The sequence below is a fragment of the Mustela erminea genome, chromosome 8, assembly GCF_009829155.1.
Source record: "Mustela erminea isolate mMusErm1 chromosome 8, mMusErm1.Pri, whole genome shotgun sequence".
Classification (NCBI taxonomy): Eukaryota; Metazoa; Chordata; class Mammalia; order Carnivora; family Mustelidae; genus Mustela; species Mustela erminea.
The window spans coordinates 24,925,947-25,047,842 of NC_045621.1; the positions used below are offsets into that span (position 1 = coordinate 24,925,947).

Here is a 121,896-nt window from a genome sequence, read left to right on the forward strand (position 1 = left end):
CGGAGGACATAGGCCCTATACTAAAAAGGCCAGCACTGGGCAGTCCAGCCAATTGCTGCCCGAGAGAATGTAGGCCCATCAGCATCTTCAAAAGAAGTGAGAAATCAGAATTATATATATTAGCTCCCAATGTTTCAATATTAACAGCTATTCAAAAAATGTTTAAACATTCTAAGAAATATAAAAGATAAAGCATATCTGTGAACTCCACACATCCCACAGCTCACTGTTTGCAGCCTCTGGTTTAGGGGAAGGCAAAACCAGCCAGGCAACCTTACTTAGTGCTCAAAGCCAATCTCTGCTTTCTCCATGGCATCCTGACTACATTGTGTTTTGTTTCATTTTGCATTCTTTTTTATAATTTTATTTATAACAATGTGTATGTTATTTAGTTATAAAGTAATTCAGCTTGATTACATTTTTTATGCATGGTTTGAGTTAAAATGTATAGAATTCTCTATCCCCTATTTATTGATAAATATATGAATTATTTTTATTAGCAAGTATATCATTTTTTACATCCTGCAATATATATTTTCTACAAGTGCTCATAGTAAAGCCCACTATAGTTTTAAGAAACTTACATATATTTAGAGGGAAATACTGGAAATTGTAACTGCTGAACAATTTTCAAACTCACAGATACATGTAATACCATGAATACTTATTATTTCACAAGGTAAAATGTAATCCATTTAATTACTACTTTACAAAAATGCTACCCTAGCAGGGCCTAGTGAGTTACATTCTTAGGGAACTTGACCAGTATGAGATAGTTTTCTACTGAAATACTGATGCTTCAAGTGTCTCATAAAATATAGTGTATACATATGTGTGTGTGTGTGTGAGGTTTTTATAGTGTAAAAAATTATATCTATATTCCCAGATATATTTTATCCTACTGGCCTGGAGTAGTGGTTCTTAATATTTTTTTCAGCTTTGACACCTGTGATGGAGATGTTCACATGTTTACATTTCCATGGCTATGCAGATTTTGCTGAAACAAACTAAAAAACAACTTGGCCCTGAAACGTTTTTAAACAATCCTATGGATGTAATACAGAATTTAGATTTACTTCCTATTTACACTTTCCTTATTCTCACTTTCTTCCTTATTATAAATTTACTCATTTGGTAATTTTTTAAATAATTAAAATTATAACACACATATTTAAGTGATTCATAATCTCTCATGTATCACCAGCACATTAACAGCACTGTATTCCAGGATCAAGGCTGGGAATATGTGTGATTTCCACTCAGATGATGAATTACAATTCAACCCTTTCTCTCTCATACCAGAAAGCAGGTGAGAGAGATAGGTTTGGGTCCACCTTAATTTTTAAAAGAAGGTAACTCATTTATAAACTTTGGTACTCTTGTTAGTAACAAATGACCTATACTGAGGTTCACCACCCATTTTATCACAGCCATATAAATGTGGCTTGACATCATTTTGAGAACTGCTAGCCTGTTAAATGTAAACTAATGTGTGTTTGCAAAGAAAAAATTCAATTTCATATGTTTGTGCTTTAAGTGGGGGAATAAAAAAATGTGTCTAGCATAGTAATTCTGGATCCTCATAGAACATGCATTTGGAGACAGGGTCAGTGGATATTCGTAATTTTTACTATTTTCTCTCTATTAAAGTCGCTGTATTCATTCTACCTATCGACCAGAGTTTAATGAAAATATGAAGTGTTATTATAGAAGAAACTACATAAGAAAATTCATTCACCATGCTGAGCCTATGCAGATTTTTAAAATCTCATTATGACCTTAATATGCAATTTCTAATGTTCTTCGTGCCTGGTGATACACAATGGTGTGGGGCAGGAGGGGCAGGGGTGACAGGGGAAAAGTAGCTGAAAGGATTTAGCAGTTTTGAGTTGATAGCAAAGCTCAATATGAGCCAATAGTGGCAGGAGGCAACCGAAAAATCTCACACATTCTTTACTAGAAATGTAATGTTCACAGTGAGGTCTCTTCTGTGACTCTCAGACTATACCTGGATTAATATGTATTGTTTGGGACTCACTTTCTTGAGTGGGATATGGATAAAGAGAAAAAAAATCAGAGTGGGAGGGGTGTGGTTAGAAGACTTGAAATCCTATTGTAAAAACATTGTTTGAGGGCATTATGCTAGGTGACATAAGCCCTACACAAAAGACAAGTATCATATGACTCCATTTATATGAGGTGCTTAGAGTACTCAAATTCATTGAGACAGAAAGCAGAAAAGTTGCCAGGGACTTGAAGGAAGGGCCAATAAGGAGTTATTGACTAGGCAAAGAATTTCGGTTTTGTAAGATGAAGAGTTCTGGAGATTGGATGTATAATAATGTGACCGTATTTAACACTACTGAACTGCTCACTTAAAAATGGTTAAGACAGTAAATTTTATGTTATGTGTATATTACCATAAATTAAAAACTCAAAAAGAAATCTGAAAGAAGCAAAAAAGAAAAACTTATGTGGCAAGAGATTAAAAAACAAAGAAGGTAAATCTGTTAAAGAAGGGTCATTATTTGGGAAAAAAATAAACTTATTCTTAAGATTTTAAGAAAAAGTTAATACCAGCTAGTATTAGTTATTGGTACAGATTTTAGCTCAACATAAATACGAATAATTCAACAGTCAGAATTTAAGATATAAAGATAAAATGAACTGTTGGGGCGCCTGGGTGACTCAGTGGGTTAAAGCCTCTGCCTTCGGCTCAGGTCATGATCCCAGGGTTCTGGGATCAAGCCCCACATCGGGCTCTCTGCTCAGCAGGGAGCCTGCTTCCCTTCCTCTCTCTCTCTGCCTGCCTCTCTGCCTACATGTGATCTCTGTCTGTCAAATAAATAAATAAAATATTTTTTTAAAAAAAGATTTTTAAAAAAAGATAAAATGAACTATTAATATTTGTGGTCCATGATATTAGTTACCCTGAAATAATTCATGCTTCAGGAACCAGTCAGTAGCAAGGAACCATTTCGTAGCAGTGATGTAGTATGAAAGAAAGAACATTAGAGAAAGAGTCAGAAGATATATATGCATGCAAGCCCACTTTATACCATAATGTAGCTTAATGTCCTTATTTGTAAATCAATGACCTGGAAAGGATTTCCAAGTTAAATAACATTAACTCCAGTCTACCAGATTTCTATTCAAATAATCAGCTGGGGAAAAAATTATGTAGCAATGTTAGAAACTAGAAAATTTGGGGCAGATACAATACACATTGGTCAGAGCAAAGGAAGACACCAAGATGCTACCCACAACTCTTACTGGTGAGAGAGAATCTCAAAGAGTAGAAAGGCTCTTGGAGCATCACATTATCAAGCTAATTATTCATATAACAGAGTCAAACCTGAATTTATGGCTGAGTCTCAGAAGATATGGAAAACATCACTTGGAATCACTACAGAACAACAATAGATTAGATATGCAAGATTGTAGTTTGACAGAAAATATGCTTTGTCTCCCCATTTTATTGAAACTTATTCAAAAGACAATGAAGGATAAAATACCTATAAGATTAAATACAGGTCTTTAGCAGCTGAGCTATTTCAACATATTTGTAGAAGATAAAAACACAGATGGAGGAATGTTGACAAATGAGACAGAATTGTAGAAGTGGTAACCTAGAGTTTAAACAAAATGGGATTCAGGGCCACAGAGAACTAATCAAGCCTCTAGACTTAAGAAAAAGAGCAGGTAAAACAAAGGACAGGAGGGAAAGGGAAGAAGGGCAGAAAACAGGGTAACTGATTTTAAGTCTATGTACATTACAGGAAAGTTTATTCCTTTCCCACTCAACCCTCATAGCTCCATACTTGCATTAGTGATCTTGGAATAACTAGGATAGCTAGTTGAGTGTGTTAATATCTTTGAGTGTATCCCTCCTGATTCTGGGTGTGCCTTCAATCTAGTATATTTTTTCACTCTATGGAAAAAAAATAAAAATTAAGAGACTGGTGTTACTAACCTTGCCTGTTCCCATAGAGCTCTCTCCCATCAGTCCTTCTTTCTAGAATTTGACTGAATATCCAAGGTCAACATCCAGAAGCTGAGAAAAATCTGTAATATTAAAGATAAAAACCAAGATAAAAGACCCCAGATAAAAGGGAATTTATTTTTGTATCTTCAAAGATATTGAAGGGGATACTACATGCAGAGAACAAGAATAAAATTGGAATGATGATTTTTCAGAATCTTATCATTTTAGTAATAAAACTGCAAAGAAATTTTCTTCACTACAATTCTAAAGTCGGGAATATCCTCTAGGGTTCCAAATTTACATAAGTTTTCCTCAACACTGTTTTAAATATCCTACAGCTTCTAGAAAATATTTCTAGATCTAGATAACCTATAGCCATGTTAATTCCAAACAAATCTAATATACCCCTTGAGAAGACAACAAGGGGACAAAAAAGAACATAAACTGGTAATATTTAAAAAACAAGAGCACTCAAAAATTAAAATGTTTTTGAAATAAAATTTTAATTTTTTTTGAAGAATTTATTTATTTATTGGAGAGAGAGAAAGCACAGAGGGAGAATGAGAGGGAGAAGCAGGCTCTCCACTAAGCAAGGATCTCAATCCAGGACTCAACCCAAGACCCTGAGACCATGATCTGAGCCAAAGGGAGATGCTTAATTAACTGAACCACCCATGTGCCCCTGAAATAAACTTTTTAATATGTAAGTTGGAAATAAGGCAAAGGAATCTCCAGAAGGCAGACTACTAGACAAAGGTACGAATTTTTTCAGAAAACAAGAAGAAAGAACCCAGAAGTACAAATTATTTAGACTGATAGGCATATTAAGAAAAGGGAAAGTAAGAATTTAGAAAATGTATCTATTCTGGGGCACCTGGGTGGCTCAGTGGGTTAAAGCCTCTGCCTTCAGCTCGGGTCATGATTTCAGGGTCCTGGGATAGAACCCCACATCGGGCTCTCTGCTCTGCAGAGGGCCTGCTTCCTCCTCTCTCTCTCTGTCTGCCTCTCTGCCTACTTGTGATTTCTGTCTGTCAAATGAATAAATAAAATCTTTAAAAAAAAAAAAAAAAAGAAAATGTATTTATTCTGGATGCTACTTTAAAAATACTTATCTATGCAACCTTATACCCAAAGATCCTGATTCAGGATATCAAGAGTCTTACCCTGGCAACTGTAATTTTACAAGTGCCTCAGATTATTTCTATTTTAGTGCAACTGCTGAGGAAAGCTATTATTATTTGGAATTATCTTCTGTTGGAAGGTTGGGTTGAAGTAAATGTAGAGAAGAAAAGGAAATTGACAAAGCAGGAGAGCTAATGAGTACTCTTACCAAAAGCATTTCCCCCATCTCCCATTCTTTAAAGATATAAAGCTCTATCCATGGAAAAACATAAAGGTTTATATTTCACCTCAAGGTTGAACAGAAGGTCCAATGCAGAATTTATGCTTTGATGTTCTGACAACGGTCTCTTTGCAAAAGAACAAGACTTGAGAAACACTTATTAGAGAAGATGTAGAGTTACAAGAAAAGTTACAAGATAATAATGAGAAGATCAAAATACTGTGAAGATACTGGCTAGGGGGAAAACTGGAGGAAGTGGGCCCTCCTAGAACTATACAATGATGCATCCCTTCTGTTAAAGGTAACCCAAAGCTTCTGTAGGACCATTGTTAGCCCTGTGCTTGATTTAAAAAAAAAAAAAAAAAAAGAGGAATCAGGTCCTATGAAGTTTACAAAACTCTTTTCAAGACAAAAAAAAATCTAGCTTCTTCCATTATGATACACTGCCACGTGGAGGAAATGCATACACACACACACACACACACACACACACACACACAGAACCACACATATATTTGTGTGTGTATTTATATATATATACATATATATGAGTTTCTTCAAGAAAAGCTATCAATGCAATAGTGGAAAAAATGGAGAAACTGTAGGAAGTCACTGGCTACCATGTAGAAATTCTTTTAGAAATATTAGAAGGCTAGGGGCCCTGGGTGGTTCAATTGTTGGGTGTCTGCCTTCAGCTTGGGTCATGACACCAGGATCCTGGGATTGAGCCCCACATCAGGCTACCTGCTCAGTGGGAAGCCTGCGTCTCCCTCTCCCACTCCCCTTGCTTGTGTTCCCATTCTCACTGCCTCTCTCTCTCTCTGTCAAATAAATAAATAAAATCTTAAAAAATATATTAGAAGGCTGAGTTCCAACTTATACTTTTGTTGGAAAAAATTATATATATTTCAACCAATAGTGGCAGACAAATAATAGTAGTAACAAAAATAATAGTTAATGATGCTGAACACTTTGTGCTAGCCACTCCAAGCCCTCTACATGTGTCTACTTATTCAAGCTCACAGTAATTTAGTGAGGTAGGTTTTAAGAGGTGACGTGACTTCCTCCTGCTCTTACAATTTGAGTCAGATGCAGAGCAAGAATTTGAAGCTAACAGTTTAACTTTGAAATCCATCTCCTTCACCACTAAACTCCTGTCTTAAACTGACAATAGCAATGGAGAAAATGCCATAAAAACATCACAATGGGGCACCTGGGTGGCTTAGTGGGTTAATCTGCTGCCTTCAGCTCAGGACATGATCTCAGGGTCCTGGGATTGAGTTTCGTGTTGGGCTCTCTGCTCATCAGGGAGCCTGCTTCCTCCTCTCTCTCCGTTTGCCTCTCTGTCTACTTGTGATCTCTCTCTCTCTGTCAAATAAATAAATAAAATCTTTAAAAAAAAATCACAATGAGATGATGGGGGAGATTAACAGCTGTGGCAAAAGAATAAAAATAGAAGAATGAAAAGGATGAGTGGTAAGAACAATCATCTTAACTTCAAGTATACTGGAACAAAACATGAGAAAAATGAAGATAGAATTGTACAGCAAAATTATGCATATTACCTTAGGTATCTCCAAGATGTGGAGGCATGGAAATTGTGGCTAAAATGTTAATAATGCAATAATCAGATTAAATAGAGAAAAGAGCTATATGTAAAAAAGATATCAAACACTTTAAAAATCAACGCATTTGAAGGTGAGATCATTTGATGGAGAATATTTTGGTAAGAATTAAGGGGAAAATAAACAAGTGGGAGTGTTAAGATAGTAGAGAACAGTTTGTACAGCTTGGGTGTGGCTGATATAGTGCTAATGCTTAATGTAAAACTCCTGTAGTCAGGATAGCCCTTTCCTTATTTGTAGTTGCAGTGGAAAGGATATGGCCTCAGACATGGCACAGAAGTGTTCAAATCCCAGATGTATCATTTGTTATTGAAATTTTATTTAAAATTACATAATTTTTCTAAATTTCATATGTAAAATGGAACAATTTTCCTTACCACATGGTTTTGCAATGATTTAAAATAACATGTATAAAACATAAAAAGTCCATTAAATTTCAGATCTTTTCTACTGAAGCTCTTATTATGCTGAAAATAGAAGATATAATAAATATTTGACTTTCTTTGTTGTCTTCATTGCTCTCTCAAGATGGAGAAAAAAAAAGTATATGTTTCACTGATTGCTGAACAGTCAGGAAAACAGGGGTCAAATTAGAAGAGATATAGACTATTGTAGGTGGTGAAATCGTGATCAAATCTTGGGAAGATCAATCTATGCCATCTTGGAATATATAATAATAAAGGAACATAGACATAGGATGAATACAAACAATGACATATTCTATTAGTTGCAAGTAATGTTTGTAGAGTAGGATCTGCTCCACACTATAAATTATAAAAATTCACATTCTGCATCTACTTTTCCCCTTTTTATCTCATAATCCAACATCAAGAGTAGATAGTCTCCTAAATAACCAAGGATTGATAAAGAAATCACAAGAGAAATTGGAAAATATTTTATATTAATAAAAATGGAAATACAATGTACCAAAATTTATGTGATAAAACAAATAAGTTCTTTGAAGGAAATTTATAACTCTACATTTCTATATTAAAAAAAATTTTGAATCAATAACTTACCCTTGCACATGAAGAAACTAGAAGAAGAAATGCAAGCAAAAAGAAAGAAATAATATATATTGGAATAGTTGTTAGTGAGACAATAGAAAAATAAAACAGTAAATCAATAAGCCCAAAAGTTGGTTCTTTGAAAAGATCAAAAAAATTGGCAAAACTTTTCTTAGACTGGCCAATAATAAAAGAGAGAAGACTAAAATTATTGACATCAGAAATGAAAGAGGGAACATTATTTTTGAGTTTACATAAATAAAAAAGATTTAAAGAGAATACTAGGAAGAACTGTGTGCCAAGAAAAATTGATTACCTACATGAAACAAATTCTTAGAAAAATATAAACTGACACTAATTCATGAAAAAAAATTTCAAAAATCTGAACAGACCCATAATTAGAAAAAGAAATTAAATTTGTAACGAAAAACAAAGAATGAGCCCAGGCACAGATGGCCTCATTGGTGAATTCTACCTAACATTTAGAGAAAAATTAATACCAATCTTTTACTGATTCTTCCAAAAAATGTAGAAGGAGGAAATTTTTTCCAAAATTGCTTCTATAAAGCCAGGATTACCCTGACACCAAAACCAGACAAAGACATCACCAAAAAAGAAAACTGCAAGCCAATATCTTCTATGAATATAGTCACAAAATCCATCAACACAATATTAGCAAAAGGAATACAGCAATATATAAAAAGGATTATTTACTATGACTAAGTGGAATTTATTCTAGGAATGAAAGGGTCTTGAAATATACTAAAATGTATCAATGTAATATATAATATTAATAGAATAAGAATAAACACTATATGATCAACTCACTAGATGGAAAAAAAATGACAGAAATCAAAATATTTTCATTACAAAAACACCTGGAAAACTAGGAATAGATGGAAATTTCTTCAACTTGATAAAGAACAGCTATTAAATACCTGTGAATAAGATCATACTTAATGGTGAAAGACTGGTTTCCCTCTATGATAAAGATAAGTATGTCCACTCTAGCCACTTCAATTCAACACTGTAATAGCATTTCTACCTAGAGCAATCAGGCAGTCAATCAATTAATCAGTCATTATAAAAATGAGAAGCATCCAGATGGAAAGGAATAAGTAAAACTATCTCTATTCACATATAAAATTATCTTGAGTATAGACAATTATAACAAAGCCACAGATAAACTATTAAAGCTAAAAAATGAGTTTAAAAATGTTGCAGGATACAAAAGCAGTATATAGAAGTCAGTTGTATTTCTATACCTTAACAGTAAAAAAATGAAGAAAGGAAGTTAAGAAAAGAATTACATTTTCCATAACATTAAAAGAAAATGAACTACTTAAATATAAATTTAGCAGGGAGGAGCAAGATGACAGAGGAGTAGGAGACCTAAATATCTTCGGGTCCCAGGAGTTCAGCTAGATAGTTATCAAAGAATTCTGAACACCTACAAACTCAACAGGAGATTAAAGAAAAAACAGTAATTCTAGGAACAGAAATTGAGCACTTTTTGGAAGGTAGGATTTGTGGAGAAGTGAATCTGAGCTGATATCCAGGAAGACAGACCTTGTGGGGAGGGCTGGCTCCTGGCAAGCAGTAGAGCAGTGGAGCACAAAATTGGAACTCTTACAAGTCTGCTCCACTGAGAGATATCATACCAGAGGCTAAGCAGGGGATGGAGCCCTTGCAGAGACAGTGTGGTCTCAAGACCCACAGGGGTCACAAAAAGACCAGGGGTGTCTGAGTGTGGCAGAGCTCCTAGGTATCAGAACAGGAAAGCAGCTGCAGAGACGGAACTGAGAAGTGGGATCTCAGCTCTGGGTTACTTTAAACCATGAACCAAGGTGCAGTCAGATGATTGCTGTTCGAGCAGGGACCCCACAAGTGGCAGATCCAGGGAGACCCCCCTCTTTACTCCTCTGAGAGGAGCAGTGTGGGAGCATACTGCAGGAATCTGCTGGGTTTGGACACTCCAAATGGGGCCTTGGCCAGAAACAGAAACTCCCGGTCACAGACCAGGTTAGCATGGAATGTGGCTGGAAACTGGGAGGTGGGAGTGATTGAGAGCTTTGCCCTCCCAAGGGAGGGACCCCAAGTGCTCAGCTCCTATGGGGCCAGAGATTGGGAAGCCACCATTTTCATACCCGTCCTCCAAACTGTATGGAAAGCCTTCAGTGAACAAAAAACTCCCAAAAGTGAACCTGAGCAGATTACTTGGCCTGGTCCCTGGCAAGGGCAGTGCAATTCTACCTCAGGCAAATACATTTGAGAATCACTGCAAGAGGCCCTCTCCCAGAAGATTAGTATGAACAAGTTCAAGAATCAATGAGAACTGTGGAACTCCAGAGCTAGGAGAATGCAACACATAGAATTCATGGCTTTTTTCCCATGGTACTTTAATCTTTCAAAGTTAAATTTTTTGGATTTTATTTTTTTCTTATTCTATATTTTTTAGTTTTCCTCTTTCCTATTTTAACCTTTTTTAACTATTTTAATTTATCAATACCCTTTCAAACTCTTTTTACATTTTCATTGTTATAGTCTTATTCTATCACTCCATTGTATTTAAGCTTATTTTTGTTATAGATATAGGTTTTTTTTTCTTTAAAATTTTGGGATACAGTTTCTTCAACAGATAAAAATATATCTTAAATCTAGCACATGCTTTGTTCTAGTCCCCAGCCTGATCATATTCTCTCCTTTTTTATTCTTTTTTTCAACCAACTTCTTATCATATCAATTACTTTTTTTAAGAATCTTTTAAATTTTCATCCTTATAATCATAGTCCATCCCTTCATTGTGTTTACCCTTATTTTTGTATATGTACTAGTTTTTATTTTTTTATATATGGAGAGGCAGACTCTTCTAAGGAAACAAACTACACCCAAAAACAAGTGTGTGACTCTGTTCTATTCACCAGATCATTTTATATACATATATATACACACATATATGTGTATATATGTATATATTTGTTTTGTTTTGTTTTGTTTTGTTTTCCTTCCATCTTTCTTCCTCCCTCCCCCTCCCTGGTTTTGGGTGTCTTCTGATTTGGTTATTATATATTTTTCTGGGGTTGCCACCACTACCTTTTAGTATTTTCTTCTCTCATTCATCTACTCTTACCTGGATAAAATGACAAGGTGGAAAAGCTCACCAAAAAAAAAAAAAAAAAACCAAGAGGCAGTACCGATGGCTAGGGACCTAATCAATACAGATGTTGGTAATATGTCAGATCTAGAGTTCAGAATGACGATTCTCAATGTGGTAGCTGGACTCGAAAAAAGCATGGAAGATAATAGAGAATCCCTTTCTGGAGAAATAAAATCCCTTTCTGGACAAATAAAAGAACTAAAATCTAACCAAGTTGAAATTTTAAAAAAGCTATTTATGAGGTACAATAAAAAATGGAGGGTCTTACTGCTAGGATAAATGAGGCAGAAGAGAGAATTAGTGATATAGAAGACCAAATGACAGAGAATAAAGAAGCTGAGGAAAAGAGAGACAGACAACTACTGGACTACTAGGGGAGAATTTGAGAGATAAGTGATACCATAAAATGAAAAAATATTAGAATAATTGGGATCCCAGAAGAAGAAGAAAGAGGGAGGAGGCAGAAGGTATACTGGAGCAAATGATAGCAGGAAACGTCCTTAATCTGGCAAAGGGAAAAAGCATCAAAATGCAGGAGGCACAGAAAACCCCCCTCAAAAGCAATAAAAATAGGTCCACACCATGTCAGGTAATACTAAAACTTACAAGTCTCACTGACAAAGAGAAAATCCTGAAAGCAGCTCAGAACAATAGGTCTATAACACACAACAGTACAAATTTAGATTGGCAACAGACCTTTCTACAGAGACGTGGCAGGGCAGAAAGGGCTGGCATGATATATTCAGAGCACTAAATGAGAAAAACATGCAGCCAAAAATACTATATCCAGCTAGGCTGTCACTGAAAAATGGAAGGAGAAATTAAAAGCTTCCAGAACAAACAAAAATTAAAAGAATTTGCAAACACCAAACCAGCCCTACAGGAAATACTGAAAGGGGTCCTCTAAGCAAAGAGAGAGCCTAAAAGAAACAGACCAGAAAGGAACAGAGACAATATACAGTTAACAGTCACCTTACAGGCAATACAATGGCACTAAATTCATCTCTTTCAATAGTTACCCTGAATGTAACTGGGCTAAGTGCCCCAATCAGAAGAAACCAGGTATCAGAATGGATTTAAAAGAGAAAACAAAACCCATTGATATGCTGTCTGCCAGAGAGTCACTTTAGACCCAAAGACACCTCCAGATTTAAAGTGAGGAGGTGGAAAACAATTTACTGTGCTAATGGACATCAAAAGAAAGCTGGGATGGCAATTCTTATATCAGATAAATTAGATTTTTAAGCCAAAAACTCTACTAAGAGATGAGGAAGGACACTGTATCATACTTAAAGGGCCTGTCCAACAAGAAGACCTAACAATTTTAAATATCTATGCCCCAATATGAGAGCAGCCAATTACATAAACCAATTAATAACAATATCAAAGAAACACATCAACAATAATACAATAATAGTAGGGGACTTTAACACCGCCCTCACTGAAAAGGACAGGTCATCCAAGCAAAAGATTAACAAGGAAATAAAGGCCTTAAATGACACACTGGATCAGATGGATATAACATCACATATATTCAGAACATTCCATCCCAAAGCAACAGAATACACATTTTTCTCTAGTGCACATGGAATAGATAATATCCTGGGTCACAAATCAGGTCTCAACCAGTACCAAAAGTTTGGGATTATTCCCTGCATATTTTCAGACACATGCTGCACATGTCTGCATATTTTCAGACACAATGCTCTGAAACTAGAACTCAATCACAAGAGGAAAGCTGGAAAGAACCCAAATACATGGAGGCTAAAGAGCATCCTATTAGAGAATGAATGGGTCAACCAGGAAGTTAAAGAAGAATTGAAAAAAATTCATGGAAACAAATGATAATGAAAACACAACAATTCAAAATCTTTGGGACACAGCAAAGGCAGTCCTGAGAGGAAAATATATAGCAGTACAAGCCTTTCTCAAGAAATAACAAAGGTCTCAAATACACAACCTAAACCTACACCTAAAGGAGCTAGAAAAAGAAAAACAAAGAAAGCCTAAACCAGCAGAATAAGAGAAATAATAAATAGCAGAGCAGAAATCAGTGAAATAGAAACCAAAAGTATAGTAGAACAAATCAATGAAACTAGGAGCTGGTTCTTTGAAAGAATTAACAAGATTGATAAACCCCTGGCCAGAACGATCAAAAAGAAAAGAGAAAGGACCCAAATTAATAAAATCATGAATGAAAGAGGAGAGATCACAACCGACACCAAAGAAATACAAACAATTATAAGAACATATTATGAGCAATATATGCCAGCAAATTTGACAACCTGGAAGAAATGGATGCATTCCTAGAGACATATAAACTACCACAACTGAACCAGGAAGAAATAGAAAACCTGAAGAGACCCATAGTAAGGAGATTGAAGCAGTCATCAAAAATCTCCCAAAAAACAAGAGCCCAGGACCAGATGGCTTCCCAGGAGAATTCTACCAAACATTAAAGAAGAATTAACTGCTATTCTCCTGAAACTGTTATAAAAAATAGAAATGGAAGGAAAACTTCCAAATTCATTTTATGAGGTCAGCATTACCTTGATCCCAAAACCAGACAAAGACCCCATCAAAAAGGAGAATTACAGACCACTATCTTTGATGAACACAGATGCAAAAATTCTACGAGAATACTAGTCAATAGGATCCAAAAGTATATTAAAACTATATTCACCAGGACCAAGTGGGATTTATTCCAGGGCTGCAAGGTTGGTTCAACATCTGCAAACCAATCAATGTGATATAATACATTAACAAAAGAAAGAACAAAAAACATATGATCTTCTCAAAGATGCTGAAAAAGCATTTGACAAAGTACAGCATCTTTTCTTGATCAAAACTCTTCAAAGTGTAGGGATAGATGGTACATACCTCTATATCATCAAAGCCATTTATGAAAAACCCACAGTGAATATTATTCTTAGTGGAAAAAAAAACTGAGAGCTTTTCTGCTAAGGTCAGGAACATGGCAGGGATGTCCATTATCACCACTGCTATGCAACATAGTACTAGAAGTACTAGCCTCAACAATCAGACAACAACAAGAAATCAAAGGCATCCAAATTAGCAAAGAAGAGGTCAAACTATCACTCTTTGCAGATAATATGATACTTTATGTGGAAAAAACAAAAGATTCTACTCCAAATCTGCTAGAGCTTGTACAGGAATTCAGTAAAGTGTCAGGATATAAAATCAATCCACAGAAATCAGTTGCATTTCTCTACACCAACAAGACAGAAGAAAGATAAATTAAGGAGTCAATCCCATTTACAATTGCACCCCAAACCATAAGATACCCAGGAATAAACCTAACCAAAGAAGCAGAGAATTTGTACTCAGAAAACTATAAAGTATGCATGAAAGAAATTGAGGAAGACACAAAGAAATGGAAAAATGTTCCATGCTCATGGATTGGAAGAACAAATATTATGAAAATGTCTATGCTACCTAAAGCAATCTACATGTTTAACATGTTCAATGCAATTCCTATCACAATACCATCCTTTTTTCCCAAAGAAATGCAACAAATAATCCTAAAATTTATATGGAACCAAAAAAGACCTCGAATAGCCAGAGGAATGTTGAAAAGGAAAGTCAAAGTTGGTGGCATCACAATTGCAGACTTCAAGCTCTATTACAAAACTGTCATCATCAAGACAGTATGGTACTGGCACAAAAACAGACACATAGATCAATGGAACAGAATAGAGAGTCCAGAAATAGACTCTCAAATCTATGGTCAACTAATCTTCAACAAAGCAGGAAAGAATGTCCAAAGGAAAAAGGACACTCTCTTCAATAAATGGTGTTGGGAAAATTGGACAACCATACGCAGAAACATGAAACTGGACCATTTCCTTATACCACACACAAAAATAGACTCAAAATGGATGAAGGATCTCAGTGCGAGAAAGGAATCCATCAAAAATCCTTGAGGAGAACACAGGCAGCAACCTCTTCGACCTCAGCCGCAGCAACATCTTCCTAGGAACATCGCCAAAGGCAAGGGAAGCAAGGGCAAAAATGAACTATTAGGATTTTATCAAGATGAAAAGCTTTTGCACAGCAAAGGAAACAGTAAACAAAACCAAAAGACAACTGACAGAATGGGAGAAGATATTTGCAAACGACATGTCAGATAAAGGGCTAGTATCCAAAATCTATAAAGAACTTACCAACTCAACACCTAAAGAACAAATAATCCAATCAATGGGCAGAGGACATGAATAGACATTTCTTCCAAGAAGACATCCAGGTGATGTGGATTTTCATGTGTCTGAAAATGTCCTCCATGTCAGGCTCCGGCATCAGGGAAATACAAATCAATACCACAATGAGATACCACTTCACACCAGTCAGAATGGCTAAAATTAACAAGTCAGGGAATGACAGATGCTGGCGATGATGCAGAGAAAGGGGAACCCCCCTACACTGTTGGTGGGAATGTAAGCTGGTGCAACCACTCTGGAAAACAGCATGGGGGTTCCTCAAAAAGTTGAAAATAGAGCTATCCTATGACCCATCAATTGCACTACTGGGTATTTACCCTAAAGATACAAATGTAGTGATCCAAAGGGGCATATGTAACCACCCAAATGTTTATAGCAGCAATGTCCACAATAGCCAAACTATGGAAACAACCTAGATGTCCATCAACAGATGAATGGATAAAGAAGTGGTGTATATATATACAATGGAATACTATGCAGCCATCAAAAGAAATGAAATCTTGCCTTTTGCGATGACATGGATGGAACTAGAAGGTATTATGCTCAGTGAAATAAGTCAATTGGAGAAAGACAATTATATGATCTTCCTGATATGAGGAAGTTGAGAGGCACATTTAGGGGGTTGGGAGGTAGGAAAGGAACAAATGAAACAAGATAGGATCGGGAGAGAAACAAAATATAAGCGACTCTTAATCTCACAAAACAAACTGAGGGTTGTCAGGGGGAAGTGGTAGGGAGAGGGTGGTGGGGTTATGGACATTGGGGAGGGTATGTGCTATGGTGAGTGCTATGAAGGGTAAACCTGACAATTCACAGACCTGTACCCCTACAACTAATAATATATTATATGTTAATAAAAAAAAAAATCCTGAGGTTGGCAGTTCTGAGCAGGTATAGGCTCTCCACAATGTCATCTGGGAACCACAATCATTTTGGCTTCCTAGTCCCTGATATCTGGGTGTCTTCCTTGTGTAGCAAACCTAACCACTTAGAACAGTAAGATGAAAGAAGACAAGAAGGCTCTCGTAAAGCAAATACTTCTTGTGATTGACCATTAGTATTTAATCACACAGATAACTGCAATGGACACCTGGAAATGCAGTCTTTTAGTTAGGCTAAAAGATTATAAATCTATACTAAGGAAGGAGAAGAGAATGAATTATAATAGGCAACAACTAAAATTCTCTGCTATGAAGAGCAGGTGTAATAATAATCAAAATTTCTGTCAGCCCACCAAGTCTAACCAAACAATGAGCATAAACAATTTAAGTTTGGGGGGTGCCTGGGTGGCTCAGTCAGTTAGGTATCCGCTAGACATCTGCTGGAGTCATAATCCCTGGACCCCACATCCAGCTCTCTGCTCAGCAGGAACCCTGCTTCTCTTTCTCTCTTTCTCCTTCTCTCCTTCTCTCAGGCTCCACACCCAGCTCTCTGCTCAGCAGGAAGCCTGCTTTTCCTTCTCCTTCTGCCTACCACTCCCCCTTGCTGGTGCTCAATCTCTCTCTGTGTCAAATAAATAAATAAAACCTTTTAAAAATATATAAGTTTTTTCTTCTGTTTTAATGTACTGATGGTAAGTACTCTGCAGCATTTACACATATTTTTCCAAAGCTATGTGCCACATCAAAAAGTTACAATGTTTATTTGTTTGTTTAGAGAGTACAAGTGGGTGGGAAAGAGAATCTCTAGCAGACTCCATGCTGAGTGTGGATTCTGGCAGCAGGGCTCAGTCTCATGACCCTGAGATCATGACCTGTACCAAAATCAAGAGTCAGATGCTTAACCGACTGAACGACTCATGTGGCCCCCCAAAATCATAATGTTCTATGTATATGAACCCTGTTTTAAATCAATAAGCAATGAACAAGGATGTTTTGAAAAAGCAAGTAATCTAAGTAATGGCAGAATCTGAAATAATGTTTAGGATGCCATGACAATTTCTCACCAAACATGGAGAATTGTCTCCCCTGCATGGATTAAAGATGGCTATAAATTCTTCAATCCTTCATTCCATTGAGATGTGGGCTTTATTTCCCTTTCCCTGGATCTGAACTGACCCTATGATATGCTTCAATCGATAGAATGCAGAATGATAATGTATAACTACTGAGACCAGACTTCAAGAGATTTTGCTTCAAGAGAACTTTCTTCCTTCACTGCTTAAAATACTACTCTCTTTTGGAAGTCAGCTGGAATGGCCTTAGAAGTCTAAACCAAATCTAAGTTGAGAGGCCATATGGAGAAGAACAAAGACACAAGGGGGTTGTGTAGTCAATACCAACTGCCAGTCATATAAGCAATTTGTATTAAAGGACCCAACCCAGTCAAATCTACAGTATCTGCAATCTCAGCTGATACCATACTGCACAGAACCATTCAAGTGAATCTAATCAAGCCCCAGATTCATGAAATATGACCCAGTTTTTAAGCCAAAAGCCAGTAAGTTTTATTACAGTGATATGTAACTGACACACATACACCCTCCCATGTTAGATAAGTGGGAAAATGCAATTTGGTTTTGTCTTAAATTTTAAAATTTTGTTGCTTTTTAAAATGATTCTTAAACTTGTTTAAATTGGGAAAACTTATCTTCATGAATCAAAAACTGTGTCTTCTCATCTTTAATTCTATAGAGCCTACATATGACTAGTAGTAGACCTGGACATCAGGTAAATATTTACTTAAGAAACAATGCTTTTTCACAGATACACATTTATAATATCAAAAGTAAATACAGTGTAAAGACTTTTTGATTAATGTAAAAATCTTAATGAAAGGCTTATTCTTTTGGAGATTATTTTGAGGAGAATGATGTTTATGGATGGAATGTTTTCCTTCATTAAAGAATCATAAGAAAAAAGAAAGGAAAGGAAGAAGAAAGAAAAAGAAAGAAGGAAAGAGAGAGAGAGAGAGGAAGGAAGAAAAACAAGGAAAAAAAAGAAAAACATTCTTGGTAATCACTTACCATCTCTATGTTAGTCATACTGAAATGACTTTGCTTTCTGACTACTCTTCAGAACATATTTCCTGAAATCTTATAGTTTTTTGCAAGTTTACAAGTTCATAGCTAAGTTCTAATTTCACATATTTTTATTACACTGTAAAGAACAAAACTTCAGACTATGTACATATTTTAGATCCCTTTCCTGTGATTACTTTGTGAACTTAATATTCTATCCCACTTAAACTTCTCTTTCTAATTCTTGAAGGAGATACTGAATCCATTCATGATTGAGACTCCAATGTAAAGATTAATCTTGATTGCAATTTGTGATTCTCCTATACCACAAAGATTATATAATTATGAATAACTCAAGAAAATATCCTTTATATTCTGTTGTAAAAAAATTATGAGCCTTAGAAATAAAACATATTCATTGAATGATATCTCCTTATTTAAAAATGTAAATAAGATTTTTCAATAAATAACTACTACCTTAGAATCATATGAAGAAAGAATAATAATCTAAGCTATTATCAGACCTGCATCATAGTTGTATGTACAACAGAAATATTCCATAATTTTAATAGAGTAGAAGGCATTTATTAAAGATATCATTCATCTGATTTACCTTGGGTTACATGGCATCTATAAAACATTTCAAATTTAGATAGGTTGTAAATAATTTGACAATAATATTATAATTATTGTAAACGTATATCTTGGAACTGGAGAACTTCTGGAAGTACTATTCATCTCTAAAATATCAGACTTGGGGCGCCTGGGTGGCTCAGTGGGTTGGGCTTCTACCTTCGGCTCAGGTCATGATCCCAGGGGCCTGGGATCGAGTCCCGCATAGAGCTCTCTGCTCAGCAGGGAGCCTGCTTCTCCTCATCTCTCTCTCTGTCTGTCTCTCTGCCTATTTGTGATCTCTCTCTCTCTGTCAAATAAATAAATAAAATCTTTAATAATAATAATAATAATAATAAATAATAAAATAAAATAAAATATCAGACTTATTTGATGTCAAAAACCCTTCCCATTTCTTTTGACAGCCAATAACTTTGTCTGCCTTGGTCAAGTACATCTATCAGCTATTTTCCCCCCAAAAGAATAAACCTGAATTTAGAAAAGCTAGTATGTTGTCAGAAGCCTCCTAAATTATAATTCCTTACATCTACAGAGGACCTAACAATTTACACATGCATTATTACTTGATATACAAAGCCACTCTGGGATAGTAAAAGACTACTTTTTTTTGACATAGGTCAAAAAAACGAGACTCTGAAAGGCCTTGTACTGGTTGACAGTAAATGGCCCAGTGGGACGTCAACCCAGAACTTTGGCTCCTGGTCTAATGTTGTTGCTACTATATCATGCTGCTTCAAACCACAAAATATACTTTAGCTTGAGGGATTGATAGCAGAACCTACAACTGCTGACTTGAAGAGGAAAGTGTAAATTTATTTTATGTGATATTAGAAATTATAAAATACTGTAAAGGACAGGGATATAAAGTGTGGTTATTGAAAAAAGAGACTTTACAAAAATGGTGCTCACAAGAATATATATTTCCTTCCCATGTGTCTTCTGATTCACATCTGTTTAGTGTACTCACCAAAAAAATGAATTTTTTACTACCACCTCCTCTGCAGAACCAAGGTTGCTACAGAGAGCAAAACACGTGCTATCTTTTCTCATGAATCAAAAATATTACTAAATTCTGATTTTAGAGTCACCATGGTCAGCAATGATATACAAGTCAAAAGGAACCCCTCATTATTAAGAAGAAATGTTTTCAATGCCATGTTCTTAATATATAAAATAAACATAAATATTTGGAAAAATTTTCTATTTCAAATTTGTATAGGAAATACTAGAATTTGTTCTGGTAGAGACAGAAATGCTTGATATCTTCAGTTGTGGATATGAGAGTATGCTCTGATATAAGAGTGGTAGTCACCGATCTTATTATCAAGAGATGGGTGATTTAATTTAATACATCCTTGACTTTTATGTGGCAGAAATATGTAGCCAAGCTCCAAGAAACTGAGGAACATTGTACTGACCCAACCATGCCTAGCAGTGATTTGAAATTAAGGAGATCAGAATCCTTCAAGCCATAGAGTACATCTACATAAATATCAAGAGTTTCTGTATGATTGCATCAGTTCTTATCTTAATAATAGCAAAAACCCAGCAGCTGAAGCCAGCAAACTCCATCAATGCCACAGTGAAACTGGCTGTACTCATAATGCAAAAAACAAATACGCCTATCTTTCTCCGAGGATAATGACAACTCAAGCCTATAACATTAAAAACTTGGTTCTGGATTTTTTGCAAAATCCAGACAGCCCCGCACTTAAATATTTCTCCAAATTGTTTAATGTTCTTTTTTCACTAGATGGGACAGATTTTTCCTCTTTTATGTATTTTTATTACTAGTATATTTTACCTAGTAAGCAAGAATCTTCTCTGAAATGACCCATATTATGAAAGGATAAAAATGAATTTTATAAGATCAGAGGCAAAAGAAGTATATACAGGCCACTGTCCTCTCTCAAATGCAGGCATACTAAAATCACATTACTTTCATATTTTAAAGCATATAGGGGAAAAACCATAGTTATCTATTTCAGCCAGGCCATCAGCGATGAACCTGGACATTATTCTACATGGGTTATATTTCTGTTTCATCCATCTTGCATTGGAACTCTTGAAGATTCCTTTATTACTTAACCTCTCAGAGCCTGTCCCACTTTAAAAATGGACAAAAATAGTAGTGATGAAATTAAGGCTGCTCTGAGAATTATTTAGCACATGTGAAGCAATGAAAATGGTGTCTGGTCATGGTAGGGCATGCAGCAAGAAAGCATTCACTGCTAGGATCACTACATAGTCCTAGCTTTAAGGAGGTATGTAAATTAGATCACAGTTCTGTAATAAGAGCCAAAGGATTATTGATTTTCACCAGAAACAAAGTAAAAAATTTAGCAATTATTTGATAGCTATATTGAGTAAATGTTGAAGTAAAAACCAAAATCTGGGGAGAAGTGTAGGGAAGAAAGAATGAAAACCAATAATTTATAGGGAAAATTTTTTAAAAAGTATTATTGCTCTTACTAAAGTAGGCTTTGGATAGCTTTACAAAAGTAGACAATTCCAAGAGTCCCGTGAAATACATTTTCCTCTTGGATGACAAAGCTAGAAAATGAGAGTACTGAAGATCAGATATTTGAGACTGAATGTCACTGAACAGATGACAATGGTTACAAAAACAAAGCAAAGCAGACAAGTGGTAGTATCAAGGTAAATGGAAGTCTGGCAGAAGCAAAAAAAAAAAAAAAATGTAAGTAAATGACAACACAATCAATCTTCTGTTCAATACATAGGAAAAAGATGGAGGAAATGAAACAGAGGAACATGGGGTGGGGGGGAAGAGACAGGTCAACCATAAAACAGACTCTTTACTAAGGAGAACAAACTGAGGGTTGCTGGACAGGAAGTGGTGGGGTGGAGGGGAGGGTGGGTTAAATCTGGTTAAATCTGTGATGGGGTATAAGGAGGGCACTTGTGATGAGCACTCAGTATTGTAAGCAAATGATGAGTCACTAAATTCTACCCCTGAAACTAATATTACACCATTTGTTAACTAACTTGAACTGAAATAAAAACTTAAAGAAAAGAGAGAGATGGAGGCAGACAACTTACAATAAGAAAAAAAAAACTATTAAGAATATCTGGTGACAGAATGGCAAGAAGAAAACACTCAAATATAAAACGGAGAAAAAGGAAAATCTGATAATCAAGAGGGAAAAACTCTGAGCTCCAGTTCTGTAGCACTTTTGCTTACATGTGATGCAACATTTTAAACAAGACAACTGAAGTAGTGTGCTATTTTTAGAGATCCTGAAGATCACCTACAAATGGAAATGATTTATAAAGGAACAAAATTTTGGAAAAGGTTCAAAACAAAAGAAGGAAATGGCTCAGGATCAAGATTCTAATTCAAGATTTCCTGACATTCAGCACATGCTGACAATTTTAGTTGGGATGGTCCCATTAAAGACAAATTTAACTCTTAAATTCCTCTTTTTTGTTTTATGGATTCCTTTCTTTCAAAAATTATTATATGATATTTAAGATATTCCATAGAGATAACCACCTGAATATGATATTTTCTATAGATTATTTACTATCCAAAGTAGGCTCAGTAACTTATTGTATAGATGAAAAGTCACAAGATGACAAGCTTATCTTTCAGTAAACAGGCTTATCTTACCTGCCGAATCTTTCTTTTTTAAAGAGGTATAATTGACATACAACACTATATTAGTTTTAGGAGCAGAACATGACGATTTGATACACACACACACACACACACACACACACACACATAGAAATGATCACCACAATGAATCTAGTTACCATCCATCTTCATATGGTTATATACTTTTTTTCTTGTGATGAGAATTTTTAAGATTTATCCTCTGGGCGACTTATAAAAATGTACTACAATATTATTAACTATAATCACCATGCTGTACATTACAACCCCATGACATTTATTTTATAACTGGAAGTTTGTACCTCTTTACCCATGTCATCACCCCTCAAACCCCCTCCCCTCTGGCAACCATTTTGTTTTCTATATCCATGAGTTTTGTTTAATTTGTTTTTAGGTTCCATATGTAAGTGAATTCATGCAGTATTTGTCTTTCTGACTTATTTTATATAGCAAAACACCCTCGAGGTCCATCCATGTTATCACAAGTTGCAAGATGTCATTCTTTCTTACGATCAAGTTATATATATATATACATATAGCCTTTGATGGACACAGGTTGTTGCCGTATCTTGGCTATTGTAAATAATGCTGCAATGACCTTAGGGTTGCATTTATCTTTCCAAATTTGTGTTTTTATTTTCTTTATATAAATAGCCAGAAGTGGAAATCATACATAGTTCTATTTTTAATTCTTTGAGTAATCTCCATACTCCTTTTTATAGTGGCAGCTCCAATTTGCATTCCTACCAATGATGCACAAGGGTTTCCTTTTCTCTATACCTTTTGAGAATAGTCATTCTAACAGATGTGATGGGATATCTAATTGGAGTTTTGATTTGCATTTCCCTGATAATTAGTGATCTTTTCCTGTGCCTGTTGGCCAACTGTAGGTCTTCTTCAGAAAAATGTCTACTCAGATTCTCTGCCTTTTTTAAAATCTTTTTTTTGGCTTTTTGCTGTTGAGTTGTAGGAGTTCTTTATATATTTTGAATATTAACCACTTATTATATATGTGATTTGTGAATATTTCTCCCATTCAGTAGGCTGCCTTCTCACTCTGTTGATGATTTCCTTTGCTATGCAGAAGCTTTGTTGGAGGTGGTCCTGCTTGTTTATTTTTGCTTTCATTGCCTTTGCTTTTAAAGTTAGATCCAAAAAATCATTGTCAAGGCCAATGTCAAGGAATTTACCATCTGGTTTTTGTTTGTTTGTTTGTTTGGTTGGTTTTGGTTGAGTTTATATTTATAGGTCTTACAATCAAGTCTTTAATACATTTTAAGTTAATTTTTGTGTATAAGATCGTCTAGTTTCTTCTTCTTCTTCTTCTTCTTTTTTTTTTTGCATGTGGCTGGCCAGTTTTCCTAATGCCATTTATTAAAGAGACTATCGTTTCCCCATTATATATTTTTGGCTTCTCTGTCATAAATTAACTGACCATACATGGGTAAGTTCATAACTGGACTCTCTGTTCTGTTCCATTGATCTATGTGTCTGTTTTTATGCCAATACCATAATGTTTTTGATTACTACAGCCTTCTACTACAGCTTGAAATCAGAAAGTATGGATGTCTTCAGCTCTTTCTCAAGATTGCTTTGGCTATTTGAGGTGATTCATGCTCTACACAAGTTTTGGGATTATTTATTCTATTTCTGTGGAAATGTTTTTGGAATATCAATATGTGTGGCATTAAATCTATAAATTGCTTTGATTAATATGAATATCTTAACAATATTAATTCTTCCAATCCATGAGCACAGAATCTTTCCATTTCTTCAATTTCTTATATCTTTTTCAATTTCTTCTGTCAGTGTTTTATAGTTCACATCGTACAGATCTTTCACTTCCTTGACTAAATTTATTCCTAGGCATTTATTATTTTTGATATCATTGTAAGTGATATTATTTTCTTAATTTCTCTAATAGCTTATTGTTAGTATATAGAGATACAACAGATCCTTGCATTCTGATTTTGTACCTGGAAAATGTACTGAATTTATTAGTTCTCAGTTTCTGTGGGTAGTCTTTAGGGTTTTTTATATACAAAATCATGTCATCTGCAAACTGTGACAGTTTGACTTCCTTTCCAATTTGGATGCCTTTTCTTTTTCTTGTCTAAGTGCTCTGGCTAGGACTTTCAATACTATGCTAAATAAAAGTGGTAGGAGTAAACATCCTTGTCTTGTTGATGATCTTAGAGGAAAGATTTTCAGCTTTTCACCACTGAGTATGATGTTAGCTGTGGGCTTGTCATATATGGCCTTTATTACATTGAGGTACATTCTCTCTATTTCCACATTGTTGCGTTTTTATCATAAATAAATGTCGATTTAGCTAAGGGACATTTTAGGGTCCCTGGATTTTTTTTTTTTTCTTTCTCTAGGGCTAGCAGAAGAGGAAGTGATGCCTTACGTCTTTCTTGAATTTTACCCAGCACATTCCCCTGGCCTCAGTATAAAGGGCTGGGACCTGCAGTAGAGGCATGTAGGGTATTTTCCATAATGATGATTTCAGCAAGGATGACCTCATCAAAACATTCAGGGATATTTTTTTCCCCACAAACCTTAGGGGAGGGCCACCCTCAGCTAAATCCATCTTTGTGACTTCAGTTTCTCCCTCTAGGGAGCTCAGGAACAGGTGGGCTGAGTTATAAATTTCTGTATATTATACAGACAGGTATGGCTGGCTCCTCACTGTCTCCCTCCTTCTCACGTGAAGGAAATAAAGGAGGAGCCTTCGGCAAAAATGCCCACTTGCCCACAAAATTCACCCTCCAGACTACTCTGTAGGCATAGGTCCCCACATGAGAAATATGACACTTCAAATCCTCAGCCTTTTTCTAAACTAAGAACTAGTGACAGCCAGGGCACAAGCATATTCCTTGCACCTTCCCTACATCTAAGAGAATGCAGGGGAAAATTGTCATAAAAGCTGGACCTTCCCTCCAGAGACTTTTTTAGTCCTTTTGTATTCCATGAGAAGTTGTTTTTTAGGGGAACAGGAGGTCGGAAAAACTGCATTTCAGAAATGCTGTCGTAATGGTTTTTAACACTTTTATTCATCTTACTGGTGCTATTTTGTAGGATAAGGAACAACGCTGGCAGGTTTTATGGGAAATTTTTTAAACACTTTTTTTAAAATCACAGACTTCTATTTTTATGTTTTAACATTTTCGTATATTTTTTTTTTTGTAACTGGAACCACGTAACAAGTATGGGGAAAATTGTGCCTTGTTTCAACAGTTTTGCTAATTTTTAGACTGAAAGATGAAAGATGCCTAGAGTTTACCTTATAGTGAATTAAAATCAGTATTTCTCTTTAAAAGGGGGTAGTGCACCTGACTGGCTCAGTCTGTTAAGTGTCTAACTTTTAATTTCTGTTCGGGTCATGATCTCAGGTTGTGAGATTGAGCCCCAGGTCTGTTGGTCTCAACACCCAATATGGAGCCTGTTTGAGATTCTTCTTCCTTTCCTTCTTCTCTTACTGTCCCTCCTTCCCATGAGCATGTATGAACTCACATACACACACTCTCAAATAAATAAATAAATAAAGTTGAATTTTGTCAACCTTTTTTGCATCTATATAATTTTTATCCTTCATTTTGTGAATGTGGTACATCGCCTTGATTGATTTGTGGATGTTGGATCATCCTTGCATCTCTGGAATAAATCTCAATCATGATGTATGATCCTTTTAAGGTATTGTTGAATTCAATTTGTGAACAAACTCTGTAAAGAAGTCTGTTAGGACTTTTTGTGTCTATGTTCACCAGAGACATTAGCCTGAAATTTTCCTTTTGTTGCAGCATTTTTGTATAAGTGTAATTCTGCCCTTGTAAAATGAGTTTGGGAGCATTCTCTTCTCTTCAGTGTTCTGGAAGAATTTGAGAAGGATGGGAATTAAATCTTTGAATGTCTGGTAGAATTTAAAAGTTAAGTTGTCTGGTTCTGGACATTTATTTGTTGGGAGGTTTTTTATTATCGAGTCAATCTCCTTACAGGTAACTGGTCTATTCAGATTTTGTATTTCTTCATGATTCGGTCTTGGGAGATTATATGTTTCTAAGAAATTATTTCTTCTAGGTTGTCAAATTGTTCATATATAATTGTTGAAAGTAGTCTTTTAAGATCCTTATCTGTGGTATCACTTGTAACTTCTCTTCTTTCATGTATTTATTTAAACTGTCTCTCTTCTTGGTTAGTCTAGCTAAATGTTTATTAATTTTGTTTATCTTTTCAAAGAACCAGCTCTTAGTTTCATTGATTTATTCTATTGTCTTTTAAGTCTTATTTCACTTATTTGCACTTTAATCTTTGTTATTTCCTTCCTTCTACTCACTTTAGGCTTCATTTGTTCTTTTTTGTTGTTATTCCTTTAAGTATAAAGATTGTTTCATATTTTCTTGTTGTTGTTGGATTTTTTTGTTTGTTTTTTTTTGTTTTGTTTTTTGAGGTAGGCTTGCATCCTATGAACTTTCCTCTTTGAACTGCTTTTGTACAGATTTCAAACAATAAACTTTTGAGCATCTGTATCTCATAGATTTTGGTATGTTGTATTTCCATTTCATTAGTATCAAGGTATTTTTCTGATTTCTACTTTTATTTCTTTATTGACCCATTGGTTACCCAGTAGCATGTTGTTTAGTCTCCACATACTTGTGATCTTTCCAGTTCTCTTCTTATAATTGATTTCTAGTTTCATACCACTGTGGTCTGAAAGAAACGCTTCATATGATTTCAATCTCAAATTTATTGAGTCTTGTTTTATGGACTAACATACTGTTTATCCTAGAGAATGTTCCATGTGCATTTGAGAGAAATGCATATTCTGGTGCGACTGAATGGAATGTTTTTTATCTATTAAGTCCATCTATCTGCCACTAAAGGCAGATCCTTCTTTATTGATTTTCTGTCTACATGACCTCTCCATTGATGTAAGTGGGGTCATCATGTCCCCTACTATTATTGTATTGCTGTCAATTTCTCCCTGTAGATCTGCTAAAATTTGCTTTATTTAGGTGCTCTTATGTTTGAATACATAAATATTTACAAATATCATATCCTCTTGTTAGATTGACCCCCTTTATCATTAAGTAATGCCCCTCTTTACCTTCATTACAGTCTTTGTTTTAAAGTACACTTTGTTAGGGGCACCTGGGTGGCTCAGTCAGTTAAGCTTCTGCCTTTGGCTCAGCTCATGATCCCAGGGTCCAGGGATTGAGCCCTGCACTGAGCTCCGTGCTCAGAAGGGAATCTGATTCTCCCTATCCCTCTGCCCCTGTTCATGTTCTCTCACTCATTCTCTCGTTCAAATAAATAAATAAAATCTTTTTAAAAAATAAAATAAATTCTACTTTGTCTGAAGTAACTAGAATTACCCCAGCTTTCTTTTTGTTTTCATTTGCACGGATTTTTTTTTTTCTATCCCTTCACTTTGCCTGTGTTTCCTTACATCAGTAGTGAGTATTTTATAGGCAACCTATACAGGAGTCTTGCTTTTTCTTTGTTTTGTTTTCTTATCCATTCAATGACTCTCTGTCTTTGGATTGTAAAATTTAGTTCATTTACATTAAAAGTAATTATTGATAGGTAGGTGCTTATTGCTATTTTGTTGTTTCCTGGCTGTTTTATAGTTCCTCTCTTTTCCCTTCATCTTCTCTTGCTTTCTTCCCCTCTGGTTTGATTTCTTTAATGCTATGCTTAATTTCTTTTCTCATTATCTTTTGTGTGTCTGCTATCAGTTTTTGTTTGTGGTAATCATGAGGCTCATACATAAGATCCTATCTAAACAACAGTCTATTTTAAGTCAATAGCAACTTACTTTTTTTTAAAGATTTTATTTATTTATTTGACAGAGATCTCAAGAAGGCAGAGAGGCAGGCGGGGGTGGGGGAGGAGCAGGCTCCCTGCTGAGCAGAGAGCCCAATGTGGGGCTTGATCCCAGGACCCTGGGATCATGACCTGAGCCAAAGCCAGAGGCTTTAACCCACTGAACCACCCAGGTGCCCCAACAACTTACTTTTTATGAAGGAGCTGCTCAGCTAGTTTTCAGGTTTTTTTCAGAGGAATTATCCCATATGTAGCTGTAGACTCAGTGTGTTCCAGGAGGAGGTGAATTTAGGATCTTGCTAGGCTGCCATCCCGGACCATACCCTCCACCTTCTGCATACCTGCCAATTCTTAAGAAATTATTATAGTGTAATATAACAAGACACAAAACAATTATTCTAAATATTTAATTAGTCCTTTCTTCCTTTTTCCTCAACCATGGTTATAGGAAATCAATAGGTTTCTACTTGATATTCCACTCCCCAAAATACCCAGTTGGTCATCAATTGGCCTTATCTTTTTTGGGGTTATTACTGATAGCTCTTTCTTAGGCTTTTTAAAAGTCCCCATTACCTCCCCTACATCTAGATGACTTTCATTTGCCATTTAGACAACCTCCTATTAATACTGCCTTTATTTCTAGGTTATAAAATTTATAAATTTTGATAGTTCTACCTAAAGAAAAAAGTGCCTGGCCAAGAAACATTAGATTGAAAGACTTGCTGCTTAAAAGATTATCCATGAAGTACAGATATTTTTTATATAAAATACTACAAATAGAATCAGTGGGCTTATCAGGGTAGGAAATGATTCAATCATTCAAGGGCTCAAATCCCATTCAGAAAAGAAATGTGTATGTTCTGTTGGTAAGTTGCCCAAGACCCACATGACTAATCTTTTTTTTTTTTATCAAGCATTACTATCAAAGGGCCACATTACACCATTTTAAATAAGAGTACTCCCAATTATTTACAAATGGCATAAGTAATCTAAACATACTTTTACTAACTATATGTAAAATGTATAATTATATATGACTACATATAAAAGGTATTCAAATGAATGAGTATCTGGGCACCTGGGTGGCTCAGTGGGTTAAAGCTTCTGCCTTCAGCTCAGGTCATGATCCCAGGGTCCAGGGATCAAGCCCCATATCGGGCTCTCTGCTCTGTGGGGAGTCTGCTTCCTCCTCTCTCTCTGCCTGCCTCTCTGCCTGCTTGTGATCTCTGTCAAATAAATAAATAAAATCTTTAAAAAAAAAAAAAAAAAGAAAGGTATAAGTATAGATGGTTAAGACATGGGTCCACTGTCTTCACTTTCTTGGGCTGAAAACCACAGAGTAATCTGACATAACACTCAACACAATATATGGCAAGTGAAAATGACTTCCTAGGCAGAGGAAGCTCTAAACCAAGTGCCTGCAGATGGGCATAGACAAGAAGGGAGGTGCTGATTCACACCTTGAAACCCCACTCTGAGGGAAAATAATTGCCATCTAAGAATTATTTATTAAAGCAAAGTCACAGGTGACAGCAGAATGAAAACATTTTTCAGCCAAAATATATGCAAACTGTATTTTTTCTCATGAAGGTGCTGGAGGATATGCTTAATAACAATATAGGTGTAGAGCAGTAAATAGGGACCCTCTCTTCCCCCAATAGGGAAGAGAAGCAAAGGGGTTTCCTACGATCTGGAAAAGCAGGGGAGTCACAAGATAAAAACTTTGCAGATTTCACTGGTAAGCAGTCCACACTATAGAGAGAAGACAGAAGCATTTAGGAGGTATGTTTCCAGGAAAAAACAAGCCAATCTATTACCTAGTTTTGTTTAGGAAAAATATTAAATTGTGAGACTTTTTTCAAAGATGTCAGAAAGTAGTTGAAAGTAGTTGAAAATGGGGGCGCCTGGGTGGCTCAGTGGGTTAAGCCGCTGCCTTCGGCTCAGGTCATGATCTCAGGGTCCTGGGATCTAGTCCCGCATCGGGCTCTCTGCTCAGCAGGGAGCCTGCTTCCTTCTCTCTCTCTCTCTGCCTGTCTCTCAGTGTACTTGTGATTTCTCTCTGTCAAATAAATAAATGAAATCTTTAAAAAAAAAAAAAAAAAAAAAGAAAGTAGTTGAAAATGTAGACATAGATTTGTAGTTCAAACCTGTAGACAGAGGTTTAGAAACTGATAAAAAAATGTAAGAAGAACAAAAAGGTTTACAAAAAGGAAATGCAATCACTACAAAAAAACATGGAGGAGCAGGGACTATAGTCATCCATAGTCATCATTGTGAAAGCCCTGAGAAAAAATTTATCTGTTTGGAATAATTTAGAAAGGAAAGAAGAAAAAAAATCAGATACCATAATAGGAAATCACAGTCCTTTAAAATACATTAATCAAAAGAATGCAGTAACCCATACTTTCTTATATAGAAGGCAAATACCAGTGTAAACTACAAAAAGAGTACAAAATGATTATTTCTGAAGAGAAACTAAGAAAGATGTACAAGAGAGTGAAGCCTTTTAGTCTAAATCTCCTAGCGCTATTTCACTTTTTAAACTATGTATACAAATTACTTTTCTATAAAATAGAACATTTCAAAGTATCAACAACTCATTTAAAAACCTGTTTTTATTGGTACGTGGGTGGCTCAGTCAGTTAAGCAGCCATCTTCAGCTCAGGTCATGATCCCAAAGTCCTCGGATAAAGCCCTCCACTGGGCTCCCTGCTCAGTGGAGAGCTTGCTTCTCCCTCCCCTTCTGCCTACTGCTCTGTCTACTTGTACTCTCCCTGTATCTCTCTGTCAAATAAATAAATAAAAATCTTAAAAACAAACAAACACATTTTTTACATTAAAAAAAGAATACTTCCTTTAATGACTATATCTGAATTCGTAGAAAACCAGCATGAATGTTAAAATGATGCATTTTTTCCAAAAGGTGGATGAAATAAAGCTGGACAGCTTTAACTAATGTTTAAATTATCTTGAGATTAAATTTGCTAACTTAGCAAATTAAACACTGATAGCAAAAGACTCATTTTCTATTCATGGTTTCAGCAAGCTGCATTTCCTATTTCTGACTTGTCTTCTTAATTAAAAGAAAAAATAAAACTCTCTAATAAAATACTGATAAAGTGTCATTCTTGTGAAAGACAAGAAGTGTCACTCAAGGGGAATCAAAAAATGCTTAGTGAATATCATGGTGAATATTAAGTCATCCCATCCTAAAAATGAGTCCCAGGTATCCTTCCAAAAAATAGTTGATTATGTACAGAGCCACCAATGGTTGCGTCTTCTCCCAAGCAGGTGAGGTAGACTTGTACAAGTATGTTCTGACATGGAAAAGCCCATTCGTGTTCAGGTTTTCACCAACACATTCCTCCTGCACAGGTCACAGGGGTATGACTCACCAAGAACAATGCCTGTGAAATCTTTACTTTCTATTTTACTTCTTTACTTTTTTGACTCTCCTTCTAGAGCTCAAGCCCCTTGAGGGTTGTAGCCATGTCTTATTCACCTTAGTTGTTCCAAGTAAGCAACACAGCTTGATACCCAGTAGTTTCCCAATAAAAATCCAATGAATCACTGTACAAATTTGTTAGTAAATCAGTATCAGACTCTCAACCTCTTTTGAAAATGTAAAACCAGATCTATTATTTTTTTTTTTTTTTTTTAAGACAAAACTCAGCGTGCCTGGGTGGTTCAGTGGGTTAAGCCTCTGCCTTCGGCTCTGGTCATGGTCTCAGGGTCCTGGGATCGAGTCCCACATCAGACTCTCTGCTCAGCGGGGAGCCTGCTTCCCCCCCCCCCCCGCCTGCCTCTTTTCCTACGTGTAATCTCTGTCAAATAAGTAAAATCTTCTAAAATTAAAAAAAAAAAAAAAAAGACAAAACTCATATGTGCAACTGCTAGTGAATCTTTGCACAGCATTTTGCACCTGGGTGGCTCACTGGGTTAAAGCCTCGGCCTTCAGCTCAGGTCATGATCCCAGGGTCCTGGGATCAAGCCCCACATCCGGCGCTCTGCTCAGCAAGGAGCCTGCTTCCCTTCCTCTCTCTGCCTGCCTCTCTGTCTACTTGTGATCTCTGTGAAATAAATAAATAAAATCTTTGAAAATAAATAAATTAATAAGAGGATACTTTCTGAAAGTCAATTGCCTAATCTTTGTGCTTCTGTCACATATCTGCAAAAGAAAGGTCAATAGGAAAGAAAAATCTTTAGATTTCATTTATTTTTCAGAATGTAATAATTCCCTTTTATTTATTTATTTTTTTTTTTTTTAAGATTTTTTATTTATTTATTTTGACAGAGAGAAATCACAAGTAGACGGAGAGGCAGGCAGAGAGAGAGGGAAGCAGGCTCCCTGCTGAGCAGAGAGCCCTATGCGGGACTCGATCCCAGGCCCTGAGATCATGACCTGAGCCGAAGGCAGCGGCTTAACCCACTGAGCCACCCAGGCGCCCTAATAATTCCCTTTTAAAATAAACATCACACTTGCTAATTATTACTTCTACTGTCCAGAAAAATAGTCTGAACTTACTACCAGGTATCAGACTTTAGCTCTCACAGGGCAAGGAAATGATTATTACAATGAGAATAGTGATATTACTGCACCTGCATCATCATATTCTACCTCAAGTTCCACATGCCTCAGCTTTAAAAATGTAGGTCTTGGGAAATCAGACACATTATATATATTACATGGTCACATTTACACACACACACACACACACACACACACACACACACATTCTGCACTGCATTAGGTACCTCAATCAAAAATATAGTTTCACAAGGAAATTTTCAACAATAAATGGTGCCAAGAAGTGCCTTGCAACTGTGGTAAGTACAGACATAAAAATAACCTAGAGGGGCGCCTGGGTGGCTCAGTGGGTTAAAGCCTCTAGTTTCGGCTCAGGTCATGATCCCAGGGTCCTGGGATCGAGCCCCATGTCAGGCTCTCTGGACAGCGGGGAGCCTGCTTCCTCTGCTCTCTCTGTCTGCCTCTCTGCCTACTTGTGATCTCTGTCTGTCAAATAAATAAATAAATATTTAAAAAAAAAATAACCTAGAAAGCATTTTCAAATACATTTCTCCTTTCTCCACCTTCCCTATCTTGAAGTCTTTCCTTTTTGTTGTTTTTGTTGTTGTTGTTGTTCTTGCTCCTTTAACTCCCAACTGGGAGGACATGGTCTGCCAGTTGAGAATCATTTCTGTACTGAGCCACAATTATTGACTGGAATATGTCCTATACTCCTGGCATGCTGTGGGGACAGCAACAAACATATAAAGGTCACCTACATTTTTAAGACATGGTTCAGTTTGGTGATGAATACAGCCTAGCTGATAAACCAACTTCACCAACTAATGTGGCTGCCTGAAACCAAAGTTGAAAAATATTTTAAGACCCTTTTTGGATTCAGAAACAGATGTAGTAATTAGGAAGGTCTGTTGAGGTAGAAGTAGGGGCTGCAACATATTTGGGATAGATGCCATCTCCCCTTCTAGATGTCATAGGCCAGCCCACTAAGTTCATTCAAGGTAAAGATCACAGGCTCCTTTAACAGCAAACACTTCAATTTACTTGAAGAAGTAATTAGGTTGGGAGGCAGTTTGGCAGGAAGAAAGGAACACATGTGCTTCATCTGGGCCCTGCTAACAATGAGCTATATGATCTAGTTTCTGGGCCAGTTTCCTCATCTTAACACAAGCAAAGTGATCTCTGAGGTCTCTACCAAAAGGTCTAAGATTCCTTTTTTCCTTTTTTTTTCTTTCTGTAGTTTCTAACCCACGAGAGCAGGAGTGTTTGAAACTTACATTGAAATCTCATCAACTCGTGAAAATCACAGCAATCAATTAAGGCTCATTTTCTAATTTTTGTACTTTAAGCATAACCAGAGGCCTTAATTTAAATGGGTAGGGTGTGCCCTGCATTTTGTAGAGATGGTAATGACAGATGGTGACTTAGTTTGACATTTTAAAGAAAACTTCCTCCTTCCCCCAGGAACAAAACTTATCATAACAATATTTATATAGATTTATCTATGACTGAAACATTCCAAATATGAAAGAGCAGAGATTTAGTTAAATTAGTATACATCTTGTTGATAGGCTACCATACCATTATTGGAAATTATGCATGAGAATGTTTAATTACACGGGAAAATATGGGAAGTAAAAGTATATTTGGGGTTTAATCCTTTAGGTATAAAAGCTACATGTGTATGAGCTTGAGGAGGAAAAAAAAAAAAAGACAAGAATGTTTTTTCTGGGTTATAGACTAACTCTGGATGTCCAAAGTCAAAGTAAGTGAATAAAAATTTACATATCTCTAGTGTGGAAGCCAAAGCAGTCCTGGTATCCAAAATAAATGTATGCATAGGATGAAGCCTAAAAAAAAAAAAAAAAAAAATGTTAGCTGAATGGGTAGGAGAGGCCACACAGATGGAGACACTTCACTCAGAGATGGGGAGAGAAGTGAAGAGGTGAAAAATTAGTCAGAAAGGCTGGGTCCTAGTTGTTTAAGACTAAACCCAGCAGAAGAAGAGAAATAATAAAGATTAGAGTAGAAATCAATGAAACAGAAATGAAAAGAAGAGTAGAACAGACAACAAAACTAGGAGCTAGTTCTGTGAAAGAATAAATAAGATTGATTAACTCTTGGGCAGACTTAACAAAAAGAAGAGAGAAAGGACCCAAATTAATAAACTTATGTATGAAAGAGATCAAAATGAACACCAAAGAAATACAATTAGAAGAACATATTATGAGCAAATATATGCCAACAAATTAGGCGATGTGGAAGGAATGGATGAATCCCTAGAGAAGTATAACTACCAAAACTGAAACAGGAAGAAACTGAAAACCTAAACAGACCTATAACCAGTAAGGAAATTGAAGCAGTCTTCAAAAATTTCCCAACAAACAAGAGTCCAGGGCCAGATGGATTCTTAGGGAAACTCTACCAAATACTTAAAGAAGAACTAATACCTATTCTTCTGAAGTTGTCTCAAAAAATAGAAATGGAAGAAAATCTTCCAAACTATTTCTATGGGGCCAGTATTACCTTGATCCCAAAACTAAGCAAAGACCCTACCAAAAAGGAGAATTACAGACCAATATCCCTAATGAACATGGATGCAAAAATCCTCACCAAGATACTAGCTAACAGGATTCAACAATACATGAGAAAGATTATTCACCATGACCAAGTAGGATTTATTTCTGGGCTGCAAGGGTGGTTCAAAATCCCTAAATCAATCAGTGAGATACACTACATAAATAAGAGAAAGGACTAGAACCATATGATCCTGTCAAGAGAGCAGAAAAATCATTTAACAAAGTACAGCGTCCGTTCTTGATCAAAACCCTTTACAGTGTAGGGATAGAGGGTACATACCTCAATATCATAAAAGCCATATATGAAAAGCCCACAGCAAATATCATTCTCAATGGGGAAAAACTGAGAGCTTGTCCCCTAAGGTCAGGAACAGGTCACGGATGTCCACGCTCACCACTGCTATTCAACATAGTACTAGAAGTCTTAGCCTCAGCAATCAGACAACAAATAAAAGTCATCAGAATTGGCAAAGAAGTCACACTCTCACTCTTTGCAGATGACATTATACTGTATGTGGAAAACCCAAAGGACTCCACCCCCAAATTGCTAGAACTCATATAGGAATTCAGCAAAGTGGCAGGATATAAAATCAACACACAGAAAGTGGTTGCATTCCTATACACTAACAATGAGACTGAAGAAAGAGAAATTAAGGAGTCAGCCCCATTTACGACCATATCCAAAACCATAAGATACAGAAAAGGCAAAGGATCTGTACTCAGAAAACTATAGGACACCCACGAAAGAAATTAAGGAAGACACAAAGAAATGAAATAACATTTCATGCCCATGGATTGGAAGAACAAATATTGTTAAAATATCTATGCTACTTAGAGCAATCTATAGACACAATGCAATTCCCATCAAAATACTACCAACTTTTTCACAGAGCTGGAACAAATCATCCAAAAATTTGTATGGGATCAGAAAGGACACTGAAGAGCCAAAGGAATGTTGAAAAAGCAAACAAACAAAGCTGATGGCATCACAATTCCAGACTTCAAGCTCTGTTACAAAGCTGTAATCATCAAGACAGTATGGTACTGGCACAAAAACAGAAACTTAGATCAATGGAACAGACCTGAAATACTGGAAATGGACCCTTAACTCCATGGTCAACGAATCTTTGACAAGGAGGAAAAAATAGCTAATGGAAAGACAGTCTCTTCAACAAATGGTGCTGGGAATTTTGGACAGCCACATGCTGAGGAATGAAACTGGACCATTTCCTTACACCACACACAAAAATAGACTCAAAATGGATGAAAGACCTAAATGTGAGACAGGAATCCATCAAAATACTAGAGGAGAGCACAGGCAGCAACGTCTTTGACCTTGGCCTCAAGAATTTCTTGCTAATTCTAGGAACAGAAAATCAACCACATTCTGGAAAGTAGGACATGCAGAGAAGTGAATCCAAAGCCACGGGAACACAGAGTGCAGGGACAGGGACCAGCTCCTGGCAAGCAGTTGAGCAGCAGAGCACAAAATCATAATTTTTAGAAGTTTGCTCCAGTGAGGGATGTAGCTCCAGAGGCTAAAACAGGGTGGAGCCCTCACAGCAACAATGTAGTCTCAGGACCCATGGGGACACAAAAAGACCAGGGGTGTCTGAGGGTGGCAGAGCTTCCAGGTATCAGAGCAGGGAAGCTGGCTGGAAAGACAGAGCCAAACTATGGGCTCTCAGTTCGGGATTGCCTTAAACTGTGATCCAAGGCACAATCAGACCACTGCTCTTTGAGCAGGGACTCCACAAGCCACAGATCTGGAGACTCCCTTCCTTCCTCCTCCGGGAGGAGAGGCATGGGAATGGACAGCAGGAATCTGCTGGGTTTGGAGACGCCAAAGGGGCCATGCACCAGAGATAGAAGTGCTCAGTCACAGGATGGGTGAGCTCAGAGTGCGTCCAGAGACCAGGGAGTTGGGAGGGGTTGACTTCTTTTTTCTGAACACTCATTGAGGAGTGGAGGCCCAAGCTCTTGGCTCCTACAGGGCCAGAAATTGGGAGGCCACCATTTTTATTCTCATCCTCCGAAGCTCTGAGGAAAGCATTCAGGGAACAGAAAGCTACCTAGAGTGAACTGGAGCAGATTACTTAGACTGGCCTGTGGCAAGGGCGATGCAATTCCACCTTGGGCAAAGACATTTCAGAAGCACTGCAAACAGGTCTCCTCCTCCAGAAGATCAGCAAGAACATCGGGCCAAGACCAGGTTCATGGATCAATGAGAACTGCAAAACTCCAGAGCTAGGGGAAAGCAAAACATAGATTTCATGACTTTTTCCTCATGATCCTTTAGTCTTTCAAAGTTGAATTTTTTAATTTTATTTTTCCTTATTCTATTTTTTTAATATTGCCTCTTTCCTATTTTAACATCTTTTAACTATTTATCTTATCAATATCTTTTTAAAAATCTTTTAAAATTTTCATTGTTATAGTCATCTATATCCTTTCATTGTATTTAACCTTATTTCTTGTATACATATAGGGTTTCTTCTCTTTAAAATTTTGGGATACAATTTCTTATAATAGATCAAAATATATCCTAAATCTAGCACATAGATTTGTTCTAGCCTCCAGCCTGATCATTATTTCCTCTTTCTTTATTTTACAACCAACTTCTTATCAATTCCTTTTTTAGAATCTTTTTTAATTTTCATCATTACATTCATATTCCATCACTTCATCATGTCTACCCTTATTTTTGTATGTATTTTTTCATTGTTTAAAATCTGGGGAAGTAGTTTCTTCTAACAGAGAAAAATACACCCCAAATCAAGTGTATATAAATTATTATAATATTAACTATATATTATATATAATTATTATATATAAATTACATATTATACTATATATGATATATATGTATAAATATATTTTTTCTTTTTCTTTTTCTTTTTTCCCCCTTACCTCTCGCCCTAGTTCCAGGTCTCTCCTGATTTTGTTAGTGTATATTTTTCTGGGGTCATTGCTAACTTTTAGTATTTTGTTCTCTCATTCATCTATTCCTACCTGGATAAAATGACAAGGTGGAAAAAAGAACAAGGGGCAGTACCAATGGCTAGGGACCTAATCAATACAGACATTAGTAATACGTCAGAACTAGAGTTCAGAATGATGATTATCAAGGTGCTAGCTGGGCTAATAAAAAGCATGGAAGATATTAGAGAATCCCTTTCTGGAGAAAGAAAATCACTTTCTAGACAAATGAAAGAACTAAAATCTAACCAAGTTGAAATAAAAAAAGCTACTAATGAGATGCAATAAAAAATAGAGGCTCTTACTGCTAGAATAAATGAGACAGAGAAGAGAATTAGTGATACAGAAGACAAAATGACAGAGAATAAAGAAGCTAAGTAAAAGAGACATAAACTACTGGACTACAAGGGGAAAATTCGAGAGATAAGTGATACCATAAAATGAAAAAATATTAGAATAATTGGGATCCCAGAAAAAGAAGAAAAAGAGAGAGGAAGGTATACTGGAGCAAATGATAGCAGAAAACTTCCCTAATTTGGCAAAGGGAAAAGGCATCAAAATGCAGGAGGCACAGAAAACCCCCCTCAAAAGCAATAAAAATAGGTCCACACCATGTCAGGTAATACTAAAACTTACAAGTCTCACTGACAAAGAGAAAATCCTGAAAGCAGCTCAGAACAATAGGTCTGTAACACACAACAGTACAAATTTAGATTGGCAACAGACCTTTCTACAGAGATGTGGTAGGGCAGAAAAGGCTGGCATGATATATTCAGAGCACTAAATGAGAAAAACATGCAGCCAAAAATACTATATCCAGCTAGGCTGTCACTGAAAAATGGAAGGAGAAATAAAAAGCTCCCAGAACAAACAAAAATTAAAAGAAATTGCAAACACCAAACCAGCCCTACAGGAAACACTGAAAGGGGTCCTCTAAACAAAGAGAGAGCCTAAAAGAAACAGACCAGAAATGAACAGAGACAATATACAGTTAACAGTCACCTTACAGGCAATAAAATGGCACTAAACTCATCTCTTTCAATAGTTACCCTGAATGTAACTGGGCTAAGTGCCCCAATCAGAAGAAACCAGGTATCAGAATGGATTTAAAAGAGAAAACAAAACCCATTGATATGCTGTCTGCCAGAGAGTCACTTTAGACCCAAAGACACCTCCAGATTTAAAGTGAGGAGGTGGAAAACAATTTACCACGTTAATGGACATCAAAAGAAAGCTGGGGTGGCAATTCTTATATCAGATAAATTAGATTTTAAGCCAAAGACTATAATTAGAGATTAGGAAGGACACTGTATCATACTTAAAGGGTCTGTCCAACAAGAAGATCTAACAATCTTAAATATCTATGCCCCAATATGAGAGCAGCCAATTACATAAACCAATTAATAACAATATCAAAGAAACACACATTGACAATAATACAATAATAGTATGGGACTTTAACACCGCCTTCACTGAAATGGACAGGTCATCCAAACAAAAGATCAACAAGGAATTAAAGACCTTAAATGACACACTGGACCAGAAGGATATCACAGATATATTCAGAACATTCCACCCCAAAGCAACAGAATACACATTCTTCTCTAGTGCACATGGAACATTTTCCAAAATAGATCATATCCTGGGTCACAAATCAGGTCTCAATTGATACCAGAAGATTGGGATCCTCCTACCATATTTTCATACACAATGCTCTGAAACTAGAACTCAATCACAAGAGGAAAGCTGGAAATAACTCAAATACATGGAGGCTAAAGAGCATCCTATTAAAGAATGAATGGGGGGTGCCTGGGTGGCTCAGTGGGTTAAAGCCTCTGCCTTCAGCTCAGGTTGTGATCCCAGGGTCCTGGGATCAAGCCCCACATCGGGCTCTCTGCTCAGCAGGGAGCCTGCTTCCCTTCCTCTCTCTCTGCCTGCCTCTCTGCCTACTTGTGATCTCTGTCAAATAAATAAATAAAATCTTTAAAAAAAAAAAAAAAGAATGAATGGTTCAACCAGGAAGTTAAAGAAGAATTTAAAAAATTCATGGAAACAAATGAAAATGAAAACGCAACTGCTCAAAATCTTTGGGACACAGCAAAGGCAGTCCTGAGAGGAAAGTATATAGTGATACAAGCCTTTCTCAAGCAACAAGAAAGGTCTTAAGTACACAACCTAACCCTATACTTAAAGGAACTGGAGAAAAAACGGCATTTCCTTACTTTTATTTCGTCATTTTATGAGGCCAGCATTACCTTGATCCCAAAACCAGACAAAGAGCCTATAGAAAAGGAGAATTACACACCAATATCTTTGAAGAATGCAGATGCAAAAATTCTCACCAAAAGACTAGCCAATAGGGTCCAGCAGTACATTAAAAGGATTAGTCACCACAAACAAGTGGGACTTATTCCTGGGTTACAAGGTTGTTTCAACACCCAAAAATCAATCAATGTGATACAATACATTAATAAAAGAAAGAACAAGAACCATATGATACTCTCAATAGATGATTAAAAAGCATTTGACAATGTACAGCATCCTTTCTTGATCAAAACTCTTCAAAGTGTAGGCATAGAGAGTACATACCTCAATATCATCAAAGCCATCTGTGAAAAACCCACAGCAAATATCATTCTCAATGGGGAAAAACTGAGAGCTTTTCCCCTAAGGTCAGGAACTTGGCAGGGATGTCCACTATCACCACTGCTATTCAACATAGTATTAGACGTCCTAGCCTCAGCAATCAGACAACAACAAAAAAGGCATCCAAATCGGCAAAGAAATCATTCTCACTCTTCACAGATGATATGATACTTTTATGTAGAAAACCCAAAAGACTCCACTCCAAAAGTGTCAGGATATAAAATCAATCCACAGAAATCAGTTACATTATGAACAGCAAGTCAGAAGAAAGAGAAATGAAGGAGTCAATTCCATTTACCATTGCACCCAAAACCATAAGATACCTAGGAATAAACCTAACCAAAGAGGCAAAGAATCTGTACTCAGAAAACTATAGAAAGAAACAAAGAAACTGAGGAAGACACAAAGAAATGGAAAAATGTTCCATGCTCACGGATTGGATGAACAAATATTGTGAAAATGTCTATGCTACCTAAAGCAATGTAAACGTTTAACCGACAGAGCCACCCAAGCGCACCCCTCCGTCTTTGTTTTAATAGTTTTTTTAAGAACTTAGTTTTCATTTATAATGTGATCATACATGAAGTTCACAACTTGTAGTTCAAACAAAATAGTGGCTTACAGTTATTAAATAAAATAAGCACCACTTCCCACCATTTTGTGTTCTGGTTAGAGAATACACATTTGTGGCTGTCATGAGGTCCACGAACCTTCAGATCACAACAGACTTTTTCTGCCCCAACCCCAGGAAGTAATTACAGCTAATGTGCGGTGTGACTGCCCCTCCCTGCATTTTCTTATTCCCACAGAAACATCAAACCTCGAAAAAGATAATCTTCACCTGTGCAGAGGTCACTTAATCACCATATTCACAAAGCAGGTTCAAAAGAAATCAAGACAGGTGGAATAAATGGTAAATCTTTTCTATAAAAATTTCTTAGGTGAATCACCAAAACCATCACACATTGCTTATTTATCCTCAACACACTCATAATTTTAATATGGTTCCTGGGTTTCATTCCTTAGCAAGTCAAAAGAAAAAAAAAATTAGATAGGGTGAAGTATTAATGGAAATAGGTAAGTGGGGATACCAGGGGGCTCAGTTAGTTAAGCGGCTGCCTGGGACCGAGCCCCACATCAGGCTCCCTGCCCAGTGGGGACTCTGCTTCTCCTTCTCCCTGTGACCCTTCCCCTGCTTGCTGGCTCTCTTCAAATAAATCAGTAAAATCTTTAAAAAAAAAAAATTTTTTTTAAAGGAAATAGAAAAGTAGCTTTAAATTAGCAGCTGCCAAGGGAAGAAGCTACAAAATGCAGGCATTAAAAAGCAACCAGGTGACACTGTGGACAAGCTGACAACCCTCTGGCTTTAATGGAACCATGAAGGAATCACTGTGTAGTCAATGACCCTCCTAATGATGATTCCAAACTATCAAGGTTACATTGTACTCAGACAATTTATTTAAGGTGGTAAAGTATCTAATATAGTTAAGAAATATTTCTATCCAAAATTAACTACAATGTGTTAAGTGTTCCAAAAGATAAGCCTTTGTTAGCTCAAAGGTCTCCTCCCGGGTCTTACGGAGTCTTACTCTTCCATAGCCCAAAATAAAAGTAAACTACTTCTATAAGAAGATACACAAATACAGAAACACAAATAACTTTAATGATTTATAGTCAAGAAAAGGGAAGCTTGAATCTGTGATTGAAAAAATGCAAACAGTTACAAGCATACCTACACAGAAATTACAAGGTTCAAGAGCTTAACATCAACCAACTGCTGTCAAAATAAATATTTAAAGAAACACAAAATAAAACCGCTTAATAGTGGGGGACAACAAGGGAGGGGAGACAAACCAAGAAAATGAATGGAGACCGGGCAGCAACTCCCAGAGTTGTTTTACAAACAGGGGTCCGCATCAGAGGAACAGACACAAACCTGTCTAGGAATGTGACCGATGAGACAACAGTGACCAGAAGTCAGTTATATATAAAAAATGGCAACCGAAATCCCAGAGAGCCGTGAATTATTTAATCCAGACATTATCTAACCCCTCAGATTTGCTTGGCGCTCGGTGTTCATCATTCTCCATTAGAATGAAATGTGGGACAAACACATTAGTGGTTGGAGGGGGCTGCAGAACTAATCCAGCCGCGAGGGTTAGGGTCCACAGTGTATCTGTGCGTTTATATAATGTGTTTCTTGATATGGAAACGTGACATATCAAAGAAGGAACTACAGTTAAGATTTATTTTGAAATAATCAGCAGAATCTCAAACTTAGAAATAAATGAATCTCACTGTGTTCCTTCACTTCAGACTCTCATCTGGTACTTCACAAATCTCCAGCCTCAGGGACCAAACGTGGCAGGTCCCACAGTGTCTCCCTTCCCATGTTTCGGAAGTATATTCAGTTTCCAGGAAGACTTATTAGAGAATTCTTCTTACAAATATTTTTAAATGAGCTCATTTATCTTGTCAATTCATTCACAAACACGGACACTCCAATCAGAATAACCTCCCCAGGACTCCCCAGGCTCGGGCGTGTCTCCTATTCCGCAGCACTGCCAGTCATGGGATGAGGAGCCCTTCCTACTCCTGCATTTAGACTTATTCTGATAGCCTTTTGTACCACCTGGACAAAATCTGTTCTAATCAGATAATCCCCAATTTCTGCCTCCGCAGCAATCTAAGAATGGAAAATAAAAAGCTTCACAAAAGAAGAAATTAAGACCTTCCAAAACAATTATTTTAGCAATATGTAGTGAGGTCTACCAGCAAAAGGACTGGCCCCTAATTTAATTAACATCTGATCGACAATTTACTAGTCTGGTGAGACCTAAGGAATACTGATACTAAAATGCGTTAGAGAAAATGCTCTACGTATATATACATATACTGTAGATAATAAACACAGTCATAAATTGATAATTAACTGTAAGCAAGTATATACAATAAAAATAGGTACCACGAGTCCAATGTTGATTTTCACCACCAAGGAAAAATGCTATGGTTTAAATCATGATTTCTTGATGACTACATTAGATAAAAAGGGATAAAAACGTAGGAACTGACATCCACGTAAATTTTAAGAAACTGAACACAACACAAGATGAAGACAACTGTAGATAGAAGAATTTAACACCTATGGTGGTACATTCAGACCAGGTACTCTACTACAATAAAGCCAGAGTCAGTTATTTGACAATATTCTTTGTTTACTAAGGATGGCAAATACTTTTGCTCATGGCAAGTGTGGACTGTTTTCATCAAAGAACATTAAAAGGCTGAGATAGTAACGATACTGCTTGTATTTTAACCAATAGTTCTGGTACTCTCTCATTAATCTTTGATAGCTGATTATTTGAATAAAAAGACATGATGAATCAAAACATACACCAGTTTTAAAAAGAAAAATCCTTCAAAGCAATCTCAGCATCTAAATGGTAAACACAGAATGAATTCCAATTCTGGCATGGTAGGTTTTGTTTTCTTTCGTTTTTTAATTCAAGGAAAAAGTATGTATGAACGAGTCTACCTATTTATAAAAACGTGAATGATCAAAACAGTGCAATGGCTGGGTTCTCGCACCATGTGAGTTCAATCTGAAACATTCATCTGGTGCAATATTCAGCTGTCAAGAGGGAGCAGCTCAAAGGACATCACACAATCGATAAACCAGCTGGAAGGAGCCATCCAGACTTTGCCCTGCCGAACCCTCTCTGGGCGATGATTAGACAAATCTTCGTAGATGATATACTGTGTGCAGAAGCGCTGATCGGAGTCCGGTCTCGCGTGATATGCAACCGTATTGATGGTCTGAGTCACGTCACTGTCTGGCTTGGGCTTTCTACTGAGGACCTGGCCCCCAGCTGCGGCGACAAGCTTAATAAGGTTGTCCTTTGGATGGTGTTTGAAGGTTCCCCCAAAATAGAAGTAGCATCCATCAAACAGCTTTGGCAACTGAAATAACAAGAAAAGGCTCGTTAAAAGCAGATCAAAATATTTTAAAACACTGCATATGAATGAGGAAAATAAAGATAAATAGTCATGAGCTGTTAAGAAGCTGCAGGATCAACTGTATTTCAAGTACAGTATTTAGGTCAAGAAAAGTACTTATGTATTTATAGGTTTCCTTGTTATAATTTTTCTCCTAAAACTCAGTCACCATTTCAGGAACTTCACACTCCTCAGATTTTAGGTGTTAGGGGGAGTGTGTATGTTTCTGATCCACACACACGTTTTAAAAAGCAAACAGAAACTGTTCATCAAACTTTACAGAATGTTATCACATTTGGGGGGACTCAAAGCCCACAAACTCCTAGGGGATCTGAAATGTGCTTCAGGGATACACAGCTACAGTTAATAAAATTATATACGAGTAACATCATTTCTGTGGCTGTTGCCCCAGTTCTGTCCATCCTTACTCAGGTCCCTACATGTGACCAACCTCGAGTTTCGAGGACAGCCCTGGTGGGCATGTGATCTCCAAGGTTCCAGATACATCTTCCCTGGGGTCCAATATACTATGAAGGCATGGTCAGGCATCCAATTAGCTATGAGACACATCACTTTGTGCGTTATGAAAAAAAAGTTCCACAACTGCCTTTTATGAAAAGTTTTCTTTGTCCTTTCTAATATATATACATACACAGGATAATGGAATATTATCCATTAAAACTGCAATACGTGACAATACACACATATGGACACTAAACCCAAGCAGCAGCCATAAGTCCTCTTTCAAGTTACTCTCTGTATCTGAGACTTACCTCAGATTCGGAAAGGCTTATGGGAAGGTTCAAGATGCCAACAATCCATTAACAGAATGAAATTATCACCTTCTGGATTCTACTGCTCATTGTGATCATCCCTCAGAATCAAGTGCTTGAAACAAGCACAATTAAAATTTTAATCAGTCACCTGTACTTGCTGAAAGGGCAAGAGACGTTTTTCCTGATGGTGATACTATTAAGTTACAATAAGACCAACGAAAGTAGTATCAAAACACAAATACCAGCTGCTCCTTGTTGAGCCTGCTTCGCTGTGGTCCTTCAGGAATCTCATATTTTTCCTCCCGTTCACATGCTTTTCTCTGGAGACATGCTTTCACCCCTAACAAAAAACAAGGATAAAAGCAAAGTAAGTATCAAGTGAGTATTTGTTTCTCACTGAAACAAGTAAATGACCTAGGTGATTTATTGTAACTATTGTTCTGAAACAGAAAAAGAAACCTTACTTATGCTAAAATAGAATGGTAATAAAAATGGTTTTCCATATAAAGAAAATATAAGAAATCTTTCCTTCAGAGAACTGAGCAATGAAGTGCACTGAACACTAATTTTAGTTTCTCTTCTGAAAACCTAAATCAATATGCTATTTCACGTGCAATCATAAAAATCTAAATTTTTATTTATAGCAATGACAAGAAGGAGGGTGCATCAAAAGTCCCTCATATAGTCCAGCCCACAATGATTTAAACTTGAGGGCTGATCTGCTGCGCTGCTCGTTTCCAGAGTCCTAGGTCTAACCTCCTGTTAGACTCTAAAGTGAGCTGACAGAAGGAAAAGTGTTTCCACCCACAGCACCTAGCTCAGACGGCCACCCAGCAGAGACTCGAGAGTGCTTGTTAAATGTTAAGCAAAGCTTGGGACACGCTTGGAATTTGACAGGTACACAGCTGAAGTCTCCAGTCTAGAGATGACTTGGTGAACATTTCAAATGCTTTAGAGCTGCTTCAATAGAGATGTTCCAAGATACTGCTTAATATATAAAAGTCGTGAGATTTTAACTGTATTCTCCATCTCTCCAGAAGCAGAGCTTTGTCAAGAGACTGAATTTATTTATTCTTAACTTGAGAAAGTTAAGGCATACTCAAATTCAACACTCCACCTTGGGATAGCTAGAATTCCTTATCATGTGATTCTTAATTTGTTAATTTTGCTTATGTTTTAGTATCCCTTTCCTCCAATGTTTTTAATACAAAAACCGTATTTAGCCAAGTTTGTTATGCTGAACTTCTGAATCTTATTATTCTAACTTATAAACACAATCAATCGTTCTGTAAAAATTGCTGGGTTTCTACATGTAATAAAAACTGCATCTTAAAAATATAATTTTTAATAACTTCCCACTGAGTAAAAAACTGTCTTTCTAATGGACCTCATATTAAAATATATACTGTATACTGAAAATGAGTCTCAATATTTTTGAGTAGGTCTAAGTATCATACCAGACACAATACCAGTGTGTGTACATTGCATCATATACTGTCTCTAATGTTAAAAACCAACCTAAAAAAATTAGCAATCCAGCTCAGTCATGGACTTTTTAAACTCATTATTTTACATGTAAATTCTTATTTTTACTTTTTATCACTTAAGCATGTAGCCCCCTTCCTTAATCTCCTTTCCTAATGACACTCGCAGAGCATTCATACCAGTATCTTTAGACGAATGAACATGACAGCCTATAAAGCCAAGGACTGAATACTCCTGTAACTACTGTAACAAATGAAGAGCAAATGTCTTAATCACAGAAATAAATGGGCTGGGCTTATGCTTGCTGCTTATCCATTTTACAAATTCATTTGGTTAATTATTTAAAAAAATAATTAAAAAAACATATTTAAAAAAACATATTAAAATGGTATCTATCGATCCTGGTGATATGCTGCCATTAGCTTCAGTCACCAGATACAGGAACGAGAGAAGTGTAGCATCTGGCAGTCACAGTTAGGGCAGCAGTTCCATGGGAAGACGCCAGTGCTTCTACTGCGTAACTGCCTCAAGTCTTAAAATTTACAGCTTTATAGCAGTTGTTCAATAGATTTCTATAGAGTAAGAAAGAAAAATCCGGTGCTCTAATTAGTGCGTTGAATTAAGAATACATTCTTCTGACATTCTCTTATTCTAAGCAACAATCTGCCAACTCTGTCTGTGCTACTTCATTATCAAGAAGAAAGAAAATAAAGCATTTTTCCCTCTGAAAATTAAGGAACAGTGTGTAGGTCTTTAAAAACATGCTTGAATGGTGACTAAGTGTTCTGTTAGTTGCTGTCAGAGCATAGAAAACATCAAGAATTTTTTGAAACTTTAGGAGTGACCTCATCTACTCCAAGGGTTGTAATTTCAGTGCCCACAAAGGTAAAACGTGTTATGTAAACATATAAGGAACACGATTTCCAGGGCCAGGAAATCATGGCGACTGTAACCAATAGGAAAATGAACATCATACTTAAAGACACAAAACATAAGAAAAAAAAAAGACACAAAACGAAAATGGTTTACTGGACTGAGCTGTCCACCTAAATTGTATTTACTTTGGCCCTTAGACTACCAATCTGAAATGCCCGACGCTTCATCATCTAATCAATCTCTTCATTTCATATAAGAAACTTAAATCTTTTTTTTTTTTTTTTAGATTCTATTTATTTATTTGAGAGAGCAAAAGCAGGAGCGGGGGAGGGGCCGAAGGAGAAGCAGACTCGGTGGACCCTAAGCAGGGAGCCTGATCTACCACTCGATCCCAGGACCCCAGGATGGTGACCTGAACTAAAGGCAGACCCTTAACCAAATGAGCCTCCTTGGTGCCCTGAAACTCAAGTGTTAAGAGATCTAGGCAGTTTTCTCAGTGAGACAACTAAGAACAAAAACTCAGATATCTTCAACTCGAAGATCAGTTTTTTAGTCTTTATTCTTCTTTAATCTTTTTTCTTTATTTTATTAAAAAATAAAGCATCTAAGGAAATGTCAGGCATTCTCTAGTCAGATTTAACATATTATACCTCTCTTACAAAAAGTCCCATAACCATTCAATAGACAACTAAATAGAAGGATCTTCATTTTTAAGAGATTAACAAAAAAGTGTACCAAATGGCAAGAACTGGCGAATGCCGTGGGAGAGGAGGTGTGGGAATAACATGCATTTGCCTCTGTCTTAGTGAATCATTAAGTTTATTGCTACTCTTTCTCAACACTTACTTATTGACATTTATGATAATTACATATCAATTCATAACAATTTTCTAGTGAACCTCTTTTGAGATAAACTACCTTGATCTACTAAACAAGTCAAAGAAAAAAAAAGAAGAAAAGGATAAGATTCTTTCTTTCTTTCTTTTTAAGATTTATTCATTTGACAGAGACAGCAAGAGAGGGAACACAAGCAGGGGGAGTGGTAGAGAGAGAGGCAGGCTTCCCACAGAGCAGAGAGCCCAATAGGGGGCTGGATTTCAGGACCTGTGGTGAGAATCTGAGGCCAAGGCAGCAGCTTAGCGCTGAGCCACCCAGGCGCCCCGAGGAAAACAGAATGCTTTAAAATAAACTTGTAACAATTTAAATGTGATACGTTAACATCATCAATGGACTTGAAAGAATCTACCAGCCAAAACATTACCAAATTAACAAGTCGAGATAATGGATGGTATTTTAATATTTTATTTACTCAACAGAAGTTAAGCAAACTGTAGCAAGAAAGTTCTTAAATCTATCTTCCATGTTAAGCAGAATATCAGAACTTTCATAATATTCATTGACATAAAGTAATCCAAAGTAAACATACACTCAATTTTTAAATAGGCCATTTTCCACCAATTAAAAGATACTTCTTAAAACTTAACCAAAAATGTTTTATTTGTAATATTTATTTACTAAAGTTGGTATTATTCCATCATCAGACACTAAAACAGCTTAGCAGAAAGATGGATACTTTTTCTCTCTTTTGAAGAAGTCCAAAGCATATGCAAGACCGCTTACTGGCTTTTCAGCTAATAATTTCCAAACCAAAATGACTTTAAATGAACAGGCTATGTTATTTATGCAAACACAGATTTCTACAGATGCCAGAATGATACATACATTAAAATGTACGGAGCCACTATCCTTGTAAGAAGTTCATATCCTTTCTTCCTTTTCACATGTTCCATTGTGTTTTGAGATTTTGACTGATGCTATCACTTTGCAGAAATATAGGAATGAATTACCTCTTTTATTAAAATTCAGAGATTCTTTTAGCCCACACATATTCCTGATCATGTCTACCACTTCAGGTAATCTTTCCTTTGGCCCTGATTTATTACTTTTTTATATACAGGTAAGGAGCCCAATTCCCAAAGTACTGCTTAACTCCAAGTCATTAAAAGTAGCTCTGGCTACCTTAGCAAAGCCTGGAATTTTTGCAAACTAATGCAGCTTATGAATACTGGGCTACAATAATTTTTTAAAAAGAAGCTTGTACTACGCAGAAAGGTATTCCTTTATCTTAAATCCCTAGTAACCACTCTTACCTCCTACACCTTGTAATAGCACATATATCAAAAAAATGTGTATTTTCTTGAACTGATGATGATGTTTGTGAATCTATACTAAGCTTAACCACTTTTTTCTAGTTTTAGAAGGGAAAATCTAGTTTTAAATCATGGAAATGGCAAGGAGTAGGAAAACTGGTTCCTAAATCCAGTTACATACAAATGACTATAAAATACAATGAAGATGGAATAAAGCTTTAAAACGAAAAACTATTAAATGTCCAAAGAGGGAAACTAAACTTCCATGGAAGCCCACAGAATCTACTCACTTTTGTCAAAACCTAGAGCAGTAAATAAACCCCTATTTTAAAGAACTGCTATTTTTCTGGAGCCACTGGCTATCCATAATTGAAATAGCACTGAAAATCAAAATTAAATATCACTCTCAGCCAACACCTAAGTCCCAAATAAATAAAAATGAAGAATCAAATATCATTCTATGTCAAAATCAAAAGTCCTAACAAATATATCATTGATCCAAACCGGGTACTAATGAAGCTCAAAGTAACAGCGTATTAGTAAAAAAGACATTGAGAAATTCCCCCTCTGATTCTATTAAAAATGAATATCCAAGCTGTACAAAGAAAATAATTTTTTAAGTGCTTTTCTATTGGACTTTTTAGGGAAAGAAGCTATGATATCACTAAACTTTAGAAAAAAGAAAATCACCACAGGAAAACTTTCACAACAGGGACAAAAACAAGAGAAAGACAACTTACACTCTCCCTGCAATTTCTGAAAACCTGGCACTGGTACAAGAAATAAACCCAATATTATGAAATGCCACAGTATAGAGTGCAAGGACAATGAAATGAAGGATAAAAATATAAAATAAAAGCTAAATGTATCACTCATGCCATCATAAACTTCTAGACTAGGGATATCAGAAAATGCTATCACAGTTCATTAAACTTTGTAATTCTATATAAATACCGTTAACAACTGGTTATTTCTGGTTACTTTTTAAGCTAGTATTCCAATTACAGACATCTTTATATATAATATATTTCTTCATAGGACAGTATGCTGAATTCATTTTACTCAATGCATATTGAAAAGCAGATCAAATTCTACCACAAAAATATATTACATGCTGTATTGGGGTGGCTGGGTAGCTCAGTCGGTTGAGTGTTTGACTCCTGACTGGCTCACGTCATGGTCTCAGGGCTATGATCTCAAAGTCATGAGATCAAATCCTGCCTCAGGATCTGCACTCAGCCAGGGTCTGCTTGAGATTCTCTCCCTCACCCTCTGCCCTTTCCCCTACTCACACATACTCTCTCTAAAATAAACAAAATATTTAAGTATATAGATATATATTACAGGCTGTATCACAAGATTTTATTAGGCAAAATTTGGGTATCAATTCTAAAACCTCATATTATGAATAATGCCAATATCCCCTTTTTATTTTTTTAAAGATTTTATATATTTATTTATTTATTTGAGAGAAAGAGAGCATGAGCGAGCACGTATAAGCAGGGGGAAAAGCACAGGGAGAAGGAGAAGCAGACTCCTCACTGAGCAGGGAGCCCAATGTGGGGCTCGATCTCAGGACCCTGAGATCATGACCTGAGCTGATGGCAGCTGCTTACCTGACTGAGCCTCCCAGGTGCCCCCAAATAATCTGCTTTTTTAGAGTTGTGGTTCAAGACTAAACTTCTTTCCTTTTTTTTAAACACCCCAAATTTTTCCTTAATATAATCATTTAAAAACTCATATTTGGTGTTCTTTAGTCATACATTTAAATTTTAAGTATGTATATCAGAATTTCTGTTTTGACTGGTAGAACAATCATCACAACAAAACATACCTGCTAGGTCTACAGAACTATACCCAAAAGATTGGGTATATCTGACTACAGCAAAGCACATACACAAGTGCTAATTCCCATATAAAGACTGAAGTCCTTATCCAGCCAATTCATCTTTGGAAAGTTGGAAAAGAAGACAAACTTCCTAAATGTCATGACAGCTTGAGAAGCTGAGTTTCTTCCTAGAGCACCTGGATTTCATTTAAAAGACACATGGGGTGTTTCCGTTTTTGTTTTTGTTTTTCAGAGAGAGAGAAAGAGCAAGCGGGGGGAGGGGTTAGGAGAGGGGGTGAGAGAGAATCTCAAGTCAACTCCACACTGGGCACAGGGCCTGACACATGAGCAGGAGCTCAGTCTCACAACCCAGGTGAAATCAAGTCAGATGCTTAACTGACTGAGACCCGAGGCGCCCCAGACACACATCGTTTTTTAAAAATGTCACGAAACAGGCCTCTGCCTATCAATCCACCCGTGTTTTGTCTTGACTGTCCTTTGCCTGTATGCATTCACTCATTTAGATAACGTTAAAAGTGAAGAGATAATTGTTTTATGCTTTTTAAAAATTTCAACAACCCTGTTTTTTATAATACTTTTCATCTTAATAATTAATCACATAAAAATATGAAGTTTTTCAGAGAATATAATTTAAACATTTCTTAATTATTTCCGATTTAAGGTTATCCCCTGTATGTCCTGCTATCGGGAATAACAATGAAAATAACTTTTTTCTTTCTTCTGTATTTCTTGCTTAGGACAAATCCTCGGAAGTGGGACTATTAGATCAAAAGATTTTTTTTTTTAGTAATTCCTACAGAATCTTTTGTGAAGGATTTCAGTAAACATGAAGTTGCCTATCAATTTTAGTTGATAGAAATGCTTTGGTATATTTATTTTCTTAAAAATTCACAAACTTTAAGTAGAACTAAATAGATTCTATTCTATTTTATTGAATAAAATTTGAAGAAATATATTTAAGTATAAGTCTGTTAACCTAAATATGAGGTTATTTATAATATGAGAGGATAATGATTGCCTTAGGTTCCGTCCTCCTCAACTAAAACAGAAACAAATAAAACCCATCCTATTTGGCACTTCCTCACCTCAAAGACACCAGTCCAGAGTAAAATGTTTGGCACATTCCCATGGCAATGCCCTCCATTGCTAAGGACTTTCAAAACTTCTCCAGCAGCTAAACTTAGAGGAGAATGGGAAAGAGGGAGATATTATTAAAGAAAAGATGACAGCCATCTGCTCTCCTCTTCACACTGAGATGAGAAGTGAAGAGGCAGAATAAAAAAAAAAAAAAAAAAAAAAAAAAAAAAGGTCAGGCTAGAGGAAATTTTGAAAGCAGTGTACTAAGAGGAAAGGTCGATAGAAGCTATGTCCTCTTTTTGAAGGTTAGTTTACATGTTTAGGATGTAGTTCCATCGTATTCACACTCTAGAAGGTGAATAAAAATCACTTATTCATGTATCTTCTATTTTTTCATTCTAATCATGTCTTTAATTACCCAGATTCACCCTTGTACGATGATGGTTCTAAGTTGCATGTGAGGAATTAGCAGCAGAACCAGGACTTAAGCAGGAGCTCAGCTTTACATTTAATCTTAAAGGCACTTTCCTATCTGTTATCTCCCATTTCTGTAGAATATGTATAAAATAAATACGATGAAACAAATGACTGGCACCACAGTATAAGTAGAGCCTCGTCTCAGAATCTCCACTGGTCTATCCACTAACTGCGACACTATAATATACTCTTCACATATAATGTGGGAAAATAAGAGACAGTAACCAATTAAGACAAAACAGAGAATTAAACAGAATTTAAACAGAGAATTTCCAATAGCTAAACTTAGAGAACTTAGAGAACTGTTAATTTGTTTAAATTCATTTGATTTGTTACATTATTTTGGTAATTATCTTCAGAGAAAAGTTTAGATAGAATTTCATCTTCAATCTACTTGGCTTATGGAACGTCCCATGAAAAGATAATACTGAAGTTTCCATATAGTTAAACAAGTCAAGATTTTGTCTACTGGCAAGCTAACTGCTATCTTCAACCACAAGACCTACTTTTAATAAATCATAAACCTTTACAATTAATTTTGAAAGCTTTGGTCCATCTCATGTTTCTTCAATACACATATTTGTTTCAGAAAGTTCTGAATAGATCTGAACATTAAAAAAAGAATCAGGGCGCCTGGGTGGCTCAGTTGGTTAAGCAACTGCCTTCGGCTCAGGTCATGATCCCAGCGTTCTGGGATCGAGTCCCACATCGGGCTCCTTTGCTCAGCAGGGAGCCTGCTTCTCCCTCTGCCTCTGCCTGCCATTCTGTCTGCCTGTGCTTGCTCTCTCTCCCTCTCTCTCTCTGATAAGAAAGAAAGAAAGAAAGAAAGAGAGAGAGAGAGAGAGAGAAAGAAAGAAAGAAAGAAAGAAAGAAAGAAAGAAAGAAAGAATCAAACTGACGTGTCTGGTACAAAAACAAAAACAACAAAGTGAGAAATATATATTAGGACAGAAAGTATTTGCAGTTTCTTGTCTTCTCTTGATAAACCCAGTGACTATTTACAGTAATTGTCCCAAACCCTGACCCTACTTCTCTCTGGATTCTTTGTTAGAAAGTACAAGAATATGAACTTTTAAAGAGATCTCATACGACAAGAGCACTGGGTGGCTCAGTGGGTTAAGCATCTGTCTTTGGCTCAGGTCATGATCAAAGGGTCCTGGGATGAAACCATGTGAGGCTCCTGCTCAGCAGGGAACCTGCTTCTCCCTCTCCCTCTGCCTCTGCCTGCTGCTCTGCCTGCTTTTGCCCCCCCCCATCTGTGTGTCTAATAAATAAGTAAATAAATCTTTTAAAAAATAAAAAATTTTTAAAATTAAAAGAAAAAAAGAGATTCCACACATCCTGGAGGGCGTTATTCACCACTGAGAGCATCCCCAAATAGCACACTACTGAGTCAGCTTGAGTCCATCGTGATTCTATAAAAATGACAGGCCAAGCCATTAAAATGATAAAACTTCCATTTCCTAAAGAAGGCAGATTTTATGGAAATGAATCATGTAGCCTGTGTATTTAACCAGATACAAGTTAAGCATATTCACAAGAACAAGACTTAACTGGCAATGCCTTAACATTCAAAATTTCACATGCCTTCTTTATTGTTAAGACTTTGTTATTACGAAAATCTGTTCCTTCCCATAACCACTGGCAAAGCCTCTGGAGTAGGTTCGGTGAAACAGCATCTACAGTCATAAAACCAAATGTTTTAAACACTGAGACCTAGTAAGACTTACCACAGATTAAAAAGGGAAAAGAAATTCAAAAGTAAGAATGAGACAGAACGGGAAACTTTTTTTGGGGGAGTATGTACATAATCAGTCAATCCGACTGCTTATCATACTCCTTGAACTGGTGGTCATAACCAGGCCAGACTAATCACAGATAGGATGATCAGAGACAAGTGACAGTGCTGGTCACAGACTTAGCTGGATCTGACCCAGCAGTGGAGACGGGCATCATAAGGACAGGAGTAGCTGCATTTAAAAAGGACATGAATACCAAGTACTAAAGGGAAACTGTTCTACAAACCAAATTAATTTCAAACTAGAGATCAAATTAATAACACAATTAAGATCTTGACAAATCAAGTATTTCTACCATAAAAACTTCAAAGCACAAAGCCATAACATGGAGTTTTTAAAAACTAATTCTAATCCAATCTTTGCTTCCTAAAAAGAACATTTCATTAAAAATACTGGTTATCCTTTATTAACTTTTTAATTTGGAATAATTAATCAGAGGAAGATACACAGAAATGTGCAGGGAAGTCCCATGCGCCCTTCCTCTGGTGTCCAATCTAACTCCCTATATGCAGTTAGATCACAGGATCAAAACCAAGAATTTGACACGAACACAATCCACTGAGCTCCTTCAGATTTCATCAGTTATACATGCACTCCGGTCTGTGTGTGCACACAGGCATGCAGATCTGTACAGTGCAAACACGTACGTAGCCCTGTACGATGTAACCATCGCCAGGATCAAGATACTCACCCCCATCATCACAAGACCCCTGTGCACCCCTTTACCGCCATTATTCTCTTCTAAAAATTAGTTCAAAAGACAGGTATACCCACTGTCCAATTTTAGCCATTGTATGCAAAGCAGATACTTTAGCTAATGACGAATAGGAAATAACCCTGTATGAGCTTTTTCTCTGAAGTCCAAAGTGAATCCAAGGATAAGTAAAGCAAGTAAGTGAGAGCAGGGAAGGTAAAAGGCAGTTCTCAGAGTAGTGGTGCTTGACCATCAACAAGAAGCAGGTAAGGACAATACAGCTGCAGCAGAGGTGTGGGTAACAGCGGGTGGAATTGCTCCAAATCAGGTTAGTACAAGGCAGTCTAAACTTCCAACAGTTTCCAAAAATACACTGGATCAGCTAAGAAAGCATACACAGTTTTTAGAAATCATAAAGCGAGGGGTGGCTGGATGGCTCAGGAGGTTAAGCATCTGACTCCTGGTTTCAGCTCAGGTCATGATCTTAGAGGTGGTGAGATCGAGCCCCAGGTCAGGCTCCACACTGGGCATATAGCCTGCTTAAGACTCTCTCTCTCTCCCTCTATTCCTTCCCCACCCTTTAAAAAAAAAATCAGAAAACAAAAGCCTTAAACTATTTCATATCATGGTAGTATATTTTAAACATGTGTTTATTAAGTTAAATATATCATAACAATGATATGTATTGCTTAAGCTTCAAAGTCTACTATATAATCCATTTATTCTTTATTAAAATAGTTCATAGTGTATAAAAAAAGACTTTAAAAAAGACTAAAAAGCATTTCTGTGGTCACATCAAGAACATCTAGATGATACCAATAATAGAAGCTTTTTCAAAATGCAGTGACTAACCAGAGGTTAAAAAAAAAAAGTTCCTTAAATAATTATTGGCAGTAGAGTACCACACAAAATGAAATTAGTCAACTTAATTCATTCTGTAATTCTCCCAAGTCCATTACTTACATTCAAATTTTAAGATCCAACATCCATTGAGAATCCCAAGCATACATTTTAGGGTACTTTGAACTGTATCCCCAGGAACAATGACATGAGTCACTAGAATACAAAAAAAAAAAAAAGAGAGAGAGAGAGAGAAAGAGAGAAACAAAGATATAAACCAAAATAATTCTCCAACTATTACAATCTGTACCTCACAATCTAGATTTTCTTCAAAAGCAACAATCTTTATACTACTTTTTAAATTTAATATCATTCTCCATCCTGGCCAACATCATGAAAAATCAGATCATAAACCAAGAAACTTAAAGCCGTATTAGCAAACATATTTTTCTCTTATTTTCAAACTGTAACTAAGAATTAAAGCGTTACATTGCACACAATTTATTTGTCATGAGTGAACTCAAAAGTTTGCCTTTCTGACGCAGTTCTGTCCCAAAATATGTGCAAAGCTTTAAACTTCATATTTCCTAACTAAATTGGGCCTATAAATAGTTTATAACTATAAACACATTTTTGACATATTACAAGATTCAAAGTATACTGCCGATCCCCAATGGTTAAAACATATAAATTATCAAGGGAGGTCTACAAAGGGATTACTTATTTAAAAATTTTTTGAACCAAAAGTAAGTATATAAATCTCCTCACCTGTATTGTCAAATTCAGCACATTTTTTAGCCTTAAGAATTGCTGCAAGCTCACTGAGCATTTTTTGCTGTTCTGAAGAAAGCCCACTGCCTATAAGCACAAGAGGTCCATCCCTACGCTGACCAGTGTTCGTCTGTTAAGGGAGATACCACAGTGTTAAAATCATTTAAAGACTAGAGAAAGATATTAAATGACTTGCGCTTGATAGAAGCTTCAGACTCTGTTCTTATCTTCCTTTATCTAGTAATTCCCCACAATTTCCATCAAATTGTCACTCAGAGCCTTAATGCTCAATACATTTTATTAGTCCTTTATTTTTTCCCCAATAAAACGCTATTTGGAATAGCAATCTAAATCCAGGGCATCTTGTTTTCTTGATTCTACATCGGATCTCTGTAGGATTTTACAACTTCATTCTGTCACTAGGAAGCCTTTTTTTTCTTAAGTAACCCAAAACACTAAAAAATATCAATTCCCTATCTCCTCTCTACTAACTTATTCCACTAAAGTTAAAACTCAGTTTGGTCTTTTTATTTTAAACTGAGATTATGTGAAAAATCAAAGAACACTAAAGCTTCTAATCGCACTGAGCTCAAAAATTGCAAACAAACTCTTAACATCAAAACAGCTACCTACTAAAACCAAGAAAATTAAAAGAGACAAGGAAATACAAAAGTTAGATCAGATTCACCAACAGTAATAACTCAACATAGCTCATGAAAAGGAAAGAACTGCTCTAACAATGACCAATATTTTCACTTGAAGAGAAAGATACAGAACTTACACGAGACAACAAGAACAAAAATAAAGAGAAGATACCAATGGGTAGAATTTGAGATTAGAAGTGAAAGATTCAGGATGCCTGGGTGGCTCAGTTGGTTAAGCGGCTGCCTTCGGCTCAGGTCATGATCCCAGCATCCTGGGATCGAGTCCCACATCGGGCTCCTTGCTCAGCAGAGAGCCTGCTTCTCCCTCTGTCGGCTACTCTGCGTGCCTGTGCACTCGCTCGCTCACTCTCTCTCTGACAAATAAATAAATAAAATCTTAAAAAAAAAAAAAAAAAAGTGAAAGATTCAAAGAAACAATGAGATGGATAATACCTCCAACACCAGCCAACAGGACTTAACGAATGGAATTGGAATGAGAGTTAGCCACAAGCTACCTGATACAAGACAAGCAATGACCCAGCAAAGAAGAAAAGAAAAAGCAAATCATCACCACTGAATTAGAGAACAAAAAGCCAAACACAGTACTGTAATTTTCAAATAAAAGACATAGGGCCCTCTGACATGTGTTCTTTATATGCAGAGGATTTTTCTGGATTGTCAAAAGCTCTAAAGAACACGAGTGAAACACTGAAGGTATGATCACTCGCACAGTTCAACATCTAGATTCAAGAAAAGTTTGTATTTAAATATTCACTTTACATATCAGAGTAGTGATGATTCAGTCTGATGCCCTACAGTGAAACATCTAAGTTGTTTAGCTACATCTATAAACAGATTGAACTCATTCACTGAAATCTATTGATGGATTCTACTACTTATTAAGCAAGTATGTATACAAGATTTTTTAAGACATTTCTATAAAAGGTTTTTTTTAATGGCAATATTTAGCACTTAAAAGTTCAGTTTCCTGAATTACTTATATAAGGTTCAAGGGGTAAAGGTTTAACTGGACAAGTTTAGACACACTTACATCATATTTCTATATATGTATCTTCCCTATTCTCTAAGTTGTAAGGTGATGTAACCATGTCTAACCTAAACACTAAATATTCCTTAAGATGGAAATAGTGCAGTACACTTCACGTATCATTTAATCACTAAATAATAGTAAAAAATAGTAATTCAAAAATTATAGTTATAATTATACAAGGAAGTGCCACAAAAATAGCTCTAAATGCAACACACTGCTTTCTAATTTATATAACTCTACTTCAGCTAAATGAGTTCTCTGCACAAAACCCAAGAGTGAAAAGATATCAATTCTAAATATAGCATATGATACTATTTCCATCAACCCCAGAAAAAGCACCAAAGTGGGTCAAGCATTTTCCTATCATAGTTTCTACATTTGAATAAAAAATAGAAACTGGCACTAATTTCTCATAGTTAAGAAATACTATTAAAAAAAAAAAAAAAAGCAAACGGCCATCAAAGCTACACATTTGATTTGGAACAGGAGGTAAGGGGTGGACAAGGAATTTGGTTAGAATAAACAAAGATCTTAGGATCACGAGGTTCAAAAGATGTTCAGAAAATATCCCATGGGTTCAGTATCTTGATTTTCTAGATATTTGTTACTATGTAAAATGACATTAAATAAACTTTTTTATAAAAAAGATTTTATTTATTTATTTGAGAGAGGGCGAGAGAGAAAGAATAAGCACAAGCAGGAGGGCGGGCAGAGAGAGAGGGGAAAGCAGGTTCCCTCCCGAACAGGGAGCCTACCAAGGGGGCTTCATCGCAGGACCCTGGGATCATGACCTGAGCTGAAGGCAGATGCTTAACCCACTGAGCCACCCAGGCACCCCATGTGTCTCCATCTTCATTCTTGCATTGAAGCTCCAACCTAGCCAGACCACAATATCCCCAAGCGCCTGAAACACTTGACTGACAGATTTCAGACACCCAGTAAGTATTTGTCAGATATGTGAACACATTTATCATCATGCCTGCATTGCTGTTTCTCTTAGAGCTGATAAACATTTCTCAATACCCATGCCGTTCTCTTAAGGCCCTGAGATAAGGAGGTACATTCTAAGAAATAAAAATTCAGAGTCTTGGATCTGTTGGTATCTGCGCACTTGGCTGTGGGGATGTAAGAACAACAGAGGAAAAATTCCGATAAAATAAAAATATATTTTGCCAGATTAGGGGTACAGGAAAAGAAAGCCAGGTTGGGAGGACAGGAAGGCACTTTGCCATGTAAGCTATGGCAGTACAGAGCCCTCCCTGATAGGACTACCCCAGGGTTGGATGCCCTGTGTACACCCAGCTCCTCGCAACTGTTCCTGGCAGAGAAGACAGCCAGCGTAGAGGACCTGGAATCGGAACGTGTTTGGTGGATTCAAGAAACAGTGAGGCAGCCCAACGTGGCTGAAAAAGAGGGAGTGAAAGGGAGTCTGGTAGCAGCTAAGGGAAGAAATTCCAGAAAGACACAACCCTTTCAACTTAGGACTTCCATCCATTATCTCTTCCTTAGCCAAGAACCTACCACCACGATAGTAAGGAAGGATATTCTCAGGCCATGTCCGTGTGACATGGGGAAAATATAAGTCTCTTACATTTAATAGAAACAACGGTAACTGGACAGTCGAACTGAGAGGAGGAAAACCAATTTCCTCTTCTCTGAAGGACAGCACCATTTTCACACTCCAACAATCCCATAATGACATCCTTATTTTTGACACATTTAAAACAATTCTTCTCCAGCTTTTCATAAAAGCAACACTGGCAAATGACAATTTAGTTCTTAGTTGTATGTTCTGCCAGGAGAGTCCAAGTCCAAATGAATAAAATAAATGCCAATTTATTTTGCCATATTAAGTGTGATGGGACTGAAGGGGTACTGACCTAAGATATAAGAAACTCAAGTTTTAACTGATCCATTCAAATAAAAAAAAACAAACCTACTTTTTCTTTTTTTGTAATGGCTCCTCAACCATGAGCAAATCAGACTAGGTTTCAGCGTTCTCATTTGTAAGCTAAGAAAATTAAACTGCTGATTTCTACATTCTCTTTCAGTTCATTATCAAAATTCCAGCTTGGTGCCCACTTGCAGAGCTGACATCCAGGAGGAGGAGGAGACAGAGAGTTCTCAGGGTACAAAGGTAACTGGCCTGCGACAGCACCTACGGCCCTCTTCCGTGCCTCGGCTCACCTCCTCATCCTCAACAATGAGATCAATCACTGTGCCACTGCCCTCACTAGACAAGACGTGCAGGGCCTCTGCGCAGACCTCAACTCATGCCCTTCTCTCATCTTCCCCTGTCTTGTCCGTTGCAAGGTGCCCGTCACACGCCTCTTGAAAACCCACTTCTCTCCCTGCCCACATCACCCGACCCTTCCACAGCAGGGCTCTGACTACCACACAGCTTCGCACCCCGTCGGCCCACTGCGAGCTGTCCTCTGCACTGGAACTCACCGAGACTGCCCCACTGAGTAGGGCAGTAATGTCCAAACTTCTCCTCAGGGAACCCAAAGCCTTTTACAATCTGATCCCAACCTTGCTCTTGACCTCCGGTTCCTCTCTAATACTACACCTTGTGCTCCTCTCACACTCAATCTAGTTTCTCAGATTTCAAAGGTCCTTTACACCTTCTTGTCTTTCAGCTGTTGCTTCCTTAAATGTGGACGGCCATCCCCATTTTGCACACCTGGTCCCGTGCGGCAAGCTCACTGGATCCACGCCTCACTCCCTCCACGCTAACAGAATCCCAGTTTTTACTGATATATCGCTCTTCAAGGACTGACCCCGTCTTCAAAGACAAGGTATATCAACACCAATTGTGTGACCAGTTCTGACCAACAATACATAAGGGAAGTCCAGTAGCAGGCTCCTGGGGAAGGTTTCAGACACTCGACACTGTCCCATCTACAACCAACAACCGTGGCAATCATCCTATAACCACTGAGGGGAGATGAGCCCTCAAGCTGACAATGGTAATGCAGAAAGACAAAGAAATTGGGTCTCTGCAGCAACCATTTAATTGCTGAACTCACCAAGAAAAGCTCTCCTCTACTGAGATTATCTTTATACAAAATAAAACACTGCCTTGAGGCATTTGAGTAAATGTTTTGTTATCTGCAGCCAACATTAGACACCTTGCTGAAACTTTTACAAGTTTACATGCCTTCTCTGTCACCTTTTCTGTGAAGCTCTTCTGATCCCTCCTGAAGTCAGCTTCTTCTTTCTCTGTAAATCTATTGTACGTTTTTATGGCTTCTATTATAAATTTACTTCAGTACATAATGAACTTTTTTCACATCTATAGTCCCCACTAAACCATAAGTTCTTAAGGAATAAGCGTTCTTTCCACTTTCCAGCTTGTAGCTCTTTCCTAAGCTACAGACACCAACCTGTTCAACATGCTTGCAGCCTTACAGACATAAAATTGGCAGAGAATTACTGATTTCTTTCTCCACACCTGGAAACAGCACCGGCATCTGCCCCACGGCTGAAGTCACACCAGCTCTATTTATCCACACTGCATACAGAATCCATCAGAAAGTGTGTTGCCATTAACTCAAAAATATACACTAAACCTCATCACTCCTCACAATCTCCACTCGTTACCTCAATCCAGAGGATCATATCCCTTCTTGTCACAGTGCATCAGGCCTCCACAATCGTCCTGGTTCTGCTCTTCTCCTACCCGTCTCCTTACTACAACACAGCCAGAGTGAACTTTCGACAACTTACATCTAATCATGTCATTCCCTTGCTTTAAATCCTTCAGTGGTCTCCATTACTCTTGGACACTGACTGACTAGTCGCCAGCAAGTATGACCTTCTCTCTAACCTTTAAGCACACCAAGCTCATCCACAGAGGGACGACAGGGAACACTATAGGGAACCCCTGTCATCCAGACAGATGTTTACCTGGATGCCTCCTCCTCCTCATTCAAGTTTCAAATCAAACAACAGCTCTCTGCAGGCCCTCCCCAAGGACACAGCTAAAGCAGAGCCTTTCCTGGAGTCCTCAACCTCCGCTCAGTTATACTCTACAAAATCTCCAAACCACACATTTGTAAGTTCCTGAGATTATTCCATTTATATAGGCTTACATATTGACAGTCTCGCCCTTTCCTATCTCTCCTGACAATGTTCGCTCCTTAAGAATAGGGCTCCATCCATCACATTGGCTGCAGTGTGAATGCTCCCTAAAACATACAGGGGGCTCCACAAAATACTTGTTTGACTTAATCTGATTATAACTGTCTTTGATTGAATTCACAATTCCTAATACAAAAGAAGTGTTCAATAATTGTTCGGTGATTGAAAGTAATCTGCTAACTGGAAATTTTCCTATTATGTTCCCTTCACAACCAATTTCAATAAAAGACATACATTTCCCAAAGTCTAATCCATACTTACTACCGAGCAATGGCGAGTGGATGATGAGTCATTCTTCTCTGGTAGCAACAATAGTGATTTCATATTTTCACCGTCTGCATAATCCACAGGCCGCAAACCAAATATGTTACTGGCAAAAATAAGTGCAGATGGGTTTAAGTAAATAAAATGTGTGACTTGATTTTTAACTAAATGGATGCACCAGGGGAAGAATTTTTTCAACCTCCTTAATAATATACAACTTTTCCTAAAATAAATGACTCCGAATTCACACAAAGCATAAGGCTCAAGTATCCCAAGCTGCTGAATTCAATGGAAAAAAGTTGTGAAATTTCAATTTGACATCAGACCATTCTAGGAGTATTTTTAATTGAATAGATTGTTAGATACACATGAATTTTTTTACAACTCTGCCTGCTTCTGTATTCATATTCACATTTATAATATAGCTTCATAATCATTAATCACCAAGGAAAAAATGCTTTCAAATGCAAATAAAAATAATTTACCATAGCTATTATAAGCTCTATATTCTATATAAACAAATGCAGAAATTAGATAAATACACAGGACAGACATTCAGATCTGCAGAAAGAAAAGCATGTCACATAATAAATAAATGAATAAAGCAGAGAGCAGGGCACTTTTAAAATTAACTTTAATACATATGTACATTGTATAGTAATCAAGCCATCCAGAGAATCAACTGGTGGTTTCGGAAAGAAGTGGACACAGACTTCTCAGCATGTACTAATTCACAAGTCACAGAATATATTACACTGGAAGAGAATTCAGAAACAGTACAAATCTGCTATTTCATAGATAAGAAAACAGAACAAAGTTCCAATGACTTGACTAAAAGCTGTGTCTTTCTTGTGTATTCCAATAATGGTCAATATTGGCCATGATTAGTTTCTTTTGTCTACTCTTCCACTTCCTTACATATGGCTTCAGAATAATTTAAAATATACAAAATGTAATTTATTATGACAAAAAGTTTCCTAAAATGACCATTTCTTTTATGAGCTTTTATGGTTTTTAAAATTATGGTATATCCAAGTAAAGGCTGTTAAAGTGCATGTGAACATGCAATGTGTTCAACAGGACACAAGACGATGAACACGGTACAATGGTACAATAAACGATCAACATGGTCCTTCTACACAATACCACTTTTTAAAACTATACTGAATGTCCAGAAAAAGATCTGCAAGGGAACAGTGGAAAGAAGAGGAAGGAGGAAGGTGTCAACTCTGATGCTGTGTGAACGGCATAGAGATGAGGGACAGAAGCACCAATTTGACTTGGAGACAAGGTCAGACCTTGGATAAAGTGGTTTTGATGGCAGAGCAGGAAGAGATAGCGAGTGCATGAAGCAATAAACCACAGTAACTGTTTCTCTAGTGAGTGCTACTCATAACTATCAGTTTACTCATTCCTCTTGGGATGTGCCCACAAATATCAATAAATCAGTACTCTCAGATTTCCCTTTAGGCCTAGGTTCAAGAATTTGCAACCTTTCTCTGGCAACGGTCCTTCTCCAGCCAAGAACTGTATTATGTTTCGCTTTCTGGTTTACAACAAAGTGACAAGCTATTGTGCTGGACTTGGTATCTTTCCAAATTCCCATACATTTAGAGCAGACAATCTCAGTTTATTTCCAAATGCAGCTGATTTCATCCATTATCCTTGATCCTTCTTAATTCCATTCTCTTAAATTACTGTGCTTAGAGGCCAAATATACAATCCCCTCACACATATATTCTGTGAGTATGCCAATCAAAAGAGAAATCCGAGATAATTAATCAATATTCTAGGTCTTAAACCACCAAGCACAAAAATTAATAATCAACAAAAAAGATATCACATTATATGGCATCAAAAAAAAAATCACGGTATACCAATGGACTTTTTAAAAAATACAAATGTAAATCTCATACTTCAAAGAAACAAAATGTCAGAGCCTAAGCAAGTATGTTCATCAACAGTAACTACAGTATACTTGTTTTACACAGATAGGAATAAGTCCACTATGACAGCACAAAACAACGTTAATGAAAGTACTTCCCAAAAGTACCATCAGTAGCCAGTGGGTTTCAAACAAAAAGTAACCAATGAAACAACAGTCTGAACAAGTGAGATGCTCCTACTGTCTAAAGTTTTCCTTCATAAAATGGCTGGCAGGATTCTAGTTTACATTTCGAGTCCTTACATACAAAGCTCACTATCTCATACGGTCTTCAAACATGCGCTTGGACGCTCCTGCTTATACACAGCCCGCTAAACCCTAAGCCCTCCTGTATTGTTAATGAACTGGAGAATGGCACAGACAAATGCTACAGATGGAAAGATACTCAGTTAAACCTCAGCCCTGCATCACAGGAGATGGAGCCTATTAAATCCTGTCGTGTTTCTGCTCTGTTGTGGACCACTGAAATCTGAAATGAGAATCAAGTTTTTATGTGGCACCTTCAAAACCCCAGAGCAAGAGGAGACAGGGCGTACGATTTCTCCTTTATCACATGGGCACAAAAAAGTCGCACGACTTTTTTTCCCCATAACGATAGATTTCAATGGACTAACACTTTCTTTAGACTTTGTGTAAAAAACAAAACAAACAAACAAACAAACAAAAAACGGTTTTAAATGTACATAACGAGGGGTGCCTGGGTGGCTCAGTCAGTTAAGCAACTGCCTCATGGCTTAGGCTCAGCTCGCGGTGCCATGGGAGGGGAGACTGCCGGACATTCTCTCCCTCCTCGCACTGGCGCTTGCTCCCCCTCCATCTCTCTCTCTCTCAGGTAAAGATATCTTTAAGCAAATAAAGATAAATAAATGTACATACTTAGCTTTACCTTCTTTTTTGCAAAACAGTAACATTTGGAAGAAAAGTCACATGTCGTTAGGTGCACAGAAGACTATCAATGTGACTGATTATTAATTGAAGATAATGAGAATAACTTTGCTCACTAGGGTTCTTTTTGATTACTAAGACTAATGAGAAGTTCTTGTTAAAGAATTGAACTGTTGTGTTTAACACTGCAGCTTAACCCCAAAGGCAAGAGTTCAGAATACAGTATAACCCTTTAGTGTCCTTTTTACTCAAGAATATGGTAGAATCTGCCCCTAGCTAGACCCAAGAGAAGGCTTACCACTCAAAAAAAAAGGGGGGGGGATGGACAAATTCAAATTTGCACATACACATACAGAGCATCCAGTCCCAAACATTCATGCAAAAAGGCATTTTTATTAATACTAAACCTATCACTCATGACAGGCTACCAAGACAGTTCATGAATGAAATCCTTCATGAATTCTATAAAATTGCAAACACACAGACTTTAATTTTTCAAGTCACTTGGCTTGCTGTGAAGCAGGAAAGGCACAGAAATTCAAAAGAGCAACTTTTTTTAAGCTATGAAACAAATTATGTTATAGCAGATTAATTTTTTTAAAAATTAACTAGGGCAGTGGGACAATTAACAGGTCCAACGGTCCATGTAATATTTTCTAATTACAAATTCTACACCCTTGCAAAAAAACTGTGTTAATGTCAGAACAAGTACCAAATTCTAAGCTTTATACATCTCTTAAAAAAAAAAAAAAAAACATATGCTACTCTCCATATACTCAAAGTGGTTCTGATGGGATGAAGAATTTTTTTTTACGTTTGCGGGGGATGAACTGAAGGCAGAAGAGGGACAACCACTGAGGTTTTGACCAGTCACCAATATAAATATTCTCAGACAAAAATGAAGCACAGATGATATGAACCTTTTTATCTGAGGTTGAAACAGAAGTCATTTTCCCTCTTGCATAATGGACTCTTATTTTAGTGCATAAGAAGGAAATTTCTCATGTAAAATCCAAGTAAAATCAGAGTTAAGTGAAGTAATACTGGATTCAAATGCAAAATTTTATCTTTAAAAGTGGCAGAGTTTGCAGAGCCGAAACCCCAAGCACGTAAGAAAGTATTCTAAGTGGAGAGTGATGTAAAAAACAGTAAGGTGTTAGATTAACATGAAATCTAAACAAAAGATCAAGTCTGAAGTAGATACATATAACCTTCTACTATATCCGTATTCCCTCTATAATCATAAAGACTTAGGGTCCCAAAATCTTGCAGTAGGAAATTCATAGTTCAGGTATCATAGCCTCCACGAGAAAATACAGGACTGGGTGACTTCACTGGTGAATTTATCAAAGTCCTTGTGTTTTTTAAATTAAACAGAGAAGATGATAGATAATATGAATGATAGATAGTACTGTATGTAGTTAATTCCTAGTTACCTTGTCTTGCCTTACTTGTAGGTTTCAAGATTTCCCTGCACCAGTATTTAGTAAGATGCTTTTAGATTCTCTTAGCTTTGCAATAAATCATATTCCATTCTTTCTTTTCCTATACCTGGCCTTCCATAGGTATTTAGAGCCTAATTACATTTCTGAGTTGTTGACTCTCTCCATATCCTGAACTTCCAAAAAGATTGTTATTTTCACATTTTAAAAGTATTACCGGTGCCTGGGTGGCTCAGTGGGTTAAAGCCTTTGCCTTCGGCTCAGGTCATGATCCCAGGGTCCTGGGATCGAGCCCTGCATTGGGCTCTCTGCTCGGCAGGGAGCCTGCTTCCCTTCCTCTCTCTCTCTGCCTGCTTCTCTGCCTAGTTGTGATCTCTGTCTGTGAAATAAATAAATAAAATATTTTAAAATAATAATAATAAAAGTATTACTAAAAAAAATAGCTCTTGAGCCTTCTTTCCAAAATTTAAAGTCACATGGTCTTACTACCTTTTATGACAGCTTAATACCAGAACATATCAGAATATATAGCTTTCTAATCTGGATCCCTTAGTCCTCATATACAAGCTTTGCTCCCTTCTAAAGAGAACCAAAAATAAATCCAAGGCCGGATTTCTGTCTCAGATTTTCTTCGTCCTACTAGGGCTAAGTTACAAAATTTTTTACCCCTCTCTATAAGTTTGCTTACACACAACTGAAATAATTCAAGTTAAATTCTTATAGTAGCATAAAACGTATAAAGCCAATCAAAAAATATCAAATGTTGGGACGACTGACTGGCTTGGTCAGTAATGCATGTGACTCTCGATCTTGAGGTCTTGACTGCAAGCCTCACACTGGGTGTAGAGATTACTTAAAATATATATATATTTTTTCTATATTTAGTATAATATATATACATATATATATATAATCTATATTTGGTATAAGGACATACGTCTTCCATCAAACATGCTTTCAAGAGAAACTACATTAGCCATGACTTCCTTATGTCTGTAGTGCAATGAAAATCAATGGACTCAAGATAGGTTTATATGCCTCCTTTAGCTTACAGGGTCCTCAAGTATATGGAAACAAAGACAGTATTTTTTTGGCATTCAGTACTCAAGAGCTATCACAACATTTGACTAAAATATACAGAGGCAGACCCAAAGCTTTATAGATTTGAGATACTCTGCTATACATATGAGAAATATAATAAAGACAGTAATTTCCTCAAACATTCTGTCTCACTGGTGTGCCCTGTGTTAAGAATCAGTAAGATGATCTTCATGGGTCTTCTCTTAAAAATCATAGCCTTAATGGTGAGTGCTGTGAAATATGTGAGCCTGATGATTCATAGACCTGTAGCCCTGGGGCATTATATGTTTAAAAAAAAAAAAAAAAGATTCAAGTAAAAAAAAAATCATAGCCTTAGATAAAACTGCAAAATAGTTTACGGGGACTGTTTAAAGACAAATTTAATGAGATAACAAAAAATCCATCTTCTCTTTAAACCTGTATTCTACTATTAATATATTACTACTTGAGAGTGATAACTACTAATAACAAAACTGGTGAAATCTCCAAATATTATATACTACGCAAATTATAAAACTGACAGTGGTGTGCCAAATGGAGGGACAGTTTATTTCTGAAAGGTACTCCATTCATGTTCGAGTAACCAGAAAAGGTAGAAAGCATCCTTGATTATCTTTAAGGAAGTGGAGTGGGAGACTGGGAAGATGGTGAAGTAAAAGGATTCTAAGATCAATCACCTTGTCTCATGGATACAACTAGGTAACACTCCTGTCAGTGTAAATAACCCAGAAAACAACCCAAAGACTGGCAGAACAAACCCCACAATGAAAGACAGAAAAGGGGTTAAGAAGAACAGAGACTGGGTGGGAGGCTAATCAGACCATCGCATCCCTGGAAGAAGCCATGGGCATAGAGGAGGGAGAAAAAACAAGACTGTCACCAGGGAGCTCACACAGGGAAGACAATTCCCCATAACATTTGATTCTGAAAGTGAGATCTTATAACAAGAGGGAGTTAAAGCCTAAAATTTTAAAAATCAGCCAACTGGGGTCTGGGAGAGCACAAAGGGCATTAGAAGTAGAGTTCCCACCCTTAAAGAAACATAATGAACAGCCAGGGGAGATAAAGCATAGAAGCACCATTTTAAAAACCATTGAGGGGGGGAACCATCTGGGGGATACCAAGAATTATTTACTCATCTCAGAGTGGAGGGAGTTTCACAGGGAGACTGCACCAGGAACAAAGGAGTCATTTTTCTCCCCTGCCACCAGGCACAAACAAACTGCCAGCCACGTAGGGGAAACAGCACAATGCCAACATTCACTAACTTGTTTATAAGAAGTCCCGCCCCCTGGAGCCCATCTTTTCTCAATCCCAGCCCCTCCAGAAGACCTGTGCAAGCCTTGCCAACACCACATCTCCCTACCCGCACTCACTGCAGGGCCTTGGTCTGAGGAGTGGTGGAGAGCCCCCATGGACTACCATACACCCTATTAAAACTACGTACCTCACCCTAGGTAGGGACCCAACAGTGCCCACAACTGCACTACAGATGACTAGATTTGAAGGGAAAAGTAGCCAGGAAACAACATCAGGGTTCATGCTACATACATAGGAGACACTCCAGAAGGGCCAGGTTCTGGGGAACAGGGAACACTGCAGTGCAGGGCACTATAGGACCTCTTCTTCACAAGGCCACTACTTTCAAGAGTAGGAGACACAGCTGACTTCCCTAACACACACAGACAGACACAGAAAGTCAGACAAAATGAGGATACACAGAAATATGTCCCAAATGAAAAACGGGACAAAACCACACAAAAGACGTAACAAAAACTGATATAAGTAGTATGCCTGATAGAGAATTTAAAGTAATGATCATAAAGATACTCACTGGACTTGAAAAAAGAGTGGAGGACATCAGTGAGACCCTTAATTAAAAGATAAAAAAGAACCAATCAGAGATGAAGAATATAATAAATGAAATTAAAAATACACTAGGTGAAATAAACAGCAAGTTAGAGGAAGCAGAAGAATGAATTAGAAACTGGGAGGTCAGAGTAATGGGAAGTAATCCAGCTGAGCAGGTGAGAGGAAAAAATTGGGCAAAACTAAAATAGACTAAGGAAATGCAATGTCCATCAAGTGTAATAACATTTGTATAGATACACCAGAAGAAAAAGAGAAAAAAAAGAGGCAGAAAATTTACTTCAAGAAATAATCACTGAAAACTTCCTTAATGTGGTGAAGGAAACAGATATCCAGATCCATCCAGTGGGCACAAATATTCCTCCAACAACGTCAAACCAAGAAACTGCACACCAAGACACTTAGTAATTAAAAGGGCAAAAAAAAAAGGGGGGGGGGGTACCTGGGTAGTTTAATTAGTTACTCAGCCAACTCTTGATTTCAGCTCAGGTCATCATTTCAGGGCTGTGTGATCAAGCCCCTAGTTGAGTTCAGCACTTAGCGTGGGGTCTGCATGAGATTCTCTCTCTCCCTCTTCCTCTGCCCCTCCCCCTGCTTGCATGATCATGCACTCTCTCAATAAATAAATAAATAAAATCTTTTAAATAAAGTAAAATGGCAAAAAGTGATAAAGAGAGAGTTTGAAAAGCAGCAAGAGAAAAGAAGATAGTTACATACAAGGGAAAACCCCATATGTCTGTAGTGGATTTTTCAGCAGAAACTTTGCAGTCCAGAAAGAATGGCATGATAAATTCAAAGTGCTGAAAGGAAAAACTCTGAAGCCAAGAATACTCCATCCAGCAAGGCTATTATTCAGAATAGAAGGAGAGAAAAGGAGAGATTCCTAGACAAACAAAAGCTAAAGGACAAGTTCATAACCATTAAACCAGCCTTATAAGACTGTTAAAGGGAACTCTCTCAGTGTCAAGACAAGACCACAAGTAAGGGTAAGAAAAGTAGGAAGAACAAAAGCACTAAAAATAAATCAATCAAGGGAATTAGAAAATAAAGTAATATAAAGTATAACATCATATTCCTAAAATGGGAATGGGGGGGGGGGGGGGAGAAGGATTCAAACTGAAATGACCATCAACTTTATGCAGACTACTATATACAGAAAGTATTACACACAACCTACTGGTACCCACAAATAAAAAATCAGTAATAGAAATACAAAATAAAAAGAAAGGAATTCAAGTGTATCACTAAAGAAAACCATGAGAGAAGAAAGCAAGAGAAGAAAGGTTCAGAGAAGAACTACAAAAACAACCACAAGACAGGTTAACAAAACAGCAATAATAAATACGTACCTATCAATAATTAGAATGCAAAAAGACTAAAGTCTCCAATCAAAAGATGGAATGGGTGACTGGAATGGTTTAAAAAAACAAGACCCATCCATATGCTGCCTATGAGAGACTCCTTTCAAACCTAAAGACAAATGCAGATTGAAAGCAAGGGGAGACAGAAACATTTATCATGCCAGTGCATGTCAAAAGAACGCCAGGGCAGCAATACTTGTATCAGACCAAATTGACTTTGAAACAAAGATTGTAACAAGAGATAACACCATATAATCATTAAGGGGGCAATGCAACAAGAAGATAAAGTGATTGTAAATATTGATGCATCCAACATGGAGGTATCCAAATACATAAAACAGTAACAAACATAAAGGAACTAATCAATATAGTGATACAATACTAGGGATTTTAACACCCACTTACGTAAATGGACACATGACTGAAGCAGAAAATTAACAAGAAAACCGTGAATGACACACTGGACCACATAGATTTAACAGATATATTCAGAACATTCATCCTAAAACAGAATACACATTCCTTTCAAATGCACAAGGAACATTGCCGGAATAGGTCACATAGGTCACAAGTCTCAACAAATTCCAAAATATCAATGTCATACCATGCATCTTTTCTGACTGTAACAAAATGAAACTAGAAATCAAACATGTGAAAAAAATTAAGCAGAAATACAAGGAAGTTAAATCAAATGCTACTAAATAATGACCAAATCAACCAAGATATCAGGTAAGAAATCAAAAAGTACATGGAGACAAATGACAATGAAAACACAATGGTCCAACACCTTTCAGATGCAGCAAAAGCAGTTCTAAGAGGGAAGCTGACAGCTATATAGGACTAGAAAAGAAGAAGCAAGAAAGCAAGAAGCAAGAAGCAAGAAAAATCTCAGATACAAAACCTAACCTTACACTTAAAGGAGCTAGAAAAAGAATATATAAAATTCAAACCAGCAGAAGGAAAGAAATCATAAAGATTAGAGCAGAAATAATCTATACAGAAACTAAAAAAAAGAACAGGTCAATGAAACCAGGAGATGGTTCTTTGAAAAGATCAACAAAGGTGATAAACCTATAGCCCGACTCATTAGAAAAACGGAACAAAGAGAATATAGGGCTCAAAAAAACACAATCACAAATGAAAGACAAGAAATAACAAATGACACCAAAAAAATAAAGGATTGTAAGAGAACATTATGAAAAATTATATGCCAACAACTGGACAACTACTGATAAATAAATTAAGGTCACAGGATACAAAATCAATGCAAAGAAGACATCCAGATGGCCAACAGACACATGAAAAAGTGCTCCCTATCACTCGGCATCAGGGAAATACAAATCAAAACCACAATGAGATATCACCTCACACCAGTCAGAATGGCTAAAATCAACAAGTCAGGAAATGACAGATGCTGGCGAGGATGCAGAGAAAGGGGAACCCTCCTACACTGTTGGTGGGAATGCAAGCTGGTGCAGCCACTCTGGAAAACAGCATGGAGGTTCCTCAAAATGTTGAAAATAGAACCGTCCTATGACCCAGCAATTGCACTACTGGGTATTTACCCTAAAGATACAAACGTAGCGATCCAAAGGGGCACGTGCGCCCGAATGTTTATAGCAGCAATGTCCACAATAGCCAAACTATGGAAAGAACCTAGATGTCCATCAACAGATGAATGGATCAAGAAGATGTGGTATATATACACAATGGAATACTATGCAGCCATCAAAAGAAATGAAATCTTGCCATTTGCGACAACATGGATGGAACTAGAGCGTATCATGCTTAGCGAAATAAGTCAAGCAGAGAAAGACAACTATCATATGATCTCCCTGATATGAGGAAGTGGTGATGCAACATGGGGGCTTAAGGGGGTAGGAGAAGAATAAATGAAACAAGATGGGATTGGGAGGGAGACAAACCATAAGTGACTCTTAATCTCACAAAACAAACTGAGGGTTGCTGGGGGGAGGGGGTTTGGGAGAAGGGGGTGGGATTATGGACATTGGGGAGGGTATGTGCCCTGTTTGTGCTCCCTCTCTCGCTGTCTCTCCCTCTCTGTCAAATAAATATTAAATATCTTTAAAAATAAAGAAAGAAAGAAAATAAATAAAGAATAACCACACTATATTAAGTCAAGCTTATCACAGGAATACAACACGGTTTAACATTTTAAAATGTATTAATGACATCAACAAGCAAAAGGTCTGAGATTATCTCAGTTTAAGTGAAAATTCATGCAATAAAATATAGTCTTGTTAAAAAATAGTAAAATAACTAGAAGATCTTTATTTTTAATATTGATTGTAATGCTAACTGTAAACCTACATTCAGTATTTCTTAAAAAATGAAAAGAGAACTATGCCAACTATCACATTATTTTATAATATCCTAGAAACCCAGACAAATGCAGTAAGAAATTAATAAATGATAATCCAACCCTTAGAATTAGGTGTTAGCTAGCTTTCCTGTATGTCAGAAATAACAAGCTCTATTTATTAACAGAACAGCCAGTTCACCAGAGCAACAAAAGAATCAAATACCTAGAAAATCTCTATAAATACTAAGTGAAGTTTATTAAATCGACTATAATCCATACCCTTACTCAATTTCAATCACAACCCTAATAAGATATTTCTTAACACCGTGTATCAGACTTCACGTGTAGGAAGCAGCTGATAAAAAGAGTAAACTCCCTCCCTCAGCCACCACTGTCCCCACCACCACTTCAGTTCAGACTCCCCTCCCCGGGTTAGTGGACACGCCTCCCCGCTGAGCTCCCAGCTCCTGTGCAGGATGAACTTTTCAATGTAAAATCTGAACAGTCTGGCACACGGGATCTCTCTGCCTCTGCCACCTTCTGCAGCCTCAAGGGGCCATCCTCCTCACTTTCACACCAGTCTTACTGTCACTAACCAAAGATCCTAGAACTGAATGGACAAATGGCCTTGGCTACCGTGTACCTCAATACCCACCAACTCCTTCTGAAAAGCCTACCCTCCTATTCCTTGTCTTCAAAAGTCAGTGGAAGTCCTCCTTCCTCTAGAAAGCCTTTTACGAATGCCTCTAGTCACATGTAAAGCCCCTAATCTAGATTTTCACAGACTCTTGTGCACTGACCTAGGAAGGCATATGTCACAGGGCTCTGTAATCACTGCTCTGTCTGTTCACGTCACTAGAAAACAAGGAGCAGATCCAAGAGCGGGGGTTGAGGAAGTCAAGGAGCAGTGGGGAGAGTCTGAGAACACCTAACAGGATGTCACTGAAGACCCAGGAAATGAAGGCATCCAAGTAAGAAAACTCCTTCAACCTCGAAAGAATGAAGACGACTACAAAAATGTCTGTTACAGAGCTGAAGATTTTCCCTTGGAAACTCAGAAGAAGGAACAGAAACTCTACCCACCTACAACTTTGATTAGTCAAAGTACCAAGCCATCAAGAGGGAAGGACAGAAGACCAGCTTTCACCCTTTCCCGTTCCAACCCTTCCTCCTTCTTTCAGGGATAGGAGGAGTCTAGTCCTGGTTATTGAGAGAAGAGTTCCATTAAGAGTAAGAGACATATACAGAAATAGAAGTATAAGCAGAGAAAATTAAAGTAATATGCTTGCCAACTCAGATTCTAGAGTCAGAGATATTAATGGCTTAAAATGAACAAGAGCTTTAGGCAAAAAAAAAAGGAAGAAATAAAGAAAAAAAGTAGTAAGAAGTCCATATAGTGCCCTGGCCTCCTCCCCAGGCTCTACTCTTAAACGGAGAAAGTCAAGAAATGAATTCCATCTATTGTCACTTGTCAGTACTTAAAAGGACAATATACAGAACCCTGGCAGCAAGAAAAACAGATCTTAAAAATGTCAAGGCAACAGAAATGGGAAGCCATGAGCCCACGGCAGGTAACATACTACGGCTGCCCAATGGACAAGAGACTAAGGACTCTGCCCAGGGAGCACACGTCATTTACTCTAACATCTGCCATGAAGCAGTGCTACCACCCCGGAAAAGGAGCAGCTTATGGGAACGTGGTTTCAGACTTTCACTCCGCACTTACAGTGATCAGGGAGCAGAAGGAGGCAATTCTTGGTGCTGTCAGACCTGACCCTTTTTCCAAAGGGAGGAAAACATACACCATCTTTTCACGCATTCAAACACTTAACTCATTTCCACTACAAACGAATGTGGGTACGACTATGTTAGGCACTTGGCAGGACCAGGAGAGCAGGCATGATTTAGAAAGACTGGAATAAAAACTGCTGGAGGCCCAGGGGGATGGCTGCAAGAGCAGCAAGAGGAGGCTGGAGAAGCCGGTGGTGCCTCACTGCCCAGGGCCTTGGGAACCACGTGTTGAAGTTTACTTTAAAAACTTTAAGAGGTGCCAGTGAAGGGTTTTAAGCAAGTAAGTGATCTGGCCAGATATCTTTTTAAAAGTTCTTGGGTTGCGGTGTGGGGAATGAACAAAGAGAAATAATCTGAAAAGGAGGAAACCAGTTAGTAAACTGGTAAAGCCAATCAGGTGAACAAGTACTATGAAACAGAGTGGTGAAAAACACAGCCAATACCAGAGAATGATGCCCACCAGTCTGGAAATGAAGGAATAACGGTATTTAGAAACCGCTACCACACACTCTCACAGCCCAGATGAACTCTACGGCTCTATTTGCACTATAGCTGCCCCACCAATCTCCACCCGATGTTATCCCCAACCTCTCACCAGATTAATCCTCTTCCCCCACTACCCTAAACTTTATCAACCAGCTATCCAATTCAGTAGCCACCTGGCCCATGTGGCTATTTACATTAAAGTTCATTTTCAAATTTAGTTTCTCAGTAGCAACAGCCACAGCTCAAGTCTTCACCAGCAGCAGATGGCTAGTGGCTACTGAGCGCCCGGCACAGAGAGAAAGCATTTCCATCGCTACAGAAAGATCTTACTGGATGGCGTTTCACTACAGGTATACCTAAATCTGCCACTTCACTAGGTAAGCCTATTTAAAAACAACACATTCATCTGAGAGGCACCTGTGAAGGCAGACTCGGCTCACTGTCTCATGCCCACACCTGGTATATTAATAAGCTTCACGGTGTAGTGAAGAATCATGGTGTACAAACCACCAGATAGGCCCTGTGTTTTGGCTCATTAATCCTCACTATGCTCTGAAGAAATAGAAAGGCAGCAGGCATCACACATGTTTTATAGGTGAGGACACCAAGGCACAGAAATTAACCTGCCTGAAGCTATAAAGTCAATAATGGAGTCACAAATAAAAGCTGAATTCCCTAACGCCCTGACCAGTGCTCCATTCATTAAAGTAGTCATGGCTGATTTAAGAACCCAAGGATGGAAACTATTCAGTTTCACCTGACCCAAACAACAATTTGCTTTAGCAAATGGCAGGCTATACCCACAGGAGGGTCATACCTATTGGTCCACGTGCATGTGTCTACACACACATATATAGACAGATGATACGTGTGTGCGCATACACACATGCAAGCCAGAAAAATAAAAATATGGAAAAATGGTCCCCTTGAGTATGCCCCAACAATCTCACCATATGTGATAGAAAATAAAGATATTAGACCCACTTTCTGAAATTAACAGCACCAAGGTACTCCTGCATTATTAGTTTTTCAATTATGCTATAAAAAAATTACAACCTAAAAGCTCTGCATTCTATAATTCTTGTTTGCCTCTGTAATCAAAGTAAGCGTGACTTTTGTGTGCTCTTTCCAAACCTATATAAGGAACGGGGACATGAAGAGGCAGTTCTTCTATTTCCATTTCAACTCCCTCATTAACTGAAAAGAGTAAAATAATATATAGGGAGACATGAACCAAGTTATAGATTAAAGATATAAAATCCATATACGGCAATTGCTTGTGACACTCTTGACAACAGCAATTTTAAAATGCAGCCGCCAGCATTCGCTAATGCATCTCTGTGCCCTGACACTGCAAAACAATTTACCCCGAGCTTCATTTGACTGATGTGGAAAGTCTAAGAAATAACTTGAAAACACTGGCCCGACATCTGAATTCTTACATATTTTAACTATATATGCAGAAAAAGCATAAAAAAAAAGAATTTTTAAAACAAATCTAAAGTACTGGGAAGCACACAAAATAGTTATTTCTGTGCTTCTAATTCTTTTCTCACTAATAAGTATGACTCAATCTACAGAATATAACTAAGTGAATTTATGCAGAAAAATCAAAGCTTCCGAAATTAATTTGCCAATCATTTCTAAAGTAAAGAAGCAAGTCTTCCTCAAAAATGTAAGTATTCCAAAGGAAAAGGGCATGAACGCTGATTTTAAATAGAGACTATAATGGTCACGTCTAACCTCGATTGTGAAAGGCAAGAAAGAGAGCCACCCATCTGGGTCTCCGAGGGTGTGTTCCGTCACAGTCTTGACTCAGGAGTACAAGTCAACTGAACAACAGTGTTTAAGCTGAACGACTTACACAGCATTCCTGGAGGCTCCGTAGGAAAGTAAGAGCTTGACTATATCCAAGTGTCCATTCTTGGCAGCATCATGAAGCGGTGAGTCATTCTGATAGCCAGTGGTGTTCACCAATGCCTTATGCTGAAGCAACAACTCCACTACCTTCAGGTGCCCATGATTGCAGGCTTCATGCTAATTAAGTAATAAGAAAAGAAGGGAGAAAGGTGATGAGAAAGAACGATGTCTAGTATCATAATAAAATTGCACTTTAGAAAAGTAAATGTGAACTTCAGTCAGTAAATTGGTTCCTACCTAAAAATTCATACAGACCGTAAGTGTTGACCCAGAGTAAAGCCCTGTTAATAATCTTAATGATCAGATACATGATGATCAAGATCTATGCAACTGATGGAAAAAGGGGTTATTTATCTGAGCCTTTGGTCACCTACTTTTCTTTTTTAAAGAAAATGTAGTTGACCAACTCTATATATGTATAAACCAACTCTAGTTCCTGAACTCTTCGACAGTAAAAAATTACAAACAACAAAAAACTCAAAGTATTTAACAACTAGATCATTCATAAAAAGTGAAATTTTCCATGGCCAAATAGCATTCACTAAATCAGGTATTTAGCCATATGCTAAGTGGGGCATCCACACATATATAGAACCACCCCACAAAGTGAACATCCAGGACAAGACAATCTTCTCTATTTGCTGAAGCTACAGATTACTGTATGGCTGGTGTCAATACAGAAATAACAGGTAAGGACTCAAAAAGAATGAATGATGTAACAGGTAACAACGCAATGTTCAAGATGCCTCACGTACAAATCTTTCCTCATGTCTAATGAACTGTTAACGAAGCCACAATGCTGTCCTCCCATAAATCTCTAGCATACTGTGCTTTTTATGTATATCTATTCAATTCATAAAAAGAAATACCACGTGAAATGTCTGTAAGGTCTATTTCTAGGAGAAAGGAAGCCAAATCAGACATTGGGTTCTCTAATAAATCACTCATCAAACTTCACTACAATTGGCCTTACTGGCTTCAGAAAACAAAAACCAAAACCAAACAAACTAACAAACAAAAATCTGACCTTTCTCTGAAGAGGTTAGTTAGCCTGTGGAGTCAAAAATAACAAAGTGACTTTGATCCAGACTAAACCCTCCCAGCTTAGAAAGTTGGGGAGAAGTTATTATACACAACTTTGAGCCTTTTTGATACCTGGCCTAATGAAAATCTCCCAATTTCTATGATAAATTCCAGGTCATGGGGTAAGTTTTTACCTCCTCTACTGATATCACTACAGCTGTCTTCAAATTGCCCACAACAAGCCCAAATAGCATTTGCTTCCATGAATTTGTGCCATTTCTTTTCCAGACTATACTTCACATTGCATCTTTAGTAATAATGAAAGATTTTTTTAAATGTTTAATGTAAGCCAAGATTTTCTACTACCCCTCTATATTTGCAATTAGGTAGGTATAAATGAGGCTATAACAGATTCTCAGTAAGAATCACTGCCTTGTGATACAATCCTATACCCTGTTCCTCTGACGTCTCTTTGTTCGAAGAAATCTGGTTCCAATGACATGCAAAGTGGCAAAAGGGAGCCTCGTGTCAGTTATAGCAATCACCTCTGTATGTTGGCTACATTAAGCAATATAGTGTGACTCAATTCCTAAATCTAAAGGTAGTCAGTGAAAAGGTAGCCAATTTCTTACCTGTCACAATTGAAAAGTTAGATGAAAAAATCATCACTTTCCTTTACTTGGTGAAAATATAAGTTCTTCAGATTAAAAAGGGAGTGTATATTGCAGAAGATAATATATAGACAACTACATAACTTTAAGTATAGTAACAATAAAACACAAGCAAAATGAGAATATAAAACAAATAGGAAACTACCAATGGTGTCCATCCAGCATGGTCTTTAACATTTGGGTCACTTCCATTTTGTAAGAGGTACTCAACAGAAGGTATGTCGCCCTAGTAGAACAATGAAAAAACAAAAAGAAATTAAAATCATCAAAAAAGAAAAGAAGATACTGAGATTCAGGTTTGGTTTGAAGATTCAGTCTTCTTAAAGATAGAATCAAAATTAAATCTTTTCTCTAATGCCTACTACTCATGAATCATAAGTAAGAAGTAATATATGGATGAACTATTCTGAGGTACCAGTCATGAAGTCATACAGTCCAACCTTGAATATCAAGTACAAAATCCCTGCGATTAGCAACCCTTATCAAAAGTCATTTCAAAATACCAAATAAAGGGCACTAGCCAAAAATCAACTGATGATAATGAAGTATTTAAAGTCATCACTTCATTTGTGAAAAACATCCTTTTTGAGCATGCATTAAAGTAATTTCCAAGTACTGTTTAAAGCAAAATTACGGCTAAGAAGGTTACTCAGCTAAAACTGTTAAAAATTGTTTTCTTATTGACAGTTACTCCATTTATCCTTAATACATCAATTCAGTTTATATTCACTTTATTTGCTCTTACTTTTCTAGGCAAAAGCATGGCTTATTTTCTCCAAATACTTCTGACACAGCTTACTCTGAAAAAGGCTGACTAAGTTACATATGGCAAAAGTTACACCTATGACAAAGCTGTGTTCAACTGGTTTTATGAAGAGTTTTAGGGAGAAGGACATCTCTCTTCTCCCACTCCCAGCCCCAATATTCTTCTGAAATGAGTTTTTCCCCTACTGGCTGGATTATCTAGAAATCATTAAATCTCCTAAAAATAGTAACCTTTATTTGCTTGTTTTGGGCTACCTCTCAAACACAGCAAATCTTAAGATGATAGCTTACTTAGTTTTCTACTGAAAAAAAGTAGACTTGCAACATACATCTTTATGTTCCTAAATTTTTAAAATGACCCTAAACACTTAATGGATCTAAAAAATAAACATTATATATGTTTCAAATCAATTGCCTAGCTTCAGTTAAAAAAACATTTTCCCACAGAATCTTAGGGGTAAAATTCTATACCTGTAGTACAAGTTAACATTTAGTTAGCAACATTCACTCTATCTTCAAGTCAATTCCAAATAAAACTAGGAACGTCTGTCAAGATACAAATTTGAATTTTTTAAAAAATTTTATTTATTTATTTGATAGAGAGCGAGAGAGGGAACACACGCAGGGGGAATGATAGAGAGAGAACCAGGCTCCCTGCGGAGCAGAGAGCCCAATGCGGGGCTTGATCCCGGAACCCCAGGATCATGACCTGAGACAAAGGCAGACGCTTAATGACAAGCCACCCAGGCGCCCCTTGAATTTTTTTAAACAATCCCATGAATCATTTCTCGGCCTTTTGGCTAAGATCAAGTGAAACAATTCCATGAATGTAGAGGCAGATGAACTGCCAGAACCACATACATTCATACATTTCCAACCATCAGATGAAAGTATCCATGGCCACACACACACACACACACACACACACAAAACACAATAAGCTCTCTAAAAGATTTCCTCATTCTAACTCTACACAGTAGTCACGAAAACCTATTAACCTAAAGAAGTCCATAAAATAATATAAACACAACTATGGGATGAAGAATCACGGGGAAACAGTCACACAGAAAGAGTGACAATCTAAAGACTCTTGTAAGGTTGCTAGACAGTGCCTTTTTTCTTTTATGTCACCTTGTCATACTATCAAAGTGTCTTCTGTTAACAAACCAACCCTAGACTTCCCTGAAACACATACCCAGTATGCAAACTGCTTGTTATTTATACCCACCCTGCTTTCTCCTCCCTAGTACTTAAAAGTCTGTCATAATCTCATTGTTCTACTTTATGTAAATTTACGGTCATGCACATAAATAAAATTATGAAAATTATAGATAGAGTCCACACCAAATGAGTAAGCTTGAACCAGTATGGAGTTTCTGGAAAATAAATTAACTTCTGCTTCTGATTTCTTTAAATTACTGTCTTTGCTAACAGAATATTTTCTGAATAATAAGTACTCACTTTTAGACTCCCCACAACTTAAAAGAATAATTGAGATTTTCTTAAACCTCAGCAAGAAAAATAAAAAAAAAATCGTCTAAGGAGTTTTTCCTAATGCTTGTAAGAAATTTTAAATGGGTTTGGTATTTTCAAGGAATACCTAAGAGGCTGAAAATAAAGGGAGATGTGTACCACAATCAATTTTCTTATTGCTAAACTTTTGTTCAAAAAGATCCTTCACACATCCATACATGTTACAGCAGTATAAATTAACTTTCCAAACACACACACACACTGACACACACACACACACACACACACACACACTATTTTTCTAATTATAAAGACCAGTTCTTCTAAAATACAGTTAAGAATATTTTGATAAAAATGGTACCCGACATTATAATAATGACAACTTACCCCAAATGGTTAAGCTTTTCCACATAAATGAACTAATCAGCTATCTAAAACTTCTAGATATTGTTAAAAAATTGTTTTTAGTCATCTAGAATGAAGCTCTAAAATATATTAAACACTTCCCTGGCTTCTCAGACTTTACTGAATAAAACAGTTTCACAGATGATTCTGACAACCTAGTCCGTGATGGTTAAGTTCCCGATATCAAGGAGGTTCAGTATTATAAAAGTGGTAGGTGACAGAGGGAGAAATGGATACTGAATCTAAAAGATGTTCTAGAAATTAAAATCTTGAAAATATGCTGCGAGTTAGCGTGAGTCCTTTACTACTTTCTCAGGAAGGTAGCATGAAGGACATGTAGTAACATGACTTTATACACAACATGAATGCCTTAAAATTCAATGAATTACAAAGGCAAATCCTAAAGGAGACTCCTCACAAGAGATGTTCTCTCTACCCAGGAGATTCCCATCACCTTTGTTAAGTGTATCATGCCTTGTAAGTTGCCTTCAAAATATGATTCATTATGTCTGCATCAAAAGTGTATCATGACATGTCAAGGTCAAGACTTTTTTCAATTCCATGACAGATTCAATGCTGTGGCATGAATTATGAGTAATCATTACCATTTTAAGAATCTGCTAGAAATCTGAGGATGTTTACTCCAGCAACTACAAATCTTTAAGGAAAGGTGACATAATAAAATAACAAATCAAAATTTTCTCTATGTCTAAAGAAATACCAAATACTAAGTTTTTTAAAATGGAATCAGAAGAATAAATAATGAGTGTTTATTGTAGTTTCTACTTAGGTGGAACACTTTCTCATAAAATCTCACATTTATGACATAATGTTCTCAGTAGCATTTTAACTATAGATGACATTTACATTCAAGTACACCTAGAAACACAGGCAATAAAGAGAACTGACTGGATCTCCACTTATGTCCTGGTTAAATGAGAATGTGCACAACATCCCAGACATCCTATTAATGAATATTCTGCTTGAAATTCCACAGTGTAATAAAATGAAAGTATAAATAAGGAATTCAAGAATAATCCTCTGTGGGGTTGGCATCCAAATACTGCTGAATGTCCAAAAATTAGATGGCTCATCTGTAAATCCATGATTCTAAGGGAAAAGGATTTGAGAAGTAATCATACAAACAGAATCTGCCGGCAACAGAGTAGCTGTCTACGTTCAGGTAGCCTGAATTTAGGCAGACTGAATATTTACTAAGACCCTTCTATTGCCAAGTACAGAGGTTATCAAGATAAATAAGGTAATAGATGCCTTCCATTAGCCCAGAAGTCCACTTCCAGGAATTTATCCTAAAGATACACCCCCTCACATATGAAACAAAGATTGCTTACCACAGCACTGTTCATAAAAGCAGAAGAATAGAAACAAATGGGCATCTATCAGTAAGGGACTAGTTAAAAATAACATAGAAAAAATTGATAAAAAGCAATGCAACTATGAAAATATACAAAAACCTCTGTCCTAATATGAAAGCATTCGTTTATATTTACATAAAGAAATTCACGAAGGACACACAAGTTTAAGAAAGGTAAGGAGGAAAAAGAGCTTGCCAGTAATAGGGTGTCTAGGGGCCAAAATGGAAGTGAAGTTTTCTACTACAAATACTTTTATTCTTATTTTTAAAACATGCAGTTAGTACTCGTATTTTGAAGTTAAATTTTAAATGAGAATATGCTCTAGGTAACCACACTATTTGAGTCATGCCATAAGCATAAAGCTAAATGAATATAAATGCAAACAAAATAATGTCACCATAGAGAAGAAACTAATTCTGGGAATTCTGAGACTTATTAAAAAAGGTAGGATGTAAACTGGATTTTGAAGGTTGTGTACAAAGAGCCAGGAAGGAAAAAGGAAGCATGTAAAGGAAAGAATTTAAGAGTCAGAGAAAAGAACATTAATAGCATTAATGAACGTACCTGAACAATTCATAAAACTAAAGTTCAGTGTGACAAGAGAATGGAATGGGGTTCAGATCATGACGACATAGAAAATTTGCTCACTTATTCATCAAATTCACCTGTAATGTTCCAGGCAATGTTCGAGATCTTGAAGACAGAACAGTGAACAAACAGAATTCTTGCTCTCATTCTAAAGAGAAAGGCAGGAGACTAAGAGATCTATAATCATGTCGGGAAATAACAGGAAGAAATATAAAACAAGCAGGGCTGCTACTTTAGGTAAGCTAGGAAGTCCCTCTGACATTTGAGCAGAAGCCTGGAGGAGGATGAATGCGCTGGGCTGTGTAGGCCATGGGAAGGACTGTGGATGTGACTTTCAGTGGGCCAGAAGTTACGGTAGAGGAACAGAGAATGACAAATTTTGACTTGGATCAAAATTTAGGTCAAAATTTATTCTGGCTTCCATATAGGGATCTGAATACAGGAAGTGTACAGGAAAGCAGGGCAAGAAATTAGGAAGCTACTTCAGTGGTGATGGTTAGAATAATCACCCCCCCGTACCCCTGCAAAACTGTCTGTGTCCCAACCCCCAGAACTTGAATATGTTATACAAAAGGGACTTTGCCATGTGCTACAGTTTCTACTATATTTTAGGGTAATGAGCTTCGATGGGGAGATTCTGCTGCACTGTCCGGGTCACCCCAGTCTAACTATAGGAGTTGTTTAGAAGCATCTGCTGTTGCAAGCTTTGAAGACAGGAGAAGGAGGGGACACAAACTAAAGAACAAGAGAATGGGGGCACCTGGTTGGCTCAGTCAGTGGAGCATGCAGACTCTTGGATCTCGGCGTTGTGAGTTCAAGGCCCCATATTGGGTGTAGAGATTACTTTAAAAAAAAGAGAGAGAGAAAGTGAGAGAGAGAGAATGGCCCTCAGCAGAAAGTCAGCAAGAAACAGGATTTCAGTCCTCCAACCACAAGGATCTATCCAGTTCTGTGCAACATCCCAAATAAGCAAGGAAACAGGTTCTCTCTTAGAGCCTCTAGAATGTAACCAGTTGACAAATTGATTTTAGTCCAGTGAGACCCATACTGGCCTTCTAATCTACAGAACTGTTGAAGAAGGAAGAAGAAGAAGAAGGGTGAAGAAGGGAGAAGAAAGAAGAAAGAACAAGAACAAGAAGAAAGAAAAGTTAATTTGCTTTGTTTTAAGTCACTAAATGTGTAGTGACTTGCTATGACAGCAACAGGAAACATGAGGTCAGGGCAAGAAAGATAAGTAACTTCCACTAAGGTAGTAGCTGTGGAAAGGTTACACCCAAGAAAGATGCCAAGAGACAGGTGCGTGGCAAGGTACTGAAGAACTTTTATCAATGATGTTAGCAAGATCAGAGATGATTCTGTAAAGCCGTACCTGCAGAGGAGAAGCTAACTAGCTTGGACAACTAGCCCAATATAACTGCTGGGGGGAGGGGTCCTCTACCCTCAGTACACACACCAAGCAAGTGCACTCGTAGAAGCGGACTGGAACGATGGAAATGGCTAGTCTACCGAGACACTCTGGGGAAGATCATCAACAACAAAAATCTACCTCTGACAGCAAAAACCTGGCACTGCCGCTGATCTGGCTGGGCTGTCTGAAAGGTCATCAGATCTACATTCCATTCAGCCACAGTAAATCTTTCCTCTTCCCCTGCTCCTTGTTCCATTTTTACTATCTGAACTTCAGAGCCCCCTCAAATCTTTTCCTAAAGTAGGTGGGCACAAAACATGAATCGAGATAGCAGACTCACAGTATGTGGTTTTCTAGGACACACAGATCATTCATTCTTGCCTGCAAGTGAGAAACTAGGGCAGAAAGTGAAATGAATACTATTTATAAAAAGATAAATATCCTGATAAATCCACTGGGATTTTTCCCAAGTATTTGTTCTATCAAAATCAACCTGGGGGCACCTGGGTGGCTCAGTGGGTTAATGCCTCTGCCTTCGGCTCGGGTCATGATCCCAGGGTCCTGGGATCGAGTCCTACATCGGGCTCTCTTGCTTCCTCCTCTCTCTCTCTGCCTGCCTCTCTGCCTGCTTGTGATCTCTCTCTCTGTCAAATAAATAAATAAATAAAATTAAAAAAAAAAAAATCAACCTGGGTGGGGGGTTTTCATTCAACTCATTAACAAATTTTTAAGAGAGTGCATCTTTGTTAAATAGTAACTTAAAAACAACAGAAGTCCGTTAGCTTTTCTTAAAAGTACTGTATCAGAATCTGCCAACGAATGACAATAACAGTATTTGCTAAAATTCAAGAGAATCAAATGGGTAATTTTAACACGGGCAATACTCTTCCTAGATAAATAATCCTTCAACGGAGAAAATTTACAAGATAGCATCTTTTTTTCTCCCGGTCTTAAAATTCTGTGTCTTTTTTCCATTGCTGAGGCCTAGGGTAGGAAAACTATGGCCTATAGGCCAGACACACGATTTTACACGTCAAATTTTATTGGTTTACATACATATTGTCTATGGCTGCTTCTGAACTACGGGCAGACAGGGCAGACAGGAATAACTGTAGAGCCCGTATGTCCCATGAAGCTGAAAATGTTTACTCTGCCCCTTTAAGAAAGAGTCTGTCAAACCATGGCCTAGCTCCTAGAGATCTTCATTAGTAAAGATATATTAATATTATGGTTAAAAGAAAAATTCTCTACCAATGAAAACGGAAGCTTGCCTGGTGGTCTGAAAATAATTACCAGAAAGCAAAATGTAGAAACTAAAGCAGTCTACATTCTTATGCATTAGTCAGAAAAATGAAAAAATTATTATTATGCTAGCTACTGATGTCTAATGAAGCGTTTATAGCATTAAAAAGTTAAGATTACAATAGCTTATGGGCATATATATTAAATATAAAACAAGCAGGACAAAAAATATAGTCTGATTTTTTAAATTAATGCTTTGCAAAAAATGAACTAAAGTGTAACTGGGACAAACTGAAAATTCAAGTTGTTCAAAGGACATGTCCGTAGAAACTAGCTGTATTCCTCCTCCTGGTATCAGAGATAGAATATTCTTTATTCACCATTTATTAGAATATAAAGCAAGGACAAATAAACAAATAAAAATAAAACCCTAGGGGCGCCAGGGTGGCTCAGTCCATTAAGCGTCTGCCTTCAGCTCAGGTCATGATCCCAGGGTCCTAGGATGGACAGTCCCCGCATCCGGCTCCTGCTCAGTGGGGAGCCTGCTTCTCCCTCTTCTCCCCGCTCCTACTGTCTCTCACTATCTCGGTCTCCCACAAATCAATAAGTAAACTCTTTAAAAAAATAAAATAAAATAAAAAAATAAAACTCTTAACCATTGGGGAAACTCCTTTTTGTGATTTTCCCTTTCTCCATACAAAAACATAGGCAGGCCTGGACTCGATGTCTTCTCCACGTTCTTCCCTGATGTTTCACGTTGCCTACCAGCTGTCTGTGTGGGGATCTCCAATGGCCTCCACATCTCCCGAAGTTCTCTATCCATGCAAAAGACCCAAGGATTTCCTGTGGATTTACTAACAGATCATAAAAGCTATCCGAACTCAGTCCTAGGCTCTCCCATATTTTATTTTGGTAACACTTGCATGAGATCACAAAGTCTACGAAGCTATGGTGCTAACAGCTGCCCATACGTGCAGTTCTTGAGTCGGTTGCAAAGATGAACCCTTGCAAATATATCTCATGCCCGACAAATGGGCTACGTTCCCAAAAATTCACATTACCAGTGTTAAGGCAGTAAATAAAGAGAGGTAACTTTAATGAGCAGGCTCGTAAAAGAAACGGCTGGCTGTGGGATACAGACCAAGTCCCTCATGGTCAACCACGGGGCCATTTCTGAGAGTCAAATGTCCGGGTCATTGGAAAAATGTAAAGACCACATCTTTCAACCCTGCAAATCCTGGCAGTGCCCACTACAAGCATGTGCCACACGCCAAGTCTGTGGCCTCCCACACAGTCCCTAGCTCTCTGGCTAGGTAAAGATGTACAGCCAGCAATAACCTGCAATTGTCTATATTCATGAAGCAAGCAGGAGAATGTGGTGAACTCAACAAAACCATTAAGGAATAGACAAATGAAAGCCCTTGGCAAAGCAGAAGCTGAAATACTGAAATATTCATTTTCTCCTACAAGATCATGCTCCTCGGGCCCAGGGGCCACTGCTCTGAGGTGGGGATGCAGTCCCTGCGAATTTTCTTCTCTGGTTCAAAGCATCACATGTGGTAAGCTAATTATCCTAGTCATCTTACGTCATTGTCCCTAAGCCCTGCAGAAATTGCTTTATGGCTGGTCTCACCCCCAAACTGTATTTCAGGGTAAGCATCCTACCTTAATTGAAGCAATATGAAGCAGAGTCTCTCCTCTATGATTTCTTTTCACAGCCAGAAGGCTAGTCGGTGACAGCTTCGCTGCTGAGGGGCTGGACATCATCCGTCTGTAACTCGGGCTGTTCAGCGCGGACGGTGGTGTACCTGGGGAGAGGCTCGTGGACTCATCTGATGCATTACTGTTTTTCCTCCTCAGAGTGTCACCAGCTTTGAGTTTGCTCGAGGGTGGTAAGGAGCAGCCAGGCAACGGTTTGTTGTCTGCAAGCACTATGCGCTGTCTGCTGGTGCCAGGAATGCTGCTCCTGCCTCGCTTAGGGACGGGACTGGACGGTCTGCTGCGACGGCCGCGTCGCCCACTGGGACCTGACGCACGAGGATTCTCACAGAGCTTCTTCTCGGGAGTCACATCTTCACTCCTGCCCTCCGCTTCTGGAGAGTCTATGTGCTCAGCCAACGGTAAAGAGACTTCAGTGAAGCTGCCACAACCCTGTGATTCCGCAACAGAGCCACTGGCGAGTAAGTCTATCTCACCATTTGTCCGAGGACTAGCGATGACGGATGGCTGGCTGCAGAAAGACACCAGCTTCTCCTTCAACTCCTCTTTGGAGTCAAGTTCACCATCTTCTCTCTCTGCCTCTAAGTTCCATTCTTGGTTGATTTCAGCTAAAGTTTTCTTTTTTTGTTTTTTTCTAGATCTTGTAGAAGCCTTTTTAGCCCTCTCAGAAACACCTGTTGGGGGACTTACAGAAACAAATTCGTACATGGAGGCCTGCCGAGCGCCCTCATCATTTATCACCTGAGGCTGGGTTTGCACTGAAACTTTACTCACAACGTATCGCACCTTCTTACTTCGAGGACTGAACCACATTTTTATTGAATTCTTCTTATTTTCTGCATCATTAAATAAATTTCCCCTAGATGGGTCTTCTTCCAAATCTGATAGAAAAAAAGGAAAAGAAATCTGTTACGTGAACTTAATCTCCCCCATCTTGAGCTCCAAAAGAATTGTTTTTTTAGTTCTCCTAAGTTGTATCACCTTTCCGTACCTCTTTCTCCCTTCCTAGACAATAAGTTCCTCAAGAGCAGATATTCACTTACTGAACAAATATTTACAGAGTCCTACTTTAATTCCAGACAACATTCTAGGGACTGGCGATACAACAGAGAACAAAACATGGATCTTAAATTCCACTGGGGATGGGCAGAATATGCAAATAAATAAGTAGAGCATACAGCATGCTGACAGTAGTAAGAACCATGGAAAAAAGATATATTGGATGGACAAGCAGGCCAATGTGGGATGTAATAAGCAGTAGTCAAAAATATTTAAAACTTGTTGATGCTTAATTTTTTAAAAAGACTTCAGGAAAACAATGAACACACTAATCAGTAATTCACTACAAAAATCAACAATTCACTACATGGCTAAACTAAAGGAAAATCATATGATTTTGTCAACAGAAATGGGGGAGGAGACAAAATCCAATAACCATTTATGATTTTAAAAAATCACCAAGTTAGGGATAGAAAGGAAATCTTCAACCTGATGAAGGACCTCTACAAAAATACACAGAGCTACTATCCTCCTTAATAGCAAAGGACCGCAATTACCATTTTGTTCCTACTATGAAGAACAAGACTATTCAGCAACATAGAGAAAGGTCTAGATAGCACACCAAAGTAAGAAAAAGATATAAAAATTAATAAAAAAAATTTTAAAAAGATACAGAAGGTACAGAGATTATACAGGAAGATATAAAACTGTTACATATTTACAATTGACTTGCATCACTATATAGAATATCCCAAAGAAATTTTTTTTAATTTAATGAAACTAACAAGTAACTTTAACTTCCCAAGGTCACAGAATACAAAGTCAATATACCAAGTTCAACTTCAACTATATTTCTATAGAACAATGAACAAATGCAGAATGAAAATTTCTTTAAATTGGTAGTATTTATAATAGTGCAAAAAAACAAAGTACTTAAAGTAAATTTAATCAAGTATGTACAAGTTATGAAAATTACAAAACACTGTTCATGAACAGAAGACTCAAAATTGCCAAGATGTCAATTCTCACCAAGAGATCTACAGACTGTAATATAATCCAATGAAAATTCCAGGCTTTGTTTTGTAAAAACAGACAAGCTGATTCTAAAACTTACATGAGAAAGCAAAGGAGCTATAATATGGAAAGCAAAAGACCTGGAATAGCCAAATCCATGCTGAAGAACAACAAAACCGGAGGACTCACATGACTGAACTTCAACTGACTTCAGACAAAATCAATCTAGGGGATTAAAGACAATGACCACAACTCTTTAGGTCCACCTAATATAACCTCAAGCTTTGTAAACCAGAATGAGAATGAATGAACTACAACTACATATTCAAATATATTCTTGAGCAAAAGAAGCCAGATACAAAAGAATACATAAAAACAGCTAAAATGAATCTGATATGTTAAGTCATAATAGTGATTATCCAATACATTAGTAATTATTCAACAACTCCCCTGGGAAAAGGAGTTCATGACTCAAAAGGGGCAAGAGGGACTTCCAGAATATTGTTGATTTTTCTGGGTAAGTTCAGCCTGTGAAAATTCACCAAGCAATAGTTATAATGTGTATACTATTAAGAATTCTTTTAACTCTTTGTTAATAACCAGATATTAAAACACAAAGATTCAGCAGAGCTTAAGAAAGAAAAGAATCACTGCTCTAAGTAGACCAGGTGCCACATTTGTGGGTGAGTATTCTTGTACAAACACCTAGCTATGTTAGCTAAGGTCATCAAGGAAGGCCTCTCTGCGAAGCTCTCTTCCGAGAGGAGACCTCACAACAAATGACAAAGGGAAACAACCACATAAGGATCTAGGAAAGTGGTTCCCAAGTACAAGGAAGAGCAAGTACCAAGGTCCTAAGTTGGAAATGATTTAGCACATTCAATGGACAGAAAGCCACTGTGGCTGGAGCATGGAGAAGGAGAAAATGGAGTCCAAGAGGTGAGCAAAAGCGTTCTGTGGAGTCAGCCTCAAGTTTTACTGCTGGTGTTCCTCCTTCCATCAGCTCTGAAGTGGGAAGGCTTGGGACTGCTCCACCTGCAGTCACTCCCTTGGTAACCTTACATCTATCTATCGATAGATACAAGAACAACTTCAAATGGGTACATAGAGCCCAGACCACTCCCATGACCTCCAGACTGATATTCAACTGCCTACTAAACAGCTCTTACAAGCAAGTCGACTCCTAGTAAGTATCTCACACTGAACATGACCAAAATGAGTTCCTGATCTCCATCCTCCCAAACCTGCTCCTCCTACAATTGTCCCCATCTCAGGAAATGACACATCATCAATCAGGACAAACACTTTAGAATCAAACTTACCTCTGTCTCTTTCATATCCTACATGCAAAATGCAAGTTCTATAATTCTACCTGCAAATTACATCCAAAATCGGACAAAATAAATCCAAATTCACTTACTGCATCCATTCCTGCTAACATGGTATAAGACACCATCAATTTGCACTAGATTATTATAATAACCTCCTAAATCATCTCCCTGATTATGTACTTACTTTCTCCCCTGTAAGTGTATTCTTAACACAGCAGTCAGTGATCCTTTTATAATTGGTCAAATCATGTCACTAAAACCTTCCAGACTTCCACTTGACTCTGAATAAAAGCCAAAATGTTAGTAGCCGTCTAACAGGTCAGAAACAACCTGATCTTCCACTACCTTCCTGATTCCATTTCCTGTTCTCTCCCTACTCCTTTCAAGCCACTGGATTTCCTTGCTGTTTCTCAAACCAATAAAATGTTTTATGTAAGTTAGATGGCATGACTACATCTGTGTTTAACAAGATCAGCCTTGACTGGAGAGAAAACAGATTGGAAGAAGGCAATGGGTAAGAGGCCAAAGTAGGAGTATAAGTAGAAGATAACAGACTGGGAAGGTGGTAAAAAGGGAAGGAAAAAAAAAAAAAAACAACTCTTCATGAAAAGTATTCAGGAGATAAAATTTACAGAATTTGGTGATGAAGTGAGTATAAGACAGTGGCAGTGACAAAGATGATAAGATGATTCACATGTTTCTGGCTTACACCACTGAAGGCACACACAAGCACTGATGTGGGGGACACAAGCTGCCAGGGATCCTGAGAAACCTGTATGTTACTGCAGGGCATGACAAGAAGACAAGGTCCTGGCTGCTCTTTACCCAGGCCACTTTTCAGGGCTGTGTTCACATCAGTCCTGAGGGATGTGGTAGTGGGGAAAAAAAGCAGGCCTATTTCTGCTTACTGTGCAAAGTCAATTCCCCAAGGTGAGAGTTCATTTCCTATATTGCAACCAACTGCATGTGCAGGAATCCATGATGAGGCCTTTGCCAATTATGATCAAAGATGAAAAATTGCTAAATAAAACATTAGCAAATCAAATCCAGGAATTTCCAAGGCAATACAGTAAGATATTTGCAAATTTTAAATGTATATACCCTTTCACAAAGCAATTTCACTTCTAGTCATCTTTCTTACCAAATATGGAAAATATCCACACATGTACCTGCAAACATAAATGTGTAAGAATGTTAACTGCAGCAGTGTTTGAACAGCATAAATTAGGGGGAAAAGTCAGTGTTCATCAGTCAGCAATCAGTTAGCTATGGAGCATTTAGACTACAAAATCTTATGTGGTCACTGTATTTGTCAATGGACAACCCAAAGATCTACAAGGCACTTTTATACATGGCACAATCCCATTTGTGTTCTAAAAGTTCTACTGCACTTATGTCCAAATATTTACATAAATTCATAAAAGTAAAAGGAGAAAGTTAAACAATGAAAACAGTACAAGAAAGGGATTTTCTACTTTTCAGCTGAGGAAAAAGGGTAGAGGAGGACTTTCACACTATTTTATATACACTTTAATATAGCTTAATCGGTTGTAAAAAAGAATGATCTCTTTTATTTCTTATCTAAATTAAACAAACAGAAAACAAAACTTGTTTAAGGTTATAAACTTGGTTCCTGAAAGAGCTGGGATTTGAAGCCATAGCTATTTTTACTAAATAAACATTAAAACTTTTCACCAAGTATACCCTATATGTGGATATTGTAATGTAAGAAAGTATATTTGGTCTTCATCTATGGCTCCCAGTACAGAGGTTCAAAAACCCTAGTAATTTCCTAGAGAATCCATACGGGTATCTTTTGTTTTAAGTATTTAGTCACATTTCCAGGGCCTAGAGTAGTTCCAGAGTAATAAAGAGGAAATGGGTGTCTTCTCTTATGCATCACAGTTTTTTCAACTGCACCTAAGCTCCCGTTAAGGAGGTGACTTCTGGAGTCCCTCTAAGGATGGGGGCTGGGTGCCCAGGAAACCAATCAAGATCCGGGTGACAACTTGCAGATTCACCCTCAACCTCCAAGAAGGGAGAAGAGCTACATGTTCAATCAATCACCAAGAGCCACGGGCTTAATCAATTGTGCCTATGTAATAATGGTTTTTCTTTCTTTAAAAGAAAAATCCAAAAGGAAGGGTTTGGAGAACTTCCACACTGGTGAACACATGGAGGTGCTTAGCAAGTGGCACACCCAGAGAGGGCATATAAACTCCACACCCCTTTGCACACTCCTTGACCTACATGAAATCTCTTCTATCTGGCTGCTCCTGAGTTATCTCCATTTATAATGAACAGTAATCTAATAAGTAAAACATTTTCTTGAGTGAGCCACTCTAGCAAATCAATCAAACCCAAGGATGTCATGGGAACCTCCAATACAGAGTCAGCATCTGAAGTGCGGGGGGGGGGGGGGGGGAGTCTTGTGGGACTGAGCTCTTTTTTTTTTTTTTTTTTAAACCTCACTGTGCCTCCCCCCCCACAAAGCCCCCAAAGATTTTATTTATTTATTTGACAGATAGAGATCACAAGTAGGCAGAGAGGCAGGCAGAGAGAGAGGAGGAAGCAGGCTCCCTGCTGAGCAGAGAGCCTGATGCGGGGCTCGATCCCAGGACCCTGAGATCATGACCTGAGCCGAAGGCAGGGGCTTAACCCACTGAGCCACCCAGGCGCCCCGGGGACTGAGCTCTTAACCTGGAGCTCTGACATTTATCTGCAGGCAGGCAGTGTCAGAATTGAGTGAAAGAAATTGTAGGAGACCCAGTCAGTGTCACAGAATGGCTAAATGTGTAGAAAACCTACACATACGACATCAGAATGAAACAGAGGAAACATACAGGCAAAGTGAGTTTTTCTTCAGACTATGTATATTATAATCTCTATATGGATTTGTATTTGTTTAGACCTACCAATCTTGCCCATTAACAATGCTTACGGAACAGTCGGTGAGTGAGCTGTATGGTGATCTACTTTCTGATTCTGTCAGGGATTCCCCTTTCAAGTTGTCTTATTTTGTTTTTGCCTTTAAGCCCATTCATTTCTCTTTAAAAAGCATTCCCTACACATTCTCTCCTCCCACTGCACACGGACAGGTAAAACCAACCCAGGTCAGCCCCGCAGAGTGGTGAGCACCATCAACGGTGCTCAAAAAATACCGATGAATAAATTATCTGATATCTCTGTTCTTAAACCCTCACAAGTATTTATATGAAAGGTTAGATTTTTAAGGCCTAGAAGAAGAAAACTTGAGAATCATACATTCAATTCTCTCACGTAAAGATGAGAAACTAAAGTTAAAAAGAAAGGAGAGAGGCCGGCCTCCCAATCCAGCGCTCCTCTCCTACACGAACTGGGTTACCAAGAGGCTCTTTCAGTCAAAGAGCGAGCACAGGAACAGCAGGTGAAACTGGAAAACCACCACCTTTCAGGATTAACAATGCCTGACAATAATTTCCTACTGCCTGATAACTCATTCTCCAAATTAACACAGACTTAATCTCCTTTGACCAACTAGAATACTTGGAATATGTTTCATTCGTCCGACTGAAAAGAAAAAGGAAGCTATCAGATTATGTTTTTCTCCTGAGAAGTCACTCTTCATTCAAGATGAAGAAACCCTTTATAAGCCTTCACTTCCATTACAGAATCTAAAGCAAAGTTTTAATGAACTTAGTTCTAAAACTAAGTTTCTTTAAGAAGAAAACGAATGCCATCTTACTCCTAAGAACTGGTAACATCTGCTGTGTAGGAAATAAATGTGTCTGATGCTACAAAGGTGTTATATAAAATTGTCAAGTATGCTTATTCCTGAAAAGTTTTAATATTTAAGAGATAAAACATAATGTTAGTTTCATTTTTCTTATTTGTTTCTGGGAACACATTTTTTCTCAACATCCTCATGTCTTAAAATCTCAGCAAGGGAAAAGGACATTATGAAATATTATTTTTTCATTCCTTTTGTGTCTTTTATTCACACAAAACACTTATTTTATCAGTTTAAAATTATTAATACACCAGAGGATTAGTAAACTACAATTTCTCAAATCTCTCAAGTTCAAAATTCCTCTATTCCTCTTCCACCTCATTATTTCTTGAGTATAAAACCCCAATTTTTATAAGTAGATTTGCCAAGTAAAGATAGTAATTAAAACAGGCAAGAAAAAAATTTTAAACAGTGGATTATAAAAACACAAATAATTCGTATTTAACTCTGTAGAAATTTCATAGACCTTCTACTCTGCCTAGCAAAGAAATTCAGTCGAACTCCATTCTACTCCAAAGAAGCCATCTCTTCCTCCTGGGACAGATGGAAGCATTAAAGTAGCTAGACAGGGAGCCAACAAACCCAGCTGGAAGCAGGAGCGTGTATCTGAGTAAGGTCAGAATCTGGGACACCCTTCTTATGTCCTAGCTGAAAATCAGCTGATCCACAAAGTGTTATCAGGTCAGAATCTTGAAAATAAAAATAATCAGAATCAGGTATCCATTCGCATAGACTTTATGTCTAATTTCTAACAAGGTCTTTTCTCTGCGGTGACCCGCATTATTTCAAAAAACAAGTCATTTGTGATATATAATCTCGAATCTAGAAGAAAGGTCAACATGAAATGTTACCAGGATTGCTTTTTTAAGACTCAGGATTAGAAAGACTGAAAGGTTAATCCTCTGGTAGTCTGTAAAAACTTAAATTTGATGTTCTAAAATTTATTTTAAAGATATATGATGACATTTTCAATTAAACACAAGTCAAATGCTGAGGTCTTTAATACTTACATAATTTACAAAATGTAGAATAAGGCACTTAAAGGAAAATTAAGGCTGCTAAGTAGCAGCAATACACTCAACTGACTAAAAAAAATCTAAATCTAAAATTTTAAAAAACAATTTCATAGTCGGGTGTACCTGGCCCTTAGAAGTAAATGAGAAGAGCATATGTTCGTGTAATTTATATGTACACAATAACTGACTAATCATCTAGTAACAATGCATACACTCAGGAAGATTTCATGTTGACCTTTCCTCTAGATTTGAGAGTGTATCAGAAATGACTTGCTTTTGAAATTATGCTTCTTGTCCTAACTAAGCAAGGACCACAACAGCAGATGTGATTGTAAATCCTGGATTTTACACAGCATATCTAAGTTAAGACCGTAAAAAGCAAAACCACCACCCCTGCTGGAACGTAAATCATATTACTAACAGCAACAACAATTTTTATGAGTGAATGCTTCGAAGCACGATAAATTGTCATATTCATTCCATGAAGAAAAATGCTGGTCCCTCCTCTACATAGTAAATTTCTTAATGATGACATTTTAAAAAATTCTATTCTCTGAATATAAATATTTCTCAGACAACCTTACAAAACATCAAGGAACAGAGATACACATGTTACTAAGGAGCAGCTTAGCCAAGTTTTTTCTTAAAATTTAATAATAAACCACAGAAGAAGGAGGCAATTAGAAAATGTGATTTAGCTATCATTAATCTACATCAAAGGATTATAATGATGTACATTGTGTGCCTTTCAAATTATTCTCTATTATAGGTTTCACAACAGAAGTTGAGAAATCTCTTTGACAAACTAGTCCCTTATTAAAAATCAAAGGGAAGTATTTTGCTACCATCTGTGCAACATTAACGCCTTCACTGAAGAATGATTATTTCGTAAGTTAAGAAGTATTCAGTTCCATTTAAAAAAAAAACAACAGCAACACTACTATTCAAATGTTCATCTTCATCTATTATAAAAAAGTCATAGCATATATGAAACACTATGTAATTCGCTCCAATAAAACAAGCATCTCTCCGGAAACCAGGAAACAGAAAAGGAAACTGTGATGCGATGAAAGCATAATCAAAGTGCTTTTTACTTTTTTTTTTTAACTGCATCACCACCGACACATTCTTCACAGAGCCTGACCAGCACCTGCAAGGTCTGAGTTAATATGATGGGATGCAATATAAAATATAAACTTTTAAATTTAACTCTATTAGTAGAAAACAGATTATGTTACAAAGAATAAGGTAAAATTATCCATAAATGGTTGTCAGAAAAATTTGTGACCGACAATCTTCTCTCTTTAAAGTACACTGAACCAAGGAAAATCTGTTCGAGTATTTAGAAGCTGATTTTAAAAAGTATTACTATAAATCAGGCTTCTTTATCTCCAGTATACCATATACCATGTCCATGATGTGACAAGTTCTTCCTAATTACCCACCTTAATTATGGTAATTATATATTTTATAGTAAATGCAAGGAACAAGGTTCATTTGAAAGGTAAATTGTGAACTACAGGGTTTAAAAAAAAGAGAGATGTAGGAGATTTCCAACCATCCCGCTTAATTCATCATCCTCAATACCCATTTAATAGAATCATATTATTTTTAAGCCAGACTTTAATTTAATACCTTTATTTTATGAGAGCCATTTCCAATTTCCTCATTATAAAGAGGAGAAACCATTGTCTGTCCCCAACTGGTTGTACCTATTCACCTAGTAGTACCCCTTATACCGCTTTAGTTTTACAAGTACTTGCTACATAAACTAACATGAATTACTACAGCAAATACTGAACGTGCCATAAAGACAGCGCAACACTCTCCAACTCAAATGCCCTTTGAGGCTGGTTTGCTTTGAGGCCCTCAGAGGAAAAGCTGATGACAAGGTAACTGGTAAGCAGACAAGGCTCAGCACCGTGTAATTTGCAGATCTGGACAGAGATTTTTATTGCAATATGCTTATTCTCTAGAATAAGAACTCTCATCTTCTGTAAAAGGAGCAAAGGAGGATGTTACCATTAGAGAACGAATGGTTGAAACCAAACCCTAAGAATTTGTTTTAAAACTGCTTTAATTAAGTTTAGTCTTCGGGATAGGAATTAAGCCTTAGCACTGCCAATCTGTCCCAATTCCACAAATATAATGAACACCTAGACTCCTCACGAAAGCTTTGAGCTAAATGATAAACAAGAAACTTCCAGTGTGACCTCCCTGCATAACCTAAGTCCTCAATGTCCTCACCCACAGAAAAAGGGATTCAAGATGACCTTCCTGCTCCTAAAATTCTGATTTTATGTTATCCAAACGGAAATGTCAATTCATCTTAAAATAAGTAATGTTGGGGGTCCCTGGATGGCTCAGTCGTTAAGTGTCTGCCTTGGGCTCAGGTCATGATCCCAGGTCCTAGGATACAGTCCCACATCGGGCTCCCTGCTCAGTGGGGAGCCTGCTTCTCCCTCTCCTACTTCCTCTGCTTGGGTCCCCTCTCTTGCTGTCTCTCTCTCTAATAAATAAATGAAATCTTAAAAATAATAATAATAATAATGTTGAAGCCAGAACTGCTAAAGTCTGTAAGGACAAAAGTAGTTGCTATTCACTATAATGAGGAAAATGAACACAAAATGGCTTTCAAAAAATTAATCACTGAATTCCCTCCCCAAACTCCACATCTATTTTTTTGGTTTTTTTTTTAAGATTTTATTTATTTATTTTTCCGAGAGAGCAAGCACAAGCAGGGAGGCGGCAGGCAGAGGCAGAGGAAGAATGGGATCCCGGGACCATGGGGTCATGACCCGCGCGGGCAGCCACTAACTGACTGAGCCACTCAGGCCTCCCACCACATCTATTTTTAGATGAGAAAGACAGCATTCTACAAGGCCTCAGGCACCACACAAAATCTTGTTCTGAACTAAATGATTCTCCTAAATATCTTTAGTAATGATGCAATGTGAATGCATTTCATAGTCCGAGTCCACAAGATATGAAAACCATACTAAAAATTTAAACATCACCAACCACAATAAAATTTCTGGAAAAGGTCCCTAGCATGTTCTTCTCTGCACTCCAAAGTACCGTATCGGTACCCCATTATGCCATAATTCACTACCCATCAAGAGTTACCCTATCTCCTTTTGATCAGCATTAAAAATGTCACTTTAAAAAAAGTCACATTACTTGTCACAGCTTAAACTGTGTTCCTCACAAATTCATATATCCAAGACCTACTCCTAGCAACTGACAACGTGACCTTATTTTTGGAAACAGAGTCATTACTGATGTAATTAGCAAAAATGAGTAGAGTGGGTAGGACTCAATAATTCAATATGATTGATATCCTTATAAAAAGAGGAAATATGGCACAAACAAATACAAGCAGAACACCATGGGGACACAAAGACAAACCAAGCAGAGAGGCCCTTCCCTCACAGACCTTAAAAGCACCAACTGTACCAACACCTCAGTGTAAAATCCCTAGACTCCACAACCGTGAGACAATAAACTTGTATTTTTTAAGCCACCCAGTTTGTTACTGCAGCCCCAAGCAAGCTAATATATTACCACACAGCAACTGGAGAAGAATCAAATCAAAACATCCTAAAAGAATTCTCAGGGAAGCACCCCAATGTCAATGCATGGCCAACATTTCTAATACACCACACGTCTTTAAGAATCTGATGCAAGCCATTCTCCCACAGACGTGAACATTCTTCATGCTGTACACTTAAATCAAAAGTTTCAGGGCACCTGGCTAGCTCAGCTTGTGGAACAAGTGACTCTTACTCTTGATCCTGGAGTTGTAAGTTTGAGACCCACCCTAAGTGTGCAAGTGACTTAAAAATAAAAAAATCTTAATAAAGAAAAAAAAAAGTTCAATCCTACCTCTCCACCCCCAACATGCCAAAGATGCAGGAACTCTCTTTAGTCAATGGTATTATTGTATGGGGGTGGGGGGGCAGATCATATACTGAACTTTTTTAATTAGAAAATAAACACTACCACCCCTACCTCTGAGTAAGAAGGAAAATACAGATGAATAATGCAACTATTCCTCTTTGTGTTCTTAAAAGGATTTATAACACGTATTATATTTTCAAAAAGGTAAGTATTTTTTGAACTCTGTGTGTGTATACTTACACCTGAGAAGTAAGTAAAACTTTATTACCATAGCACATTTTATCCTGAAAGAACAGAGTCTAATACGATGATCAGATGAAAAAAACTTTTCATAGGTAGACTATGTAATTTAAATTATTCTTAAAAATATGGTCAAACTGGTCAGATCTGGTCAATAAGACTCAAAGTATTTGTCTTGTTTATTTTGTCTAATCAACATCACCTTTAGTAGCTGACAATAACACATCGCGTCAGACATCTAAGATCAAAACATTTAAAAACAGAAATTCAGCCATTTTATATAAACAATATCAATCATTCACAGCATCCTGCCAGTCAAGAAAAGGTTATCCTATAGACATAAGCAAAATGACATGCTCTGGTCAATAAAAGGGTAATTCTAACATCTAATTATGAAGACTCAAAATGCTTTACTTTCTTTCCCCAGCTAATTAGTTCTCAGCAGAAAGCACAATGGGAAGATACATAGTAAATACACAGAGTCAAAGAACAATGTGAAAAACTTTAACCCCCATTTAAATAGAAAAGAAAATCAATATTAGATTTTTGCTCTTTCAAAATGTGCTCATCTAATTAATTCAGTCTGGAAAAGGGATGCACACAGAAAGTTGTATTCTATCATGTAAAAGTGTATTTAAGTGAATTTAAAGACAAATTTCTTTTCCATATATGTTACCCAGAAATTACTATAACTGTAATTCTTACAGTTGTATAACTATAAAAACAGGCAATGCAGGTGGTGAAAGTGTCTGGACTAACACTCAGAAGAAGTGGGCTCTGTGTCTCCTGCTCCTGGTACTAACTACACACGTGACATTAGGCAAGATCATTTAACCTCTCCGGACCTCAGTTTCTCTAAGTTATCTCTAAGTTATCTGTCCCTTCTCAAAGTAACTGTAAACTGTAAATCTTAAAATTTGAAATATGTCATCAGAATTCTTGATAGATGTTTACATTTTTATATGATCAATATGAATTCATCAGCTATTTAAGGAAGAGAGTCAGTGATATTTCTCACCTGAAAGCTTATCGTCATGTAGCAAATTCCGAAGCTTACTACAAAGCTGGATCATGCTGTCCAATTGTCTATTTATCTTCACATCTTGTATCCAGGCTGGGGTGTAACACACTGGACACCCGGTTCCAATGCAGTCACTTACACAATTACTTTAAAAAAGGTTAAAAGAAAAAAAAAAAAAATATATATATATATATATATGTAACATGTATATCTATATATCTCAATGCATTCAGCAGAATCTCAATTCCAAAATATAAGCATAAACAGACTTCGAACAGAGGTAAGTGAACCAAAAGTTGTTTTAACAAGCAATGGGCAAATATTTTTTTTTTTAAATAATGTTTCTGAAAGAGTCTAATACACAATCTAAATCTAAATTTCCTTAGGAAAATTAATATTAAGAGGCTTTAATTAGCCAGATGTTAGTCTGCATAATTTTTCATGCAAATAAATCTATAAATCTATAGCTTCTAAAGGGTAAGAGTACAGAAAGGGACATAAATAAACACATTTACTACCAAATGCATAACAGCCATGCATCTCAACCTTTCGTATCTTAAATTTTAACACTGTGCTTCATGGAACATTACTGCAAAGACACCAGGAAAGGTCTTTTTTGTTTGGTTACCGACAAGTGTCTAAAGGCTTTAATGTGGTTTCTGAGAAAAGATACCTGGTTCTTTCAGACACTTTTATAGCGTGTAGACTCAATTAAATTACCACAGGTTTTCTGCCTAGTAGTTAAATCTCAATTCTTTGCATATCTGAAGATATACACAAACTCTTGTTAAAAAAAAAAAAAAAAAAAAAAAAGAATTGGGAGTGGGGTTCATAATCCCCCCTCCAAAGTTTATCTCTGGATTCAGAAATAAAAAACCTAAAAATCCACTCCTTAGCCTCACCAGAGGAACTCCAGCAAGACTGGGAACCTAAGAGTGATGAAAGCCACATCTCCCCCAAACACCACATTCCTTTCCACGGGACCTACTCATTTGTAGGCACAGAGGATTCTTCTAATATGAGCTCCTTCCAGAAAAAACCTGTGGCATTTCTACTCCGCATCTTAGATTCTGGCATAATTCTGATGCAAAATAACATCAATTAAATGTTATAGAACAAATCTGTAAACCACAGTAGAGCTAGGAGAGATTGCACTCAATAAATTAATAAATGTCAAATTTCTTTCCCCCCCCCCCATTTTTTTTTTTGGAGAGTGTGTGCAGACAGCGAGGGAAAGAGAATCTTAAGCAGACTCCACACTCAGGGGGCTCAGTCTTACAACCCTGAAATCATGAAATGTCAATCTTCTGTAGCAAATAAAGGAACTTTTCTTAGAGTTTCTTTGCTTGTAGTTACAAGCAAAGAAAAAACTTTAAAAAACTTAAAACCCCACATACAAACTTTAAAAAGTTAAAACTAAACTTTAAGTTTTAAAAACTTTAAAAAGTTAAAACTAAACTTTAAGTTTTAAAAACTAAAAACTTAAAACGCCACATATAAAAAGGGAAACTGATTCCTCAATTTAACAGTTACAATCCACTTGTTCAGAATCAATACCTTATTTACAGATGAAGAAAATGAGACACTTATTATGTACTACCACTCTGGTACCCAGATCAGTCTATTTCATACATTCTATAATATTCATCTTTTAACTGTTCTCAAATTATTTAGTAAACATAAATCTAGAATTCTGGGGACAGATGTCATTTCTCAGTAGATCTGTATAACTCAGTAAGTCAATATTTTCCAGATGACCAAAGCATGACATCAGAAAATCCTGCTGGGTAGGGGTGCCTGGGTGGCTCAGTGGGTTAAGCCTCTGCCTTCGGCTTGGATCATGATCCCGGGGTTCTGGGATTAAGCCCCGCATCGGGCTCTCTGCTCAGGGGGGAGTCTGCTTCCTCCTCTCTCTCTCTGTCTGCCTCTCTGCCTCTCTGTCTACTTGTGATCTCTCTCTCTCTCTGTCAAATAAATAAATAAAATCTTCAAAAAAAAAAAAAAAAAAGAAAAGAAAAGAAAAGAAAATCCTGCTGGGTAAAAGACCCATTCAAAACACAGGATAAACAAGTGAAATTTAATGTAACAGATACCAAAAACTCATCATTATCCTTTTAGATTCCACAAAGTAACAAATCTAAAGGAACAAGCACTTGCCAAATAATGGTGTAGTATCAAAGAACATCCACAATTACCTGAAAAAACTAAACACCCTTCCTTTTCCTAGTTACACACATGTATAATACAAGATTTTCCTCACATGCTGCAATCAAAAGAATATATCACAACAGGTTGATTACATAAGCAGGTATGAGAATCTACTGTCTTCTATACAGCAAAACAATAAAGAGATTTGCATAAATAGAAGTGTCACTCTTCTCACTAGCTTTTCTTTGGTTTATGGTTATTTTTCCTTAAAAAAGTATTACTTATGTTACTATGTAAAGGGTTTACTATTGCTACTTTTAACTGAATAGTTTTTTTTGTTTTGTTTTGTTTTGTTTTGTTTTTAAAGATTTTATTTATTTATTTGACAGACAAGAGATCACAAGTAGGCAGAGAGGCAGGCAGAGAGAGAGGAGGAAGCAGGCTCCCTGCTGAGCAGAGAGCCTGATGCGGGGCTCGATCCCAGGGCCCTGAGATCATGACCTGAGCCGAAGACAGAGGCTTAACCCTCTGAGCAACCCAGGTGCCCCTGAACAGTATTTTTTAAATGTCTCGGTTTCACACAGCAAATATACAAACAAAACTGCTTTGGGGTCCTCAATTTTTAAGGGTGTAAAACGATCCAAAGCCCAAAAGTTTGCCTATGTCTGCCTTAAGTTTTAAACAATTTCTATCTTAAAAAGAATACATGGACTATTTTTATCAGGGATTGGCAGAAAAGTACCTTGAAACTACCACAACATTGTCAATGCCTGAAGATCAGTGCCCCTTCAACCCGCCCCCCCACCTCTATGCTTCAACTAGATTGGTATATATCAAACCATCTTTTAAAATTGCATGATATTTATAGCATTGCTCAACAGTTTTACATAGCTTCAAATCTGCAAAGACTACAGTTTCCCTAATTCTTGGCATCACATAATCAAAATGAACCAAAATTGCACTGAATCTATTCTTTCCTGTGTTCAGGTCATATAGAGATGACGACCTTCTCTTTAAGATGTTCTCATGCCTATCTTAATCTTTCACTGAACATTTTAAGTCACAGACCCTTTTAGAACCCAATAAAGGCACAGATCTCTCTCACACTCAACAAACACACACACACATACACACACTACCTACAATTTCATGGAGTTTGATATGCTCCAGCAGATTTGTCACTGATATATACAGTGCGTCCATCAGCTAGAACAAAATCAATCTGCTTACTAGCAAGTGAGGACAGGAATGGGGCATCATTTAATAAGGGAATTAAATGATTAAAAGAGCTCATGGGAGCCTTTTGGAGAAGGTGACATACGAGCTAAAATGTAACTGATGAAAAGTCAGCCTCACAAAAATTTGGCAGTACATTCTAGATGGAAGAAATAGCAAGTGCAAAAGTCCTGGGGCAGTTGTAAACTCAGTATGTTTAATGAACTAAAAAGAGAAGATGGCTGGAACAGGGTAAGCTGGGGGGAAGTATAGTTAGAGAGGCAGGTAGGAATTGGGTCCTGTACAGGTTCTTCCAAACTTTAGAGCAAAGAGTGTGGATTTTATTCTAACTGTAATAGAAGCCACTGGAGGATTTTAAGGAGGGTAATGATATGGATGTGATTTATATTTTTAAAAGACCACTGATAAGAATGCAGAAAATGGGGAAGGGGACCAGTTATGAACTTATGACAACAATCTGAGGAGAGATAATAGGATAGTGGCTTGGACCAAAGTGTTAACAGTAGTAAATATGGAGAAAAGTGAGGAAAAATTCAAGATTCAAGACACATTTTGAGATGGAAGTGACAGAACTTACTAAGGTGGTAAGGAAGGAAAGAGCAATTGGGTATTCCTTGTGGTTTTTGCCTGGAGTAACTCTGCAATCAGTGGTGCCCTTTATGGGCACGAAGATCACCGAGACAGGCATCGTGGAAGGGGTGAGTGTCCAACAGACGTGCTCTGCACATGTCAAGTCTGAAATCCTTTGTCACCCTCCAAATGGAGTTATCAGGTAGGTAAAGGTACTATCACCTATCCCACCCTCCAGCTGGATATGTCCCATATATCAGATCCACGTTTCCAGAAAGAAAATTGCGATCCCAAGCATAATTGCTTCCCACACATCCCCAGCCCGCGGCAGTCACACAGTAAATTATTTTCATTTTGCTTAAACTTCACATCACAGTTGCTCATGCCAGAAAGTTACACAGTCATAACTGAAATCATGAAAAAACTACTCAAAGGAGGCTATATTAACCCTGTCTCACAATTAAACTAAGACATTTGGTCCTTGAATTTATTTCTCCAAATAAGAAACAGAATGAAATGAAAATCTAGTATTCTAATCTATAAACCAGAGCTTTCCTACTAAAACATGGATCTAACTTCATAGTAATTGTTACGGCTTAAATTGTGTCCCCCAAAAAGATGTTGAAGTCTTAATGTCCAGTACCCAAGAATGTGATCTTCTTTGGAAATAGGATCTTTTTAAGATGATCAAATTAACATGAGTTCATCAAGGTGAGGCTTAATCCAACATAACTAGCATTCTTACAGAAAGGGCAAGTTTGGACACAAGGACAAACATGCACACAAGAGAGAATGCCGTGTGAACATGAAGGTGAAAATCAGAGTGATAGCTCTACAAGCCAAGGAATGCCAAAGACTGACAGAAGACAAAGATTCTCCACCAGGAGGTAGAAGATAATCACAGAACAGAGTCTTCCCCACAGCCCTGCCTGTCACCTTGCTCTCAGACTTCTAGCCTCCCAAACTGTGAGACAATAAACTTCTGTCATTCTAAAGCACCCAGTCTTTGAAACTTTGTTACAGCAGCCCTAGAAAACCAACCCAATAACTACAAGAATTAGATTTTCATAAGTTGGAAAGTCTAGACTCAAAAGTAACTGGAAGGAAAAAAGAGACATACTTCAAACACACAACAGGTTTTCCTCCCCAAGCTTTGCCAAGTACTTAGTAAGCTTTGCAACTTTGGACAAGCCATCCCCTTTGAGTTCTGATGCTCTTATTTGTAAATGAAGACAGTTATAAGAATCAAAATGAGCGATTGTACAGTGAGCGATCTGCAGTTTACGAGAGCTACATACACATAACGCAATGTTATTAATATGATTACATGATGATGACCTAGTAAAAACTGTAGTTATACTAAGTATCAAATCATAATTACTTACCTACAGAAGATGTGCTCACACCCCCCTAAACACACAGGCTCCCTCAGAATATGAGTGCTGTTTGAAGAAAGGAAAACAATCAAGACTTAGGTCATTGTTAGATAAACATTTTACACCCAACATTTCATAAATCCAGTGACTTAGGTCATTGTTAGATAAACATTTTACAGCCAACATTTCATAAATTCAAGGCCTAACACTAGCATATTTCTCTTCCTCAAAGCAGAAGGATGTATTTATTTGAAAGGCTGTTGGTACCCGATTAAATACTGTATCATCACACATCTGCTGGACTCAAATAGCTACTACCAAACTCGGTACAGAGTGTAACATTTTTTATAATGCACATACTGGGAAATCAAAGAAGCAACTTTATGCCAGGATCTCTATACCTCCTACAGGCAAAACCAACCACTGGCTGCTTCTTTCAACTACCAAGATATACCTTCACTTAATGATTCAAAGTACAGACCATACATTTCAAAGTAAGGCTTAAAAATAGAATGACCATATATTATCCATATGAGAACATTTCTGCGAGTGAAAAGGCATGATAATTGAATAGGACACTGGGACCCAGGTATAAATCAGGGCTGACCCAGGAAAATCAGGACATCTGGTCACTCTGACCCTAAGAATTCATGGTTTCCCATACAAATACATTGGTTTCTGGCTATTGTTAAGTGGCCATTTACATTTCATCAATGACTTGTCAAAAATACAGCCATTCTTTCAGTTTACAGTTGGTTGACTGTTTCGTACTTGACGCAACTACAAATAGGAATCTTCAGGTTGACATCGTGCAGACTGAATGAAATTCATGGCATTAGGGGAAGAAAGACAGAAATACAATTATTGTCCATCAAAATACCTGTTACCTTTGATAAGCTTCTGTAAGTAACAGTACTTATTAATAAACACATCAAGTCATTATTTTCAGGGGGCAAAATGCAGTGAGAGCAAACAGGAAAAATGAGGCTCTCAAAGGATGTATATTTTTTGTGCTTGGTTTATTACACTAACCTTAGGACCTTAAGGTATTTACACCATTATTATCCCATTACCTCTGTACACATTACCACATATCAATAAAAACAGTTTTCCACATTTCTTCAAAGATCAAAAGTATCGCGCTGCACATTTTAATAGATCCGAACATTAAAGTGAAATTGAGCTTTCAGAAAGAATGCTAAAAACAGAGTACACATCTACAATGTTATCCTCAAGATACTAAAAATGGTGTTCACTGACATTATAAAACCCATTACTTTTTTAAAACTCACAATATCTGATTTTTCTATCACACTACACAGATCACAGCGCTAAAAATATGACTTGTGACGTGCCAGCCACTTTTGTGATTCTGGCAAATTAAGATGATCTCTGCTCCAACGATCATGCTCCTCTTGCAATTTTTGTTCATGATCTCATCTACCAAACCTCGTCTCTTATCTCCTAATCAAGTGTGTTGAATTCTACTTCATTACAAGCTCTGCTCTACGATCTTGGAAGTGGTGGTGTTTCACCTCCCCCATCATAATAATTCCCTGTATCTCTTCATTCCATCACTCCGACCAAACCTCCACCTTCAGGTCACTCTCCACCTCGAGAGACCACCATTCAGGTCACTAGCTCCTTGGATTCCCTAGGCCACACCTTCACCACCACCCTATTTCCACTGACCTCTTAGACACTCACAGATACCAATCTATAGTGCCAGATAGGCCCTGCTCATTCCTCTCCTAATCTCAGGCTATGAATAATAACTGTACAAAGACAGAGAGGCAGGAGTGCCTAGGTGGTTCAGGCAGTTAAGCATTGGACTTGATCTCAGCTCAAGTCACCATCTCAAGGTCATGAGATGGAGATCAGCCTTGGGTCTAATGCAGAGTCAACTTGGGATTCTCTCCCCCACTCTCTCCCTGCTTGCTCTCTCTTAAGGAAAAAAAAAAAAGAGAGAGAGAGAGAGAGAGAGATGAATGGATCTCTATGAATTTAGTTGGTAGTTTCTTCACCTTTGTCTCTCTACCAAAGTAGCACATTTTATTTTCAGTGAGTAAACAAAGGAATAAATGCTATTTGAAACCATCTCCGTGCTCTGAAATTCTATTAACGTGACTGGAGATGAACAGTGTGAGTGTTTCACCACCTGAACCCATTCGTACCTCTTCATCCATAATCCTAGCCCTCCCTTCAGGCTCAGAGGAAAACATTTCCTGCAGTCACTCTTCCTTCTTAAAATGCGCTGCTCCATCTCTCCCTAGATCCCTTATCTTCTGTCTCCTAAAGTGGTCTCTTCTCCTCGTTATAGCCACCTCTCTTCTTCCATCTGCCTAAACATGCACAAGTAGGCATTCTCTCCTCCACCCGAAAAAACAGCACTTTGTTTCGCTCCTGCCTCTAACTCTACCTCCTCCTGCCCCTGCTCCTGCCGACAGATGGAAGGTCCTAACAGAGGGCTCCACAGTGTTCACTCCGTGTCCTTACCTCCCCAGCTTTAACTCCCGACCATGCCGAACCTGCTCTCCAAAAGCACTTTCAGGCCTCATTCTCCCTCCCCCTTCTGTGAAGGAAACTGACCTCAACTTTCTTCCTGAAACCTTTCCTTCAGTTGAGTCTTAATTTTCTTATAACACATTTATCTGCCTATTTTAGCATTTCGTTAACTGCTTCTTTCCTGTCTCTCCATTGTAGGCTTTTCCCCCATAACACAGTCCACAGGCTTTTGGCTTTCTATCATAGTACTCTACACTCAGTGCCTTGATTCTGTTTCTAAACTTAAATGTCCCTTCGAAGATGACTCTGAACCTTTTATCTATGGTTCTGACCCTTCCTTCCCCTAGCAATGAGATGCTACAGTTTGATTAGCAATGAATCTAGTATCTATGAATAACTGATCGATTGTACTGATTACTCTCATTAGTGAGCGAGAATATATACTGTTGCTGTTAACACATCAAGAACAACACTGGAGGAGTGATGGAGAAGTATGCGCCCACGAGCACAGGGGAAGAAGCAGGGACAGGGGTGTTATAACCAAGCCTGGGCGGGGACCATGTCAAGTCAAAAGAACATTAACGTACAGCTCAGAAACACAGATACAGAGGGTGGCAATAATCTACGTCAAAGCCAGGCTTTCTGACAATGCCTAGAGCTTGCTTAGCTGAGAAGATACTTCTATTACAACCAGACAGTATCTATCAAAATTTTAAATGTACCTACTTTCAATTCAACTCTTTCCCTGCCAGGAATTTATCCTTTAGAGATACTCAGATGCTTGCAAAACTGAAACTTCAAAACATCAAAGCTATCTACTTAGGATACCAAGAGAGTCCAGAGATTAAGAAATAATAAAACTAAAATTTCATAAATGTATACACATATATATATGTGTGTATGTGTATATATATTTTTATTTTTATTTTAAGGATTCAGAAGAGCATAATACATCTCCAGGGTAACAACAAGGGATGCTTGGCCTTCAAAATAACGACTGAAAATTATTTTGTACTACAAATTCTAACCGAGTCATCTTCCATACTAGAAAGTTAATAGATAATAAGAAAACCATCTTTTAGAGGAAGAAGTTAGAAAGTGGATAAATAAATGTCTAAAATGGAAAAATTCAAGAAGTAGCAATAGAAACATGTCATTTGGAAATGCAGACGTAAATCTTGAAGAACTAAGAGATGAAAGAGGCTATTTCTAAAGTATAGATGAAGCAAAAGAATGTTTTTATTGCCTTTGCTTTATTGACTTTGTTGACTGTGTTCATGGATAATTTTAATAAAAATTTTTAAAAGGTAAAGGCTGATGGAAAAGGATATTCACTCTAGCACAGATTATAGCAAAAGACCAGAAACAATCTAAATTTTAATCAACAAGAAAATGTTACATGTGTCATAATACACCTCCTGATACCTGGCATCTTCTCAGCTGAGGCATATGCTGCTTATATAAATACAGACGACCTCTTATTAAAAGATACACAAAAAACTGATCATAGTGGGTCCTTAAAGAAAAGGATTTGGGGGGCGCCTGGGTGGCTCAGTCATTAGGCATCTGCCTTAGGCTCAGGTCATGATTCCAGGGTCCTGGGATCGAGCCCCACATCAGGCTCCCTGCTCAGCAGGAAGCCTGCTTCTCCCTCTCCCACTCCCCCTGCTTGTGTCCCCTCTCTTGCTGTGTCTCTGTCTGTCAAATAAATAAATAAAATATTTTTTTTAAAAATTAAAAAAAAAAAAAAGAAAGAAAGAAAAGGACTGGGGCTCACCTGCCATTCACTTATTTAATGACCACCACATACATTGATATTTTAACGCATGTATTAGTTTCAATTTTTAAAAACTTAATATTAAGAAGTTCTTCACAACCCAGTAACTTCAAAGCAGGCAACCTTTTCTTATACTGCTCCTCCACAAAAACTCTGCTCTCAACTCTGCTCTCTGTAACATTCCTCAAGTAATACCCAATGTCCAAAACCAAGCTCAGGATCGCTGAGACTACTCTTCCCAGCCTAGAATACCCTTCCTCCCTTCTACCCCCAAAACTATTCAAGCCCAACACATCCAAATACTATGCAGGATGATGTAATAAAAACAACACTAAACAAAGTTTAGGCACAGAAATTCTTGGATTTCAATTTCCACACCATCACCTATGCAAAATCTGTACCTTGTGCCAGACGTGTAAGGACACAATGTTGCCTGCAACACAATCTGTATATTAAGGGGCTTACAACTGAACAAGGTGATTTTATAAGCAAAGTTAGTATATGACTTCAGAAAAGTATGAAATACTCTATAAAGTTCCAGAGAGATGGCATCTTGTTGGAGCTCTGGAAATCAATGCTGAAAGAGAAATATTTTCTCTTTTATCTGCTTGATTCCCTATTTTCCCTGCTAGTCTCCAAATAGACAGTAGCCCTACAAACGAGCAATCTGGACTTTTATTTTTTCTGCGCTCCCCAACCACACTATTACCTCCCTAGCATGGTGCTATATGAACAGCAGAATTTCGATAAATCCTTAGTGAATGAAGCAAATGGAAAACTACATGCAAAAATGAATTTATATTAACAATTCTATTTTATCCTTACCCTATTCTTTGTTTGATATACATATATATTAGAAAGAAAAAAAATCCAAAAGAATAAGACAAGACATTTGCATGGTAACAGGATTTCTGTACCTTGAAAATTCAGCTACTCTACTTTTTCCCATCTGTAGTCATATTTCTGTTACTTTACATGTAGTCGATTTGGAGAGATCGGCGTGGCCAGAGGATTATAACTTAGGGAAGAACTAAGTAGTAAGAAAAAACAATTTTAAAAAAAATATATCCTACTGAAATAAAAATTTCTTTGCAAAGAAAAAAAGCAAAGTAAATTCAGTTGAGATTACAATACTGAGGCAGACCTATTTCTTAACAGAATGGCTCCCTAAGCTTCTATGAGATAAACTGCTATTTAATGACAGGCAAAATAGCTAGCTACCACAGGGCTCTTACATTTTAGAAAAATGCCAAGTTATTTTGCCAAGTGTGCACCAACACATTTGGTTAAAAGGCTCTCTAAGCCAATTAAACAATTTCTTTTATCTATCTTTAGAATAAACAAAATTGTTATCAAGTAAGGCATATGAATAATGACACAGAGCATCTTATTTCTGTGTATTTTGTATGCCAGATTAAATCACATGGGAAAAAATTTTTTTAAATCATGTCTGATTATTTAGTGTTGATAAATGCTGAATAAACCGATGAGCCAATATAGCAAAAGCCAAATGGGCAACAGACTTCTTCTAACAATTAACTATAATAGGACCTACTGTTATGAGACAGATAAGCCACAGAGAATATCCTGTGCATCTGACTCAAATAGTACTGGTTGACTCTGTCCTCTCTTCCCCTTCTTCCAAAGCAATCAGTACCTAAGTAACTGTCCTTAAAGCTTCACTTCTTCCACCTAATGTTCAAATGTTGCGTTTCAAGGCTCGGTCACAGTCGTTCATCTTTATATTCGCTTCCCTGCTCACTTCTAGAAACAGGACTTAAATTACCATCTACATGCAGACGACTGTCAAGTGTGCTCCCAGCCTGAAATCTTTCCTCTAAGTCCCAGACCCATATAACAATAACTCCACTTGTAAGATGATCCCCTATACTATAGGAACAGGTGCTCAATGTCTCTATAGGAAGGTTCTCTTGGCAGTCCCAAGCCCTATATAATACCAGGCATGTGTAGGCCTGTGATGGGTCTGTTCTAGCCCTAACTCCCAGGGGCAAAGACCTTTGCCTTCTACTTTTGCCCTAAGACCTTAGTCATTGTTTACTCTGGGTAATTAACCCCAGGAACCTATGGAGGATTCTTGGTGAGCAAGTGAAATTAACCAGGTCTTTCTAATATTTCCACCTGCAAAGGCTCCTCAAATATGATCCTAACTTAACCTAGATTCTTTTATACACTCATTAATTTAACAAACACTAAGAAACTATGTGTTCAGAAATGTGAACCTGTCTTTACGAAATGTGTACCTGTCTTTATGAAATGTGTACCTGTCTTTATGAAATGTGTAGTATAACTGAAGGCAACAGGTATCAAAGAATCAAAATACCACATGAGTAAGTAAATCCCACAATTAGGAAGGATATATGATACAAGCTGAACACCAATGATTTCTGCCCTTTGCTAGATGTATGTTAAACTTCAAAAGAAAGTTTTAAATGACGATTTACATCTAGTGGAAACTAATAATTATAGAATCTGCAAACTGAAGGGAGTCTTAGAAAGCACTTAGTCCAGCTTCCTCATTTTATAGATGAGGACACTGGAATTACAGGAAATTTACACGAATTGCTTCTCCATAGGAACTATGCAAATCAACTGAACAGTGTGTTGTTAAGCCACTAAACACGGTCTAATCTGACCCTTTCTTAACTCTTTGCCCACCTGACTCCCTTTCCTTTATTGTACAGTACCTTTTAGCATACTGTGATTAGCACATTCCACCTTTCTTTTCTGTGAAAATCTTTCCAAGACTGCATTCAGCTTTCCTCTACTGGCACCATCCAAGTACTCTTCCCTGCATCTCTTTGGCCCTCATGATAATTTTCCCCGAACTCTGCATGCATTTTATCCTTTATAGTTAAGCATTTGCTCCTTAAGGGTGGAAAATGTCTCACCACAGCATCACTAATGTAGTGCCTCAGTGATCGCTTGAGGTCCTAATGAAGAATCAGCATCAGAGCAAGCCAAAGGAGTAATCATCCCATTTAAGGATCATTGGCCTATTAAAATGCTTCTGAACATTCAAAACTAATGAAGGCAAAAGCTTAACGCTGGGGTCAGGAAATCTATCCTGTATTTTACAAACATTCATACAGCACTTAGAACATAATAGGCACTGCTCTAAGTATCTTATAAATATTAACTCATTTAATTCCCATAACAACCTTATAAGATAGAAACTATTACTAATTCATTTTGCAAATGAGAAAAAGCATACAAAGATAAAATAATTTATCCAAAATCACTGAGCCACTATTTGAAGCCAGTGTTCAAAATCAATGCTCTTAAAAACTAAGCTATGCAATAAACAAAAACAATCCTGACTGCCTTTAAAATGACAAAAGATTTAGAAAAATAAAATCACCTACCCAAAAAAAAAAAAAAAAATCACAAGATCACTAATTTACTTTTTACTAAAAGTTGATTTAAAACGTGCTAGAACTCCAAATTACATTGTAGTAGAGACCAAAGCTCCCCCCCGCCGCCACCGCCCCAAATGGCAAGAGGTACCTAATTATTTTTTTTTTTTTTAAAGATTTTATTTATTTATTTGACAGAGAGAGATCACAAGTAGGCAGAGAGGCAGGCAGAGAGAGAGAGGAGGAAGCAGGCTCCCTGCTGAGCAGAGAGCCCGATGCAGGACTCGATCCCAGGACCCCGAGATCATGACCAGAGCCGAAGACAGCGGCTTAACCCACTGAGCCACCCAGGCGCCCCAATACCTAATTATTTTAATTCACAAAACAGTGTCATATGACACTTGGGCTTTTAACACTACAGCTCCTATTATTTTTTCCTACTTCCTTTAGGAACACATTATTACTAACTATGCTTTCTGTCAGCTTCTCAAATGATATGTTCTTCCTGTCTCATTTTTCCAAATCTTTAAATAGCTTCTCTCTGGTTGTGAGGCTTGGACCTAACACAAATGTCACATCTGGCCTCTTGAAAAATTCCATCCGCTTCACCTTGGAGCCACACTTATGTTAAAGGTCAAGAAAGGATGCCCTGTAATGTAGCCAATTCACCCTCACTCACAAGTAATGCTTCCTGCAAAATAGATCCAATATGCTCCACGAGACAGGTGACACCTGGGAACACAATATAGATGACAGCTGCAAGCTGAATGTGAGGGTAATCGGGGTAATCACCAGCCCACTGGGTAGAACTTTGAAACTCTGTAAAAGGGCATACTGACACACAATTTCAAATAATATGACACTACTATGAATGGTGGATAGCAAAAGCAAGAAGCAGACTGTCCAGAGTTGCTCCTTTCAAGCAATGATATCAGGCGGATCCTAGGAAAAGGCAGGGGTGGAAACAATGGGTTTGGGGTCTTTTTTTTTCCCATGTGTAAGGAGAAACTGGCTACCCTTTACTCACTAGGAACAGTGCCAAAACAGAAAGACTCATGGAGAAGAACATAAAATCATTTCTAAATATTAAGTCTCAATAATTAATAAAAAACAGAATAAATATTAAGTCTCATGTGATATAATATTTACACTGAGAAGGATCTTTAAACTTCAGACATTCTACTCATTTTAACAGTTTGGAAAACCATAGCCTATGCACCAAATCTAGTCAGAAGACTGTCTTTGTAAAGACTTGAGCTAAGAATGCTTTTTGGGTTTGTTTTTGTTTAAAGATTTGATTTGAGAGAGAGAGAGCACGTGTGTGCAAGAGATCAAGAGCAGCGGGGAGAGGCAGAGGGAGAGGGAGAAGCAGGCTCCCCGCTGAGCAGGGAGCCCTATGCAGGGCTCCATCCCAGGATGCTGGGATCATGACCTGAGCCAAAGGCAGACCCCTCAACAGACTGAGCCACCCCACCCACGTGCCCCTGGTTTGTTGTTGTTGTTGTTGTTGTTTTAAAGATTTTATTTATTTGAGAAAGAGAGAGAGAGCATGAGGGGGGAGAAGGTCAGAGGGAGAAGCAGACTCCCCGAAGAGCTGGGAGCCTGATGTGGGACTCGATCCTTGAACTCCAGGATCATGACCTGAGCCGGAGGCAATGGCTTAACCAACTGAGCCACCCAGGCACCCCCATGCCTCTATTTTTAAGGGCTGTAAAAAAACAAAATGAATAGGAACAGAGACTGTGGCCGGCAAAGCCTAAAACAGTTACAAAAGACTCTTTAGAGAAGAAATTTGCAGAGCCCTGGGTTTAAAAATGCAAAGAAACAGGTGAGGGTAGAGATTCCATCAGTGGTTCATGTATTAATTTTTTAAGAAAAATCACTGGAGTTCACTATTATTCTCCAGCCAACAGAATGAACTGTATTCAAAGTCTGCACCTATAAAAAGTCTGATGTCCACTTTCAGTCCTTTGGCTCTTATTGTCTTCTCACTTCAGACAGAAACTGGAAAAATATGTGGAAGGGGATAAAAAGTGGAATTGGCTGTATTAGATTTTAGGACAACCTGTAGATTATTCTTATAAATCACATAATTTGTCTTGCCCGAACCATTCAGGAAACAGGCTATACCTCTTTGTATTTTTATAAAACAGCTATTATTTATCACTTATCTCATGACAACCACCATACTCAACCCTTCACATGTATAATTTCATTTCGTTTCTTCCCTCCTACAGAAGGTTAGTGTCCTAAGGATTGAGGTTTTTGTCTTTGTTCACTAACGAAGTCCCAAGGCCAAAAGAGCACTTTGCAGGGGCACAATAATCTTTTTTTTTTAAGAGTTTATTTATTTATTTGACAGACAGAGATCACAAGTGGGCAGACAGGCAGGCAGAGAGTGAGGGGGGAAGCAGGCTCCCCGCTGAGCAGAGAGCCCGATGCAGGGCTCGATGCCAGGACCCTGGGATCATGACCTGAGCCGAAGGCAGAGGCTTTAACGCACTGAGCCACCCAGGCGCCCCGAATATCTTTTATTATTAAGGAAGACTCATAGGTAGATGAGTTGAGCACTATTATCACTCAGATGGGGAAACTGGGGCAACGAATTTGACCTGGGCCATTGTGTCAAAGCTGGAACCTGAACTCAGGCAGCCTGACTCTCCAGCCTGGGTGAAGTACTATGATGCCGGCCGCCCTCATGTCTTCCATACAGAAACCGCACGTGAATGTCTAACTTTTGTTAAACTATGAAGATGTGATTATAACTGTTTCATTATAGCAACTAGCAGAGCCAGTTTTAAATTTCTTATTCTCAAATGGATGACCTGTGTTATGAAAAAACATACACAACTCAGAATGTCTCCATGTGTTCTAGCAAAAGTGCCACTTTCCTAAGAGGTGCGATGATTTTTTGAATTTTTATAAAACAAAATGTAAGTGCAAAAGGTCTGTAACAGTTAAGTCCATTTCTTTTTGCTGTTGTTGTTAAGATTTATTATTTGAGACAAAGAGAGGGAGCGAGCAGGGGAAGGGACAGAGGGGACAGGGAGAGAGAATTTCAGACTCCCTACCCAGGGCTAGATCTCAGGGCCCGGAGATTACTGATGCCAGCCAAAATCAAGAGTCCTACCCTTACCCTACTGAGCCACCAGTTAAGTCCATTTCATGTTTAAAGAAAAAGCTGCGGTGTTACTTGTACTTTATGTATATCAAATTTCTACTGGTTGGAAATCAGAGGGAAAAAAACACAAATCAAAAGAAAGTCCAAAAAAGAAATACAGTCAGGAACAGCTACAAGCAGGCAGAAAACCTGCCTGAGTGGTACTGATGCAGAAATACTGAGCTGTCCACACAGCGCGCCCTCACTCAATCAGTGCTTTTGGAAGAAATGAAAAAGGTGACAAGTCCTTTTTGCGTTTTATAAACCTCCTTGGTGTGTGCACTACGAAAAGCTACAGGACAAGAAGCATGGAGGACCAGTCATGAAAATGATTGCCTCCAGATATAATGAAAACCTGGAAGTGAGAAGACTCCCAGGGTGCGACAGCATGAAGGAAAATAAGTAACAAAAAATGATCATAAACAGCATCTGTAAGAGCTGGAACCCCGAGCCGTCCAGGCTTTTGACTAAACCAAGGAAAGGAGAAACTGAACGAGAAATGGACGGGCGGCGTCATCCCACTGCTATCTTCAATCTACCTCCCACAAGGGAACCCAGAAAGAGCTGCTACGGAGAAGCGGTCAAAGGGCCAGCTCAGCGACGAGCGACAGCGGCCGCCCACTCAGCAGGGCCCCGCAGAGGCGCGGCGACTGCTCGGGTCCCGCGGAACCCCGCGCCGGGCAGGACGCGCGGACGTCTCAGCCCCGCCCGCACCAATTCCAACCCCGGAGGCGGGGCCTGCGAGCGGCATCCTTAGCCACGCCCCCCGGCGCGTCTCCGGCCCGCTCAAGTTCGAAAACTACCACCTTAGTTGGGTTTGGTGAGGAAAAGGCAAGAGAGCCGCGCGGGAAGGCTGTGAACGGGGACCAGGGAGGTTCGATAACTAAAACCAGACCCCGGGGGAGGCTGGACTCTGCTCGCCGGCCGACTGCCCCACGGCAAGGGGAAGAGGGATCCCGGGGGTTGAAAAGATCCCCGACCCAACCCCGAGACTGGGGCGACCCCTGCCCCCCGCCCTCGCAGCCACCCGCCGGAGGGTCCGTCTTTACCAACGCGAGCAGCGCAGCAGCTTCTCCAGCCGGTCGAGCGCGGCGCGGCTGTGGGCCCAGGCCCCGCGCCCCTCCGGCTCCATACTGGGCGCGGGACCAGGCTCGTTCCCGGAGCGGACCCTCGGCTGCCGGTTCCCCGGCATCGCCCCGCCTTCCCGGCAAGGGCACCTCAGAGGGCTGGAGCCGCGGCAGGCTCGGGCAACGACCGAGACGCCGCCGGCCTGCGACCCGACCCCAGCCCGAGCGGTCCCCGAGTCCCGGCGGGAGGGACGCTGGGGGGCGGGGGGGGCGGGGCCCGAGGGGCGGGGCCGCGGAAACGCGCCAAAAGCCGGGGCGCGCGGGACCGGGAGGGGTGGGGCCTGCGGTTGGCGGGAAAGGGGGCGGGTCCAGAGCGCCCGGAGGGGTGAAAATGAGAAAAAAATGCAGGTCCTTGACTTTCCTGAACCTTTGGCTCTAGGGACCGTTGGCAAGGCTTAAGGGATGGAAAGTCACAAACGGAGCAATTTTTGGTTAAGAGTCATCTCTAAGGAGTGCTGTTTCGGCTGCCGGAAAGCTTGGAAAAGTTTTGATCATGACACTGAATGTGCCGCCTTCTTCTAAAAAAGTAACTTCTCCTCCCTTCCACCTTTTCGAGGCTTTTTGTTTTGTTTGTTAAAGCTGTGTCTACCCTCCACATAAGAATCCTTCATTGACCATCATATTATATGGACAACAGAGGCAGAGAACCCTTCACCCTCCCCACTCAGTCCACTCCCAGATCTTTGCATCCCCCACCCAACACTTACTCTCAAATCTACCCACTTCTGTCTTCACCTCAGGCCCTTTGTCTCATTCTCACCTAGATGGTTCCCAGAGCCTTCTGGCTGATATCCCTGTGTCCACCCAAGTCCTCTCCAATCCTTAGGCTACACTGTAACCATCTAAAACATTTCGATTGTGTAAGACTGATGAGTCACAGACCTGTACCCCTGAGAAAACTTAATACATTATATGGTAAAAGTAAATAAAACAATAAAATAACATTTCCAAATAAACCCTTGGTTAGTAAAAGCCGAATGGACAAAACTAAGTAAAATCTTATAGGGTATAATAACATGGTAAACTAACCCAATTTTTTTAATATAGTAATTCAACAATTCTAAATATTACTGAAGACAAATGTAATTTTTTTTTAAAGATTTTATTTATTTGACAGAGAGAGATCACAAGTAGGCAGAGAGAGAGGGGGAAGCAGGTTCCCTGCTGAGCAGAGAGCCCAATGTGGGGCTTGATCCCAGGGCCCTGAGATCATGACCTGAGCTGAAGGCAGAGGCTTAAACCACTGAGCCACCCAGGTGCCCCAAATCCAATTTTTTTCTTAAACTCACAGGTAATCATGAAATTGATTGTTAACCCTGTTAAGCCATTGCTTACTCTTTGCAGAGCCTCAGAGAAATCAAACTCTAGAAATGCTGAACTTGAAGAGATGCTATGGTGTGTGTAATGGAGTAAATTGGGGATTTCAGGAGCCAAACAGTCCTATTTATAATCCCACTTCCTCTACTATATAATTATGTGATTTAAATCAAGTCTTAAGTTGTCTGAACATTAGTTTCCTATAAGGTGAGAA

The 121,896-nt window shown here is 37.7% G+C and overlaps 1 protein-coding gene across 1 annotated transcript; it reads right to left on the minus strand.

Moving 5' to 3' along the window:
• Positions 1-44,640: 44,640 nt before the first annotated feature.
• Positions 44,641-120,569, minus strand: BARD1 (BRCA1 associated RING domain 1). The gene is made up of 11 exons (XM_032354739.1): positions 120,288-120,569; positions 108,432-108,488; positions 103,090-103,238; positions 89,749-90,683; positions 80,972-81,052; positions 79,077-79,249; positions 64,028-64,136; positions 57,926-58,058; positions 57,281-57,373; positions 46,153-46,250; positions 44,641-45,098 (listed from the first exon to the last, which is right to left on the minus strand). The coding sequence occupies exons 1-11, from the start codon at positions 120,428-120,430 to the stop codon at positions 44,766-44,768; spliced, it is 2,304 nt and encodes a 767-aa protein (XP_032210630.1). The 5' UTR covers positions 120,431-120,569; the 3' UTR covers positions 44,641-44,765.
• Between the last annotated feature and the right edge of the window lie 1,327 nt (positions 120,570-121,896).

Excerpts from the sequence above, each read along its gene's own strand:
- BARD1 (XM_032354739.1), bottom strand. The coding sequence starts at position 120,430 with ATGCCGGGGAACCGGCAGCCGAGGGTCCGCTCCGGGAACGAGCCTGGT. Across the intron at positions 90,684-103,089 it reads ACATGACGATAAGCTTTCAG|ATTTGGAAGAAGACCCATCT; the intron begins GTGAGAAATATC and ends TTTTTCTATCAG. Across the intron at positions 58,059-64,027 it reads CCACTCGCCATTGCTCGGTA|ACGAACACTGGTCAGCGTAG; the intron begins GTAAGTATGGAT and ends CTCCCTTAACAG.